This window comes from Microtus pennsylvanicus, chromosome 4, assembly GCF_037038515.1.
Source record: "Microtus pennsylvanicus isolate mMicPen1 chromosome 4, mMicPen1.hap1, whole genome shotgun sequence".
NCBI lineage: Eukaryota > Metazoa > Chordata > Mammalia > Rodentia > Cricetidae > Microtus > Microtus pennsylvanicus.
The window spans coordinates 145,403,291-145,547,469 of record NC_134582.1 but is presented as its reverse complement, the minus strand read 5'-3'; the positions used below and the strand labels follow the sequence as shown (position 1 = coordinate 145,547,469).

The following is a 144,179-nucleotide window of genomic DNA, read 5'->3' as shown; positions in this document are numbered from 1 at the left end:
CCTGAGGATCCTATTTATTTTAGCCATATCAAGCCTTTCAGTATACTCCATCCTAGGATGAGGCTGAGCATCCAACTCCAAATACTCAATGTTCGGGGCCCTGCGAGCAGTGGCACAAACAATTTCATATGAAGTGACAATAGCAATCATTCTCTTATCCATCCATTTAATAAATGGGTCTAATCCCAGCACTCGGGAGGCAGAGGCAGGCGGATCTCTGTGAGTTCGAGACCAGCCTGGTCTACAGAGCTAGTTCCAGGACAGGCTCCAAAGCCACAGAGAAACCCTGCCTCGAAAAAACAAAATAAAATAAAATAAAATAAAATAAAATAAAAAAATAAAAAATAAAATAAATGGGTATACCTCAATCCAATCTCTTATCTATACACAAGAACCATTGTGACTCCAAATCCCAGCCTGACTGTTGGCCATAATATGGTTTATCTCAACTCTAGCAGAAACAAACCGAGCCCCATTCGACCTAACAGAAGGAGAATCAGAATTGGTTTCAGGATTCAACATAGAATATGCCGCCGGACCTTTCACCATATTTTTCATAGCCAAGTATATAAATATCATCATAAAAATGGACTTTGAACAATTGTGTTTATTGGCCCATTCCATGATTTTATCATCCCAGAACTTTACACCATAAACTTCATACTAAAAACCATAATATTAACAGCCCTTTTCCTATGAACTCGAGCCTCCTACCCACGATTCCGATATGACCAACTAATGCACCTCCTATGAAAAAACTTCCTACCCTTAACTCTAGCTTTCTGCATATGACATATCTCCACCTCAATCTTCATAGCAAGTATTCCACCCTACACCTAGAAATGTCTGAAAAAAGAGTTACTTTGATAGAGTAAATTATAGAGGTTTAAACCCTCTTATTTCTAGAAAAATAGGAGTTGAACCTATACTTGAGAATCCAAAATTCTCCGTGCTACCCATTACACCCTGTTCTAAAAGTCAGGTCAGCTAATAGAGCTATCGGGCCCATACCCAAAAAATGTTGGTTTAAACCCTTCCCGTACTAATTAATCCAATAACATTTACAATTATTTATTTAACTATTGTAACAGGGCCAATAATTACCATATTGAGCTCCAATCTATTTGTCATAAGAATTGGACTAGAGATAAACTTGCTAACCCTTATTCCACTTATAATGAACAATTCCAACCCACGCTCCACTGAAGCAGCGACTGAGTATTTCCTCACACAAGCAACCGCCTCAATAATCCTCCTCCTCTCCATCCTTATAAACTTCAAACAGCCAGGCCTATGGACATTCCAACCCGGACCCAACAACGTTATTATAACAATAATGTTTATCTCCCTAGCAATCAAGCTAGGTTTAACCCCCTTTCACTCATGACTTCCAGAAGACACACAGGGTATCAAACTCAACGTAGGACTTCTTCTTACATGACTAAAAAATTGCACCATTATCTATCCTATTCCAATTCTATGAACTAGTTAATCCTAATCTACTGATTTTTTAATATTTATTTATTATGTATACAATATTGTAATTTTCATATTTATTTATTATGTATACAATATTCTGTCTGTGTGTATGCTGCAGGGCAGAAGAGGGCACCAGACCTCATTACAAATGGCTGTGAGCCACCATGGGGTTGCCGGGACTCGAACTCAGGACCCCAGGAAGAGCAGGCAATGCTCTTAACCTCTGAGCCATCTCTCCAGCCCCTAATCTAACGATTTTATCAGCCATTATTTCAGTATTAATTGGAGCATGAAACAGACTTAACCAAACACAAACACGAAAAATCCTAGCCTACTCATCCATTGCCCATAGGCTGAATAGTCTCTATTTTACCATACAACCCATCACTAACAACCCTAAACCTCCTAATCTACATCATTATACCTACCCCCATATTTTTTATCTTCCATGCCCACTCATTTACGTCAATCACATCCATTTCACTTATGTAAAATAAAAGACCAATAGCCCTACCTATAATTTCATTAATTTTATTATCAACAGGAGGACTGCCACCACTCACATGGTTTCTACCCAAATGAGCTATTATCACTGAACTCAAAAAATAACCTATCTTTAGATACATTAATAGCAATAGCCGCCCTAATCAATCTATTTTTTTTTTTTTTTTGGTTTTTCGAGACAGGGTTTCTCTGTGGTTTTGGAGCCTGTCCTGGAACTAGCTCTTGTAGACCAGGCTAGTCTCGAACTCACAGAGATCTGCCTGCCTCTGCCTCCCGAGTGCTGGGATTAAAGGCGTGTGCCACCACCGCCCGGCTCAATCTATTCTTTTATACACGACTAATTTATTCAACCTCACTAACCACCTTCCCAAGCAATAACAACTCCAAAATATACATTCACCAAAACCATACAAAAAGCAACAACATGTTATCACCAATAATCGTCATTAGCACACTGATGCTTCCCCTATCTCCCTTACTTCTATAGCAGAAGTTTAGGATAGTTAGTCCAAGAGCCTTCAAAGCCCTAAGCAAACCCACGAAGTTTAACTTCTGATAAGGACTGCAAGACTACATCTTACATCTAATGAGTGCAAATCAATTGCTTTAATTAAGCTAAATCCTCTACTAGATAGAAAGGACTCAAACCTATAAAGTTTTAATTAACAGCTAATTAACACCCTCATATGGCTTCAATCTACTTCTCCCGCCTATCAGAAAGGCCGGAGAAGCCTCAGTAGTCATTGCTCTACACCTTTGAAATTTGCGATTCGATGTGATTATCACCTTAAGGCCTGGTCAAAAGAGGCTTTCTCCTCTGTGCTTAGATTTACAGTCTAATGCTTTATTTACTCAGCCATTTTACCTATGTTCATGAACCACTGATTATTCTCTACCAGTTGCCCTATTAGGCAATGACCAAATCTATAACGTAATTGTCACAGACCACGCATTCGTAATAATTTCCTTCATAGTTATGCCAATGACAATCGGTGGCTTCGGCAACTGACTTGTCCCACGTACAATCGGACCCCCAGATATAGCATTCCCACGAATAAACGATATAAGTTTCTGACTTTTACCCCCATCGTTTCTCCTCTTACTGGCATCAGCAATAGTAGAAGGCAGGGCAGAAACAGGCTGAACTGTTTTTACAATCCATTAGCCGGTCATTTAGCACATGCTGGGGCATCAGTTGACCTAACCATTTTTTTCACTACAAATAGCAGGTGTGCCCTCAATTCTTGGGGCAATTAACTTCATTACTACACAATCATCAATATCAAACCACCAGCTATGACACAATAAGCAGTCTACACTGGTTTGATCCAGTTTGAAACAGTTTGAACAGGTCTGATCCAGTTTGATCCCGTTTTTAACCCGTCTATACTGGTTTGATCCAGTTTGAACCAGTTTGATCCAGTTTGATCCGCCCTAATCACTGCTGTCCTTCTACTCCTCTCCCTCCCTGTTCTAACCTCAGGAATTACAATACTTCTTACAGACCGTAATCTAAATACCACTTTCTGCGACCCAGCTGGAGGGGGCGACCCCATCCTCTATCAACCCCTGTTCTGATTCTTTGGGCACCCAGAGGTACATGTTCTTATTCTCCCTGACTTTGCCATCATCTCCCATATCGTAACCTACTACTCAGGCAAAAGAGAACCATTCGGATACATAGGAATAGTCTGAGCTATAATATCTATGGGATTCCTAGGATTTATTGTCTGAGCCCACCATGTGTTCACAGTAGGACCTGATGTAGACACACGAGCTTACTTTACATTGGCCACAATAAGAGCCAACCTTCGTTAAGGTAAAATAAGAAAGGAAGGATTCGAACCCCCTAAAACTGGTTTCAAGCCAGCACCATAGCCTCTATGTCTTTCTCAATGAGATATTAGTAAATAAATTACATAACATTGTCAAAGTTAAATTATAGACTAAACTCTATCTATCTTATATGGCTTACCCATTCCAACTAGGCTTACAAGATGCTTCCTGCTCATTGGGGCTGGAGAGATGGCTTAGTGGTTAGAGCACTGCCTGCTCTTCCAAAGGTCCTGAGTTTAATTCCCGGCAACCCCATGGTGGCTCACAGCTATCTGTAATGAGGTCTGGTGCCTGCTTCTGGAGTGCAGACATACACACAGACAGAATATTTTATACATAATAAATAAATAAATAAAATAAATAAATAAATATTTTTAAAAAGATGCTTCTTCACCTATTATAGAAGAATTAATAAATTTTCATGACCAGACACTTAGAATGGTGTTTTTAGTACTAGATATCAGTAATCTCATAAAGACAACAGAACTAACTCATACTAGCAGTACAGACACCCAAGAAGTAGAGACGATCTGAACCCTCTTACCCGCCATAATCCTGATTCTAATTGCCCTGCCTTCCTTACGAATCTTGTACATAATAGACAAAATTAACAACCTAGCCCTCACAGTAAAAACAATGGGCCACAAATGATATTGAAGATTGATCTTTATCAATAATCTAATTACATTACAAAGCTTAGAGCGTTCACCTTTTAAGTTAAAGTTAGAGATAGTTAGTCTCCGTAGTGAATGCCACAACTGGATACATCCACATGATTTATTATGGTCCTGTCAACAACAATCACACTGCATTCGTATACAACTAAAAATCTCACTTCACAACTTCCCACAAACTCCATCAAGTCAAGTCAATTAGACTTATAAAAACAAGCAAAAAAAATAAAAAATAAAAAAAAGGGCTGGAGAGATGGCTCAGAGGTTAAGAGCATTGCCTGCTCTTCCAAAGGTCCTGAGTTCAAGTCCCGGCATCCACACGGTGGCTCACAACCATCAGTAATGGGGTCTGGTGCCCTCCTCTGGCCTGCAGGCATACACACACACAGGAAGAATATTGTATGCATAATAAATAAATAAATAAATAAATGTTAAAAAAAACAAGCAACCCCTGAGAATCAAAACGAATGAAAATTTATTCGCCTCTTTCATTACCCAACAATAATTGTCGCACTTATCATTATACTCCCATCAATACTTTATAACTTCTTCCAAACGACTGGTCTCAAACCGCGTCCACTCATTTCAACAATGATTACTCAAACTCATTATTAAATAATGCTAATCCACTCACCCAACGGACGCACATGATCACTCCTACTAGTATCCTTAATTATATTTATTGGCTCAACTAACCTTCTAGGACTCTTACCACACACATTCACCCCAACAACACAATTATCAACAAATTTAGGAATAGCAATCCCACTGTGAGATGGAGCCGTAATCCTCGGCTTCCGCCATAAACTGAAAGCCTCATTAGCCCACTTCTACCCCAGGGTACCACTATCTCCCTCATTCCTATATTAATCATTATTGAAACCATCAGCTTATTCATCTAACCCATAGCCCTAGTAGTCCATTTAACAGCTAACATCACCGCAGGTCACTTATTAATTCACTTAATGAGTGGTGCTACAGTAGTTCTCACAAGCATTAGCCCACCAACAGCTACAATCACATTCATCATTTTAGCCCTTCTTACTATCCTAGAGTTTGCCGTAGCCCTAATTCAAGCTTATGTATTTGCCTTACTAGTAAGCCTCTACCTACATAACACCTAATGACCCACCAAACTCATCCTTTCCATATAGTAAACCCAAGCCCATGACTGTAACACCCGATTTGGTGTTACACCCTCGGTACAGTTCGCGCGCCTCTGTACCGAACGCAAGTCGGGCAAGGGCCTGGAGATTGAAAAGAAGACACAGAGAGACCAGGGTCATTCGAAAGGAGATCAGCTGAATGCCACTTTATTCAGCATTGGGGGAGTCCTTATCTACCTGTCTGCAGCACAAGGATCTCTGCCAGGCAGGTGGGAAATTACCATATTAACAATGGAGTGAATGCCCTGCAGCTAACCACCAGGTGGGGCAGGCATAGCACAGAAACACACAGGAAGCTTAGTTGGTAGATCATAAACTGTCCCCACAAATGCACCACAGGAATAAGGGAGACCAGGGCCCTACAGGTCCCCCCTTTTGTATAAATTATGACTAGGCCTGTCTTGGGTGGCATTGGACGTCAGGCAATATCCCTTACCCGTCATGGGAAAGCATCCAGGTCAAAACACATTTCCTGTCTTAGGTTGAGGCAGCCCCCCAAAAGCCTTTCCCGTCTTTGGCTCACTAGTCATCCATCACCGAGTTCAGCCAGATTTGTGCTGAAAGATTCTCTGGGGCAATAGCTAACAGGACTTGCCACATGGCAACATTGACCTGAGCTTGCCTTTGGCTCTGGCATCATAACCATGAAGATGATGCTCCAGCATATGTAAGCATCCCTTAAGGAGACTGTGCCTGCTCAATCCTTAATAATTCTGCCCAAATTGGAGCCCTTTAAGTAAGGTCTCAGCGCTGGTGAAAATAACCCTGGTATAGCTAACTAGAATAATTTTAAGAGCCAATTTGTAAATTGTACAACTCAGGGTCCGTGAATAACAGCAATAAGCTTATTACTGTAACATCTAGCAGTGGTCTTTAACCACAACCAAGAGCAAAATTAACTGCAATATTCATTTGTAAATTTAGCTCAATTTGAATGGCTACGGCATTTGCAACCGGCCCTGAGAAGTTATCCTTTGTGCTAGCAGGAAGCAACTGACTGACTAATGAAAAATCCAGCAGCTTTAGCTGCTGTGGCAGCAACAGCTGTGGCTGCCGATATTATGGGATGGGTAGATAGGTAGATGGGCAAGGAACAATCCTTGGCACTCGGACCACCACAGCCAGCTCCTCAGGAAACCCGCAACTCTTCAGTTGACAAGCCAGAATCTCTTTGATCTCTCGGCTCTGTCCTGTCTTCAGGCTTCTGGACAGGAAAATCCACAGCACGCACCAGCCGCTCAGGTACCCATATTGGATTGTCAGCATCCTGCGGGAAAACACAAACAGCCCCTCTTCCCCACACCAGTACAGGATCTGGACCATGCCAGGTGCCATCTGATAGATTCTTCCATTTGACATGAGGCATCCCGGAAGAATCTGGCCGCCAATGCCTGTCAGCGGCAGTATGAGATTGAGCATCAACAGTCAAAAAATTTAAAATGTATAAAATAAAAGATAAATGATCTCTGGGGGTGGAACCATATTCCCCCTTTTTTGTTTTATGCAAATAGGCTTTGAGAGTACGATGCGCTCGCTCCACTATAGCTTGTCCTTGAGGATCATAAGGTATACCCGTTTTGTGAGAAATTGAAAACTCAGAACAAAATTTAGCAAAGCCAGTGCTAGTATAGGCTGGTCCATTATCAGTTTTTACAGTATTAGGAACTCCCATGTAGGCAAAAGCCTGGAGACAATGACTTTTAACATCTCGTAATCTTTCTCCTGTGTGAGCTGAGGCAAAAATGAGATGAGAATATGTATCCACGGTTACGTGAACATATTGCATGCACCCAAAAGAAGGAACATGGGTGATATCCATTTGCCATAAATGATTAGGGGCAAGCCCACGAGGATTAACTCCCAAATGGGGAACAGTTAAAAGTTCTGTACACAGAGAGCACTTTTTAACAATATTAGTGGCTTGCTCTCGAGATATCTTAAAATGAAATCTTAAAGATCCAGCATTGAGATGAAAACGATTATGAGCTTTTTCTGCAGCTTCATAAGATTCCTGACTAACTACATAAATCTGACGAGTAAGCTGATCAGCCAAAGCGTTTCCCTCACTCAAAGGACCAGGGAGGTCAGTATGAGCCCGCAAATGCCCTACGTAAATGGGTACAGATCGGGCCCAAAGCAAAGTTTGAATAGCCAATAACTGCATCTGGACTCGAGATACAGAGGCAATATAAGCTGCAGTTTCCAACGGTGCAAGAATTTTGCTTATATACTGACTGTCAGTAAAAAGGTTAAATGGAATATCAGCATATTTCTCTAGAGCCGTCTGGACAGCAACCAATTCAGCCACCTGAGCAGAGTTAGTATTAACAGACTGAATATCAAAATCAGGAGGGGAGGCTACCACAGCTCTCCCGGTGGAAGATCCATCAGTAAACACATTTCGTGCCCCTGCCAGAGGCTGCAAAGAAATAATTTTAGGGAAACATACCGGATGATTTTTAAAGAAGGTGACTAATTTATCAGAAGGATAATGATTGTCTAACTTGCAGGGATTAGTGCATAAAAATAAAGTCCAATCTTCAGCAAAATTTTGTAACCAAGTTATTTCTGCCTGGGTATAAGGTGTAATAACCTTATCAGGTAACATTCCAAAAGTTTGCAAACTAAGCTTATATCCTTTCTGAATAACATGTAGCACAGCTGATGGATAAGAGATAACAATTTTTACAGGTGACACATGTTCATGCACCCACAGGATGGGTCCTTGCTGCCAAAAAACTCCAGTAGGACTATGCTTGGAGGGGAAAATTATCAACAGCAGTGGCTGACTATAGTCAATATAATTAATATGAGCAGAGGCAAGCTTTTCTTCAATTAGAGTAATACATTGCCTTGCTTGAGGTGTTAACTCACGAAAGGAGGTTGGGTCTGGATTCCCCTGCAGAATGTCAAAAAGTGGTTTTAAGTCTCCAGTAGGAATTCCCAGACTGGGCCGGACCCAATTTAGGTCTCCAAGTAACTTTTGAAAATCATTCAAAGTTTGTAGTTTATCTAGGCGAAGAGTAACCTTCTGCGGTTTCACTCCTGTCTGCAACAGCTGATGCCCCAAGTATTGATATGGAAACTGTTGTTGTACTTTTTCAGAAGCAATAACTAACCCAGCATGTGCTAGGCATTCTTGCAAGTCAGCAAAAGCCTCAAGGACTATTTCTGGGTCCTGTCCAGCTAATAGGATGTCATCCAAATAATGACTTATATACAGTTGAGAATATTTATACCTAATAGGGGCAATAACCCGTGCCACAAACATTTGGCAAATTACAGAACTATTGGCCATACCCTGGGGCAGTGTTACCCATTGGTAGCGCTTATATGGTTCTTTGAAATTTATAAAAGGTACACTGAAAGCAAATTTATCAGAGTCTTTTGGATGCAAGGGAATGGTGAAAAAACAATCCTTTAGGTCAATAACTAAAAGATAATATCCTGCAGGAATACCTACAGGCTGAGGCAACCCAGGTTGAGTTGCCCCCATAATTTCCATGCAATCATTTACTGCTCTAAGATCTTGCAATAACCTCCATTTACCAGACTTTTTCTTAATAACAAAGATAGGGGTATTCCAGGGAGAAGTGGATGGCACTATGTGTCCTGCTTCTAGCTGTTCCTGGACTAGAGTACGAGCAGCCTGTAATTTTTCTTTACTCAGGGGCCATTGCTCTATCCAAACAGGTTTTTCAGTTTTCCATTTTATAGGAATGCTTTCTGTCTGCTCTGCAATGGCCCCTAGGAAAAATTTCCTAACCCTGCACGCTGTCCAGGTGACTGTTGTATTATTTTCTTGTCTGCTAAAATCTGCACATCCCCCTGCAGATTTTTGCCCAAACCCTGACCAGGGACAAAGCCCTGCTTCAATAGCATACGCTGCACAGGTTCAGTGGTCAGAACTGCTCCCATAGCTTGCAAAACATCTCTTCCCCACAAATTAAGAGGAAGGTGTTCCAGGACAAATGGTTTAAAAATGCCCGTATGGCCTTCTTCGTCCTCCCAATCTAAATATTGAGTACTGCACTCTGGAGAACTGGCCGTTCCTACTCCCTGCAAGGTTGTAGAGGCTGGCTGTAGAGGTCAGGATGCAGGCCAGTGCCTTTTAGCAATCACTGAAGAATCAGCCCCTGTATCAGGAAGGCTTTGGAACCTTTTCCCATTGACTGTTAAAGTAAGAGTGGGGCGATTTTCTAAACTAGAAACCCAATAAGCTCCAGAGGATCCTGTGGAGCCAAATCCCTTGTCCCCTTGTTCTTGTTTGAAGAAAGGATTAGTAGAGCGAAACATGGGCAAAAGCACTAATTGAGCTATTCTCGCTCCTTGAGGGATGACAAGGACTCCCATACCAGCTTCAATCATAATTTTAATTTCTCCAGTAAAATCACAGTCTATAATTCCTGGTAAAATTTTGATTCCCTTGAGCGCAGAACTACTTCTACCCAAAACTATACCTACTGAACCCTCTGGGATAGGTCCAAATACTCCAGTCCCCAAGGCTTGCACACCCATTTGTGGGGTCAATACTACTCGGGCGGAGGTACAGAGATCTAGTCCTGCACTTCCTGAGGTGCCTCGTACAAGGTCGTTGACAGTGAGGCATTTCTCTGAGGAATGAATCTGATGGGAGCTGCTGCTCCGCTCATGGCCCGGTACACTTGTGTTTTGGGGGCCCAGGGCAGGCCCCTCCCCCCGTTTTTTGACCTGGGGATAAGATTTCCTTGACTGTCCATCTTAGAGTGACAGTCATTGGCCCAGTGAACTCCCTTTTGGCATTTTGGGCAAACACCTGGATTTCCTCTAGGCTGATTAATTGCTCCTTTACCAGCAGGGCAGTTCCTTTTGAGGTGTCCTGACCTTCCGCATTGAAAACAATTCCTAGGCCTAGCTCCACCTTGGCCTTCCTTGAGGGCAGAAACAATGACCTGGCCCATCACGTGGGTGCCATCAATGTCTCTGCATAATCGGATAAAGTCTTTCAAATCTCCATCTCTATGGGGGCGTAAGACTTGCTGACAGAACTTGTTTGCATTTTCAAAGGCCAAATGTTTAACGACTGGCATAGCTGAATCCACATCCCCAAAAATGCGGCTTCCCACATGTAGAAGGCGGTCAATGAACTCAGAATAAGGTTCTCGTGATCCTTTGTTAGGTAAAGTTTTCCAAGCTTTAACGGCTGCTGCAGCTATCTGAGCATAAATTGCAGGATCATAAGCAATCTGTGCTTCTAAGCTAGCATATTGTCCTTCACCAGTTAACATGTCAAGGTTATTCTGGGGGAAACCTGCTTCAGCATTTTTGCCTGCAGTCTTTTTGCAATTTTCCTGCATTTCACCTCTCCATAACAAATAATCTCCCCCTGAAAGACAAGCCCTGCAAAGCTGCATCCAGTCACTGGGTATAAGGTTGAGGTCTGCAAAGGATTCCAATAAAGCTACAGTGAAAGGAGCATGAGCTCCATAGTCCACAACTGCTTCTTTTAACTGCTTAATATCCTTAAAGGCCAGAGGGTTATGTTGCCTGGCCCTCTGTCCCTGCTGATCAATCTTTTCCACAACAGGATAAATCTGCTTCTCTCCACTTAGATTATTTAACCTGTCCCGGATCTCTCGGATTTCTGCCTCTAAGTCCATAGGGGCAGAAGCAGTAGTGCAAGGATTATGCGGAGGCGGTCTCATGGAGACATCTCCGTTTGCTTCCTTCCTTTCCTCTTTTTCCAACTTCTTTTTTATCAGTGCGATCTCCTTTTCTAAAATTTCTTCTTCTTCTTCTATATCCTTTCTATTACTTCCTGTTCCTAAAACTTCCTGTTCCTCAAAACTCTTAATAGAACTCACAGATTCTACTTCCTGAATCTCCTCAAGGGTTTTGTTTAAACTCTCTAATTGCTCTTTCACTTTAACATCATCACTGAGAAGAGCATCTCTGACCAAGCGCCATAGTGAAAATATCGCCATGGGGAATTCTTGTGGCCCTCGCTCTTTCAGTGCATTTTGAAGATCAGCCTTTACCTGCTCCCAATCAGTAATATTAAAACCCCCTGCATGTAGGAACCAGGGACTAAACTCTAAAACTGTCTTAATGATCTCTTCTACTGTCTCAACTTTAATACCGGTGCCTTTATTTTCCAAAAGACCTAACAACTGGCCTGTTAACCGGCCCTTTAACACAGGAACAGAATAACTTGCACCCATAACCAATTCACCCTCGCCGCACAATTTCTTACCTGCTGGCCAGCCTTCCCGAGGGCGACCTCTCAGGGATCCCTACTTCCCGATCTCATAGATGGGTCTAGTTGCCGATGATATCCCAGCGGTGCCCCCAATTGTAACACCCGATTTGGTGTTACACCCTCGGTACAGTTCGCGCGCCTCTGTACCGAACTCGAGTTGGGCAAGGGCCTGGAGATTGAAAAGAAGACACAGAGAGACCAGGGTCATTCGAAAGGAGATCAGCCGAATGCCACTTTATTCAGCATTGGGGGAGTCCTTATCTACCTGACTGCAGCACAAGGATCTCCGCCCAGGCAGGTGGGAAATTACCATATTAACAATGGAGTAAATGCCCTGCAGCTAACCACCAGGTGGGGCAGGCATAGCACAGAAACACACAGGAAGCTTAGTTGGTAGATCATAAACTGTCCCCACAAATGCACCACAGGAATAAGGGAGACCAGGGCCCTACACATGACCTCTAACAGGAGCCTTCTCTGCCCTACTGCTAACCTCAGGTTTAGTTATATGATTCCACTACAGTTCAGCTATCCTTCTATCACTAGGACTCCTAGGTAATTCACTCACTATATATCAGTGATGACGTGATGTAATCCGAGGAGGCACTTATCAAGGACATCACACACCTATTGTACAAAAAGGCCTACGCTATGAAATAATCCTATTTATCGTCTCCAGAAGTGTTTCTCTTTGCAGGTTTCTTCTAAGCATTCCATCACTCAAGCCTAGCCCCAACCCATGACCTCGGGGGCTGCTGGCCACCACCAGGAATTACACCCCTTAACCCTCTAGAAGTTCCACTCCTAAACACATCAGTCTTACGAGCATCAGGAGTATCTATCACAGGAGCCCACCACAGCCTAATAGAAGGCAAATGAAATAACACACACCAAGCCCTATTTATCACAATCATACTGGGAATCTATGTCACCATACTACAAGCCTCAGAATATTTTGAAACACCATTCTCTATGTCAGATGGAATTTACGGATCCACATTCTTCATGGCAACCGGATTTCATGGCCTCCACGTCATCATTGGCTCCACCTTCCTAATTATTTGTCTCCCACGACAATTAAAATACCACTTCACATCTAAACACCACTGTGGCTTCGAAGCAGCAGCACAATATTGACACTTTGTAGACGTAGCATGATTATTCCTATATGTATCCGTTTATTGATGAGGATCATACTTTCTTAGTATAATCAGTACATCTGACTTCAGTTAGCTCTAGTGCAACCTAAAAGAAAGTAATTAACATAATACTTATCTTACTAGTAAACATCACCCTAGCCATAACCCTAATTCCCGTAGCCTCTGACTTCCTCACTTTAACATCTATACTGAAAAAGCCGACCCATAGGAATGCGGATTTGACCCTATAAGCTCCGCTCGACTACCCTTCTCAATGAAATTCTTTCTAGTAGCGATCACCTTCCTACTCTTCGATCTTGAAATCGCATTAACTCCTTCCATTACCCTGAGCGATACAATTCCCCAACAGAAACATACCAACAATCATCGCATTTATCCTCATCACAATCCTAGCCCTCGGCCTAGCTTATGAGTGGACATAAAAAGGCTTAGAATGAACAGAATAACTGGTAATTAGTTTAATTGGCATTAATGATATCGACTCATTAGATTATGATGATATCATAATTACCAAAAATGACACCTGCCATACTTAACATTACCCTGGCCTTTACTTTTTCTTTCCTAGGAACCCTTATATTCCAATCGCACCTACTATCTACCCTCCTCTGCCTAGAGGCTATAATATTATCCTTATTTATCCTAGCCACTATCACACCCTTAAACACACACTCCATAATTATAAATCCCCATCGTTATCTTATCTTAGTATTTGCTGCCTGTGAGGCAGCTGTAGGGCTAGCCCTATTAGTAAAAATTTCAAACACCTATGGCTCTGATTTCGTACATAACCTAAACCTTCTACAATGCTAAAAATTATTTTCCTATCATTCATACTATTACCCCTAACCTGACTTTCAAGTGACAAAAAAGTATGGATCAATGGTGACAACCTATAGCCTTCTAATTAACCTTGTCTCTATTAACCTTTTATGACAAAACAACAAAAACAGCCTGAGCTTCTCTACCATATTCTCCGCAGACCCCTTATCTGCCCCACTTCTAGTCCTAACAACCTGACGACTTCCACGAATACTCCTGGCCAGCCAAAATCATATCGAAAAAGAGCCCGAACACAACAAAAAACTAAACATTTCCCTACTAGTGGGCCTCCAAACTCTACTTATCATGACATTCTCTGCCAATGAACTCATCATATGTTACAAGAGGTCCTCCCACTCCTCCAGCCTATCGCCGCTGAGATACCAGCCCCTTGGGGCGTGGTCTCTCTCCCTTTAAAAAAGCGGCCACTTCCCTCTCCTCTCTCTCTTCACTTCCTGCTCCGCCAGCGAGTAGACTTCCTTCCTGGTTGCGCAGAGGGCTGACGGTGATCTGTAAGTTTTTTCCCCTTTAAATAAATACCACCCTATCAATCATAATTCCAAACTGGTGTGGCATTGTTTATGATTTACGCCTTCAATCACATTCTATGTTCTATTCTAAGCCACCCTCATTCCAACCCTTATTATTGTGACACAATGAGGGAACCAAACAGAACGGCTTAACGCAGGGATTTACTTCTTATTTTACACCTTAGTAGGATACATCACCCTAGTAATTGCCTTAATCTGCATTCAAAACTCAACAGGAACATTAAACCTTACCCTAATAACACTAAAAATCTCCTCACCAATCAACCAAACATGGTCTAATAACATCCTATGACTAGCTTGTATTATAATAATAATTATTGTTATTATTATTATATAATTATAGTTAAAATACCCCTATATGGAGTCCACCTAGGACTCCCTAAAGCCCATGTAGAGGCCCCCATTGCAGGATCTATGATCCTCGCAGCAATTCTACTAAAGCTAGGGGGATATGGCATACAAATCTCTACAATTCTAGACCCAGTAACCAAATACATAGCCTATCCTTTGATCCTATTGTCACTATGAGGAATAATTATAACCAGCTCCATCTGCCTCCGACAGATGGACCTCTCATCCCTCATTCTTCAGTCAGCCATATGGCCCTAGTCATGGCCGCCATTATAATCCAAACCCCAGGAAGTTTTATGGGAGCTGCAGCATTAATAATTGCCCATGGTTTAACATCCTCCCTATATTGTTCTGTCTAGCAAACACAAACTATGAACGCATCCATAGTCCAACAATAATCATAGCCCGAGGTCTACAAATAGGATTCCCTCTAATGGCCACATGATGAATCATAGCAAGCTTAGCTAATCTTGCCCTACCACCAACAATCAATTGAATTGGAGAACTAATAATTACAATCTCCTTATTCTCTTGATCAAATCCATCCATTATTCTACTAGGAACAAACATCCTTGTTACCTCCCTTTACTCAATCTACATAATTGTCACCACACAACGGGGTAAACTAACCAACCATATAAATAACTTACAACCTTCACACACACGAGAATCGACACTCATTCTATCCATATCCAATAGCTATCCATATTTTACCTCTCATCCTACTTACTATTAACCCTAAGCTAATTATGGGATCCACACTATATTAATATAGTTTAAAAAAATACCAGACTGTGAATCTGAAGATAGGATATAAATATCCTTATTTACCCAGAAAGCATGCAAGAGCTGTTAAACTCTCACTAAGCCTAAAATTTGACCTTTTCTCAATCGTTTTCTTACCTGTAGCCCTATTCGTCACATGATCAATTATAGAATTTTCTATATGATATATACACTCAGACCCAAACCTAGATCGGTTTATCAAATACCTATTAACATTCTTAATCACTATAGTCATCGTAACTACTGCTAACAACCTGTTCAGAAGTTAAATGGTCAACCTTCTTTTAAAGTATTTTATTGTCAGTTTCCCTCTTTATTTTTTATTTTTTTAAAGATTAATTTATTATGTATACAACTCTCTGCCTCCATTTATACTAACATGCCAGAGGAGGGCACCAGATCTCTTCTCAGATGGTTGTGAGCCACCATGTGTTTGCTGGGAATTGAACTCAGGACCTCTGGAAGAGCAGACAGTGCTCTTAACCACTGAGCCATCTCTCCAGCCCAGTTTCCCTCCTTATTATTTTTGTACTTTACCCTCATTTTATGGAGTTTTTGGGCCCCTAACCATAACACTAACCATAACCTCTGAAAGTAGCTTGCTCTAATACAGAGAGTACCAAAAGTTGAGTGACAAGCCACCACACTTTCTAGGCCCTCCATGGACCTATACCCTGACTGGCTCAGTTTCTCCAGCGAAAAGGAGAGTTTCCTGCAGGTAGGCTGGACCAATACCCACTCCCATCCACTGGACCCCCACAAGCAACAAACACCATCCTGCACCAAAATGGAAATCTCAAATACAATACAGAGAGGACCAAGAGGTGATTGAACAGCAACCCAGCAGGGGTCCTCACAAACAGGACTTGGGTTATCTAGACAGCCAGCAGGAGAGGTTCCTGCTGAGAGGACAAAGAGCGGAACTCTAAAGCACAAGCTGTGAGAGCAACCCAGGAGAACAGAGCAAGAGAGCATGAGACACAGAGCAGACCAAGAACAGTTCCCAGAGACTCAGACAGCCATTTTAAGAATTGGATCAACAGAATAGAAAAGATGGAAGAGAGAATCTCAGGGGTTGAACATAGCTATATGAAATAAATTCATCAGCCAAAGAAAACATTAAATCTAACAAATTCTTAACACAAAACATCCAGGAGATCTGGGAAAACATCAAAACTCAAAACCTAAGAATGATAGGGATAGAAGGAGAACTCCAGCTCAAAGACACAGAAAACACATTAAACAAAATGATACAAACTTAAGGAAAGATAGCCCTACAAAGATAGAAGAAGCTTATAGAACACAAGATAGACTGGATAAAAATAAAGTCCACTCACCATATAATAATTAAAAAACAAAACATATAGACTAAAGACAGAATATTATGAGCAGCAAAGGGAAAAGGTCAAGTAACATATAAAGGTAGACCTATCAGAATGACACCTGACTTCTCAATGGAAACCAAGAAAGCAAGAAGGCCATGGTCAGATATGCTGCAGACACTAAGAGACCACAGATACAAGCACAGATATCTATACCCAGCAAACCTTTCCATCACCATCAATGGAGGAAACAAGATAATCCATGACAAAACCAGATTTGCACAATATATATCACAAACCCAGCATTACAGAAAGTACTAGAAGGAAAACCCCAACCCAAGGAAGCTCACTTCACACACAAAATAATCAAGCAACAGATAACCTCACATCAGCAAAACCAGAGGAAGGGAAACACACAACCACTCTCAATGAAACAGAACAGGTATTAACAACCACTGGACATTAATAGCACTTAATATCAATGGTCCCAACTCACCTATAAAAGGACCCAGGCTAAGAAAATGGATAGGAAAACAAGATTCAGCCTTCTGCTGTATACAAGAAACACACCTCAACCTCAAAGACAGACATTTCCTCAGAGTAAAGGATTAGGAAAAGGTTTTCCGATTAATTGCACCTAAAAAAAAAAAAAGGTGTAGCTATCCTAATATCTAACGTTAGATTTCAAAATGAAATAAATAAGAGATGAAGAAAGACAGTTTATACTCATAACAAGATAAATCTATCAAACTGAAGTCTCAATCCTTAACATTTATGCCCCTAATACAAGAGCACTCACATATGTAAAAGAAACATTACTAAAGCTTAAAACATACATCAAAATCCGCACACTGATAGTAGGAGACTTCTACATTCCACTAACCACAATGTTAGTTTGGTCTATCAGACAAAAATTTACAGAGAAATAAGGAAACTAACAGATGGCATGGATGAAAAGGAATTAACAGACATGTACAGAACATTTCACCTAAACGCAAAATTATACCTTCTTCTCAGCACCTCAGAACCACATACTCCATAGCAAATCAAACATCTGCAGATACGAAAAAATTGGAGTAACCCTATGTGTCTTATTGGATCACCAGGTTTAAAGTTAGAAATTAACAACAATACTATGAGAAATCATACAAATTCATGGAAATTGAAAAGTAAACTACTGAACCACCCCTGGGTCAAAAAAGAAATAAGAAAGAAATTAAAGACTTCCTAAAATTAACAAAAATGAAGCCACAAAGTACACAAACCTATGGGACACTATGAAAGCAGTGCTAAGAGGAAAGTTTGTAGCACATAAAGAAAGTGGAGAAACACTTATCCAAACTCTTATGCAAACTAATAAAAAAGCAGAGATAGAAAATCCAAATTAACACAGTCAGAAATTAAAAGGGATAAATGACAACAGACATCAAGGAAATCCAGAGAATCCTTAGATCATACTACAAAAGCCTGACTCCACAAAGTTAGAAAACATAAAAGAAATGGACATTTTTCTGGTTAGGTACCATATACCAAAATTAAATCAAGACAAAGTGAACAATTTAAGTAAACCTATAAACTATAAAGAAATAGAAGCTATCATAAAAAGCCTCACAAACAAAAATATCCCAGGGACAAATGGTTTTAATGCAGAATTTTATCAGAACTTCCTATACTCCTTAAAGTGTTCCCCAGAACAGAACCAGAAGGAACATTGCAAACTCTTTTTTATGAGACTACAGTTATCATGATCCCAAAACCAAAGACTCAACCAAGAAAGAGAATTAAAAAATAATCTCACTTATGAACATAGATATGCAAAAGTACTCAATAATATACTAGCAAACTAAATACAAGAACACATGAAAAAATTCATTCATTATCAAGTCAGCTTCATCCCAGAGATGCAAGAATGGTACAACATACAAAAATCTATTGAGATTCCCAGCCTGTCTGGGCGCTGGGTCCGAGTCCTCGGGGCGCCCGGGCAGGCTGCAGTTCCTTTGTTTCTGGGGCCTGCCTGCACCAAGCGGGGTAGGCGCTTTGTTTGCGAGCTGCCCAACCAGCATTGAGGCCTGATCTCTCGGCCCCAGGAGAACCAGCGTTGGGGTGAGTTTCTGGCCCGCTGCGACAGCCTGGGATGGGGAGCTCGGGGGTTCCTCGGCCCCCTGTCCTTCTTGGGCTCTCTGCAGGGCCTCTACTCCCTGGGTGCTGCCTCTTTCTTCCTGGCCCACCCAGCTTCCGTCCTTCTCGAAACCTTCTCGAAAACCTGGAACCTTCTCGAAAATCGACCACATAGTCGGTAACAAAGCAAACATCCACAGTTACAAAAAAATATTAGTAACCACCTGTGTCTTATCAGATCACCATGGATTAAAGTTAGAATTCAACAAAAATGCTGCCCCTCGAAAGCCTACAAAGTCATGGAAACTGAACAGCCAACTACTGAACCATACCTGGATTAAGGAAGAAATAAAGAAAGAAATTAAAGTCTTCCTGGAATTCAATGAAAATAAAGAAACAACATACTCAAATTTATGGGACACTATGAAATCAGTCCTAAGAGGAAAGTTCATAGCACTAAGTGCCCACTTAAAGAAAACAGAGAAAGCTCACATTGGAGACTTAACAGCCCACCTGAAAGCTCTAGAAAAAAAAGAAGCAGACTCACCTAGGAGGAGTAGGAGACTGGAAATAATCAAACTAAGGGCTGAAATCAACAAAATAGAAACACAGAGAACAATCCAAAGAATCAATGAAACAAAAAGCTGGTTCCTGGAGAAAATCAACAAGACTGACAAACCCCTATCCAAACTAATCAAACGGCAGAGAGAGAATTTGCAAATTAATAAGATCAGAAATGAAAAGGGGGACATAACCACAGACACAGAGGAAATTCAGAGAATCATTAGATCTTACTACAAAAGCCTATATGCCACAAAACTGGAAAGTGTAAAGGAAATGGATACTTTTTTAGATAAATATCATTTACCAAAATTAAATCAGGACCAGGTGAACAATCTAAATAGACCTGTTAGTCGCAAAGAATTAGAAGAGGTTATTAAAAACCTCCCTACCCAAAAAAGCCCAGGACCAGATGGTTTCAATGCGGAATTCTACCAGAACTTCCAAGAAGACCTAATACCTATACTCCTTAATGTATTTCACAATATAGAAACAGAAGAGGCACTGCCAAATTCCTTTTATGAAGCTACAGTTACTCTGATACCAAAACCGCACAAAGACTCAACCAAGAAAGAGAATTATAGACCAATCTCACTCATGAACATCGATGCAAAAATCCTCAACAAAATACTGGCAAACTGAATCCAAGCACACATTAGAAAAATTATCCATATTATGATCAAGTAGGCTTCATTCCTGAGATGCAGGGCTGGTTCAACATACGAAAATCTATCAATGTAATCCATCATATAAGTAAACTGAAAGAAAAAAACCATATGATCGTTTCATTAGATGCTGAAAAAGCATTTGACAAAATTCAACATCCCTTTATGATAAAAGTCTTGGAGAGATTAGGGATACAAGGGTCATACCTAAATATAATAAAAGCTATATACAGCAAGCCGACAGGTAACATCAAATTAAATGGAGAGAAACTCAAAGCCATCCCATTAAACTCAGGAACACAGCAAGGCTGTCCACTCTCGCCATACCTCTTCAATATAGTGCTGGAAGTTCTAGCAATAGCAATAAGACAACATAATGGGATCAAGGGGGTTTGAATTGGAAAGGAAGAAGTGAAACTTTCGTTATTTGCAGATGATATGATAGTGTACATAAGCGACCCCCAAAACTCCACCAAAGAACTTTTACAGCTGATAAACAGCTTTAGTAATGTGGCAGGATACAAGATCAACTCCAAAAAATCAGTCGCCCTCTTATACTCAAAGGATATGGAAGCAGAGAGGGTAATCAGAGAAGCTTCACCTTTCACGATAGCCACAAACAGCATAAAATATCTTGGGGTAACTCTAACCAAGGAAGTGAAAGATCTATTTGACAAGAACTTTAAGGCATTGAAGAAAGAAACTGAGGAGTATACCAGAAAATGGATGGACATCCCTTGCTCTTGGATTGGGAGGATCAACATAGTAAAAATGGCAATTCTACCAAAGGCAATTTATAGATTCAATGCAATCCCCATCAAGGTCCCATCAAAATTCTTCACAGATCTGGAGAGGACAATAATCAACTTTATATGGAAAAACAAAAAACCCAGGATAGCCAAAACAATCCTATACAATAAAGGATTGTCTGGAGGCATTACCATCCCTGACTTCAAACTCTATTACAGAGCTACAGTAATGAAAACAGTGTGGTACTGGCATAAAAACAGAGAAGTCGACCAATGGAATCGTATAGAAGACCCGAATTTTAACCCACAAACCTATGAACGCCTCATTTTTGATAAAGGAGGCAAAAGTATACAATGGAAGAAAGAAAACATCTTCAACAAATGGTGCTGGCATGACTGGACGTCAACCTGTAGAAGAATGAAAATAGATCCATATCTATCACCATGCACAAAACTCAAGTCCAAATGGATTAAAGACCTCACTATCAGTCAGAACACATTGAACCTGATAGAAGAGAAAGTGGGAAGTACCCTACATCAGATGGGCACAGGAGATCGCTTCCTATGTGTAACCCCAACAGCTCAGACATTAAGGGCAACATTGAATAAATGGGACCTACTAAAACTGAGAAGCTTCTGTACAGCAAAGGACACTGTCACCAAGACAAAAAGGCAACCTACTGACTGGGAGAAGATCTTCACCAACCCCACAACAGACAAAGGTCTGATCTCCAAAATATATAGAGAACTCAGGAAACTAGACTTTAAAATGCTAATTAACCCAATTAAAAAATGGGGCACTGATCTGAATAGAGAATTCTCAGCAGAGGAAGTTCAAATGGCCAAAAGACACTTAAGATCATGCTCAACCTCCTTAGCGATCAGGGAAATGCAAATCAAAACAACTTTGAGATATCATCTTACACCTGTCAGAATGGCTAAAATAAAAAACTCCAATGATAGCCTTTGCTGGAGAGGCTGTGGAGGAAGGGGTACCCTCATCCATTGCTGGTGGGAATGCAATCTTGTGCAACCACTTTGGAAATCAGTGTTTAGGTTTCTCAGGAAATTTGGGATCAACCTATCCCTGGACCCAGCAATACCACTCCTGGGAATATACCCAAGAGATGCCCTATCATATGACAAGAGCATTTGTTCAACTATGTTCATAGCAGTATTATTTGTAATAGCCAGAACCTGGAAACAACCTAGATGCCCTTCAATGGAAGAATGGATGAAGAAAGTGTGGAATATCTACACATTAGAGTACTATGCTGTGGTAAAAAACAATGACTTCTGGAATTTTGCATGCAAATGGATGGAAATAGAAAATACTATCCTGAGTGAGGTAACTCAGACCCAAAAAGATGAATATGGGATGTACTCACTCATAATTGGTTTCTAGCCATAAATAAGGGACACGGAGCCTACAATTGGTGAATCTAAAGAAGCTAAGTAAGATGGTGAACCAAAGGAAAAACATATAGTTATCCTCTTGGCTATGGGAAGTAGACAAAGTTGCCAGGGGAAAAATTGGGATCTTGGGGGTGGGGTGGGATGGGGGTAAGAGGAGATGGGGAGAGAAAAGGGTGAAGGGGAGGAAGGGGGGAACTTGGGGAAAAAGGAGGATTGGGATAAAGGAAGGTTGGATAGGGGAGCACGGAAGCACAATTCTTAGTGAAGGGAGCCACTTTAGGTTTGGCAAGAGACCTGACCCTAGAGGGGCTCCCAGGTGCCCAAGCCGAGGTCCTCAGTTAATTCCTTGGGCAGCTGAGGATAGGGAACCTGAAATGACCCTATCCTATAGCAATACTGACGAATATCTTGCATATCATCATAGAACCTTCATCTGTTGATGGATGGAGATAGAGACAGAGACCCACACTGGAGCACTGGACTGAGCTCCCAAGGTCCCAATGAGGAGCAGAAGGTGGGAGAACAAGAGCAAAGAAGTCGGGACCACGAGGGGTGCACCCACCCACTGAGACAGTGGAGCTGATCTATTGGGAGCTCACCAAGGCCAGCTGGACTGTGACTGAAAAAGCATGGGATAAAACTGGACTCTCTGAACATGGCGAACAATGAGAGCTGATGAGATGCCAAGGACAATGGCAAGGGGTTTTGATCCTACGTAATGTGCTGGCTTTGTGGGAGCCTAGCCAGTTTGGATGTTCACCTTCCTAGATATGGACAGAGGGGGGAAGACCTAGGACTTACCACAGGGCAGGGAACCCTGACTGCTCTTTGGACTGGAGAGGGAGGGGGAAAGGAGTGGGGGGAGGGGGAGAAGGGTGGGAGGAGGGGAAGAAGGGTGGGAGGAGGGGGAGGGAAATGGGAGGCTGGGAGGAGGTGGAAACTTGTTTTTTCTTTCTCATTTTCTCAATAAAAAAAAGATTAAAAAAAATCTATTGATATAATCCATCATGTAAATAAAATGAAAGAAAATAACCGTATGACCAACTCACTAGATGTTGAAAAAGCATTTAACAAAATCTGATACACCTTCACGATAAAGGTCTTGGAGAGATCAGTGGTACAAGAAACATATCTAAATGATATAAAACCACCTGTAAGAATGGCTATGTCCAAAAACACCAATGATACCATAAGCTGAAGAGGATGTGAAGTAACTGTTGGGAATGCAAACTTGTGCAACCACTTTCAAAATCACTATGGCTGTTTCACAGAAAACTGGCAATCAACATACCCAAAAAATCCAGAAATACCACTCTTGGCATTATAACAAAAAGACGCACAATCATACTACAAAGATATATGTTCAACTATGTCCTTAGAAGCATTTTTTGTAATAGTCAGAACCTAGAAACACCCTGAATACCCCTCAACTGAAGAATGGATAAAGAAAATGTGGAACATTCACAGAGTTAGATTACTGCTCCATGGTAAAAAAACAAAGATATTTGAAATTCTGCATGCAAATGGATGGAACTAGAAAACACTGTCCTGAGTGAGGTAACTCAGACCCAAAAAGATGAATATGGTATTATGTACTCACTCATAAGTGGATATTAGCTATAAACAAAGGATATTGACCCTATAGTTCATGATCCTAGAAGCTAAGTAACAAAGTAAACCCTAAGAAAAACATATAGATCCACTTGGAAATTCAAAATATACAAGACCAGCCACAAATTAGAATAAGGGGTGTCATGGTAAGGCTTGGGGATAGGAAAGAGAATGTAGATATGATATAATCTCAAAAAAATTATTTTGAAAAGTTGAAACAGGATTGATAGTCATGTAATTCAGTAACTAGGGATTTATATTAGGGCACATCAAAGATTTCTCAAACCTTTTATCTCAGGGTGTATATTTAAAACCAGTAATAACAGTCCTGTTAGGCAGGGCCACATTTTACTCAGATCTATTTTGGTTGAACTACTGTAACTATAGCAATTTGGCTTTATGATAAGATATGTTTTTTATCCAGATTCTTGATTATATGGCATGTGGAAAACAAGAAATGGCCATCCGGGACATTTATGGAGCGTCTAAAATTGATCACCTAATTACTAATTAGATAATTACTACATAGCTAAACACTGCTAATCTCAACTACTGTTGAAGTAGGAACCTTCTCAACCACTGTCCTGTCTCTCCCTTTCTGCACTGTGAATCTACCAGCTTCAAGCTTGACCTATGTACTCAGTTCTTGCACAGATTATTTTTCATTTATAAGCAACACTAAAAAAAACAGAGATACTAGAGGTCACTCACTACCTGGTGTATTTATCCTTTTCACAGACCAGTCAAGGCCCAGTCCTGAAGGAGTTGCAGGATTACCTACCCAGCACTGAGCAGCAGAGTCAGGATTATGTGTTTAAAGCAATTTTCAATTACATAGCATGAGGCAACAACATTATAAATTCATAGTCTCCTATGCTAGAATGGCAAAACCTCCCCCTCGCCCAGGGAATTGACATTCAACAAAGATCAGAGGCTAGCCAGGCAGTGGTGGCGCACACATTTAATCCCAGCACTCAGGAGGCAGAGGCAGGTGTATCTCTGTGAGTTCGAGGCCAGCCTCGTCCAGGAGCTAGTTCCAAGAGAGGAATCAAAAAGCTACAGAGAAACCCAGTTGATGGAGGAAGGTCATTGGCTAATAAAGGAACTGCCTTGGCCTATTTCATTGGTTAGAACATAGGTAGGTGGAAAAACATAACAGAACGCTGGGAGGAAGAGGAAGTGAGCTCAGACTCAACAGCTCTCCTCTCGGGAGCAGACGCCTCAGAGAGACTCCATGCTCCTTGCTCCCGGGCAGACACACGTGATGAAGCAAGCCGCCAGGTTAGACATGCTGAATCTTTCCCGGTAAGACCGGTGTTCACAGATTATTAGAGATGGGTTGATCGGGATGTGAGAATTAGCCTGTAAGGGCTAGAGCTAAAGGGCCAAGCAGTGTTTAAATGAATACAGTTTGTGTGTTGTTATTTCGGGCATAAGCTAGCCAGGCGGCTGGGGTGTTGGGGACGCAGCCCTGCCGCCCTTATTACTACACCCAGTCTCGAAAATAAAAAAAAAAATCAGAGGCCAAGGGCCACTACCCAGGTCACCACACAAACTAACAGAACCTGTATGGTTCACAGTCCATTGCTTTCTAAGCAGCTAACAATTCAGCCAACCTGCTCTTCCTGGTGCTCCCTTCAGCAGAAAAAGAGAATCCTTTAAAAAAACAGTAAGGTATCGGTGCTCCTGATTATCAAGTAGAGTCCTTCATTACCTAGGATGATGACCCATCTGGGCTTCAAGACATTACCAGTTAACCTACTGGTGAACAGAAATCAAATATCTCAGAGAACAAAAGTCTTCCAGGTTTGTCCTTACACACTATGGTGAGACAAGACCCTAATTTATAGTTTAACAAAATCTTCTATTCTCCCAGAGCACTTCCTGTTCTTCCTCCAAGGTGCAGGGTCCTATGTGTACACATTCCAATATACACTCAATGTCCAGTGTAGCCAACCCTTTACTCCATAACTGGGAGGTCCTGCAAACAAACACAGGTCACATTCAAACAATAATTGTTAAAAAGAGGCCATGGATTAGAACACAATAAAGGGTCCATGGGAACAGTTAGAAGCCAGACAGAAATTGTGAAAATCATGTAATTAGAATGTCAAAAAATTACAGTTAAAAAGATGAAACAAGCTTCATGGTCATGTGCTCCAGAGGCTAGGGATCTGTATTAGAGCACACCAAGTACAACTTATATCATTCTCTGAGGGTATACAGTCATGTTAGGCAGGACCACACCCTTTTGCCTCATTGTACTAGTTTCCTTGAAATACTGTAACTACAGTAATTTGGTTTAATAATAAGTTCAGTTTTTAGACAGATCCTTGAATGCATGGTTTGTGGTGTGTCACTACTCATTGCTCATTTTATGGAGATTTTGGGCACCCAAGGATAACCCTAACCTCTGAAAGTAGCTTGCTCTAATACAGAGAGAACCAAGAGGTGAGTGAACAGCCCCCCAAAACACACTTTCTAGGCCCTCCATAGTGAGGCAAAACCCTGGACCTCTACCCTGACTACCTCAGTTTCTCTAGACAATCAACAGGAGAGTTTCCTGCAGGTAGGCTGGCCAATACCCACTCCCATCCACTGGACGCCCACAAGCAACAAACACCATCCTGTAACCAAATTCACCTATCCTGCAACTTCAGTGGAACTCAGAAATACAGCTTGCTACAATACTGAGAGGACCAAGAGGTGAGTGACCAGGACGCCAGCAGAACTAACTAACCCAATGCGGGTTATCTAACCAGCCTGCAGAAGAGGTTCTGCTGAGAGGACCGAGAGAGGAACTCTAGCTGTGAGAGCAACCCGGGAGAACAGAGCAAGAGAGCAGGCTAAAGGAACCACAGTGGCTCCCTGAGACACAGAGCAGACCAAGAACAGTTACCAAAGACTCAGACAGCCACTGTAAGAATTGGACCAAGATGCAAAGACACTGCCAACATCAATTGAAGAGATGGGTAGGCTCCAAACTCCAATGCAAGAATTTATCCAACAACCTAATAAGCCGCATGGTAACATCAGAAACCAGTGATCACATACCAGGGAGACTTGACCATCCTAACCAAGTAAAAGCAAAAGAAAATGATTTCAAACATAAGTTTATGAAAAGGATAAAGACCGTTAAAGTGAAATGAAAAACTCCCTTAATTAATGGAGAAAAAACAACAAAAAATTGGGAAAAATTAATAAATCCCAAAAAGAAACCCCCCAAAAAATAATCAAACTGTTGAAGAAAATGGTTCAAGACTTAAAGACCAAAATAGAAGCAATAAAAAAAGGGAAACTCTGGATATGGAAAATCTGCATAAATGAACAGAAACTATACAGAGGGAAGTATAACCACTAGAATAGAAGAGATGGAAGAGAGAATCTCAGGGGTTGAAGAAAGCTAGATAAAATAATTTTAGGATAAAATAATTTTAGGAAAATAATTATTTAGATAAAATAATTTTAGGAAATCTGGAAAAACATAAAAACACCAAACTTAAGAATAATAGGGATGGAAGGAGAACAACTCAAGCTGAAAGGCAAAGAAAATATATTCAACAAAATCATACAAGAAAACTTTCCCAAATTAAGAAAGATATTCCTAAAAAGGTAGAAGAAGTTTACAGAACACAAAAAAGACTGGATCAAAAAAAGTCCTCTCACCATAACTCTTAATATCAATGAACTGAATACAGAAAGACACAGGCTAAGAGAATGGGTAGGAAACCAAGATCCAGCCTTCTTTGTATACAAGAAACACACCTCAACCTCAAAGACAGACATTACTTCAGAGTAAAGGGTTGGGAAGAGGTTTTCCAATCAAATGGACCTAAGAGACAAGCAAGTGTATAGCTATCCTAATATCTAACATTAGATTTCAAAATAATCTAATGCAGGAGGACACTTTATACTCAGAGCAAGGTGAATCTATCAAAATAAAATCTCAATCCTTAACATCTATGCCTCTAATACAAGAACACTCACATATGTAAAAAAAATTACTAAAGCTTAAAACACACATCAAAATCCACACACTAATAATAGGAGACTTCTACAATCCACTATCCACCAGACAGAAACTTAACAGAGAAATAAGGAAGCTTACAGATGCCATGAATGAAATGGACTTAACAGACACGTACAGAACCTTACACCTAAACTCAAAAGAATATACCTTTTTCTCAACACCTCATGGAACATCCTCGAAAATTGAACACATACTGAACAAAGCAAACACACACAGATACAAAAAACTGGAGTAACCCTATATATCTTAGTGGATCACCAAGGTTTAAAGTTACAACTTAAGACAACAATACTCTCAGAAATCCTACAAATTCGTGGAAATTGAACAATAAACTAATGAACCACCCACCCATGGGTCAAGGTAGAAATAAATTTAAGACTTCCTAAAATTCAACAAAAATGAAGGCACAATGTACCAAAACCGGCCCTGGAGACACCCCACCCCCCCGGTGCCGCCCACCCCTAGCGACGCCCCACCTCTAGCCACACCCTAAGTATACCTTTATGGCACAACAGGACTTAATGGGGTTGTGACACTGGCATGGTATCTTGTGCAGCATTAAAAGGATGGTTTTTTAATGGAGGGATGGGTGTTTCTGCTGTTTGTAAAACATGGTTGTCGTCTTTGTTTTGAGAATGTAGCTAGTCAATCCTTGTGGGAGTGGGTGAGTCATTGTTTGAGGAGGCACGACATCTTGGGAGGGAGAATGTCCGAGAGGGAAGAGCCATGGTATGAGGGTTTTTTTTTCTTTCGGAGAGTGGGAGTGTCCTTGGAGGAGGGGGTGTGGCCTTGTGGGAAGGAGGTGTACATTTGTAAGGGTAGGTGTGTCATTGTGGTAGGGGGTCCTGTCCTTGAGGGAGAATGACTGTCACTCTAGTGTCCTTGCAGGAGGGGGACAAGTCCTTTTGGGAGTCTGTCTGTCCTTGTGTGAGAGGGATGTTATTGTAGAAGGTGTGTCCTAGGTGTGTCCTTGGAGAGGGTGTGCATTCTTTTGGGATAGGGCAGTCGTCCTTGTGGTAGGAGGCTTGTTTTTGGTGGAGGAGACAGATGGGGACTAATTGGAGGTGTGTCATTGTGGGAGAGGGTGTTTCCTCCTAGGAAGAGGCAGGTCCTTGTGGGATTAGGCATGTCCTTGTGGTAGTGTACACAGCATTGTTGTAGGGGGCATGTCCTTGTGGGAGGTGCTCTGTCATTGAGTGAGGAGGAATGTCATTGCAGGAGGTGTGTGATTGTGGGATGTCCTTATGTGATGTGGTATCTCCCTGTGGAAGGGGCATGTTGTTCTGGGAATAGATGTGTATTTGAAGGTGGTGTGAACTTGAAGAAGGGGGTATGTCTTTGTTGAAGAGGGTGTGTATTTGTGGGCGGAGGCGTGTACTTGTGGGAGAAGTACAAGGAAGCTTGTCATTCAGGGAAAAGGTGTGTTCTTGTGGGAGTGGGCGAGTCCTTGAGGAAGGAGGTGTGTCCCAGTAAGAATAGGTGTATCCTTGTGGGAGTAGGTAAGTGCTTTGTGGGAGGGATGTGTCCTTGTGGGAGTGGGCATGTTTGAGGAGGCGTGATATCTTGGGAGCAGGCATCTCTTTGTGGAAAGAGGCATGTCTTTCTGGGAAGAGGTGTGTGTGTCATTGCAGAAGGAGTATCCTTGTGGGCAGAGGTATGTCTTCCTGTGAGGATGCATGCCATTGCAAGAGGCCTGTCCTAGTGGGAGAAGGCATGTCCATGTGGGCATTTCCTTCTGTCCTTGTGAGAGTAGGCATGTCATTGTGATAGTGGGCATTCCTTGTGGGAGGGGCATGTCTTTGATGGAGGAGACTCATTGTAGGAGATGTGTCCTTGGGGGAGGCTACATCTCACCATGGGGGTTGTCCTTCTGGGAGGTGGGGTGATACTGATGGTATTAAGAGGTGATGTGAACTTGAGAGAGGGTGTGTATCTTTGTCATAGGGAACCATGTACTTGTGGGAGGGGGTGTTACCTTCTGTGAGGAAACGTGTCATTCTGGGAGGAGACATGACCTTGTAGAAGAGGGTGTGTCCTTTACAGAGGAGGTTACTCTTCCTGAGAGTAGGTGTGTCCTTGTGGGAGCAAGCATTTCCAACAGGGAGAAGGCAAGTCATTGTGGATGGGGGCGTGTCCTTGAGGGAGGAGGTGTGTCCTTTCAGAATAGGTGTGTCCTGATGAGAATGGTGTTTCGCTGTGAAAGGGGTGTGTCTTTTAGAGAATGAGTATGTCCTTGTGGGATGGGCCATGTCCTTGCGGGAAGGATGCATATTTGTGGGAGGGGGTATGTCCATGGAGGAGGATCTAAGTACTTATTGGAGGGGGCGTGTCCATGAGAGGGTGTGTCTTTGCTGGGTGGGGCATATCTTCATATTGGGAGGCCTGACTTTCATGCAGGAGATATGTCTTTGCTTGAGGCATGTCCTTATGAGAGTAGGTGTGTCCTTGTGTGAGGGGGTGTTTCCTCCTTGTAGGAGGAGTGTCCTTGTGGGGCAGGGTGTGTCCTTGATGGTGCAAGTGTATCCTTGAGGGAGGGGTCAGTCCTAGTGGGAGGAGTCTTTCTGGTATTAGTCATGTTAGTGCAGGAGAAGTGTCCTTGTGGAAAAGGGCACAAGTTGTGGAAGAGAACATTTCCTTTAGGGAGGGGGCTTTTGCTTGCCGGAGGAGCCAATACTTGGGAACGCAGGCATGCCCATGTGAAATTGGGTGTGTCCTTCTGGGAGGGTGTATGTCCTAGTGGCAGGAGGCATGTATTTGCAGGAGGTTGCTTTGTGGGAGGGCACATGTCATTTTCGTGGGGGACAAATCCTTGTGTGAGGGGCATGACATTGTAGGAGATGTGGCCTTGTAAGATGTGGCAAGTCCTTTTTTGAGGAGGCATGTCCTTGAGGGTGGGGCTTGTTGGTGACAGGAGAGGTGTGTCATTGCAGGAGGTGTGCCCTTGTTGAAGGGGTGTGTCCTTAGGGGAGGAGGTATTTCCTACTGGGAGGAGGCATGCACTTTATTTAAGAGGCAGGTCCTTGAAGGAAGAAGTGTGTCATTATTGGAAAGGTTATGTCCTTGTGGAAGGTGTGTCATTGAAGGAGGTGTTTCCTTATGAGAGGGGTGTGTCCTTCAAAGAGGCGTGGTATGTGGTATGTTTCTGTGGGAGGGGACACTTCTTTTGGGGAAGGACACACCTCTGGGAGCAGGTGTGACCTTGATGCAAGAGGCTTATCTTTAAAGGAAGTGAGAATTTGTGGAAGGGGCATGCTCTTGTGAAGGGGTGAAAATTGTGGGAGGATACACGTCCTCTTTGCAGGAGGAGTTAATTTTGTGGGGTGGGCATGTCTTTTTTTTATTTTTATTTTTTTTAATTTATTTATTTATTAAGGATTTCTGCCTCCTCCCCGCAACCGCCTCCCATTTCCCTCCCCCTCCCCCGATCAAGTTACCCTCCCTCATCTGCTCGAAGAGCAATCAGGGTTCCCTGACCTGTGGGAAGCCCAAGGACCGCCCACCGCTATCCAGGTCTCCTAAGGTGAGCATCCAAACTGCCTAGGCTCCCCCAAAGCCAGTACGTGCAGTGGGATCAAAAACCCACTGCAATTGTTCTTGAGTTCTCAGTATTCCTCATTGTCCTCTATGTTCAGCTAGTTCGGATATATCCCATGCTTTTTCAGACCCAGGCCAGCTGGCCTTGGTGAGTTCCCGATAGAACATCCCTTCAGGGAAGGGTCAGGTCTTTGTGGAGAAGGTGTGTCATTGAGGAGATGTGCCTTTGTGGGAGGCGTATGTCCTTGAAGAAGATGTGCCTTTCAGAGAGGGATGTGTCATTGCAGAAGGTGTGTCCTTGTTGGAGGGGGCATGTCTTTGCAGGAGGGGTGTGTCCTTAATTGTGGGGGCATGTATTTTAATGAGGGAGCATGTCTTTTACTGAGGTGCATGTTATTTTGTGAGGAGGCATGTCCTTAATTGAGGCAATGTGTCCTTTATTGAGAGGTCATGACCTTGAGGGAGGTACATGTTCTTTATTGAGGGGCATGTCCTTTATTAATGGGGCCTGTCCTTGTGGGAGTGGGCATGTCCTTGAGTGAGTAGACGTGTCCTTTTGTTAGAGGGCATGTCATTGAAGGAGGTGATGTATCCTTGTGTGTGGGGTCATGTCCCTGAGGGAGGAGGCATGCCTTTCAGGGAGAGGGTACATCATTATAGGAAGCATTTCCTTGTGGTAGGGGACTCTATATTTGTGGGAAGAGGCAAGTGGTTTCGGGTGTGTACTTGTGGGTGGGGGCATGTTCTTGTAGGAATAGAATGTCCTTGTGAGAGTAGGCATGTCCTTCTGGGATTGGGCATAAGTTTGTGGGAGGGGCTTGTCCTTGATTGAGGTGGCAGAACGTCTTGAGAGGAAGCATGTCCTGTTTAAGGAGGCGTGACACCTAGAGAGAGGATGTGTCCTTGTTGTAGAAGGCATGTCCTTGTGGAAAGGGCATGTCTTTATGGAAGTGGGCAGGTCCATGTGGGTAGGTGTGTGTGCTTGTTGGAGGATGCACATCTCTGCAGGGTGATGGGATGGGTCATGTCCTTTTTGGAGGGGCAATGTTATTGCATGAGGCATGTCTTTGTGGGGAGCAAGTCCTTGTGGGAGGAGGCATGTCCCTCTGGGAGGAGGCATGTTATTGCAGAAAGTGTCCTTGTGGAATGAGGCAAGTCTTTGCATGAGGAGGCATGGCTTTGATACGGGAGTCACGTCTGCAGGAGTCGTGAACTATTGTGAGAGGAGTGTACTTGTAAGAAGAAGTGTGTCGTTTGTGACAGGGGGTGTGTTTTTGTGGGAGGAAGTGTGTCATTGCAGGAGTGTGTCCCTGTGAGAGGGGGCGTATTACTGAAAGATGGTGTGTACTTTTCAGGAATGGGTGGGTCATTGCAGGAGGTGTATCCTTGTGGGAAGAGGCATGTCCTTTTTTGATGGGGTGTGTCCTTGTGATATGTTGTTGATATAGGAGGCAAGTCATTGCAGAAGGCCTGTCCTTATAGGAGGAGTCATGTCCACATGAGAGGGGATGTGTCATTGTGGGAGGGGAGTGTTTTCTCCTGGAAAGGGGCACAGCCTTTTGGGAGGAGGCATGTCCTTGTGAGAGGTAGAACCTCTCTGTGGAAGGTGTGTCCTTCTGGGAGGAGGCAGGACCTTGATGGAGGGGGTGTGTAACTTGAGGGAGGGGGGGTGTCTTTGTCAGGGTGGGCATGTACTTGTGGGAGGAAGGGTATCCTTGTGGAAGGGGGAATCACCTTCTACCAGGAGGCATGTAATTCTGGGAGGAGTAGTGTCCTTGTGGGAGAGGACATTGATGTAGGAGGGTTACTCTCTGATGCTTTCATTGGTTAATTAATAAAACTGCTTGGCCTGATAGGTCAAAACACAGGTAGGCGGGGAAGACAGAACAGAATGCTGGGAGGAAGAAAGCAGTGAGGCAGACACAATGGAGCCAGCCACCAGGTCAAACAAGCTAATCTTTCCCATGGTGCTACACAGATTATTAGAAATGGGTTAAGCAAGATGTGAGAATTAGCCAATAAGAGGCTGAAACTAATGGGCCAGGCAGTGTTAAAATGAATACAATTTGTATGTTGTTATTTCGGGTGTAAAACTAACCATGCGGGAGCGGGGTGGGTCGAAAAGCAGGCCTGCTTGCCTTGTCACTACAGGACGTGTCCTTATAGGAGGGGCCATGTCATTGCAGGAGGTGTGTCCTTGTGGGAGGGGCATTTTCCTTATGGAGGAGGCAGTTCATGATAGTAGAAGTGTTCTTGTGGGAATGGGCGCGTCCTTGTGGGAGAGGGATGTCCTTTTGTGAGGAGCTATGTCCTTGAAGGACTGAGCACTTTCATGCAGCGCAGCAGGGGGCATGTGCTTGGGGAGTAATCTTATCCTTGTAGGAGGGCTTGGGCCACTTTGGGAATTGTCATGTTGTTGAGGGAGGATGTATGTCATTACTGGAGCTGTGCCCTTGTGGGAGGGGGTGTGTCCTTGTGAGAATAGACATGTCCATTTGTGAGTGGACACATTCTTGTGGGAGTGGGCATGCACTGTGACAGGAGGCATGTCATCGTATGAGGAGGCATGTCTTTGATACAGGAAGTGTCTTTGCAGTGGGTGAGATTGGAGGGAAGGGGCATGTAATTGTGGGAGGCAGCATGTTCTTGTGGGAGAGGGCGTGTCCTTGAGGAGGGAGGTGGATTATTGTGAGTGTTGGGATGTCCCTGTGGGAGAAGGCACACCCTTCTTGTAAGAGGAATGTCATTGAGGAGGGAGGTATGCTCCTGTGAGAGTAGGAGCATCCTTGTGGGAAGGGGCATGTCCTTGTAGGAAGAAGGTACATTTTTTGTTTGGGGGGTGTCTCCTTGTGATACTAGGAGTGTCCTTGTGGGAGTGAGTGTGTCCTTTTGGGAGGGAGTGTGTTCTTGTGGGAGGAGGCATGTCTTTTAGGAGGCATGCAGGAGTGTCTTTGCAAGAGTGAATTTGTGCTATGGGGCAACTACTTGTGGGAGACCTGTCCTTTTTGGAGTGGGACTGTCCTCACAGGGGCATGTCCCATGACTACCTTTAAGTGTCAGCCTCAAAGCCAGGTGGTGGTGGCACACTCCTTTAATCCCAGCACTCAGGAGGCAGAGGCAGGCAGATCTCTGTGAGTTCGAGACCAGCCTGGTCTACAAGAGCTAGTTCCAGGACAGGCTCCAAAACCACAGAGAAACCCTGTCTCGAAAAACTAAACAAAAAAAAAGTGTCAGCCTCACCACCATGGCTACCTTTGTGTGTCAGCCTCACCACCATGGTTTTTATGTGTCAGCCTCATCACCATGGTTACCTTTCCACATCAGCCTCATCACCATCGTTACCTTTATGTGTCAGCCTCATCACCATGGCTGCCTTTATGTGTCAGCCTCATCACCATGGTTACCTTTATGTGTCAGCCTCATCACCATGGTTACCTTTATGTGTCAGCCTCATCACCATGGTTACCTTTATGTGTCAGCCTCATCACCATGGTTACCTTTATGTGTCAGCCTCATCACCATGGTTACCTTTATGTGTCAGCCTCATCACCATGGTTACCTTTATGTATCAGCCTCATCACCATGGCTACCTTTATGTGTCAGCCTCATCACCACGACTGCCTTTGTGTCAGCCTCATCATGGCTACATTTGTTGTGCAGAAGAGGAACCTGAAGCTAGAAAGTGGGAACACAAGGTGCCCAGTGACCAAGCAGAAACTTGCACCTGGGCTTCTAATCACCCTGTTCCAGTGGCCCTGCTGGCAATTCTGCTCTTGGGGAAGCAGAGACTAGGGAACTTAGCCAGCTACTCAGATGCCTGGCCTCAGGCAGAAACTGTTGCGTGTCTCCAACTTCAGATAGGATTAGAGGCTGAGCCATAGGGTGGCCATGATATGGGAGCATCTGACAAGCCAGCAGGGTAATCCAGCCATTAATCCCTTGAGCCAAGGTCTCCTTCTGGCAGGGCCCAGCTGGTGGGAGGAGCAGGAATCAGCCCCATCATCCTCAGCCTCTGACTGTTCCTGTAGGCTTTCCCCCCCTTTTATGTGATGCTGGGGATGAAACCCATCATCAAGCCCTTCCTTCCTATGTTCCTTTATGGATGATAGAAAATTGAGCCCAGAGAATTTTGATGGCAATCTCTGCTCAGTAGCCCACCTTTCCAGTCAAGACAGCCTCCCCATCTCCTCAGCACATACCCAGAACTAACTTCCATCCCAGCCTCCCACCTCAAGGGTAGAGGTTAGAGGCAAGCTTCCTTTCCTTCTTGAACTGAGAGATTCAAGTTGGAGGTTTGTCTACCATGTGTCTCCAGAACCTTGAACAGCATAAAACAGGGGCAGTCAATGCATACTGACTGGGTGACCCACGGACAGGAAGAAGGGACTAGCAAATACAACCCTTCTGTTGGCAAATAATCTTGGGGTCCAGGCACTGTACCAGGTGTTTTTCTGCTGTTTCACTCATTAAAGCCCAGGCAGCCATGTATGATGATCTGTGTGGCACCCAGGCAGGAGCTGCAGTTCTTAGATGGGTTATGGTCAAGAGGCCCTTTGACAACAGGCCTAGACTCTGTGTAGAGCTATGGGAGGCACTCCAGAGGACACTAGACCTAGAGAAAACACAGATTGCAGGGGCCTGTGAAGCAAAGCCAGCTTAAACCGGACCTGGGAGAGGACACAGGAGGATGTGCTCCATAGCACTGACATGTTTCATAGTGATGGTATGGCTGCTGGGCAGAAGACAGACTGTGTGGCTGGGGTGAGTTTGGGGAGTTCCTGTACACTGAAGCCCTGATCTGAGCATTTGTTTTCTTTAGCAGACTCTTCGCAGAACAAATTAAACTGGATCCCAGAACCCAGTGCCCTATCCCAGCTCTTCCCTCAATGAGCTCTGATCTGAGATTGAGGCTCAGAAGCACACCCCTCACATGTAAGATTCAGGTTCAGTCAACAGGTCCAGATGGTGCTTAGTCTTATGATTAGGGCTCCTACCCCCACTGCTCTCTTGGAGGTAGACCAATGGTTTCAGGGGGCAGTAAGCATATGTGTGCCTACACGGCTATGTTCAACGGGCCCTTGGGCACCAGGCTTACACCATGTGAAGCTGCGCAAGGTGCTCTAGAAGACACTATTACACAGTTTGCTGCCTCCCACCCCCGCCCCGGAGGATATTCCTCACTGCCCACTCACCTAAACTCAGAAAGCCAGCACCCAGTCTCACTACCACACTGTCCAAACCCTAGAGCACTACAGAATGAGGCCATGGAGACAATCTGCACATTGCCCCCTTCCTCTGTTTTGTGACCAAGCACATGGCTGACTTTGCCAATGAACTGTGAGGGGACAGTCTTAGACACCAAAGAGAGGCTGTCATGCATTCTCCCACCCCCCACTTCTGGGGACCCAGAAGCCAGCCCTTGATGACAGATCAATGTGGAATTCTACTCTGGAGAGGGGCCCTACTCTCCTTGGAGATTGTCAAGCCTGTATTCATTTTGTGTGCACCTGTGTGTATGCCAGAGGCTAATGTTTGATATTTTTCTCTACTTTTAAAAAATGTATTTTATGGGCATTTTATCTGCCTGGTGTTGACAGAGGCCAGAAGAAACTGCAGTTACAGATGTTGTGAGTTGTGAGTTCATGTGCTGGAACTTGAACTGGGACCCTTGGAAAAATGGTCAGTGCTCTTAACTGTTGAGCCATCTCTCCAGCTCATCTTTTTGCTTTTTATGATTCATTTTATATTTAATTATGTGTATGTGCAAAAATTTGTGATTGTGTCCACATGAGGTTAGATGACATTCAGAGGCCAGAAACCCAAGTTACAGACAGGTCTGAGCTGCCCAATGTGGATGCTGGGGGCTAAACCTGGGTCCTCTGCAAGAGCATCATGCATTCTTAAGCACCACTGCTCCAGCCCCTACCTTATGCTCTTACTGAACAAGTTCACTGATTTGGCTAGGCTGGCTGGCCAGAGAGCCCCAGGGATGCTCCTGTTTCCTCCCTAGTGCTAGAATTATATGCACATATATCTGTATATAAACATATATGCATATACTGACTTTTATGTTGAGGACTGAAATGTAGGGTCTCATGAACAGATAGCACTTTACCAACTGAGCCATCTCACCAGCCACATTTCCCCCAAATCTTAAGCCCCGTTATTGCAACTCAGTCCTACCCACTATAGAGAAGGATTTGGGCCACTTGTGACTTTTATCTCAGAACCTGAACTTGGCCACCTTACACAGACAGAACTGAGGCACACAGCCTAAGTGCCTTGCCCAGGGTCACATGACAGCAGGACTCAAAACAAAGCATTTGTGTACTATGCCATTCTGACTCACTGCCAGACCCCAGGCAGCTCTTAACCTTGGTCTCCCCCATTTCATTTTACTTTTAATTTGTGTGCCTGGAAGAGGGCACTGGACTCCTGGAAGCCAGTGACACAGGTGCTGGGAACTGAACCTCAGTCCCCTGCGAGAGGAGCAAGCACTCATACCTGTTGAGCCCCCTCTCCAGCCCTGCCCTGCTACTTCAGACAACAGCGGTGACATGGCTCTCCTACTCTGGTTCTTCCAGAATGGAGGTTGGAAACCTCTGTACTCAAAAGGAAGTAGGATGGTTGTTTAGAAAGAAATAAAATATTTTTCTTTACTGCAAATTATTTGTAAATATTCACGTTTCCAGTGTCATTACAAAAAGACCCCCAGGAGAACTCTGGGTCCTTTAACGTGAAAGAATGGTACAACTTACAAAAATAATAAATACATATATTGCCACCTAAAGAAAAAAGGAAATTGCCTCAAGAAAAAGGAAATCAGCGCCAAAATTCATAGCAAGTATGAACTGTGGCTGGCAGCAACTTCTTGCTGCCCATGGGGGTCTCTCTTTGGTCTGCAACCCAAACACCTAGAGGACCACTCTGAAGAATTCAAACTGAGGATCAAGTGCAGAGCTGGACGTGGCTACTCCCTGAGTCAGTACCTCCTCCCAAGATATCCAATTCTGGGCACTGACTTTCTCCCTGGAACGGTGCTTAAAAATGGTGTGAGCGTGGGGGGATCATTCGTTTTCGTGAACGGCTCTCTTTTTGTGCTGGGGTGACAAGGACTGTGGCTCTGTCTTTGGTACCACTCTTCTCATCTGTGGGTACCACATCCATCATGCTCCTGACTTCTGCTGCTCATAACTACTTACAGATATTCTGAGAGGAGTAAGCCCTCCTCCTCCCAGCAATGGACAGGAAGAGGCAGAAAGCAAGGAAGGGATGGGGGCGGTCAGGATGTAAGTCCCTGTGAAGGGAGTATTGCTTGGCCTGGTTCAAAGCCTTCTGCTCAGGTCCTTTCCCACAAGGCTGCACCTAAAGCAAGTCCTGTGAGAGCTGCACTAGGTGCAGGGAAGTGTCAGAGTGCCTGAAGACCAGATGGCAGGCAAGGAGACATCACTCTGAGGCAACAGTATTTGTTGTTTGTTTTGTTTGTTCTTGTTGTTCCCTTGCTTTCAACTGCAGGCCTGAAGACAGGAAGCACTCTTCTGGAACCAGCAGGACCATGGGAACTGATAGAAGAGTTGGCAGGATCAGGAGAGGCTCCAGGGCTTGGCATCCATGGATGTGGCTGGAGAAACATGAGGCAGTAGCTGTTTGGTCACTAACTAGTGTGTTTGACACCAGCAATTTCTCTAGCAATTCAGCTGCCCTAGGCCCTACAGGAGCATGGGTAAACTTCCAGAGAACCTCACAAGTGGTACCAAAGGTCTGGCTTGTGTTTAAAGTGGAGTACATCTGTCTCCCAGTTTCTTCAAGGTCAGATCCAGAAGGGGGCCAGATGGTGGCTGCTGCTTTGTGCGTTTTGCTTTTTAGTTTGGTTTTCTTTTTCTTTATTTATTTTTTCATTTCTATCTGGGAGGCTTGGATTCCCAGGATTGATGGCTAATCCCTGGATACTGGGATGCTGGCCCCACAGTTCTTACCATCATGCCAGGGCCCAGCTCACACCAAGCCTGCATCCTTAGCCATGCTATAGAAGATGCCCCTGTGCTGCAGGAGCTCAGAGGGTGCACCACACTCCCGAACTTCTCCTTTGTCCAAGACGATCACCCTGCATGGGGAGAGATGTAGATGTGAGCATTATGCAAAGAGATGTGTTTGATGTCTATGGGATTGCCTGCCTGCAGAAAGTATTACAAACTCTAGGGGCTGGAGAGATGGGTATCCACCCTACCACCTCCTTGTTATCACTTGTACCTAGCACATGTCACCCTCTGACATCAATGTTTGTTGCTGTGTCCATTGTCCCTCTCTTTTAATTAAGTGTCCTGGTCCTTAAGATATTCCCTAAGCTTTGTTTGAGAGGTGACCCCAGAGTCCAGAATAACATGGGGCACATAGCAGACCCCTCATGCATATAAATATGCTGAATGAAATAATCCTGGATAACCTGTTCTTCTCGTGACAGAATAGTCCCACCAACTGGTGTTGCCCCTGAGCCTAAAAATGGTGACGGATGCATGAACAAACATGACTGTGAACCGGACCAACCCTGTAGGCCCACAGACCCACTCTGAGGGCTTAACCTTGTATAGTCCATGATGGTATTAAGCCGATGAGCAATAGTGAGCACAGTACAGTCTTCAAACTGTGTCCGGATGGTAGACTGAATGAGGTCATCTGTCTCTAGGTCCACAGCTGCTGTAGCCTCGTCCAACACTAGAATCTTTGTCTTCCTCAGCAGAGCCCGGGCCAGGCACACAAGCTGGCGCTGGCCGACACTAGAAAGGGAGAAAATCTCAGAGACAGGGCTCAAACTACCCTGATCCTGAACCAGGCTTGGAGGGGAGAAGGCTAGCGCACAGTCTGGGGGTGGGTTTTAGGCAGGAGAACAAGTCTGCTCCCCATGTCCATGCCTGTGACAGATATTACTAATCAATCATGCTTTACTTCCATGTGAGCAGGAAATGGACTTAGAATCATTCCCAACAAAAGGCTCAGAGGTAATATTCACAAAGTATCAGGCCATTCTGGTGTGGATGACAGAGTGGATAACAAAGGTGGTTCACTATCCATGACCTCTTTGAGCTGCTGCAGACTCAGCACTGGCTGGGCTCAGCTATGAGCCTGGCTTTAGTCAACGGGATGCTGACCAATGAACGGCCAGTAGAGGCCTAACGTGGGAATGGACATGTTCACCCTTACACATCTGCCATCACCACGACAGCACACCTGGGCAAGTCTGCTGGAAGATGAAAAACAGATGCACTGATCCCACTGAGGCCAAGTAGATCAGCCAACAGTCAGCTGCACCTACTTCCTTTCCCCATGAATAATCCCAGTCAAGGTCAGCAGCACAGTCATTGACTGACCACTGACTGAGCAGAATGGAGGCTGGTTGCCCTGGTGATGGGGGCAAGAGGACAGAATCTTCACACACTGGCCCTGCCTGCCTACCTCAGGTTCTCTCCACCTTCTGCACACTCATGATTCAGCTTGTCGGGCAAAGCTGACACAAAGCCTTTCAGGTGAGCAAGCTCCAGGGCCATCCAGACTTCTTCATCAGAATACTGACTGAAAGGGTCCAGGTTCATGCGGAGAGAACCCGAGAACAAAACAGGATCCTGTGCAAGAACAGCAGATAGCATGTATGAGGGTCTAAATCTAGAAGGTTCCACACAGCCTGATGTTTTGAGCACTTGTTCCACAGTTGGTGGTGTCATTTTGGGATGTTGTGGAGCTTTTAAGGAGATGGAGCCTGTCTGAAAGAAGCAGGTTTCTGAGGGCAGTCCTCTGAAGCTTAGTCTTGGCTCTGATATTGGCTGGGTCCCTGCTTCCTGGTTGCTTGATGTCACCACCAAACATACTACAGCATGACCTTGCTTTCCCCACTGTGATGGACAGCAACCCTGTGATACTCTGAATCTCTCTTCCCTGCAGATGATTCAAGGATTCTGGCACAACTATCAAAAAAGTAACTAACAGTACATGGCAATCACACCACACTGAACAAGGAAAGCTCACCAATATAAGATATGAGATGTTCACACTAGAACAGGAAGAGATCTCAGAGTCCCTCCAGAGCATGAACTCTGTGAACAGAAAATGTCTGGAAAACCCTGCGTAACCAGACCAAAACTTTTTTTTCAAAACTTCTCCAAACTTTCAATATGCCAATTCTCTGTTGCTTTTAGCGGTGTTATTTCATCACAGCAACAGAGATGTAACTGACGCTGTCACTCAACCCCACCTGCAGGAAAGACTCAGAGAAACAAAGAAAAATCACAGCCACAAGCAATGCATTAGGGAACTCTTGCCCACAGGGAATGGTTTAGAAAATTCTTATTTGCAGCATAGCTCCAGAAGTGTTAGAGATTAAGACACTGACTCCTGCAACTGGCAGAGAAGACTGAGTTATTATCACCAAAGTCCTCAGATGCTCTGGGTCTCTGTATGAAACAGTAGAGAATTTTCACATCACCTGTTCACAGTTCCTATATACAGCCATGTACTATCTAACACCAAGAAAATACTTAGGAAAATAGCTGACCATCACTTGGGGGTAAAAGTCTATGTATGATATTAAGTGCAGATGCTAAATCTGGAAAAAGAAAAACTAATCATGGGTTTTGTGACCAAAGCTACATGCAACCAAGCCTGATGGCCTTGAATTTGATCCTCAGAATACACACGCAGAGGAGAGAACTGACTCCTGTAGACTATCAATTCATATGCATGGTCTGTTCCCCTCCTCCCAATAAATACATGGATGCAAATATATTACTCTCCATCTACAGTTGGCAGAGTATATGAATACAGAGGGTGTGGCTTCAGTGTGTGCAGGACCCATCAGCCTTGCCCACCTGGGGGATAATGGTGATCTTGAATCGCAGGTTGTGTAGGCCAATCTTAGCAATGTTCACCCCATCGATGATGATCTCCCCTTCTGAAGACTCATTGATCCGGAACAAACCCAGGGTGAGTGATGACTTCCCAGCTCCTGTACGGCCCACAATGCCAACCTGCAGAACAGGAAGAAGCTGTGGTGATGTGGGAATGCTGCAGACTCAAGGTTCTCCCAGCAGGTGGCTGGGTCAGAGCTGTGGTCATCTGGTTGATCTAGCTTCCACTACAGTGCTTACCCCCTCTCCACCCCGCTTCTCCAAGACCCACCTTCAGGGGCTACTTTGACAAAAGGTTGGAAAAGATGCCCTTTGCTTCACAGAGGCTAAGGACTTTTCATAAGTCAGAAGAGATGCTCAAAGGAATAGGGTGCAGATTAAACAAATGTTTAGTTGTGCTATGTTCAACTAGAGAGAGTCGGAAAATAATGAGGTGCTTCCTGGCTTCCCACATGGTTCCTCTCTCCTCTGATGGGAATTCCTTCCTGAAGCCATGACTATACCTCAGATTCAAGCAAAGCCCCTGAACTTCTCTGATATGGTCCGAGTACCCCAGTTCCTGATCAATGGCTAACATCCTCAATGTCCAATGACAGGTCTTTCTCCTCTCTTTTACATCTGGGCTTGAGTAGGCTCCTCCACAGTTATCACAGCTCAGCACCCATGCATGAATGCCCGTAAGACTCAGAGATTTACCTCATGGAAAGAGAACACTTGGACACATGTGGATGGACAATTTAACAATTCAATATTACAGTATGCAAATGCCTAGGATGATCCCTGACCAAGTGTCTGAGAAAGTTCTATGGGTCATGGTCTTGAATGCCTTCCAGGAAGAGCTTGGAGCTATATGTCCCCATAAGCTGTTCTGGGATGATGGTATCACTTTATTACTCTAGAGTTTACAAACTCCAGTAAAGGGACACACAGGAGGAGCTGGGGTGAGCTGGAGGGCTAGATTCTTCTAGACAGACCTGCAGGGGGGTGGGCAGAACTGCTACATGTTCCAACCATTCAAGAAAAGCAGAGGGACCATTTTATGGATCACGGATTTTTTTTTAGTATTTATAGTTCACGCAAATGTTTTCAAAAAACGTATCTGCATGTCTGGGGGTGTCGTCCACCTGTTGAATACACTCAGCATCTTTTATTCCCATGATTCCTCCCTGTAAAAGCACCTCAATCCCACAGTGGAGAGTTCATGCTGGACCCTAAGTCAATGGAACAGAGGACGGAGCACGCCCACCTTTTCTCCACCCTCGATGGTGACGTTTATGTTCTTGAGAACCAAGTCCAAGTCCTCTCGATACCTCAAGCAGTAGTTCCGGAACTCTACACGGCCCGAATGGGGCCAGGTGCTGGGTGGAGCTGTCTCCTGGATTTGCCAGGGAGCCTGGATCACAAGAAGAGGGATAAGAGAAACTGGCAAGTGCAAGCTGCCAAGAACAGTCTTTTATGTGGGTTCTGGGGTCTGAACTCTTCACCCACTGAGCTATCTCACACTTCCAATCAACTCATTCATGCTTAATTCCTCAACTTATGAGGAAAATTGTCCTCATTGTGTTCCTGTTTCCCCAGGGTACCTGTGGGCTGTGTTACTTATACTTACTAAGGGATATTTTCCTCTAAAACAAGATGGTTCTTAATAAGTGTTAAAAGCAGACAGGAAAAGCCCAAGAGGGCCTGGCAGACACATAGTTCACCCTCTGAGTAAGCAGAGGACACCCAAAGGGTTTCTGAAAGGCCAAGGCTAAGGGGCCAGACTGAATCCTGCCTTACCTCCTTCTCTGTTTCAGAATACTCTTTGAGTCTCTCCACAGCCACGATGTTGGTCTCCATCTCAGAGGACATTCGAACCAGCCAGTTCAAGTAGGAAGTTATCTGCCAATGGAGAGAGCCATGTGGGGTCTCTTGGGGAAAGCGTGGCTTCATTTTCATTAAGTATGCATCATATCATTCACACAGATACAGAAATAAGTGACCTACAGAGCCATCACCAGAATGGACACACTGCACCTCTTAGGAATCACACCTTTCAAGGTGACACATGGTTCACACAAGTTGTCAGAAAGCAGCCAAGAGCTGTGAGGTGGCTCTGTGGGCAAAGCACTTGCTGAGCAAGCCTGGCAACCTGAGTTCCACCCTCCAGGGCCATGTAAAGATGCAACAAGAGAAAATGACTCCACAGAGTTGTCCTCTGACATCTGCATTGTGGATGAAAGAAAGAGAAGGGGGGAAGAAAGGGAAGAAAGGAGGGAAGGAGGGAGGGAGGGAGGGAGGGAGGGAGGGAGGGAGGGACAGAGGAAGGGAGGAAAGGAGGGAGGGAGGGAGGGGGGAAAGAGAGAGAAGACAGAAAAGAAAGGCAGAAAGAAAGAGAAGTCATATAGGAAACTGGAAAATATTTTGAAACTGCATGTGTGGATCCGTAATTAATCCCAGTGCTCCAAAGATTGAAGACGCAGAATTATGCCAAGTTCTAGGCTACCCCATCTTAACCACACAAAGAAAATATTTTTAACTCAGTATGATAAACATCATGAGATGGAACTAACACAGAACTCAGGGAAATTCATAGCTTTGAAAGCATCAAAGCCACTGAGAATCTTCTGAATGGTGAAGAATGCAGGCCACGTGTCAGGATTCCCATAAAACTCCATTCAAGCCCTCTCCTTTTCCCATTCGTGCAGGTACCCAAAGCCAAGGTCTAGAAACTCAAAATCTGGTTGCCATAGGGAGAACATTCAACACAAGAAAGAGCCTTCTACCTGCAATGAGTAAGACACGGAGAGGCCCACCAAGCCAGCGCTGAGGCTGTGACGGGATATGACAGCAAACAGGGCGGCGAACAACACGATACAGTTGCCCACACACTCAAGACGCACAGCGAGCCACCTGTAAGGAGATATGTAGGAGTATATCAGACAGACAGACAGACAGACAGACAGATGCACAGTTTTAAGTTCATGGAACGGAGCTAAGCTCATCTGCCATCTGAGCTAATTTCCAAGCACTTCTAGAGAAAGGCCTTGTGGGTGACACTCATCCAAGATATGAGAACTGGGAGTGGGGGTGGTGCCCAGGGCCCATAGGACTTCATGAATCTGGCTTGCCTAGGGACTAAAATAGAACTCTCAAGAGCAACCTCCACCCTGGAAACTCAAGTTTGCCTTTGGAAAGATTGACTTTTTCTTAGGAAATCTTTAATATCAAGAAACAATTCCCTGGAAATCGCGAAGTTGTCATCGACTACAGGAGGCACTGCTGTCTGTAAACAGGCATCGTGGGCTGGGGCAGAGCTCATTGCTGGGTCACTGGCCTGCCGTGCACAGGGCCCTGGGTTTGAGAGCCATCACCACAGAATAATAGCAATAATAATTATAAAATAAGTAAAAGTCAGTCCCTTGGCAAGAGATAAACCTCAATGTGAGGAAGAAACAGCTGCTATTTACAAAGTTGGACACTGAGCTCTTAGGACCACCCCCCACCTGCACCCCACAATGCTAAGATTATGTGAGGACAAAAATGTGGGTTCTCATGCTTGCACAGCAAGCAATATCAGCCACCAGGCCAGCTCTCCAGCCCCCAGGCTGCTTTATTTTTTAGACAAAATCTCATTCTATAGTCTAGCTGGCCTGGAATTCGCCAGTTAATCAAGGGAACCTCAGACTCATGGTAATCTTCCTTCAGGCATGTGCCCCGCTGTTTCCATTTCTCTCCCAGAAGAAACAGAGGCTGAGGGACTGGGCCCTCGGCTGGCTTCCCACCTGTTGGCCACAATGCTGGGGTAGTAGGCCTTCTGGTTCTCATCTACTTTTAGGTCACTCTGGCGAATGAAGCGCTCCTGCTCCTCAAAGGCACGGATGACACTGACCCCCAGCAAGGTCTCGTTGAAGTGTGAGTACACAGGGGAACGGCTAACAGACTCGAGGCGCTTCAGCTGTCGGGAGGAGGCCACATAGAACCTCTGTGGGAGAGAGAGAGGCACAGAATCAGTGCTAGCCCCTCGTGCCATCCTCCTGGGATATTCCGGGAGAAGCTCAGACGTGGCTGACCCCTGGAGATGGGCTGCTTTCCTGGTGAACTGTGGAACAGGAATGTCAGTGACAGTAGCCACAGTTTCTTGGATGCATGTCCCATTTTCCAACCTAGGCAGTGCTCTTTCTTGCTCTTGTGTGGAGACAAAGGGGTAAAAGTGGCCTCCTCTTTGGGTCCGTGCCTAAGCAGCAGCAGGATGAAATGACCTCCAGACTGCCTGGTCTCTCAGGAGCTCTCAATGTTTGGGGCTTTCCTCTCCCAACAGTACAGGTTCAGAAAGACGCTTTGTGACTGGCAGACCTCTTTAGTCTTCATTTGCTACTACCACAGAAATCCAGGCCTTGGCTTCTTCTGTATAATAGCAACACTAAAGCCATTTTGCACAGTAGACTATGAGGACAGCAGGTAAGAACCAGTATGGTTCTTCTTTGTGAGTCTCACATGGCTATATGCACATTCATTGCACATGTCTCACACACATACATGTCAAGGATGGAACCCTGTGGATGCCACTAAACCAGGAGCCTGTGTCAGCAGTTTCACACACATGGCAACTCCATGCCCTCCCATATGCCCATCCCTATTCTCCTTCAATTCATGGTCTCTTCTTTCCCTCATCATTACTGAATGTCTGTAAGTGTGTGTAAACATATACACATTCCTAGATAGAACCTGTGAGTCCAAATGTTACCTATATGTATGTTTTCAGGGCTGACCCTTTGGCACTAGACACCCAACTGATGGGCTCTTCTTTGGGGAGGGCCACCTCTTCTGTTCCTAGCTGACAGGGATGGGGCCACAGAAAGGAATTGACATTGGTCTTCACTCTATAGGGTGACAAGCACAGGTCAGCAGGAGGCAGCGCCAGGTACAAAGAGTAGGGGCCAAGTCAGCAAGGGACAGGAGTGACCCCACTGAGAGAAAAGGAGACAAGAGTTGCTTAGTCTCCGAAAATGCCAAACAGGATGAAAAAAAAAAGACTACAAAGACATCAACCCTTATATACACAAACTATATAGGTGTGCTGGCTAGTTTTATGTTAGCTTCACACACGCTAAAGTCATATGAGATGATGAAACCTCAACTGAGAAAATGACTTCTTTAGGAGATTTTCTTAATTAATGATTGGTGGGGAGGGCACTGTGTGTGGGGGGGGGAGGGGTGGAGGAAGTATCCCTGGGCTGGTGCCCTGGGTTCTAAAAGAAAGCAGGGTGAGAAAGCCATGAGGAACAAGCAGTACCCTCCATGGCTCTGCATCAGCTCCTGCCTCCAGGTTCCTGCCCTGCTTGAGTGCCTGTCCTCTCTGTCATATGGAATGGTGAATGCAATTAACCCCTTCCTTCTCAAGTTGCTTTTTGTTATGGTGTTTCATCACAGCAAAAGTAGCCCTTAGCAGTGTGCCCAGCAGTTGCTATGAACACCAAACAAGCACTCAAACAGCAAACAGCAAACATGTTCCAGCCTAGCTGAATTCTGCAGTTTTACCTATTACATAAGTTTCTTAGGAAAAGCACTTGTCATTTTTTAACTTTAAATCATATATGATAATGATGATGAGTTTGTGTATGTGTGCACGGTGTATGCATGAGCAGTATATATGCACACCCACGCCAGAATGCATGTGTGGAGGTCAGAGAGGTTCTCTCTTTCCATCTTGGGATGTGAGAATCAGGTTTGTGCAGCAAGAGCTGAGCAAGTCCTGTCTGCAAAAGTAAAGTATACTGACTAAGGTGGTTTGAGTAAAAATGTGCCTCACAGGCTTAAAAGTGTGAACACTTGGCCCCTAGTTGGTGGCACTATTTGGGTAGATTTAGCAGGCATGGCCTTGCTGGAGGAAGAGTGTCACTGGGGCAAGATCTGAGGTTTTAAAAGCCATGTACCATTCCCTGTCTGCTGTCTTGTCTCATAGTTCAAGATGTAACCTCTCAGCAGTTCCTGCCATCACAGATGGTACTTGTGTTCATGACTTCCAGATGTGATAGTGATGGACTTTTCTCCCTCTGGAACTGGAAGCCCAAATAAACCCTCCTTTGATAAGGTGTCTTGGTCATTGAGTTTTTATCATAGTCATGAGAATTTAATTTATTGAGAATAATATGAATAGAAAGATTAAGAAGTGCCTAGAATTAAATGTATAAAGGGGATGTAGGGCAGGGGAGCATGAGCAAGTGGAAGACACTGGTCTAACACTTTAGTTTCCATTCCCAGAACCACAAAATGAAGATAGTAGGTAGACAGACAGACAGACAGATCATGGAATATTCCTTTACACTGTGTGAATATATGTCACTGTGACTGACAAATAACTGGACAGGAAGAGTTTAGGCAGGACTGGCAGACAAAAAGAGAGCATGAAAAAGAAGAGGAGTCTCAGGAGTCACGAGGAGAAGCAGAGGAAGTAGGAGATAAACTTGCTATACTGAGAAAAGGTACCAAGCCAGGTAATAGAGTGTAAATATGGGTTAATTTAAAATGTAAAAGTTAGCTAGTGACAACCCTGAGCCCCTGAGCTTGGTATTGGTCAACTGCTATTGGCCAAGCATTTGCAATTAATAATAAGCCTGTGTGGCTATTTGAGAACAGGCTGGCAGGAAAGAAAATCTGCCTACAATAGATAGAATTGAGTATGATGATTAGACCTTTCTCAGAGAAGGTCAGTCACTGTGGGCACCAATAAATACATCTATCTCAAAGTCACCTTTAGTAGTACACCTATTTGTGTGCTACACAAATACGGTTGTAATTAGTGACTGGAGCATTGATTAAATGCCACCAAAAAGATCAAAGAAGCACACTTTTGAGTACAAGTGAGGAATTTTTCAGAGAGCATTAACTGAGGCCAGAAGACCCGCCCTGAATGTGAGAGCCACCATCTCATTCTGGGAGTCTGGATGAAGTCTGGATAAATAAAAAAGGAAGCTAGCACAAACATCTTCTGCTTCCTGACCATGCCACGCCCTCCCTACCAGACAGCACTAAAACTGTGAACAGAAGAAAATCTCCTCCTTGAGTTGTTTAGCTCAGGTAATTGCCACAGGTCCACAGAAATGACTATGCCAAAACACCTTCCACACATGGGCACTGCTTGGTCATCAGGCTTGGCTTTTCTAGGGATCAAACTCATGTACTCATGCTTGTGAGGCAAGCGCTGTACTCTCAAGGGGAAACTCTCTAGTTTCCAGTGTTACACTCGAGGGATGGTGTGGCCTCTTTGAACTGGAGCCTGCAAGAAGCTTTCCAGGCAGCATGAGCACATTTACCACATTTTGGGAAATACAGCCAATAAACAGCCAGCACTGATTTAAAGAAGCGACAAGGCAAGTCCAAAGATGGACTTTCGCCCTACAATTCCATCTTTCTTTATGGTAATGTCAATGACCTGAAGTGTGATAGGGTCCAGGTACGAGACAGCAATACCAAGGTCCCCAGACTCTATGTGACAAGTATCCACAATTTGGTATTTTTACTTTTTTGTTTTGATTTTGAGACAAGGTTTGCTATGTAGCTTTGAACTTTCTGATGTGGGACTCTCCTCTGTATGCTGTGAATATGGTTTATTATCATTGCTTTATAAAGAAGCTGCTTGGTTCCCTGCGAGCTCCTTGGAACCCTGCCATACATCCTGTACCCAAACTTGGGGAACATAGGACATCCCTCGACATTTCTAGCTGCCAGAAGAATGCTTGCCTGCTAGCCTTCAATCCACCCTGCCCCCAACCTGCAGTTCCGTGCAAGTTTCCTGGAACCCTGCCATATATCCTGCATCCATACTTGGAAGACAGAAGAGCTGCCAGCAGGGAGCTTCCCTACTAGCCCTCAATCCACCCCACCCCCAACCTGCCTTTCCCTGCAAGTTCCATAGAACCCTGCCAAACACAACCTGTGCCAATACTGAGTGGACCTAAGAGCCTGCTCCAATACTGAGTGGACCTAAGAGACAGACACAGCAAGGATTGGACCAAGAAGCCAAGAGACTGCTCGCTTCATTTGAAGGAAGAGATGGGTAGGCACCAATGCAAGAATTCCTCCAACATCCTAAAAAACAACATGGTAACACCAGAACCCAGCAGACACATAATAGGAAGACTTGATCATCCTAACACAGAAGATGTAGAAGAAAATGACTTTAAATATAACTTTATGAAAAAGAGGAAGTGGAAAACTCCCTTAAAGAAATAGAGGAGAAGACAAACAGAAAGCTGGAAGAAATTAATAAATCCCTCAAAAAAAAAAAAACAAGAAAACCAAGAAAAAGCAATCAAACAGGTGAAGGAAACAGTTCAAGATTTGAACACTGAAATAAAGGCAATAAAGAAAACACAAACCGAGGGAATTCTGGATTTGGAAAATCTGGGTAAACAAACAGAAACTACAGAGACAAGTATAACCAACAGAATTCAAGAGATAGAAGAAAGAATCTCAAACACTGAAGATACCATTGAGGAAATAGACTCATTGGTCAAAGAAAACACTAAATACAACAAATTCTTAACACAAAACATTCAGGAAATCTGGGACACCATGAAAAGACCAAACCTAAGAATAATAGGGGTAGATGAAAAAGAAGAACTCCAGCTCAAAGGCACAGAAAATATACTCAACAAATTATAGAAGAAAACTTTCCCAACTTATGGAAAAATACCCCAATGAAGAAACAAGAAGCCCACAGAACACCAAATAGACAGGATCAAAAAAAAAATCCCCTCATCATATAATAATCAAAACACAAAACATACAGAACAAAGAAAGAATATTAAGAGCTGCAAAGGAAAAAGGTCAAGAAACTTATAAAGGTAAACCTAACAGAATTACATGTGACTTCTCAATGAAAACCATGAATGCCAGAAGATCCTGGATAGATGTGCTGCAGACACTAAGAGACCATGGATGCAAGCACAGACTACTATACCCAACAAAGCTTTCATTCACCATTGATGGAGAAAACAAGATATTCAATGACAAAAACAGATTTAAACAATACATATCCACAAACCTAGCCTTATAGAAAGTATTAGACAGAAAAACCTCAACCCAAGGAAGTTAACTACACTCACAATAACACAGACATCTGATAAACCCCCCACCAGTATAACCCAAAGAAGGGAAACATACAAATACTACTCCCAAAAGATAACCGGAGTTAACAACGACTGCTCATTAATATTGTTTAAAATCAATGGACTCAATTCACCTATAAAAAGACACAGGCTAAGAGAATAGATATAAAAACAGGATCCAGCATTCTGCTGTTTATAAGAAACACACCTCAACCTCAAAGACAGACACTTCCTCAGAGTAAAGGGTTAGGAAAAAGGTTTTCCAATCAAATGGACCTAAGAAACAAGTGGGGGTGGCTGGCTACCTTAATATCTAACAAAATTTATTTCAAACTGAAATAAATCAGAAGAGATGGAGAAGGAAACTTTATACTCATAACAGGAACAATTCATCAAGATGGAATCTCAATCCTGAATATCTACGCCCCTAATACAAGAGTACCCACATATGTACAAGAAACATTACTAAAACTGAAATCACACATCAAACCCCACACACAACTAGTAGGAGATCTCAACACTCCTCTCTCACCCATGGACAGGTCAACCAGACAGAAACTTAACAGAGAAATAAGAGAACTAACAGATGTAATGAACCAAATGGACTTAACAGACATCTATAGAACATTCCACCCAAACAAAAAGAATATACCTTCTTCTCAGCACCTCATGGAACCTTCTCGAAAATTGATCACATAATCGGTAACAAAGCAAACATCCACAGATACAAAAAAATTGGAGTAAACACCTGTGTCTTATCGGATCACCATGGAGTAAAGTCAGAATTTAACAATTCCACCCCTGGAAAGCCTACAAACTCATGGAAATTGAACAGTCAACTACTGAACCACCCCTGGCTCAAGGAAGAAATAAAGAAATAAATTAAAACTTTCCTTGAATTCAATGAAAATAAAGGCACAACATATCCAAACCTATGGGGCACTATGAAAGCAGTGCTAAGAGGAAAGTTCATAGCACTAAGTGCCCTCATAAAGAAAACAGAGAAAGCTCACATTAGAGAATTAACAGCATGCCTGAAAGCTCTAGAAAAAAAAGCAGCAGACTCACCCAGGAGGAGGAGAAGACAGGAAATAATCAATTGTGGGCTGAAATCAACAAAATAGAAACACAGAAACCCATACAAAGAATCAATGAAACAATGAGCCAGTTCTTTGAAAAAATCAACAAGATTGGAAAACCCTTATCCAAACTAATCAAAAGGCAAAGAGAGAACAACCAAATTAACAAGATCAGAAATGAAAACAGTGACATAACAACAGACACTGAGGAAATTCACAGAATCATTAGGTCCTACTACAAAAACCTGTACTCTACAAAATTGGAAAATGTAAAAGAAATGGACAATTTTTTAGATAGATACCATATACCAAAATTAAATCAAGACCAGGTGAACAATTTAAATAGACCTATAAGTTGCGAGGAGATGGAAGCTGTAATCAAAAACCTCCCAACCAAAAAAAAGCCCAGGGCCAGATGGTTTTAGTGCAGAGTTCTACAAAAACTTTCAAGAAGAGCTAATAATGCCTATACTCCTCAAAGTGTTCCACATAAAAGAAACAGAAGGCTCATTACCAAACTCTTTTTATGAAGCTACAGTTAACCTGATACCAAAACCGCACAAAGACTCAACCATGAAAGAGAATTACAGACCAATCTCACTCATGAACATGGATGCAAAAATTCTCAATAAAATATTGGCAAATCAAATTCAAGTACACATCAAAAAAAATCATCCATCATTATCAAGTAGGCTTCATCTCAGAGATGCAGGGCTGGTTCAACATAAAAAAAAATCTATCAATGTAATCCATCATATAAATAAACTTAAAGAAAAAACCATATGATCATTTCATTAGATGCTGAAAAAGCATTTGACAAAATTCAACACCCCTTCATGATAAAGGTCTTGGAGAGATTAGTGATACAAGGATCATATCTAAATATGGTGAAGGCAATATATAGCAAGCCGACAGCTAATATCAAATTAAATGGGGAGAAAAAGCGATTCCACTAAAATCAGGAACAAGACAAGGCTGTGTGCTCTCTCCATATCTCTTCAATATATTTCTTGAAGCTTTAGCAATAGCAATAAGACAACATAAGGAGATCAAGGGGATTCAAATTGGAGGAAAAAGTCAAACTTTTGTTATTTGCAGATGATATGATAGTGTATATCAGTGACCCCAAAAACTCTACCAGAGAACTCCTACAGCTGATAAACACCTTCAGTGATGTGGCAGGATACAAGATCAACTCCAAAAAATCAGTTGCCTTCCTATACAGAAAGGATAAAGAAAACGAGAGGGAAATCAGAGAAACTTCACCTTCACAATAGCCACAAATAGCATAAAAATATCTTGGGGTAACACTAACAAAGGATGTGAAAGACCTATTTGACAAGAACTTTAAGTCTTTGAAGACAGAAATTGAAGAGGATATCAGAAAATGGAAAGACCTCCCATGCTCTTGGGTAGGAAGAATCAACATAGTAAAAATGGCAATCTTACCAAAAGCAATCTATAGATTCAATGCAATCCCCATCAAAATCCCAACACAATTCTTCACAGACCTTGAAAGAACAATAATCAACTTCATATGGAAAAACAAAAAACCCAGGACAGCCAAAACAATCCTATACAATAAAGGAACTTCCAGAGGCCTCACCATCCTTGACTTCAAGCTCTATTACAGAGCTACAGTAATGAAAACAGCTCAATATTAGCATAAGAACAGAGACGTTGACCAAGGGAATCAAATTGAAGACCCAGATATTAATCCACACATATACGAACACCTGATTTTTGACAAAGAAGCAAAAATTATACAATGGAAAAAAAAGAAAGCATCTTCAACAAATGCTGGCCTGTAGAAGAATGAAAATAGATCCATATGGTTTGCCATGCACAAAACTCCAAGTGGATTAAAGACCTCAATATAAATCCAACCACACTGAACCTGAGAGGAGAAAGTGGGAAGTATCCTTCAATGCATGGGCACAGGAGACCACTTCTTAAATATATCCCCAGCGGCACAGACAATAAAACAACAATGAATAAATGGGACCTCCTGAAACTGAGAAGCTTCTGTAGCGCAAAGGAAATAGTCAACAAGACAAAAAGGCAGCCTACTGAATGGGGAAAAAAATCTTCACCAACCCCATATCAGACAAAGGACTGATCTCTAAAATATATAAAGAACTCAAGAAATTAGACATTAAAATTCTAAATAACCCAATTAAAAAGTGATGTACTGAACTAAACAGAGAATTCTCAAAAGAAGAATTTCAAATGGCCAAAAGATACTTAACTTCCTTGGCTATCAGCAAAATGCAAATCAAAACAACTCTGAGATACCAACTCTTTCCTGACAGAATGGCTAAGATAAAAACAAAAAACACTAATGATAGCTTATGCTGGAGAGGATGTGGAATAAGGGGTACTCTCATCCATTGCTGGTGGGAATGCAAACTCATGCAACCACTTTGGAAATCAGCGTGGCAGTTTCTCAGAAAACTGGGAATCAACATACCTCAGGATCCAGCAATACCACTCTTGGGAATATACCCAAAAGATGGTCAATCATACTAGAAAAGCATTTGTTTAGCTATGTTCATAGCAGCATTATTTGTAATACCCAGAACCTGGAAACAACCTAAATGTCCCTAAACTGAAGAATGGTAAAGAAATGTGGCACATCTACACATTAGAGTACTACTTAGTGGTAATAATAATAATAATAATAATAATAATAATAATGACATCTTGAATTTTGATTGTAAATGGATGGAATTAGAAAACACTATCCTGAGTGAGGTAACCCAGACCCAAAAAAACTGAATATAGTATGTACTCACTCATAAGTGGATAACAGACATAAACAAAGGGCAACAAGCTTATAGTTCAGGATTCTAGAGAAGCTAAGTAATAAGGTGAACCCAAAGGAAAACATATATAGACCCACCTGGAAATTAGAATCAAACAAAAATTTGGGAGCAGGGGGGCAGGAGGTAGAAGGAATGGGAAAAGGGGAGTTGGAGGAGAACTTGAGGGAATGGGATGGTCAAGATGGAGGAAGGACAAGAGCAAGGAAAGAGATATCTTGATTGAAGGAGCTATTAGGGAGGTAGTAAGAAACCTGGCTCTAGAAAAATTCCCAAGAACCCACAGGGATGACACCAGCTAAGACCCTAAGCAATAGAGGAGAGGGTGTCTAAACTGGCCTTACCTTGTAGTCAGACTGATGGAGGAAGGTCATTGGTAAAATAAAAAGAAACTGCTTGGCCCTCATTGGTTAGAAGATAGGTGGAAGGAGTAAACAGAACGCTGGGAGGAAGAGGAAGTGAGCTCAGACTCCACAGCTCTCCTCTCAGGAGCAGACGCCTCAGAGAGACACCATGCTCCCCGCTCCAGGGAAGATGAAGCTCCGACCCAGGATGGACATAGGCTAGAATCTTCCCGGTAAGCGCACCTAGGGGCGCTACACAGATGATTAGAAATGGGCTAAATTAATATGTGAGAATTAGCCTAGAAGAGGCTAGATAGAAATGGGCCAAGCAGTGATTAAATGAATACAGTTTGTGTGTTGTTATTTCGGGCATAAGCTAGCCAGGCAGCCGGGATGCTGGGGACGCAGTCCCGCCACCCTTATTACTACAGTCAGACTGATGATTATCTTAAATATCACCATAGAACCTTTGTCCAACAACAGATGGGAACAGAGGCAATGACCCACATCAGAGCACTGGACTGAGCTCCCAAAATCCAGTTGAAAAGTGGAAGGAGTGAGAGTATGAGAAAGGAATTCAAGACCATGACGGGTTCATCCACTGAGACAGTTTACCTGAATTAATGGTAGTTCACCAACTCCAACTAGACTGGGAGTCAACTCTGAAGGGGGTTAACAGTTGGGGCAGACTGAGTGGCCACTGATAGTGACACTGGGATTTGTCTCTATGGCTTGTACTGGCTTCTTGGGATCCTATTCTCTTTGGATGTAAGCCTTGCTCAACCTAGATGTAATAGGGAGGGCCTTAGACTTTCCATAGGGAGGGGTGCATGGCCCTTTCTTAAGACTGGAGGGGAGTGGGGTGGGAGGGCTTGTGGAGGGAGTAGGAGGGGAGTGGGAGGAGGGGAGGGAGTGGGAATTTGGATTGGTATTTTTTAAGTAATAAAATAATAATAATAACAATAACAGTAATAATAATAATAATAATAATAAAGAAAGAAGCTGCTTTGGCCTATGGCAGAGCAGAATAGAGCTTGGTGGAAAAACTAAAATGAATGCAGGGAGAAAGAAGGCAGATTCAGGCAGACACCGAAGAAGGACACCAGAACCTTTCCAGTAAGCCACAGCCTCATGACAATACATAGATTAATAGAAATGTATTAATGTATTAATTTAAGATATAAGAGCTAGGTAGAAATACGCCTAAGTCTTCAGCCAAACAGTGTTGTAATTAACATAGGTTTTGTGTGATTATTCGGACCTGGGCAGCTGGAAAATGGAAGAAGAGTCCCTGATTATAAAATTACACACTCCTGTCTTGAGTTCCCTGAGTGCTGGGACAACAGCAGGTGCCACCAGGTGTTAGTTTACATTGATATTACCCCATCCCCCGCAACAATCTCAGCAGCCAACCTTACAAATGAATGACTAAGCACAAACCACACAGACCTGGGGTCCCACTCTTGGCTCTGCCACCTGAGAAAAATGCTTCCTCTTTGAGTCTCTCTACCCTCTCACCTGTCACCTTAAACTGTAATGTAGGCAGAAACTGACCAAGTAAGTATACATGTGCAAAGAAAAGGTGATTTCTACAAATGGGACAAGGTATGAACCAGAACAGCTGCCCCTCTCAAGAGGAAACTGGTTCTGAAAAACCAATGTACCGAGTACTTCCTTGCAAATAGCGGCCACACAACTCATCTTGAGGACCAGAGGATTTAAACGAGGACTTCTGATCCAACGGCCATATGTTCCCTCTTCTGTTCTCTTAATGATCTGTGTCTGAACTATAAATATGATAGACATGAAAGAGGAAACTTTGGCGAGCATTTTGGACCATGAGGCCAACTGATTGAAGACTTCTGTAAAGACAGCAAAGCAGAACTAAAAAAAAGGGGTGTTAGCAGCAGCAACAACAGCCTGGGTGCCACCTGACCCATAGGGCCACACCAGTCTCGAAATGAGCTGTCTCCTAATATACTATATATGCATCAGCATTCACCCTGATGAGGCTGCTGTTTTTCATGACTCCACTGTAGAATTCTGTTCTTCAGTCTATTAACAACTGACTGCACAGCTGCAAGCCTTCCCCTAATATAGAGCTCTAAAGAGTTAAACGAATAAGAATGTGCATTTGTCTCCTGCAAACAAAACAGCCCTCTTAGTTATTCACAACAGAGCCGAGTGCTGTGTTCACATTCCCACCGTCCCTCCTGGGATATGGCACACAAGGAAGCATCTGTGGTTCACCTGCACAAAGAAGTAGACAAGGCCCAATGGTGGGATGACGACAGCGGCGATGGGTGTGGCCAGCAGGATGATAATGACAGCTCCAATGACGCTGAAGAGCGAGCCCATGAACATCTTGATGACCTGCGGGATCATGGAGTCCACTGTGTCCAGCTCCTTGGAGAAACGGTTTACTAGGTTCCCACTGGGTGTGCGCTCAAAGAAGCTCATGGGCGAGCGCAGGACATTGCGCAGCAGGTCCAGGTGGAGATGACGGGAAGCAAAGATGCCTCCAATGGACACAGCCATGGAGTAGCCAAATACTGAGACACCTAGGATGGCAACAGAGATGTGAGTGTAAGATACAGAAGTGTGGTCTGCTGGCCGGCACTGGGTCCCTCAGCAACTCAGTGATGGCTGCCCTCAGAAACCAGCCCTCACTGTGTACTACACACTGGGATTGAGTTTCTGAAGAAATGAATTTTCTTTTAACTTCAATGAACTAAAATTCAAATCACCTCCCATGACTGGAGGCTACTGTGCCAGACAGCACAGCTCTTGTAGCAGATACTGATTCTGTGTGAACCCACAGAAACATCTTCTCTGTTCTTTGCTCTCTCTAAAATCTAATATGAAGGCTGCTGCAGTCTCTGGCTCTATGGCAGGCAGAAGTAGGCTACACATGGAGAAACTCAAGGCATCCACACCTGATCATCTGACGGCTTGTTCCAAAACCACCTCAGAGGTCAGGAGACATCTGTGGCTCCTCCAAACACCCCCTGGATCACAGATTTCTTTTGGCTCATTCACCAATAACAGGGGAAGGCAAACTGAAGTTGGCGCTGCCAACCCTGTTCAGCTGGGGGCCTCTCATGTCAATCTATGTGAGTCACCTCACCTGTATAATAGGGACAGTGACACTCAAAACCACAACCAGTACTAAGTGCCTTCCTGGCAGCATGCCTGGACACAGAAAAGCTCTCACACAAAAAAGACTCACTTAACCACCCACATGAGTGCATCAGGGACACAGAAAGGGCATGTGTGTACAAAGCAGTTTTATGAGCATCTAGATCACATCTAGATCACATACTGGCTGGCACAGCTTCAGAGTGAACTCCAGAGCTAGGCTGCTTCATTTGATGCCAACTCAGCCAGCAATCAGCTCCTTGAGCTAACTGGGGCGGGGAAGGGGTGGGCATGAATTCAGCAAGCATTCAGAGTTCACCATGTGGCAGATTTTGTCCATGTACGTCTGGCTCAGTTAGTAGTTGTAAATTCCATGAGGTCTTGGGGTCTCAGGAAAGGACACATGAAGTAAGCACAGCCATACCTTGTAAGATGCCCAAGGCCCCATAGACACTCAGTCGGTACGTCCTGTGCTCCTGAGTCCCATTGATAGTAGGGTGGTCATCTGTCCAGAGGCTCAGCCAATAATTGGAGGCCAGTGCAGACACATGGTTGCATAGGAAGAGGAAAATACTCAAGAAGGAGATGAAGAGGCCAATGGCCTTCATGTAGTCCCAGTACACTGACAGCTGCACCTAGGACCCGTAGAGTGCCAGCATGAGGTTAGCAGCTCCTGTGTGATCTTAAGCCCAGCCCACCCTCCTGGGTCTAGACCCTTGATACCCTGCTGCCCCATTAATGATGTCAGGCAGGAGTAGCAAAGCCAGACTTCCTGCCTCCCACAAGAGCTTCCAGCAAGCACTCGGACAGCCTAATGCTCCATCATTACCCATAGAAACACATAAATAGAGAAGAGTCATAAGAGGCCATTCAAGTGCCCAGGTGGGTAGGTACCAGGGGAAGTTCTCCCTGAGGAAGTGATGTTGAAGAGTTTACCAGCTACGAATGGAAACCAGGAAGGGGAGGGGGTGACCCACAGGTGTAAGGCCCTGATATATGAGGGAGCTCAACACATTTGGGGAAGTGATGAGAAGATGGAGAAATGGTTGTAGCCTGGGAGGTCCCGTTCAATACTCCAGGCTGCTCATGGCCAAGCAGTAATGAGCACAGGCAGAGACTAGAGTGCCAACATGGAGTCAGCAGCTCAGATCCAAACTCCAGCAAAAGTCACTTAACCTCTCTGGTTTTGGCATAGAACCTAAACATAGAGCCCTGGCAGCCTTGCCATCCAATAAATACACGCATTCCCATATGCCAAGCAAAGCACTCTGCACTGTGCCTCACTCACCTGCCCTGTCTGTGCCTTGTCTGCTTCCATCAGCTTCCATGTCTCCTCCTTGACTCCAGCCTTCTGCAGTTCGGCTGTGCTGCTATGCTGCTGACCAGCATCCCCACTGTGGGAAGAAGAGCTGCTGAGATACCTGTTGTCAAGGAGGGTAGGATGCCAAAGCCTTGGGGAGTGCCAGCACACACATGAACACACATATACACTTGGGCCCCTGTGGCACTCCCCAGAAGAATGTGTTTCCATGGGAAGAGATGTATATGTCAGGAATGGGGACTACTGAGGTATGTATGAAGGGCACTGGGCAGAAGGTGTGAGGAACAATCTTTCGTGTACAGAAATGACCTGGGAGTGGAGGTGTAGCTCAGTTGGTAGAATGAAGCTCTGGGTTCCATCTAAAGCACAGCATAAGCTAAGCACACACCTGTAATCCCATCAAAGAGGTAGAAACGTGAGGACCAGGCATTCAAGGTTATCCTTAGTAATCTGTTCAGTCCAAGGCCAGCCTGGGATTCACAAGCCTGCTGTTGTGGAATATGAATTGAAGATGTGCTACATTTTTTTATGCTGTGGAACGTTTGTTTAACTCTGTGAAGCTATGTTACTTTGCCTGTCTAAACACCTGACTGGTATAACAAAGAGCTAAACAGCCAATAGTTGGGCAGGAGAAAAAATAGGCAGAGCCAGCAGGCAGAGAGAATAAACAAAAGAAATCTAGGAAGATCGGAGAACATTAAAAGGAGGAGAGGAGGATGCCAAGGTACCAGACACCAGACATGGAATAAGAGAGAAATAAAAGATATATAAAAATAGAGAAAGGTAAAAGCCTAGACACAAAAGGTAAATGAGATAATTTAAGAAAAGCTGGCTAGAAACAAGCCAAGGCTGAGCATTCTTAAGAAAGAACAATCATCTGTATTTATTTGAGTCGGGTGGTGAGACACCAAAGAGTAAAGAGCACTGGTTCAGATCTCAGCTGGGTGTCTCTAGAGCTGCCCAGCTGGTGAGTCTCCAACTGCTTGCTGTAAGATGGGAGCAGGCCAGCAGTGAATTGGAAACCACTAGACTTCAGGCCAACAATGGGTCCAGCTCCCAGACCACTGTGACCGTCCGTGGTCATATACTGGCTCACAAAGCCCAACATGCCAGGCCCCATTTCCAGGTACCCAAGGAAAGACATAGATCAGTTTCAGAAGTAGGAACAAACAAATGAAAGGCAGGCCTGTGTGAATTATAGGTCACTGCTGGCTTCTTCCTGAGAAGGTTCTTGAAGGATGGTTCTTGAAGGAAGGTTCTTGAAGGCAGGACGCACACGTCTTCCAAATCCCTGAGACTGTGGTGGATGAAGTGGAGGTGCTACCTGTCTCTTCTGAGTTCCCACAGGCAGAGATACAGGGCCAGACGTCCTCCCTGTGCTTACCTCTGAGGGTGTTTCCCCACTGGCACCAGCATCCCATTCTCCACTGGCTTTGACTCCTTCCCTGAACCACTGACACCTGGCAAAGACAGGAAGAGGGGAGAATGTGGCATCAACAGCTGGGTATGGCCAAACAAAAGACCAGGAACCCAGTCACTTCCAGAGTAGACAACAGTGACTTTGGCTGCCAGGGAGCTTGAGAAGACAGAACCACATTGATGCAAGCTCCATCCACAGCTCAGTCCCTCAGGGAGGTATAGGGGTAAATGTCACCAGGAGCCACTTACCATTTACCCAGGGTAAATGGGTAAAAAAGGAAGTCTCGGGGAGATGCTCGAACCAAGGTAAGGAGGGGAGACAGGGCCAAGTGTGCTAGACTCTAAGCACCCAGTAGGGGGAGACGTTTAACAAGAAATTCACACCCAGCTGCTGGGATTAGTACTGTAGCTTTTCCTTCAGACCACTAGAGGCAGAATGAAAATTAACAGCCAACAAGCAGAAGCAACCTGTCCCCAGGCCCATGAGTGAGTAAACTATAAGTCTAAAATACACTGTAGCACAATGAAGAATTATGCAATCATGGAAGGAGGTGTGGTTTCAGTGCATACAAGCCTTGAGAATACAAAACTCAAAGAAGCCAGAGAATACCATGTATTGCTGACATGGATAGTTCAGAGTGGATAGTCCACAGAGAAGGAATACAGAAGCAGCTATGGAGGGACTCTGGGGAAAAAAAAGAAAAAAAGAAAAATCTGGCAGTGTGTATATGGGCTTGTGAATGGGTCTGGGGTTTCCTTTGGGGGGACAAGAATGTCCTAAAGTTAATTATGGTGGCTACAGTACATTAACAAATACCAGTTGACACAAACCAACAGACATATGGTTCGTATTTGAATTATCGCCCAATAAAGGTTTTTGATTTTCTGTCTCAAACTCCCAGTGATCAACCTGCCTGAGCCTCCCAAGTGCTGAGATTGCAGGTGTGCATTACCACACTTAACATCTTATTAATATAACATTTATTAAAAACTATTATGATATGGTGTGCATGGTAGAACGTGTCGTTAATCCCAGCACCAAGAAAATGGATCTTTTTTGAGTTCAAGGCCTACCTAATCTACACAGAGAGTTCCAAGCCATCCAGGACTGCATAGCGAGACCTGTCTCAACCTCCATGACACCCTAATGGTGAGGGCCTCACTCCTCCCACATGAGAGACCAGATGTGAGTCGCCTTTAGACCAGAGTTCTCTTCTCTGACATTCAAGGATTTGAGGGTTTTCCTGCTTGGCCAGGAGAGGTGACTCAGCAGTTAAGAGCACTGACTGACTGGGTTTGATTCTCAGCACCCACACGGTGGCTCACGACTGTCTTTAACTCCAGTTCCAGAGGATCTGACTCCTTCTCTGGTCTCCTGCACACCGTACTCACATTTACACTCAAGTTCACATTTACATATACACTTAAAACAAAAATGAACAATAATAGAGTTCCCCACTAAATTTAGACTAAAATTCAAAACTACTCCTTCAAGGCCCTCCTTGAAGGGTGAGCAGCTCACTGCCTCACTTCCTATCTCTTACCCCAATTCCCTTGCCTAACCTGATCTGTCCTCAATAGCCTCGTCCTGAGGCCTTTGCACATACCTAGATAGTCTCTGGGTTGGCTCCTCCCCATGTCTATCAGTGCCTCGGAGAGGCTCCCAGAGCCTATGCTGAATCCTGACTGCATAAATCTGTCTTCTACCTCTACAGTTTAGGGTTCACTAAGAGAGGGATTTTCATATTATCTTGTCCCCAAGCCTGAACCTCTCCCCCTAAGTTCCATGTGAAGCCCTCACCCCCAGCCTCAGACTGTGACAATGTCTGAGGTGAGTCACCCTGCAATCAGGTGGCCCAACCTCCACTTTACTGCTTCCTTTACAAAGACCTGACTGTGAACCACGCATGGCGGTGCATGCCTGGAGCCCCAGCACTTTGCGAGAGGAACCCTGTGGGTGAAGGAGGGGTGAAGGATGTGAATGTGAAGAGAGGGACCTGAGCACAGCACAGCCCCACACTGTACAGCCAACTTCCAGACTCAAAGCTCTGACACAGGAATTGCTTTCAGGGGAAGGAGTGTAATATGGGCCTGCACTGGGTGGTTTTGGGGTCAACTTGACACAAGTTGGAGTCCTCAGAGGAGCGAGCCTCAGTTGAGAAAATGCTTCAACAAGATCTAGCTGTAAAGCATTTTCTCAGTCAGTGAGAAAGCATGGTGGGTGGTGCCATGCCTGGGCTGCTGGTCCTTGGTACTTTAAGAAGGTGGGCTGAGCAAGCCAGGGAAAGCAAGGTAGGAAGCAGCTCCCCTCCACGGCCTCTGCATCAGCTCCTGTCTCTGAGAGCTTGCCCAGTCTGGGTTCCTGTCCTGACTTCCTTCAGTGATGAACAGCAATGCTGAAGAGCTTTTTGGTCATGGTGTCTCATCATAGCAATAGAAACCCTAACTAAGATAGGACCTGAGAAAGCAAAAGCACTTCACATACAGTAGGTGCTCCATAAATGCTCAAATGGCCAGGTAAATGGACAGCAAAAACATTTTTCTTAGTGACACCAAGGTCTCAGGCCAGCCCTTAGGACTGTAGGCTACCACCTGCAGGTTTCCCATTCATTGCCTCTGACGAGAGTTTTACCCCTGGGAAACTATGCAACGGGAGTGGCCATCTGAGGGCCATATTCCAAAGATCTACCTGGGATGTGTAGGATAGCATGCATGTCCCAGAGAGGATCTGGCTAGATGGGGGGGTCGTCAAACAAGTTTCAGACATTTTACAATAACTGTAACCAAAGCAGTTCATAGGGGTGTCCCTGTGGGCTGTAGAGCAGGCATTAGCTGGCATCATCTCTGTCAACTGCGGCCACTGCTCCCCAGATGCAGCTAACCAGAGGGTCCTCTGAGAGCCTGTGTGATTAATAGAATAGGAGGCTACCTGAGAAGGCTGCAGATGGTCCCCAATCTGCTAGTCACTGAGGCTGCTGGAGTCTAGCTTCCTAAGTCCCCCAGCAACCAAGTCTGCAGGGGCAGATTCAACTGGCACATAAACCTTGTACCAACAGCACAGGCCCAGGACAACAGGTGGGGTGCTATAACAGTCAGGTCTGCGGTGTCATGTACCAGGGGAAACAATACAGCTACAGTTATTAAGCACGCAGGATGTCCCATATACCCAAGACCACACTAATCACCAGCACATGCCAGGCTGGCCCTGCATTGCTCTTTGGAGGTGGCAGGGACAGAGACACAGCTAGGAGGGTCTTACGGAGGGGCCCTGAGCCACAAAGTTCTGAGGAACATGGCCACTATGCGTGTCCACACTCTATGAGCCTCATGCTTTTCTGGGCTACATCATGGCTGTCACTGGAACTCAGGCCCCTGGGAACAGAGAAAACTATAATTATTATTGTCCCCATTTTATTTATTTATTTATTTTAAAGATTTGTTTATTTATTTATTATATAGACAGCATTCCTTCCATGTATGACTGCAGGATTCCAGATCTCATTACAGATGGCTGTGAATCATCATGTGGTTGCTGGGAATTGAACTCAGGTGTCACGCCCCACCTCGTCCACCAAGGATGACGCGACCACCGGAGCTCTTCTCACTGCAGTTTATTCCAGGACTTTATTCACTTTCTCTCTCTTTTCCCCTCTCTCTCTCCTTCCTCTCTCTCTCTTCCCTTCTCTCCTTCCTCTCTTTCTCCTCGGGCAAACCTCTCACAGCCCTTAAGTAGGCATGGGCTGCCAATCCCGGATTGCCAGGTGGGCACTGCCCATAGGCCCATGCATATGCAAGCAGCTGAGTGATCAGGCATAAGTCAGACTTTAGCCATAGGAGTTGATTATACATCTCCATTAGGTGTGGCTCTATGCTGCTCGCTACACTCAGGACCTCTGGAAGAGCAGTCAGTGCTCTTAACCACTGAGCCATCTCTCCAGCCCTATTGTCCCCATTTTAGCCATTGAGGAGTCTAAAGTCCAGAGGAGAAAGTACTTTACAGGAAGGACAGAGACTAATCTTGAGTTCACAAAGCCAAAGCCCAACCCTGTGTACCTGGGTGTCAAGCGCTGAGAACCCTTTCTACCTGACCTGCAAGGTTAAGCAGGTTTATCCATTTGTCAGTCTCCCAAAGCCCAATGTGCTTGTCACCCAATACTCTCATGAACTGCACCCCCGGGGCACAGATAAACCCTCCCATAAGCAGCTATGATGATCAGAGTCAGTTCCTGAAAGTCCCCCTGCCATCCTTACTGTCATCCTCTGAGGCCAGGTCCTGCTCAGCACTGGCATAGGTGCGCAGGAACTCAGCGAAGGCCCCATCCCGGTCTAGCAGCTCCTGGTAGGAACCCATCTCTGATATCTTGCCGCCACTCATAACAATGATGACATCCACTTGGGGCAGGGAACTGATGCCATGAGTGACCAGGATCCGTGTCTATAAGCAAAGCAGAGACCTGACCCCATCAGCACCATGAAGGAAACTGTCACAGCCCTGTAGATACTAGAGGTAGTTTGGATCTTGGGACCCAGTGGCATTGCTCAGGTTCAATGGTTTTGGGGGAACACACACACCACACATACACAATATCTCTCTCTCTCCTCTCTCTCCTTCTCTCCCTCCCTTCCTCTCTCCCTCTCACTGTCTCTCTGTCTCTCTCTGGAGGGCGCACCCTGTGTCAGGCAGAAGCAGCAGGGGACAAAGCCAGCAGAGCCCTTCTTGGACTCCAGAGAAGGAGACAAAATGAACCACAGGCTAGAACCAGTGCTGGAGGGGGCAGTGTGAAGAGAAGGTAATTCAGAGAGTTGGGAAGAACCATTTGAATAGGACACTCTAAGAGGGAGGCAAACACCACCCAAGAGTGTAGATGAAGGAACTGTGAGGTAACCACACAAATCTGCATTTGATAGTCCCACTGTGTTTGCAGTGCTAAGAACTAAATTCAAGTCCTGTGCACTTGAAGCAGGCACTCTACCACTGGGCTTCAACTCCAGCCCTTGTCTATGTAGGCCAGGTTATTCCAACCCTCTAATCTCAGCCTCCCCAGTGCTGAGCTAACAGGTGTACTCCACCATGCCTGACTCTGATGTTTGTGTTTTGCACAGTAACTTTCACTATCTTTCCACTCAAACAAACCCACCACAAAACCTGTCTATGCTGCGCAGTTCTGCCTGTGCTGGCATGCTGAACAAATACATGTGTACAGACTGTCAACAGATGATAGTCTCTTCTTCAAGAGCCAGGTTTTAACTGCCATTCTTTAGAAGTTGATACTCATAGCATACCATCTCTAAGGGAAAGGGTAGGAATATCTGCTTTGGTTTTGCTGTTTTTCCTCAAATCTCAGCATTCCTTCCTACACACATTGCTACTTTATAATCCGGAAGAACCAGTATGTTCCTCCATCATTCTTAAAAAAAAAATCAAAACAAAACCCAGGATTACAGCCTCTGTATCCTCTCTGGCTAAGGCTGGCTGAGTCACCTTCCTGCCCCAAGCTCCACCCTCAGCCTCAGCCCTGCTTTCCACGGGGAAGGAATGAGGAAGAAAGGTCCTTTAACCAATGAGGAAATGGATTCAAGTGAGGACAATAACTCATCCTATAAAGACCTGGTAAGATACCTGCTGTGGGGAGCTGACAGATGGTTAGTTCATAAAGTGCTTGTCACACAAGGACCTGAATTTGATCCCCAGAATCCATGTGAAAAAGGCAGACATGGTGGCAGACTCCTGTAGTTCTGTTACCAGGCAAGCAAAGACAGGAGGATCTTTTGGGGCAACATAGTTTAATCGGTGAGCTCTAGGTTCAGGAAGAGACCTTATCTTAGGAAGAGACCTTTTCTTAAAGAACAAGGTGCCTGAGCAAGGACACCCATGGTTGATTTCTGGTCTCTACCTGCATACATACATGCATGCGCACCAGTACATACTGATTTGTGTGACAGCTTGACACACGCTAGAGTCATGAGAAAGGAAGGAGCCTCAGTTGAGGAAATGCCTCCATGAGATTCAGCTGTAAGATGTTTTCTCAATTATGACCAATTGTGGAGGGCCCAGACCATGGTGGGTGGTACCACCCTGAGGCTGGCACCGGGTTCTTTTAGAAAGCAGGTTGGCTAGGCAATGCTGGCGCATGCCTTTAATCCCAGCACTAGGGAGGTAGAGGCGGCCAGATCTCTGTAAGTTCAAGACCAGTCAGTTCTACAAAGTAAGTTCCAGGACAATTAGAACTGTTACACAGAGAAACCCTATCTCGAAAAAAATAGGGAGAGAGAGAGAGAGAGAGAGAGAGAGAGAGAGAGAGATCAAACAGGCTGAGTAAAACATGGCCTCTGCATCACCTCCTGCATCCCTGCCCTGTTTGAGCTCCTGTCCTGGCTTCCTTCAGTGATGAATAACGATGCTGAACGCAAGCCAAATCAACCTTTTCCTCCAGAACTTACTTTTTAGCCATGGTGTTTGGTCACAGCAACAGAAACCCTAACTAAAACACATACATATTGTGCACACGTGAGCACACACACACAAAGCATGAAGGCAAGCCCAAGAATTGAGGACTTGTCCAGAGCGGCACTGCCAATTAACTGAATCCTGGTCCTGGAAGATACCTTGTTCTTCAGGAGGCCCATGGGACCAACCACCTTCTCAAAGATGTGCTTCCCAACATGTGCATCCACAGCCGAGAGGGGGTCGTCGAAGAGGTAGATGTCGGAGTTACAGTACACAGCTCGGGCCAGGCTCACACGCTGCTTCTGGCCCCCTGACAAGTTCACACCCTAGGAAGACAGTGAGGAGAGTGGCCATCTTGGGATCCTGAACAATCCTAAGGGACCCCAGAACCATACAAAACAAGAGTGGGGACAGAAGAGCTGCTGAGTGGGGTGCCTGACCCCCAACAAATGCTCAGAGAAGGGAAGCAGACAGTTGTGTCTGCTGGCATAGGTCTATTGGCCCAGCTACTCAGAGGCTGAGGCAGGAGGATGGCAAGTTCAAGACCAACCTAGGCAACATCTCAAGTGAAACATAAAAAGAGCGCTGAGGATGCAGCTCAGACCAAGTGCCTGGCTGCACAATGGTCTGGGTCTGGTCTCCAGTGCCACGAGAAAGAGGAGGTGGCGGCAGCTCATGACAGCCTACAGAAGCATCTGTAGAAGACACAGTGGGTGTGGCAAAGATACTACTTTTTGTGTACCTGTTATATTCTTGCACTGCAGATGACATCACTGCTGTTAGCAGCCAATCTGTGGTGCGCTTCACTCTGAGCTGCTATTCCTATTGCAGCCTCACAGAGAAGCTGACTGCTGCCAGAGTGCTGAGACCCAGCCAGTAGTGTGGAGGCAGGGTTCAGCACTGAGCAGCAGCAGTGACCACCACCATGACCACGTGACCACAACAGCGACCACCACCATGGCCACATGACACCTACTGAATAAACTGCCCAAACCTGTAAAGATGGACGCTCCCTTCCTGTGCAGCCTGCCCTGTCTTCCTGTGCTGAGGCTAGCCCTGCGCCTGCCCAGACACACTGTCTTCCTGTGCTGAGGCTGGTCTCAACACACCTATCTTTTCTTTGCAGTGCTAGGGATGAAGCTCGGGGCTTTGCACATACTAGACAAGTGCTCGACCACTAAGGCACACTGTTAGCCATTTTTTGTATTTTATTTTCAGATGGGGTCTTGCTAAGGTGGCCTCAAACTCATGATTCTGCTGCCTCAGCTTCCTGCATTCTGGGATGATGGGTCCAGCTACAAAGGTCCCTTCCAATGGCCCCTGGACACAGCTTACTGACCTGAAGGCAGATGTAGTACCCAAGATTTAGTCAATTCTTGACTCCCTCCAGACTTTGACACTAAAGCTGGAGGGGGACTGTGGCAGAAATTACTGCCAGCCTGGCACCAGAGGGTTAGCAAGTAACTCCCACTGGTCCATACCTGGCCTAGCTCCGGAGTAGGCACACAGTTCTAATCCATCCTATATGTTACAGACACCTTTTGTTGCCCTATGTGAATCTTGTCTGAAAGTTTCCCATGGATACAAAGTCAATGCAAAACTTGGTTTAGAAGGAACCTGGAAAACCATGGTACCTCATGAATCAGGCATTTGCACCTGGTGTTGTATTTTTGGAAACTTCATTCGGTTTGTTTTGAGATATGGAAATCTACTAGCTAAAGTGTAAATATAGGGAAAAGATAAAGATGCTGGGAGGCAAAGGGTAAGGCTTTTCACAGAGACTGAGCCCACTGCAGAGGCTAAGCTTGCTCTCCTGTGTCTCTGACCCCCGTGAACCACACATCACGCTGAGTTATCCACAAGGGAACAGTCCAGCGTCTCCGAGTACTAGATCTCAGCATTTATAAAATGGAGCAAGGCTGATGAGGTCCTGGAGACCCTGGCAATCCTGCCTTGGATCCCACACAATACTTAGACCCTTCAGTTTAGTTAACACCTCCAACCTGTAAAAGACATCATGTATCAAATAAACAAGGTGGATGGATCTTGGCTGGAGACTGGGAGCACACAAATCCAGCTCTCCCGAGAGGTCCCTGTCACTGTGACTGCAGACCTAGCACATACACAGGACAACCACTTGCACAGAACTGGGGGACACACCTAAGGCCCTCTTCAAAAGTGGGAGTGCAACAGGTGGCAAGAGGGACGTAAGAACCTCTGTCTCTTTGCTATGTGACTCAATCACAGGCAAGTCCCCTAACCTCTCTGAGCCTCCCTTTTGTCAGCCGCCCATCAGGGATCACATGAGTTGCTGTTCAGATGACGTAAGTTAAAAATGTTAGCATGGCAGCAGAGTGAAGAAGTGGGTGTCAGCTAGTCCAGAGCTGTTTGCATGGTCACTCACAGACACACCCCCAAGGTGCAATGTTTGCATCGTCACTCACAGACACACCCCCAAGGTGCAATGTTTGCATCGTCACTCACAGACACACCCCCAAGGTGCACTGGATGACTGATGAGGGAATAACCTCTAGTGTCTTGTGCTGTGTTGGGAAAAGCACAGCACACCTTTTTATTTTTAAGAGTCTGAATCACTATTTGAAAGGATGCCACTTGGGAGGCTGTTGACACCTCAACTCAGACCACAGCACCAAGAGCCAGACGGGATAGACCCTTACCAAACCCACAGAGCTTGGCAAAAGGAGCAGAGCCACAGGCTGGAGACAGCAGGTGGAGGACAGCATTTTATGTGAAAGGCTCTGACAAAGTGCATATCTGTTTGTTACACAGCAGCAGCTGACAGTGACATGCTGTACCCATGCCATAACTCACCTTCTCACCAATCTCTGTCCGGTCCCCACTGGGCAAGATTTCCAGATCTGGGAGGAGGGCACAGGCTTCCAGCACTGCTTTGTAGTAGCGTTCCTTCAGGGGATGCCCAAACAAGATGTTCTCGCGGAGAGAGTCGTTCTGAATCCAAGCCTGCTGGGGCACATAGGCCACAGAGCCCTGTGTGGCAGGTAGTGGAGAGGAAAGACAGACAGACTTGATGAAAAGATAATAGCGTACACCTGGCTGCAAAAAGAGTCGGTCACCTAAAACACACAGCAAGGGCAAGAAGAGAAGGGCATTGACCCAGGGGAAATCACAGACAAGGAAGAAATTGAATCCAGTTCTTTCGAGGTACAGAAAGGCTGGCTTGACTGGACATGGGTGACTAGGTGAAGGGGACCAGTTCACAAAGGGCTGATTTCATGCCCACCTTTATCAAAAAAGGCGGTGAAATGCCACAGAGGGTTCTAAAGTAAGGGAACAGAAATCAATGACCTAAATTTGGATCTAAAATTTGAGAAAAATGATTCAATTGCTATTCTAACACTCCAGCTCCTATGAGCCCTAATTGTCAGGACACCCAGTTGTAAACCTCACAAGATATTCAGCTGCAGGCCGTGTCTTCCAAAACATGGGGAAAACTAATGTTTTCAATACACTTTCTGAAATTACCAACTACAAATAGTTCTTGGACTGGAAACATCAGTGCCTGGGATGGTAGGAACCCAGGAATTAAGAAACACAATGCAACATCAATACCCAAACATGATGAGCAATTTCCCTTTGTCAACCCTGTTCATGTTGCCTGTCCACTACTTGGAAGAAAAACAGGACACATTCATAAGCAACAGGTATTTGCCTGGACCCAGAAACTGTCCACTTATGTCTAAAAGGGCACCGAATCAGCAAAGAAAGGATCTGAATTGAAAGCAAACAGTGACTGAAGTCCACATCCCCAAACTTGAGTTCCCAGAAGAGGATGCAGGGGACAGACAGGTCCAGGCTGGCTAAAGTAAAATAGTTGGTGTTTTGTTTTTCTGTTTTGTTTTTCCTCTCTGGCCTCTCCAGAGGCTGCTGTAAGGAACTGATTTGCACAGCAGGCAAAGATCTGAGAGGGGAAAAAGGTGCTCGTGGGAAGGGCTCAAGGGACTTTTTCTTTTAGCAGCCTGTAACGCTTCAAAGTTCAGCTCAGCTCAAGTGTGCTGCACCTCAAATCTCTAATTCCACACTCTTCCCCTCCAGGCCCATTCTAAGAACTCAGCTAACACTAAGGATTCAAACTGTGTTTCGTAGACCAGGCTCTGAGATTATTCTGGCCACATCAATCAGCACTGGTTACATCCTATTTACAGCATGAGACACAAAGATTCAAGAGAAAGAAGCCAGAAGGTTCCATCAACAGAAGCTACAGGGTGAAGTGAGAGTGGAGGAGTTTTCACCCTCCCTCCGTCCTGACATTTTCAGGTAGATGTATCATGGTACTTTGGTTAAATTCACCCTAGTGCCCCTCCCTCCAACAGGCCCCCTTCTGCTTTCCAGCCACACACACACACACACACACACACACACACACACACACACACACACACACACAGGAGTAGTATTCAGTAGGGAAAATGATTAGGGCTGGAGATCACCACATGAAGTGAAATAAGGCAAATTCAGAAGGTGGGAGCCACAAATGCTCTCTCCTCTGCAGCGTATCTGGGTATTCACAGCCTGTTCACTGAGCAGCTACCACACTGCACACTAGACGAAGAGCTGGGTGGGGCAAAGCAAGGAGTGGCTGTCACTGAAACCTTGCCTTCCTAGAGGAGCAGAGAGAATGGAGATGGGGGGCTGCTCCCTTGGACAGTCTGTGAGAGACACTGGGCTGAGCCTTCCTCCCAGACCATCTCTCCCCAGCCTGGCCCCATCCTACCTTGAGAGTCACGTGTCCCTCCACCTTGTCCATCTCAGCCAGCAGGGCTGACAACAGAGATGACTTCCCGCAGCCTACCTGGCCCACCACGGCCACAAGAGCTCCTTCAGGGATGGAGAAGTTGATGCTGCAAGGACACAATGAGGAGCCTGAATCACACAGTCCCCTATGCTCTCCAGCTGCTGAGGGTGGCTGTGAGTCTGTGCGGCAAGGTGGACCATGGCCTGAGGGGCTCAATGTAAATGCATCATGAAGCCTGGCCAACACAGAGCCCAAGGGCTGTCACGCAAGAGATGACAGAGGGCAGTCACCTCTTGGTTTACAACACTGTTCCCAACAACAAACCCCCTTCAGTTGAACTCAAATTCTCAGGCACCTGGGACTGGCTGAGAAAATCCAGAGGACAGAATACCAGGGTGACAGGCCAGGCCTGGAAGAATGTTCAGGACTCTGAGGGGCTGAACTCCCACAACTCAGGAGGCAGATCTCTACAAGTTTGAGGCCAAACTTCACTAAGTTAGTGAAGACTACATAGTGAGGCTCTGCCTAAAACCAAGTGCAGAAACATGAGCTATAAATTCTACAGCTAGACTAGCATGTCTCCTGCAGCTGACAGCTCGGTACACTGGCCTTCATGCTCAGGTGGGGCACACAGGCATCCCAGGCCCCCAGGCAGAGGTCCTTCTGATCCCTGGGCAAACCACATGCATCAACTACTCAATTCTTTTGTGTAGGCAAACATGTGAGTGGGTTAGAGGGCAAGTCAGGTGTTTCTCGGGTGCATCCACCTTGTTTTTAGAGACAGAGTCTCTCACTGGCTATTGGTCCTGTTTCTGCCTCCCCAGTGCTGGGAGGACATGGGTGTCAGCATGCTAAGCTTTTGCCACACGGGTTGAGGGCCACATTCATGCCTTTGCACACTGAGTAATCTCACTAGCCCCTAGACCACTCACGGCTATTGAGTCTTTTGTGCTGCACTGTGAGGGGCAGGGACATGGGACCACCCTGTGCAGGGCACCCAGGGAGGCAGCTCCTCCCTTCTTCCAAGGGAGACCAGGATATTCTTACAGGCTAAGGGGAGGCAAAGGTTAAACATAAAAGGTTGGGGATTCAAAGTGGCAGGTGAAAGGACCAGGGACCCTGAGTGCCAGGATGTGGGGAGTGCAGTACAGGCACAGGAAAGAGATACTACAAAAGAATCAGGCAGGATTTAAGTCAGTCCTAAGGAAGATCTTACACCCTGAGTAGTTAGAAGTAGAAAGGAAGTTTCTGTCTCTGAAGAGTCTGCTCTGTGATTGATAAAATACAGCAGGCAAACTGCCACGTCAGAAAAGAATTGTTCAGGGCACAAAGGACAAAAATGGCTCAGAAAAAGTCCCCTTGGCCTTGTATTTTGGATTCCTTAAGGAGATTAGATCACTAAGCAAGCACAGTCACAGTGAATGAGAGGCACAAAAGAGGTGTCCAGGGAATAGGGACAGGGCAGGTATGTTATAGACAGATAAGGGCATTGCTAAGACAGGAACGCTTCAACAGGGACCCGGCCTGGACACCAGAATACCCTGTGCCTCCATGCACTGTCACTGGCTCAGAGAGAAGCACCAAGCCCAATCTGGGCCAATAGGAGGTATGCAGGAAGTCTGAGCATGGGGCAACTCAGATTAACAGCAGAGTTCTGCGGGCTCCTGAGGTCTTCTCAATTCCCCAAACCCCAATTCTTGTGACCCAGAAGCATGACTTCCTGTCACAATCAGAAGCGACACCTATACCAAGAACCTTCTGAGTTGTTCCTCACAACAGCCCAAGCAGTTGTAATTGAACCCTTTTCCAGATGGGTAAACTGAGGCTCAGAAAGACAAAAGTTAGAGTCACAGAGGTGGGGAGTCTGCCTCCCAGGCTTACCCATTCAATGTGGGAGATTCACCCCTAGCCCATGTGAACGTTCCATTCTTCACAGTGATGCTATTCATCCCCCCACCTAGAAAACATCAGAAACAATATGTTAGGAATCACGCATGGCAACAGGCACACATTCAGATGTCCTGCTCTGGTCTCCTGCAGAAGCCGAGGACCCTCACTGGTTACTCAGTGCTTGAGGTCACCCTCCTTGACCTCAGACTGGAAGTGGAAGGAAAAAAGAGTTGTACCCTCATGTAAACCTCCCTCCACCAAGGTAACTACCATCACACCCATCAACACACTCCAGGTTCTAGGCTGTCGTTTAGTTTAAAGCTAGAGCCTTTACCCTGCAACTCTTGGATTCTAGGACAGCTTTGCTTTTTGCTCCCCTCCCTTAGCCATTCCACCCTGCCCGCCTCCCAGAAGGTCAATCTTTCTACAACTTCGGGGACAATCAACTGAAAAAACAATCTAGGGGAAACCTGCTAGGGAACAGGAAGGTGTGGGAGAGGGGACTTGTACAATGCCTACACTATAAGGTTCGAATTCCTGATGGTTCTGCCCTGCTCCATTGACTGTCTCCCCTTGTTTTCCTTTTACTTCTGTCTTCTTTTTTTTTAAGTCCACGAATTAACAGCCACCTTTAAAGTTGCCAGAAACACTTCTGAGGTAAGTTCCATAGACAAAACCCCCTGGTAAGAGGAGGTTGTTAGTTAAATTAAACTACCTGCAGCTCCCCAAGAGGTGGGAGCTGCACCCTCACAGAAGAGGAAGTAGGCTGTGCCTCTCCAAGAACCAGCCCGAAGCTGCAGCAGTCACACTGCACAGACAGACAAGGCTGCACGGTAATTGACACCCAGAAGCAGGACTGGCCCTGACTCAGTGGCACTTGCAGAGAATTGCGCAGCTTGGCTGTAGGAGCTCTGATGGCTGTCTTGGCTTGGGAGTCCACAGTGTTCCCACACCCAAAGAGCCTGAGGACAGCGGAAAACTGAACAGCAGAGTTCCAGCACCTGCTCGGACTACAGTTCTCAAAAAGGGACAAGGAGATACGTGGCAATGCCTGGAGACAATTTTGCCTGTCACACTGGGATAACTGCTATGATATGTGGTAGGGAGATGTCAGGCACACTACTCAGCACCCACAGGCTGTCCTCAACAAGAACTGTGAGCCTCAAGCACCCACTGATAACCTTCAAAGGACAGCAGTCACCGGTGATACGCCCACTAGGCTCCTGGCACTACATACACCTCACCATCGATGGCCAGACACTGTCTTCATTCCTGTTTACTGGGCTCTGAGCCAGAGGGTATAAGTTTGAACCCCAGTGCTATCACTTCCCAGCTGGACAGTCTCTCTGAGCCTGCTGGTGGCACCACCCTGGACCACTGCAGTAGTGGGCACATGCACAAAGAGGCCTGAGAACAAGGGCTGAGAGTAGAGCAGGTACTCGGGAAATCTCAGCCCCAAACTTACCTGCTGGGTGCCCAGGCTGAGCCTGGCTCCTACTCTAAGGCTCTACACTGTGTGTTCAAACTATATAAACACACCAGAAAAGGTTCACCACTGCTGGAGCCACCAGCAGTAACTGCAAAGATCCCAGCTCAGGGGCCAGCCAGAAAAATCAACTAGTCTATGAAATAAATCCAGTGGTAAAAATCCATAAGATACCTGGCTGGGCCTAATGGCACAGTCTTGCACACCTAGCTGTTCAGGAGGCTAAAGATCAAATATTTGGCCAGTCTAGGCAACTTAAACCCTGTCTCAAAAAGTAAAAAGTAGACAGAGGCTCAATAGTAGAGCACTTGCCTAGCTATGTGTGAAGTCCTGTGTTTAATCCCTAGCAATAAATTAATCAATCAATTAAAAACATCCAATGAAAGATCCAATGAGGAAAACGAAATTCTGAATGCACAGACACAGGCAGAAGCAGAAACTGGGCTACTCCTCACCTAAGAAGAACCAATGCCCTGGTTGAAAAGCCCAAAGTTCTCAATCACAGTGAAGGAGGGCAAGGACAAGAAAACAGCAAAGCCTCTTCCTGTCCCCTCTGCTGAGGCCTAGCCCGCCCAGGGTCTTGTAGGCAAAGCCAGGTCCTGGAGGGGCCAGGATAAGGACTCAAAGTGGGTAGAGGAAAGGCACCCACCATCCTTGACGGGCCACCGCTCGATGCTGTCTGGTTCCAGCTCCTCGTGAGACAGAAAGATCCTGAGACGTTTGAGGGAGACGCTGGCCTGGAGAAGCAAACACAGGGTGTGTCACCCTAACACCTGCCAGCCTGCACCTGGTGCCCACAGGAGTCAGCATATGAAGGGCATACTGCCTCATGCAGGGGGACTTGGGAAGGAAGAACCTCAACGCTGGCAGTTTGACTTCAACAAATTACTGAGTTCTGGGACCTAATTATGGACAGACAACACGTGATGCAGTGCATATGGGCAAAAGGTGTAAGTTTGCTTAAAAATCCTTCAGTTCAGGCCAAGCGGTGGTAGTGCACAGCTTTAATCCCACCATTGGGGAGGCAGAGGCAGGCAGATCTCTGTGAGTTCAAGGCCAGGCTGGTCTACAGAGTTAGTTCCAGGACAGCAAGGCTCTTACACAGAGAAACCGTGTCTCAAAAAAAAAAATCAAAGAAAAAGAAATCCTTCAGTTCAGAAGAGGGATAGATGGAAAGAGAAAGAGGGAAAGGGAGAGACATCCTCAGAGATTCCAAAGAGTGGATCAGGACACAAACGCAGAATATGAAATTGAAGAAGCAGGCTAAGACCTGTGTTTTTTAAATATCAGCTAAAAGAGGCCATAGGAACATAGAATATTCCAGAAAGATTCTCTGAGATTAAAAGGTAAGTCTTGAGGTAAAAATCCATACCTCCTAATCCCAGAACTTCTGAGGCCAAGATGTAAAGAATATGAATTCCAAGCCAGCCTGGGCTAGAGTTGAACTCTAGGCCAACCTAGGCTACAAAGCCAGGCATTCTGTTTCTTTCTCAGGGTGGAATCAAATGACTGCAGACTGCTGAAACAGGAGCTGTGCTGGGACCCCACTGGGTCCTCCACAACACAGCAACATGAGCTACTTGAAAAGGCTACTCAGTCAGTCAATCAGGGGGGCAGTTTGGGTCCAAATGACACTGAGGAATCTGTGTGTACCATGGCCCTGAGTCTCCATTCCCCTCCTGGCTCCCTGTCACCCACACACCTGCACAATTTTGCTAATGACCATGCTGACAGCTCCCATGCCCACTCCTGGTCCCCACTGTCCCCTACACGTCTGCATGATGCTACTGACGACCATGGGAGGATTCTGAGAGCCCCGGTGTTACCCTTCCAGCCCCCTCTGTCCAATACACACCTGCACAATGCTGCTGATGACCATGGGCAGGATGTTGAGTGGGAAGCGCAAGATATTGAACAGGGCTAGGGACACGAAGGCTTTCTTTGCATCTAGGATGTTGTTCTTATCCACTGTCACATAGACAGCAAAGGTCGACAGAGCCACCTGCAAACAGAGCAAAGCATTGAATGAAGAAGTCATGGCTGCACCATCCCCAGAAGGGGAATTCAGTCAAGTCACACCTCTCCTTGAGGCTTAAAAGGTAAAAAGCCCAAGAAGGGTGCAAAGGGGCAGGTGCAGAGGCAGCATTCCTGTATCATAAAGAATGAACCAGAGCCAAGCAGCAGTGGCGCACGCCTTTAATCCCAGCACTCGGGAGGCAGAGTCTGGCGGATCTCTGTGAGTCTGAGGCCAGCCTGGTCTACAGAGCTAGTTCCAGGACAGGCTCCAAAGCCACAGAGAAACCCTGTCACAAAAAAAATAAATAAATAAAAATAAAAAAAATAAAAATAAATGAACCAGAAGGATGGATAATCAGGAGCCAAACACCTGGTCACTGTGGTTAAGTATTCCTGGCATGCAGGTGGCCCTGGAGTCCATTCCTAACAGCACAAAACTGCAGCTCAGGGAGTAAAGAGCACTCGTGGCCTGCATGAAGCTCTGAGCTCACCCCAGCACTGCATGAACCAGCTAGAGTGGAGCATATCTGCAATTCCAGCACTGGAGAGGAGCCAGGAGTGAAGCTTGATTAATAAAAACTCAGAGACAGAAATTGGGGTTCACCCTGAAGATCAGAAAAGCAAAACAGCCACTGGAGGATCAGAAACATAAGGTATCCCCAGCTACAGAGGGAGTTCAAGGCCAGCCTGGGTTATAACAGACCCAGTTTCAAAAACAACGAAAGTCAGAAGTCCCAGCAGTGAGGATGGAGTCTGGCAGACTGGTCACACTTCAAGAACAGTTGGTAGTGTCTTTTGGTAGTTAACTTCATTCTTTGTCTGGAGAAAGAAAAGTCCTGAACAATCCCAGAGAGTGACTTGGCTCAACAGGGGATAAGTACCTGATGACTATGAATCCCCATGTCCTGCCTTTGCTGCTCAGAGAGGAGACATCCTGGTGCCATCTAATAGGTAGCCACAGGGTCCCTTGGGGGGAGGGGTCCTCGAGGACATAACTACCAAAAGCAATTCGGAAAAGCATATATATGGCAGAGAGACAAGCCTGGTCCTGGAGCTACAAAAGGCTGGGCATAACCTGAGCAGGAGCAGCCATGCACATCTACGCCATCTCAATGCCTAGGGACAGGTCTGTCCTGTCCCTTTAAGAGACAAGCCCCACTCCCTCTGCTTCAGGCCTGAGCTCTCTTCCTTTCCGAAAGAGGTGGCTGCTGCCCTGGTTCCTCTCCTCCCCTCTCTCTGGTTCGTTCTCTCTCTCTCTCTCTCTCTCTCTCTCTCTCTCTCTCTCTCTCTCTCTCTCTCTCTCTCCCCTTTCCCCTTCCATAACCCACTAAATAAATATTCCACCTCTCTCTGCATAGTGTGACTATGGGTCTGTCTCTCCGTGCCTAGGACCCGCTGGCCCTCATGGTCTGCTGGCCACTCAGGGGCTCCCTTCTGGGACCCAGCTGCCTTATGGCCTGCCACAGTCTCAGGACCCGCTACCCACCACCACTCGGGGAACTGCAGTGTGGTCTCATGGCCCGCTGCCCACTGCCACCACTTGGGGGCAGCGCAGCGTTTTTATTTAAACCATTACACTAGGAGCCAGTGGCCCTATTCACCCAGAGCACATCAACTGTGTGGCCCAATATAAGGCGTGGAGTTGACACACCTACAAAGAGTGCCAAGGCAAGTGCTAGGTGCAAATCCTATAGGGTCACCTGGTTTATTTCACCTTACACTCTTGGCCAGGTCCCTTTGGCCATGTTCACAAGGACTCCATCCCTGCCAGTGAAGAACCAAAGTTCCTCCATTTTTGTCCTCCACCTCCATCTTGTATCTTGTGTAAGCTATTTCCTATAAAACATTCCAGTCCTCAGAAATGGCTGGGGCAAAAGTAACAGGGGAGTCGTCTTAAGGGTACAGATAACCGCAGGCAGAAAGTCCCCACCTGAAGGTCAGCTGATAAGAAAACTTGACAAGCAACAGGCGTGGTTGGAAAATAAAATTTGTGAAAAGCCCCTAGACACAGTCAATCAGGACTGAACCCATCACCACACCCTGCTAATGTAACTTTTCTGGGGTTTAGCTTTAAATAATGCCCTCTAGAAGGGCGGGTACCTCCTCTTGCTGCTGCTGCTGGGGCACCAGTTGCTTTGATGAGGTCCCTGCTGGCTTATATTGTGCACACAATAAACCTTGCTTTTGCATTTCAGTAAATCAGTCTCCCTGGTGATCTTTTGGGGTCCCCACAGACTGGGCATAACGTCCAGAAGCTTGGGTCTGATGCAACCAGTAAAGAGACCTGCTTCCTGCTCTGCCTGTCAGCAGACACAGGGAAGAACTATTTGGGTTCTGTGGCCAAAAAGGAAGGCAGAGCTCCAGAAGCCACCAAATCGATCATGTGGGTGGTTCCAGAGGGTAGCCCCTTCAGTACCCTGGATATACAAGGAAGCCTCAAAGATTATGTTTTAGATTTGAGCCATATTATATATGTTTTTAACCTTATTTTATTATATTTTTTATGTTTTTGAGACGGGTTCCTACTATGTAGTCTGGCTGTCCTGGGATTCACCATATACAAGAAGCTAGTCTTAAATTCAGATATATATGCCTCTGCCTACTAAATGCTGGGATTAAAGGTGTGTGTCACTATGTCTAATTAAAACTTATTTTTTTAACTCACCCATTAAAAACTGTAAATAGGGGCTAGAGAGATGGCTCAGTGGTTAAAAGCACTGACTGATCTTTCCAAGGACCCAGGTTCAATTCCCAGTACCCTCATGCAGCTACCAACTGTCTGTAACTCCAAAATCTGACATCCTCACACAGATATACATGCAGGCAAAATACCAATGCACATAAAATAAAAATAATTTTTTAATTGTACATAATAATGAGGTGTCATGTGAAGCTTTGACGCACGAACTCAGGTCATGCATCCCTCAATCACTTCTCTCTCCACTGCAGGAAAAACATATTTTTTACTCTAGATTTTCCAGATGGACCAGACACTATTCTGTTGGTGCTGTGCTTCCATCTAATGGTAATTTAGTAATGATCCATCACCCTCTTCCCATCCCTCTCCCTCATGCAAATGTGTTTGCTCAAAATCCTCAAAAAATTCCACGAGACTAGAATATTACTCGGTCATAAAAAGAAAAAGAATGGCATGCCTAAACATACTATTACATGAATGAAACTTAGAAATGACACCCTGGGTGACAGAAATGGAAAGTCACCTCAAACAGACAACTCTCCAGAGACAGGAAACAGATTGATGATTGCCAAAATTAGTGGGAATAAGGGATTGTGGGTATAAAGTCTCCTACTAGGTAATGAAAATGACTGCTGAGCTTGCTGCCTACGGGAAAAGTGTGGAGCTATATGCTGACATGGGGGCATTTCTCAGATATGAAGAAACTTAAGAGGAACCAGCGAGAGAGCTCAGCAGATAAAGGCACTCGCCGCCAAACCTGACGACCCAAGTTCCATCCCTGGGAAATGTCAGGAGCCAATTTCCTCCTAAAATCATTGCAGGAACCATCACCCTGGGGAGTCTGCAGAGAACCCCACACCCCTAATTGTGTTAGGAATCATTCTATTGACAGAGCCTACCCCACACCCAAATTGGCTGTTAATGAGAGCTATCTGTTAGCGGAACCCACCCCGCATTCCAAACTATCTAGAGAACTAGGTGTGTCAACTCGTGACTTCCTGGCCTAGGTGACCTCACCGAAGGTAACCTCCTGGCTACGTGACCAACTCGGCCCATGTGACCAACGTGAACCACATGGCAAGAGCCCAGGCCCCTGTGCCCATCCCCCAACTCTTTACCCTATATAAGCTGTACCCCATCTCTAATAAACAGAGGCTCTGACAAACTTAGCATGGCCCCCTTCCTCTTTCCTAGCTCATATCTTACAGATAGTGCCTCTCCGGGACCCTGGAATAACTGACTGCCAGGCGGGTTACTAACCCTAGACTAAGTAACCCGCCAAAGGCAATCAACAGGGAAATACATAGTGGAAGGAGAGAACCTACTTCCACAGGTTGTCCTCTGACCTCTGTATATGCCCCCATGGCCTGTGCGCTTGGCACATGTATGTATACACACACACACACACACACTGTAATAGTAACAAAACTAAAGTCAAGTGGTCTAGTGTAAAAGCCTGTCCTGGCCAGCCCCGGGACCTACATTGCAGATGTCATCCTCTGTCACTGGTCTATCCCTTCTTCTACTCATGTGTGCTCTCATTTCCATGTCAGACCCACAGTCCTATGCTCTACAGGAAGTGATGGTCACACAAACAGCCATCATCTATTAACCAACGCAGGTCTAGAAGCTCTGAGCATCAAGATCTAGGGATACACACAACTAGCCGGTTCTCTGGAGTGGTGTTTGGTAGTGAATAGTGGTTGAGACTGGCAGGCAGGTGGGACCAGGCCTGGACATTCCAGCATTTAAAGTCAGATTTCTTTTTTGATACATTTTTTATTGATATTTATTGAGCTCTACATATTTCTCTGCTCTCCTCCCTGTCTCTCCCCCCCACCCTCCTCCAAGGTCCCCATGCTTCCAATTTACTCACAAGATCTTGTCTTTTTCTACTTTCTACTTCCCATGTAGATTATATCTATGTAAGTCTCTCTTATTGCCTACATTGTTCTCTAAATGTCTAAGTACTCTGGAATTGTGGTTTGTAGGCTGGCTTTCTTTGGTTTATGTTTAAAAACCACCTATGAGTGAGTACATATAATAATTGTCCTTCTGTGTTTTGGTTACCTCACTCAAAATGATGTTTTCTAGCTCCATCCATTTGCCTGCAAAATTAAAACTGTCATTATTTTTTTTTCTGCTGTGTAGTACTCCATTGTGTAAATGTACCACATTTTCCTTATCCATTCTTCAATCAAGGGGCATTTAGGTTGCTTCCAGGCTCTGGCTATGACAAACAAAGCTGCTGTGAACATAGTTAAGCACATGCCCTTGTGGCACAATTGAGCATTCTTTGGATTATACCCCAAAGTGGTATTACTGGGTCTTGAGGAAGGTTATTTCCTAATTTTCTGAGAAATCGCCATACTGACATTCAAAGGGGCTGTACCAGCTTGCACTCCCACTAGCAATGCAGAAGTGTCCCCTTTTCCCCACAACCTCTCCAGCATAAGTTGCCATCAGGGTTTTTGATCTTGGCCATTCTGACAGGTATAAGATAGAATCTCAGAGTTGCTTTGATTTGCATTTCTCTGATGACTAAAGATGTTGAACATTTCCTTAAGTGTCTTTCAGCCATTTTACATTCCTCTGTTGAGAGTTCTCTGTTTAGGTCTGTACTACATTTTTTATTAGATTATTTGTTCTTTTGTTGATCAATTTCTTCGAGTTCTTTGTATATTTTGGAGATCAGACCTCTGTCTGATGTGGGGTTGGTGAAGATCTTTTCCCATTCTGTAGGCTGTCGTTTTTTCTTGTTGACCGTGTCCTTTGCTTTACAGAAGCTTCTCAGTTTCAGGAGGTCCCATTTATTAATTATTTCTCTCAGTGTCTGTGCTGCTGGGGTTATATTTAGGAAGTGGTTCCCTGTGCCAATGTGTTCAAATGTACTTCCCACCTTCTCTTCTATAAGGTTCAGTGTGGCTGGCTTTATGTTGAAATCTTTGATCCATTTGGACTTGAGTTTTGTACATGGTCATAGATATGGGTCTATTTTCATTTTTCTACATGTTGATATCCAGTTATGCCAGCACCACTTGTTAAATATGCTTTCTTTTTTCTATTTGATATTTTTTGCTTCTTTATCAAAGATCAGGTGTTCGAAGATTTGTGCATTGATATCCGGGTCTTCTATTCGGTTCCATTGGTCCTCCTGTTTGTTCTTAGGCCAGTACCCAGCTGTTTACAGTACTGTAGCTCTGTAGCAGAGTTTGAAGTCAAGGATTGTGATGCCTCCAGAAGTTCTTTTATTGCACAGGATTGTTTTGTCTATCCTGGGTTTTTTCATTTTCCATATGAAGTTGAGTACCGTTCTTTTGAGGTCTTTGAAGAATTTTGCTGGGATTTTGATGGGCTAAAGTCAGATTTCTGTCAGATGATAGAACTGAAGTAATACAACTTTCGCTCACTCATTCATGCACCTACACATGGGTACTGTGCGGATACTTTATGCCAAGGCCCTATGCTCTGGAGACATGCATAACATGGCAAGCTCTGACCTGTAGAGCAGTCGTCATTATCCCAGGGGCTGGTGATTACTCTGCAGAAGGTCCAGGCCAAATAAGAGCAAGCAGCTCACAGATCACCTAAGAGTGTGCTTTACTCTGCCTTAGAAAAGAGCACCAAGTGACAGACACTAGGCTCTGAGCCCAGAACAAGAGGCAAGGCCTTCCACCTCTCTATATCACTACAGGTGAACACCACCCATCCTTGAAGCAGGAGCCTGCAGTGGAAAGGCAGCCCAGACCACATCCTTTCTCCTAATGAAGGCAGAGGCCCTTTGCAGGGGGCCCGGAGTCCTGCTGACAAGTGGCCTCAACTGTTTCTTGACAATAGGTTCAGCTGACTATCTGGAGGCCCAGCATTTTCAGCCTTCTCTGCTGCTCTGGTTTCAGGGTAAAATGTCCCACAGGCTCATGTGTTGGGACACCTCTCCAGCAGGTACCACTGTCTGGAAAGGACATGGAATCTTCAGGACACCAGGCCTGGCTGGCAGATATCAGCTTCCAGAGCAGGCCTGGCCCTGCTTCCTGATCCACTAGGATGGGAGCAAACCATACTGAAAGCCAAGCTCCCATTCCGCCACAGATGCAACACAATCCTCAGCACCACAGTGCACTGGTGTCCGTGAAGCAAACTAAGTCCTCCTCCATAAGTTGTCTCTCTCAGAGATTTTTGTCACAGCACGTAAAAAGGTTACATACTGAACCCAGCCAGAAACCAAGGGGCAAGGTCCAGAATCCTCTCTAGTACTTTCTGGCTTTGGAATGTAGACAAAGGAAAAAGATCTTTGAAAATAAGAACCTGCAGCCTAGAAACTGCACGTTCTATCAAGGTTGCCGTCAACAAAGCTGGAAGCAGTTGGACATCCGAAGAGCATTTCGATATCAGATATAAAGATACAGAGTTTGGAGATTGCCCCGTTGGTTTTTGATCTTTCTTTGGTCTACCATTTATTTCTTCACTGTGCTCCCTTCTCTACAATTTGGAATAGTAATGTAAATTCTGTACGCGCGCGCGCGTGCGTGTGTGTGTGTGTGTGTGTGTGTGTGTGTGTGTGTGTCTTACAGAAGGATTACAGTTAAGAGATTGCCATGCATCTCAGAAGAGACTGGACTTTGAAATAAGTTTGAGACTGTAATAGACCATGGGAACTTTTGAAGTTGAATTAAATGCATTTTGCATTAGGTTGTTACCAGTTTATGGGTGCTAGGGAGTGCCATTACTAGGAGGTGCAGCTTTGTTAGAGTGGGTGTGGCCTTGTTGGAGGAAGTGTGTCAGTGCGGGGGTGGGATTTGAGGTTTCCTATGCTCAGGGTACCACCCTGTATTTCAATCTACTTCCTGGTGCCTTCAGGATGTAGCACTCTCTGCTCCAGCACCACATCTGCTTCTAAGCCTGAAACGGCTAGAAGGGCTGGGGGTGAGGGGGGCAACAGATCAGAGCCTTGACAGAGACCAGACCTTATTTTCATTTCACTGAAACGGGACAGAGCTGAACAAGCAGGTCTCATGATAACCACAACTTATGGGTGACCATCAGCAAACATACCCACAAGCCCTTCTGCTGGCTCAGGAGGCCCCCAAAGCCCTTCTGCTAGCTCAGCAAATGCCCCCAGAAACTTCTGCAGGCTAAAGACAGCTTTCCCTACCCTGCTGCTAGAAGATCCCTAACCACTAGGACCTTCTACCAATCAGGCCCCACACTAATCTTTCCTCTACTAGTCAGCCCCAGATCAATCCCTCCTCTTTGGAATTCCCCTAACTCTGCTTGGGTTTTCTTTTTGTTTTGTTTTTCGAGACAGGGTTTCTCTATGGCTTTAAAGCCTGTCCTGGAACTAGCTCTTGTAGACCAGGCTGGCCTCGAACTCACAGAGATCCGCCTGCCTCTGCCTCCCAAGTGCCGGGATTAAAGGCGTGCGCCACCACTGCCCGCTCCCCCCTAACTCTGCTTAAAAGAAGCTTGTGACCTTCTTTGGGGGTCAGCAAGTACAACCCCAACGTTAGGATAAAGTGCCCTTCTTATTGCATATATGGCTGTTGGTCTTCTTTGGGGGCTTCTCTCAGACCCTGACAATTGGTGCATTGCCCAGGAAGGCCACCCAGAGACTCTCATCACGTTGAGAGTTTAATAACCCAGCCAGCCAATAAGTGAAGTGGCCACTCTTTGTCTTGGTCTGTTCTGTTCCTTGTTCTGTGGTCTAGGATTTTCTTTCCCTCTTGGAGACTCAAGCTAACTGAATCTGGAGACCAAGGTTTGCCTGGCAGATGTGCTAGACACTAGAGGCACCTCAGCCATGTGGGTGCCGTGAGACATCTGGGACTCACTTGGTAGGGACAACTGGGTCCCATTGGGTGAACTGAGACACAGGGTCCCTTTTGGTTGAACTGGGACAGAGGATCCCTTAGATTGAATAGGAAACACAGGTCATGTCTTTTGCAATACGAAACTCCCCAAGGCGACATTCCATCAGCCCTTTCTGGTTCCTGGTTTCTTTTTCATGTGCCATACTGGTGGTACATTTCTATCAGTGTTATTTTTGTGTTTCTCTGTTTGTAATGTTACCTCACTACTTCTCTTAGGAGTGGGTCAGTCAAACTCAACGTCCTCCTTTGAGTCTTATTTTGGACCATTTCAAACTTTCAAATCCAAATCACTGACTTAGGGCTAATTGTCTGGAGGAGGCAGAGGTACGCTAGATAAGGGCATGGCAGGACTTTGGGTCCCTGACAGAGAGCCTGCGATTGGTCATTCTGGTGGCCCGTATGGGGAAGCTGACAATCTTTTCTTGCAGGATGCTGACTGCTAGGCAGGCGCTCTGTGCCTGTAAGCTACCCTTGCTGCGAGCAGCTGCTGTGCTACACCTTCTCTTCCTTCCGAGTCAAATTCTTCACGGGCACCAAGGTCCTTGCTGCCAGTTACTTCCCCCTTAACCCTTTCCTGTTCTGGCACTGACTAGGAAAAAATATGCTTTTGTTTACACCCACACCCACACACACACAAATGTGTGGGTTTTGTTCATTCAGATCCAATGGGTTATAAATATTTGTCAACATTTAGAGGGGTTGGTTACTAACTATCATTGGTTAGGGTAAAAAAAAATTACTGCTAGTCTTGGAGGTTTCTTATTGGTATAGGTTTTTATGTAAAATTATTTGTTATGATATATTTATTTTATTTTAAATATTTTATTTATGTTATTAAAAATATTATAGACATATAAAAGAAACTACAAAAAGGATTTTAATAAAAGTTTTCACATTGTCTAAAAAAAAAGCACTAAACTAAAATAGTAAAGAAAAAAGGTTGTCTACAGTAAAAATCTCTGACTAAACCAGAGGGGCGGAGAAAAACCCCTGAGGAGTACAAGGCCAGAAGATGTATGAGATTTGAGCACTTTATGTTAATTCTGGTTGATTTTCTTCGTTAAAAAAAATAATAAAGCTGATTCACAACAAAATGTTTGTGTTTGGAGTGTGGTCATGCTCTTTAAAGGGGGAAGGCAGACCACAGCCTACTGCACCCCTGTACCCTGTCTTTCCTTCTCCAGGTGACTTGGAGGAGTTTTTTCTATCCCACCACCTTACCCCCAGGATAAGAGGTCCTGGAGGACAGAATTGGAGGGGTGCTGGTTCCCCCCACATATGCACACATTCTCAGAGGGAAGAGCTGCCAGCCGGAGCTGACTCTGGCCTTTCTATTGTGCCCTGTGGGCCAACCTGATGCTGAGGGCAGCAGCTGTCCACGTTGCCACTAGCAACCTTTATAATTAGAAATTACAAAATCTCAAGTTTTCTAAAAAGCGTACAAGGCAGCCTAGTTGACCTGTTTGATTCTGTTCTTTTCACTCACCTGACCACATGGGATGATTGTTTCCAACTGCTCCAGGTCCTCTTCACTACTGAGGAGAGGGACCGGATCAGAACAGAGGCTGGGAAATTGGTTCCAGGCCCAGATGAAGATGGGTCACCGATGCAGATCTCATAAATGCTGAGGTGATATGACCCAATTGGGATTTCAACATGGAGAAAGATAGGGAAATGCTAAACGTCTACTGCCAGATTCTAAAGCAGCCCACACATTTGTCCAAAGTTAATCAGGTATTCCAGGGTCCTGAAGAGACACCAGAAACATTCCTAGAGAGGCTGAGAGAAGTTTACAAGCCCTACACACCCTTGGATCCAGACTCAGCGGAGAATCAGTCTGCAGTCAGCCTGGCTTTTGTCAACCAGTCAACACCAGATATCCGCTGCAAGCTGCAGAAACTAGAAGATTTTAAAAGTAAAAGGTTGGCTGAACTCACTGCAGTTGCTGAGATAGTATTCAACAATAGGAAGATCCCAGTAGACAGACAGGAACATGGGGCTCACAAAGTCCTTCTAGCTGTGTCATGCAGTCCACAGATTAGAAGACAGGAACTGACCTTGGGAGACTCAGCAGGGAAAGGGAAAGGCCTAATGCAGGGACTGCACAACAGGCCAGTCTGCAAAAAGACCAATGTGTCTACTGTAAAAACTTGGGTCACTGAAAAGATAAATGCCCTAAATGACAGGGCTCAAAAATAAAGGTAATAAAACTGGAAAAAATTAAGTGATTAAAGGAGACAGGGCTCAGAGCCCTTCCCCGAGGCTTGAATAATCTGAAAGGTGGAGGGGGAACCCATAGATTTTCAGGTAGATACAAGAGCAGAACACTCCACTCTAAAACAAACCCTAGGCAAAATGTCACCAAAACTATTCTGGGTATTAAGGGGCTACAGGGATAAACCGGTACTCATGGACTATTTGACGATCAATAGACATAAAAAAGGGCCAAGTAACCTGCTCTTTTATGGTCATCCCTGAGTACCCATCCCCACCATTTAAAAGAGACTTGTTAACAAAGATGAGGGCCTATACCCATTTTGACCAGACTAAAATATCAATGACCAATCAAAAGGGAGAGGCACTATACTTGCTCACTTTGTCACTTGTGGATGAATATAAATTGTTTGTGCCCCCCCCAAATCAAAGAGACAATAAAGACCTGCTCTAAAATTGGCTCCAAGAAATTCCCCAAGCATGGGCAAAAGCTTGGGAACCTGGGAACAGCCTACTGCCACTCCCCGCACCAACACAACTGAAAGCCGGGGGAGGGGGGGGGACACCAACACATATCAAACAATACCCAATGCCCAGAGAAGCTAAGCTCCTCATATAAGCACCTCTGAGACCTGGGTATTTTGGGCCCTTGCCAGTCGGCCTGGAACATGCTCCCTGTTGCCAGTTATAAAGCCCAAAACCCAATTCCAATGACTGTAGACCAGTGTAAGACATCTATGAAGCACTCCACGAGGACTTGGTTGAGTACCGACAAACTTACCCTAAAGCCAGCTTATTATGACCTCCTGAAAGCATCTGACACCTTGAAAGCCTCCAAGCTGCTACTAACACGTTGCTTAAAACTTTGGAAAACTTGGAGTATTGCAAGTCAACTCGGCCAAACTAAGGTTACTTACTTAAGGTACATACTCAAGGGGGGTAAAAGATGTATGTCAAAAACAAGAAAAGAAACCATTCTGAGGTTCCCAAACCCAACAACCACCAAGAGGTTAGAGAATTCCTGGGGTCTGCTGAGTTATGCAGGCTCTGGATCCCTGGGTTTGCTGAATTTTCTCGGCCTCTGTATGAGGCCATGAGATAGGGAAAGACTTCCCTCATTGGATCCTACAGATGGAAAAGGCCAATAGCTGACTTGTTCAAAAAGATGGATCCAGTGGCTACTGGCTGGTCTCCTTGCCTCCACATAATTGCAGCAACAGCTTTACTAGTCAAAGACTCAGACAAACTAACTTTGGGGAAAGCTCTTAAAGTGACCAGCCCTATGCTATAGTGGGGGTCCTTAAGCTCCTCCTGACAGACAGCTCACTAATTATCAGGATTTTCTCTTAAACCCACCCAGGATCCAATACACCCACAGCCATGCCTTGAACCCTGCCACCTGCTCATGAACCAAACCTGAATCAGCCTCTCCACGATTGTCTGGACATGCTGAGTCATCTCCAAGGGATCAGACCTCAAGGGCTGAGGTAACATGGCATACAAATGATCAAAGGTCAAAGATGGTATCAGGTACGTGGGGGCAGCAGTTACAACTGAGAAAGAAGTCATATGGACAGAGGCCCTACCTCCTGGGTCAACAGCCCAGTGGGCCGAGATGATAGCTCTAACAAAGGCTCTGCAGTTGGGAAAGGGAAAAAGATTTAATGTCTATATTGATAGCTGGTATTAGTTTGCCACAATACATGTCCATGGTGCCATGTACAGGAAGAGGGGATTGTTGACTGCAGAAGGAAAGACTATTACAACGAATAGGAGATTTTAGACTTCTTACGGGCCATGTGGCTGCCCTCCAGACAGCAGCCATCCTGCTGGCAACACCACCAAAGATAGTAACACCCACATTGCCAGCATTTCTAGCTTACAACGACCAAGAACCCCAAAGTAGCCACTAGTGCGCAAACACTTACAAGGAGGAAGGATGGTTCAGGACCCAATAAATGGACCATCCTCCTTTCAGACTTTGCCACTCTGTTAGTTCAACAAATACACCAAAGTACTCACTTGGGAGAAAGGAAAACATAGAACCACTTGAAAAGAGCACATCTTAAGGCCAACACAGCAGAAGCTGCAGGCTGATGTCCCACGTGTATCTGGTTGATACAAAACGTGGAGAAGACACGAGAACTGGATACCAGGAGAGAGCAACTCGGTCCAGCACCAATTGGGGGATTAATTTCACAAAGGTAAAGCAAGGCCTGTATGGCTATAAACACTTGCTAGTCTTTATAGATACCTTTTCAGGGTGAAAACAAAGCACAAGACAGCTGCCAGGCTGGTCGAGAAACTACTAGGAGAAATTATCCTAAGGGATGACTTCCCTGTGCTCTTGAGCTCAGATAACAGACCTGCATTCATTTCTCAGGCTACGGGACCAACTGGAAACTTCATTATGCTTACCGTCCCCAAGGTTAAGGCCAGGTAGAAAAGATGAACCAGACCCTGAAGGAGACCTTAACCAAATTAATCCTTGAGAATGGCAGTGACCAGGTGTCTCTACTCCCCTGTGCTCTCTATAGGGATCACAATTCTCCTTATACCCTAGGCCTGACCCCATTTCAGATCTTATATGTCAGGCTACCACCCATTCTGCCTAATCTTGGGGCAGAATTACTGGCTGTATTTGATGACTAAAGATTTCTTTCCTCCCTACAAGTTCTGACTCAGGTGCAGAAACAACTCTGGCTTCAGTTGCATGCAGTCTGCGAGAAGGCACCACCTCCTGTGCCCGTGGGTTCCACTCAGGAGACCCGTGATCATCACAGATCTCTATGGTACAGTTGCTGGTTCTGCAGTTTTAGATGATGGACCTTCCTTGATGTTTGGAATTTATTTCAGAGAAGAATCCAAACATATAGAACAGCAAGGAAGAACAAAAGGTGTGGAGGTTTCCCAAGATCAAATTCTTGGTGCAGGAGAATATGCTGATCCACAGGTCCAAGCTCTTTATAACAAAGAAGTATTGTGTCTATGTCACCAGGCAGCTTTAAATGCTTGGAATAGGATACAAGATCCAGCAAAAAGGGTTGAATCATATACCAGGATTAGGCAGGGACAGAGAGAACCCTTTATTGACTTTTTGCAAAGATTAATTAAGGCTCTGGACATAAGGGTAACAGACCCAGAAGCTAGACGAATACTTCTTGAATCTCTAGCTTTTGAGAATGCAAACATAGAATGCAAAAAGATAATTGGGCCTTTAAAGTCTAGATCAGCACCTATGAATGAATGTTGAGACTTTGGCTATAATGATGAATCTTGGGTAGGAGAAGCACTTTCCAAAGCAATGAGGAGACATCAAACTGCTAGGTGTTTTAATTGTAGTAAATTAGGACATTTGCAAAGGGATTGCAGGCAAAGAATTTCTAGGAATAATATCTCCTCTGGGAATGAAAAAAATAGGAGACCTCGGCCTTCAGGGATATGTAGGAGATGCAGTAAAGGCTGGCATTGGTACAACGAATGCAGGTCAACAACAGACAGACAGGGCAACCCAATATCATCAGGAAACCTTGAGGGGCCTCTCGCAGGCCCCCAAGCCAACAGTGGCCCAGTCATTCCCAGTCACAGTGGAGAACGTGTCTCACCAAGAAAATTAAAACCTCCAATTTCTGCTGTAAAAAGTAATACTGATCTAAATGATGAATAACATATGGAGAATGAGTCAAAAAATCCAGTAGGACAGAGTAAACATATATTTTGGCAGACATCTATTAACGATCAAAGACCAAACCTAAGAGTCTGTATAAGTGGCATTTTTATTGAAGGCTTATTAGACACAGTAAGTATCATTACTCCAGAATCTTGGCATCTGAATTGGCATCTTCAAGAGGTAGATGTTCAGTTCCTGGGAATTGGAACCCTATCTCATGTAAAACAAAGCACAAAATGGGTTGAATGCATAGGGCCTGAAGGGCAAATAGGAAGACTAAGGCCATATATAGCCAATATTGCAATAAATTTATGGGGCCGTGACCTGCTACAGCAATGGAATACCCAGATTAACATTCCTGTAGTTCCAGGAATTCTGGGAAGGATATGATGAGGTATTATGGAAAAAGGTCACCAGCCATTCAGGCTGTACAAGAACATACAGCAAATAACAAACCTTTAGAGGCACCAACAGCCCTACCTTTAAAATGGCTAACTGAGAAGCCAAAATGGATCAAACAGTGGCCTCTAGCTGAAGATAAATTACAGGCATTGGAACAGCTGGTGCAAGAGCAACTAGATGCTCACCATATTGAAGAATCAACCAGCTCTTGGAATTCTCCTGTGTTTGTTGTAAAAAAGAAATCCGGTAAATGGAGAATGGTGACAGATCTAAGAGCTGTCAACAAGGTAATTCAACCTATGGGCCCACTACAATCTGGAATTCCTTTGCCTTCTCTATCACCAAAAGGATGGCCTCTTATAGTTATTGATTTGAAAGATTGTTTTTTCACTATACCTTTATAAGAAAGGGATAGAGAAAAATTCGCTTTCACAATGCCTACTTATTATAATAATTCTCAGTCTACTAGGAGATATCAATGAACTATCCTCCCACAGGGTATGCTCAATAGTCCCACATTGTGCCAATATTTTATGAGTAAGCCATTGGAAATAATTCCTAAGCAATTTCCCAAAGTCCATGGATGACATTTTGTTGTCTGATTCAAATAAAGATACTTTAGAAAGGATGTTTGAAGAAGTAAAGAAAGTCTTGCCTAGGTGGGGATTACAAATTGCCCCTGAAAAGATTCAAAGAGGAAATTCTATTCTAGGTTACAGAATAGGGTTAGAGAAAATTAAAACGCAAAAGGCACGAATTAGGAGAGACTGGTTACAGACTCTTAATGACTTCCAAAGATTGTTAGGAGACATTTCCAGTCTATGACCAGCTATTGGAATAACACCTGATCTAATAGTTCATTTAAACAAAACCTTAGATGGTGATAAAGATTTGAATAGTCCCAGAAAACTGACAGCTGAAGCAGAAAAGGAACTGACAATGATTGAGGAAAAATTACAGGAGGCACATGTGGATAGGGTGAACCCCAATCTTAGCTGCATCCTAGTCATATTGCTTTCCAGAATTTCTCCTACAGGGATTCTAATGCAGAGGGAAGATATTATTTTAGAGTGGATATTTATACCTAATAAACCAAGCAAAAAATTAAAAACTTATGTGGAAAAAGTCTCTGAATTAATTATAAAAGGTAAGCTGAGACTTCGTCAACTAGCAGGTATAGACCCAGCAGAAATTATAGTGCCTTTTACTACTGAGGAAATAAAAAAGTTATGGGAACACAATGAACCATGTCAAAGAGCTTGTGCTAATTTTTTGGGAGAAATTAATAGCAACTATTCCAAAAGTGATAGACTTAACCTCACAAAGAGAACTTCTTGGATTCTTCCTAGAATTGTACATGATGCTCCAATAACTGGAGCCCGTACGTTCTATACCGATGCAAATAAATCAGGGAAAGTAGGTTACAAGTCAGATGAATTGAGTAAGGTGGAACAAAGCCCTTATAATTCTGTCCAGAAGGCAGAATTATATGCCATTCTTATGGTGCTAAGGGATTTTAAAGAACCTCTTAATATAGTTACAGATTCACAATATACAGAAAGAGTTATCTTGCATATTGAAACCGCTGAATTTATACCTGATGATACAGAGTTGACTTCACTGCTTATCCAGGTACAAGATATAATCAGGAATAGGCTTTGTCTGATGTACATAACACACATCCGATCCCATATGGGTCTGCCTGGTCCTCTAGCACAAGGTAACGCTGAGATTGATCAATTATTGATTGGAAGTGTGTTGCAGGCCTCAGAATTTCATAAGAAGCATCATGTCAATAGTAAAGGCCTAAAGAAAGAATTTTCCATTACATGGCAACAAGCTAAGGACATTATAAAGAGATGTCCTACTTGTTCTTTCTATAATCAAACACTGTTGCCTGCAGGGAGTAACCCAAAGGGTACTAAGAGAAATGAAATCTGGCAGATGGATGTGTTCCACTTTATGGAATTTGGTAAATTAAAATATGTACACCACACCATAGACACGTATTCAGGTTTTCAATGGGCTACTGCCCTTAGCTCAGAAAAGGCTGATTCAGTAATCACACATTTATTGGAAGTTATGGCCATCATGGATATACCTGTACAAATAAAGACAGACAATAGTCCAGCATATGTATCTAAGAAAATGAAATGTGTTTTTGCTTATTATAACGTAAAACACATTATAGGTATACCAAATAATCCTACGCTTATAGAAAGATCAAACCATACTATAAAGGAGATGCTGAACAAACAGAAAGGAACCGAAAATACCCCCAGAAATAGATTACATAATGCTTTATTAACCTTGAATTTTCTTAACGCTAATGAGAAAGGAACAACAGCGGCAGAAAGACATTGGATAATGGAAAAGTCTGCTGAACTAAATCAACCGATTTATTTCAAAGATGTGCTGACCTCTCAATGGAAGCCAGATGTGCTACGTTGGGGAAGGGGTTTTGCTCTTGTTTCCACAGGAGAAGAAAAATTGTGGATACCATCAAAATTAATAAAGGTTCGATTCGAAGAGGAGAAACCTTTTGGAGAGGAGAAATGACAATTCATCCACAATGATGATATCCATACCAGTGGTTAAGAAAAACATATAGAATGGGGGCAGGGTTCTCTTCTTATCTCTGCAGGAAAACACTCATCTTCAAAAAATTCAAGGGACCCTGGATGTTTGAATACTGACAGATGAAAACTATTTACAAGCCAATAAGTGGCAAGAAAATCGAATAGGTTCCGTAAGTAAAATTATTCTACTCGTCTTTAAATATGTATTAATGTGCATTTATTTATAAATATATAGAGCTGGTTTTGAAGTTGGACTCTGGCTCAGTCCCTCTCCAATTCCAACCCTGTTGGTAAGAAAAAAAACCCAGAGTTTTTGGAGTTTCTGTCTCATGTCAAGAGCCATGATATGGGACAGAAAGAAATATGAGTTTAGAAAACATCTTTGCTTTTCTTTATATCTATCATCCCTTTCATTGAATATATCTATCGTGCCTTTCATTGAATATATGTATGTCTGTATATGTCTATATGATTAATGTTTAAGTTTTTCACAATGAACAATGAGTTTTTCCTGCAGTGACATTTGAAGTTTCCAGGAAGAAGATGGGGCCCCACAACAACAACTCCACCTGGTTGATATGACGTCATGATACTGATAGCGCTACTACAAGACCTGTTTTGGGTACCAGCTGCACGAGACAATGCATCTTGTACAACATTCTGGCCAGACCTCCACAAAATACTCAGAGACTATTGGCAATTTTAAAAGACATTGATCTTGAAATTTAACCATCATTTTACTTTCACAGGATCCCCCAGAAAGAACGTCGCCCCCATGACAGCTGGAAGTAATTCCAGAGGACGACGTCCCCTCTCCCAGTAAAGTTTGCCCTTGGGTTTAGGGACATCATTTAGGGGTTGATTATAATTAGTATACAGCTGAGGGTTGGGGGGTTGGAGGAGGAATTTTATAAGCTCAGGGATGTTTTGGAAAAAAAAAAGAGGGATAATTGGATGATGGAATAATAGATTAGTACTTGTTGGTACTTGTGAGTTATTGTTTTGAGACAAATATATTGGTATAGATTCTTATATATTGATACAAAGTTAAATTATATTGACAATTGTATGCATGCATGCTTCTACCTGTTTAAAACATTTTTATGTATTGATACTGTATATTTACCATATTGCAGTGTACATTTCTACCTCTGATTAAGATACTTATATATTGTTTGTGTATTGATATATATTTACCATATTGCAATGTATATTTGCAATTGTTTATATTTTGAGGTCATTGTCCTCATTTGTTTCACAGTTGCTTATTGTCTTAGTCTTTAAGTTAGATAGGTATTGAGAATTATATAGATCAATTGTATTCTAAGTTTGTCATTTATAATTAGACTAATCAGGTTCTTTAGATACATAGAGATTATACTCAATATAGTAGGTTAATAATCTTTAACCTCTTCAAAGAGTTGTAGAAAATGGCCTTTAATCTAACTCAGAGTTTTGTGGTAGTGAGACACAATTGCTCCTGGCAACACCACTCTATTCCCAAGAGAATGTTGAGCACCAAAGACGCTCCACCTGGAGCCTTTCTTTTTGGCAGAACTGGCCTTTGGGCAAAGAAATGCCCATACCTTAACCACTGACAGAAATACAGAGTATCCGTAAATGGAAAAAACAGGACTGTCATATCCTGCCAAGACAGGGTAAGATAGTTTTGACACGTTTCTTGCCTTTGAAAATGGTATGTCAGTTATGTTAGGCCTTATCCAAAGTTGGTTGGCTTCAACGCTGTAAAAATGACCTTGGGTGATTGCCCAGGTAGCTAGTTGTCTCTGTCATTTGTTGCATGTTTTGGAAGTTGTTTGATTGCACTTCCTAATTACTCAGGTAACATTATTTCCCTTCTCAGATCTTCGATGGGGTTGAAGACTATATAAATATATATAAAAAGACTATATAAATATATATAAAAAAGACTTTCCACTCATGACTTGGCCAAGCTATTTATTATATAAGACTTAAGCTAGTTAGAATAGAATATTTGTACTGATTGTATATAATTTCATAGTAGGTTAAAGAACTCTCTTACTTAAACAAAAGGGGGAGGTGTTGCGGGAGCTCCTTCTGTTCCTTCAGCCAATAGCGGCTAAGATACCAGCCCATTGGGGTGTGGTCTCTCTCCCTTTAAAAAAGCAGCCACTTCCCTCTGCTCTCTCTCTCTGGCTTCCAGCTCTGCTTCCAGCGACTAGACTCCCTTCCTGATTGTGCAGAGGGCTGTTGTCTGGGATGGTGATCTGTAAGTTTTCCCCTTTAAATAAATAACCATTCTATTAATCATAATTCCAAACTGGTGTGGCATTGTTTGTGACTTACGCCTTCATAGGCAGAGAAGACAGAACTAAATTCTGGGAGGAAGAAAGCAGAGTCAGACAGATGCCATGGATCCACCGGAGACAGATGCTGGGAATTTTACCTGGTAAGCCACATAGCAATACACAGATTAAGAGAAATGGGTTAAATTAAGACAGAAAGATTAGCCAACAAAAAACTAGAGCTAATGGGCCAAGCAGTGATTTAATTAATACAGTTTCTGTGTGTTATTTCGGGGCTAAGCTAGCCGGGCAGCCAAGACAAACAAGCGGGCCCTCCTTCCAACATACAGTACCCTTAATTACTGTGTGAAAGCAAAGGAAGTGAAATGCAAGGTGCTTCTGTGCACAGAGACAGAGCCAGCTAACAGGGTAGGGAAGGATAGGTGACATGTCCCTGTCAGAAGACAAATCCAGGGTCTTAAGCATGTCAGGATACATACAGTACAGTTCTACTAGAATACATAAAACTATTTTAAAGATTTATCTTATTTTATTTATCTGTGTGTGTTTCTGTCTGTGTATGTGCCACATGTATGTGAGTGTGCCACGGGTTAGAAGAGGGGATGGACTTCAGATCCCCAGGAATGGAATTTTAGGTGGTTGTGAGCAGTCCACTTTGAGTACTAGGAACTGAACTCAGTGTTCTGGAAGAGCATCGACTGTTCGTAACTGCTGAGTCATCTCTAAAGCCCTCATAAAGGTATCTTTAAACACCTATAACCTTAGACATTGTTTTCTTATAAATAGAATAGTCTCTACGGAGCAAAGGATTTGTCACAATGGAGATGTGTAGGACAACATGCATCTATACTTTAGAACTTCCTATCTGATCTGGGAGCTACCATGGACTGTTAGCCTTAGATCCTCTGAGGAACAGGGACAGGTGTCCACAGATGCCCTCTCTGAGCCGACATTCCAGATACAGGCAATAAACCACACTGTAATTTTAGAATGTGTCTGGCAGTGCCACTGAACACATGGTCTTAGGGCACTGACAAGCCACAGCTTGCAATCAGTTAATAACAAGAAGACTCTAGTCCCCTGGTGTCTACCAGCTATGGCAACCAAGTATACAGTTTAGTTCAGATAGCACTGTGTGTGTTTGGACGTGTGTGTGCATGTACAGACCAGAGGATAACTTCAGCTGCCATTCTATTTAGTTGGATGGTTTGGGGTTGTTTGTTTGTTTGTTTGATTGGTTGATTGATTGATTTGGATTGACTGATTGATTGATTTGGTTTGGTTTGGTTTTTTGAGGCAGGGTTTCTCTGTTTAATAGCCCTAGTGGTCTTGGAACTCACTCTGTAGACCAGGCTGGCCTCAAATTCACAGAGATGACCTCCCTGGTGCTGGGATTAAAGGCATGCACCACCATACCCAGCTCTGCTGCCAGTCTTTAGGCACCACCCACCTGAAAAAAGGTTCTGTCAAATTTGCCTTAACTCAGTAAGTAGGCTAGACAGGCTGGCCAGAGAGTCCAGAATCTGCCTGTCTCTGCCTCCCCACCACTTCAGGCTGTTGTTGAACATAAGGTGCTAGAGATCACATAAAGAAACTCATTCTTACAAGGCAAGTCCTTCACTGCTAAGCCATCATCCCAAGCCTAGCATGCTTTCATATGAGACTTTCTCAATGAAGGAAGCTGACAACACAGGTTTCCATTCTGTAACAGCTGCAGGACTGCCAAGCATTGCAAATAAAGCAGGATGAGAGTTATCAGCCTTGGAGAGGCCTTGCTTAAATGGCAATATTTTGTCTGGTTAGCTTTGCAGTGATGGGTTTGGAACCCAGGACACCAAACCTAAGGAAATGCTAGACCACTGAGCTAAACCCCAGCCCCAAACGAGCAGTCTTTGAAAAATATATGGATGCTGGCTTAATGGCATAGGCACTTGCTCTCAAACGTAATGAGCTGAGTACAATCCCTGGAGCCCACAGGCGGAAAGAGAGAGCTCTAGCTGTCCTCTGCCTCCGCGTATACATATGCACACAAGTTCATAAATCTGATTTTTACATTCTTACAAATATTTAGGCTTAAAAACACAAGACACAATAACCATCCATCATGAAACTATCCCACTCACCAAGAAAGGTGTGCAGACCCAGGTGAATGTGCCCACAGCCGCCAGGTACGCAGATTTCTTTAGCACCTTCAGCTCTTCTTGCCTGATGTCCATGACCTTGTCCTGGAAGGCCAGTTCCCAGGCATATAACTTAAGTACTTTGATCCCATTGAGGATCTCATTCATCAGCTTGATTCTGTTGTCTTTGCTCTTCATGTGTGCCACCTACAGGGGAAGAGATCAGCATCCTGGGCCCTAGGCACAACCACAATTAGAAAGAGCTCCTCCCAGAGGTTGGGAGAGCTGGCCTTGGACTCCGTGAGCAATAGAGTCAGCTCCCAGACCACAGCAAAAGACTAGGCCATTGTAAAAGTTAAAACTTCTCCAAATCAGGTTGAATTCAACTGAGAGACCAACTCAGAGTTGAGGGATGGAGGTGAGACAAGGCTTCCAGGTATTCAGAGAAGAGGGGATGCCACCTTATGCTGCTAACATACCAGGAGAGAATAAATTATTCCTCCCTTCCTTTTTCCTATCTTCCTCCCTCCTATTCCTTCCCTTCTCTATCTCTCTCTTTTTCACAGGGTCTTTATAGCCCCCCTGGCCATGAACCCCTAGTCCTCCTGCCTCAGCTTCCCAGTGCTAAATAGACAAGAGCACACCACACCAGTTGGTTTCTTTCCTTGTAATTGATTCCAGCCACTCTCTGGTCATTAAACTACTGAAACGTGCCAGGACTGGCTGGTACTAGTCCTGACAAGCCATGACAAAGACATTTAGTTGTTAAATATTTTAAAACCACTTGGCACATCACCATGGCAGATGCTTTTCTAAGCATTTCAAAAACAGCCAAGCCATGTTCAGTCAGGCTGGGTCACCCCTAAGTCACAGATGGGGGAACCACATACAACTAGACCCGACAACAAAGATAGGAGCACTTCTTAAGGTGAGCCACTCATGGAAGCCTACTGATTCCAGGACAAAACCTGCTGACTGGCCTGCTCCATGAAGTCAGCCTACAAGGCTACCCTCCCATCATGGTCAACTTACCTGAAACCCCGTAAGTATGGCCAAGGACAGCACACACCCAACAACAGGGGCAGGGAAATGTGGGAGACTGAGAACATGGGATGTGAAGATCACAAGATCCACTCAGGACGATCAGCGGGCATGGAGTCAAATGACAAAACTCTTACCATCACAAATGTCCACTGGATTAAAAATACATGATAAAACTAGTGTTTTAGCCGGGTGGTGGTGGCACACGCCTTTAATCCCAGCACTTGGGAGGCAGAGGCAGGCGGATCTCTGTGAGTTCGAGACCAGCCTGGTCTACAAGAGCTAGTTCCAGGATAGGCTCCAAAACCACAGAGAAACCCTGTCTCGAAAAACCAAAAAAAAAAAACTAGTGTTTTATGGGATTCCTGAGTCTGTAGACAGCAGGTCTCTGTTTCTGATGCCTTCTCTCTGGCTCTTTTCCTTCTGTTTGTTTTGTCCAATTCCAACCAGTTAGCTTTTATTTTATCTTTAGCGTTCATCATTACAATATTATATTATATTATATTCCCTGAGAAGCCTGTTTGTTTTCTAATGAAAGACAGAAAGGGAATGGATCTAATGGCAGATGAGATGGGAAGGAACCGGAAAGGGTAGAGGGAGGAGAAACTGAATCAGGATATATTATGTGAGAGGAAAACTGTATTTTCAATAAAAGGAGAAAAAAACTTTTAAAACTTAAGAAAAAGTACATAATTTCATACCAAGTCTAATTATACATAAAATTATATGGCATGTGGAAAGATCCAGAGGTAAAGCCAGGCATGGCAGTGCAAGTCTATAATCCTCCAATTTGAGGCAGGAATACGAAAAGTGGGGCTAGTCTCGGTTTACAAAATAAAATCAAGACAAAGAGGGAGGGAGAGAGGGAGGGAGGGATCCACTTCAATGTGTTCACAGTGGCCAAGAAGGTAGAATGCAGGATACCATTGCTTCTAACCTATAAACTTAAGAAATTTAAAATTGTATAATAGAAAAGCACTTACTGTGTTAAAACACTTTTAAAAAGTGTGTCTCAAAATAAAAGTTAGTATTATATATAAGTATTATAAATAAGTAACCAATATAAAAGATGGAGGGAGGGAAGAGAGGAAGGGAGGAAGATAGACTCCCAGTCACTATGCTTGTCTCTGCTTGCCTGCTCAAACCAACTCTGGGGCATTGACCATGGCTGCCCTTTGGAAAACTTGCCAACTCTAAGGACAAGCCATTGTGGGAAGCAGTGTCCCTATATCATGGAACCTGGAATAGATGAGGCTGACCATCAAGAAACTGGGCAACCTTCATCAGGAAAGACCCAGGCCAGGGCTCAGGGTGGGGATTCATGGAGATGGACATCCTACCTGGTAGGTCTTGGTCTTCATGGCCATCACAGCATTGAAGGGTACCATGAATACCATCACAGCCACTCCAGCCAACACTGAAGGACCCAGGTTCTAAGGAAAGACAGGTGATAATTAGTCACTCGACACAGAAGAGAGCCCTGGTACTCACATTATCTATCGTGGACTACACAGTCCAGGCAGACCCCACCAACCAAATAGGGTGCCAGTCATTTATTCCTTTTACCCAAAGATGGGGCATCAAGCGTTTTCAGTTGGGGTCCTCCCAACCCTTTTATGAATATGCCGGTATTCTATCCCTTATCCAAAGCTCTTGAGAACCAGGTAAGCTATGTAAATTTGACTTTTGGAATCTTAGAAAAGCCTTAAGGTGCTGGCTAGTTAACGTCTAGCCTGGTGACTTAGTGCTAATCTGGGTGGCTGGAAGGGTGGCTACCAGATTGGCTAGCATCTGACACTGTAAGACTTGGGTTTCAAGGGGTTTCCTGCCACTCAGCTGGCACCAACAGTGTGGCTTGTGTACCACCTCCCTTTTTCTAGAAGGCGAAGCATTTTGTACTCGCCAGGCAGAGAATCCACAGAGATGAGCTGCAGCATCTCATCTCCCCCAGCTTTACGCCTGTGACCTTGACTTGCTAGAGACTCAAACCTGTTGCTGTGTGCCCTTGCGTGGGTGCCTTATCCTTGCTGAGTGTATGCATCTACATGGGTGAGAAAGTGTACATATAAACATACACACACACACACACACACACACAAATTGATTCTGGCATCTTCCTCAGCAACTTTTCACTTCATTTCTCAAGACAGGGTGGTTTCATGAACCTGTAGCTCACTTCATCCCAATCCTGGGATTATAGACATGTGTTGCTAGGCCCATCTTTTTGCATGGGCAATATGGATCCAAATTCAGGTCCTCATGTTTACACAGCAGCCCTTTTATGGATTAAGCCATCTCCCTAGCGCCTCTGATGGTTTTTTATAATCAGCTCTGACTCTACTGTCCAATTAGGGCATTTTTAAGGCTGATAAAGGCTCTGGGGAACCTGATGCATTACAGCACACACTTCATGACACTCCCAGCATAGGCTCGCAGAACATTCTACAGTCAAATGCACTGATTTAAAATATATATATATGTGTGTGTGTGTGTATTGTATATATATATATATATATATATATATATATATATATATATATTAACCATTTGCATGTCTATTTGTACTTGTTGAGCAGGATATGATACACAAGCATTTGCATGTCTATTTGTACTTGTTGAGCAGGGTATGATACACAAGTGTGTGTGCATGGGGACTAGCATACACAGCTCATAGGGAGGTGTGGAGATGCCCAAGGTCATAGAACCCAGAATGGAAGAGACAGCCTAGTTCCAGGGCAACCTCAGCAGCCACCTTCCTACACTGTGAGGTTAGTGGTCTGAGTAAAGAAGTCCTGCTGTGGTCTCGAGACAGCCTTACTGTATAGGGCTGACCAGCCTCCATCAGATCCTTCTTTATGACTCACAAGCCACCCATGGAGGCTTTTCAACCTTTCACATGGATTACAGTTCCTAGGAAAGGGTGCACTCCACAGTATCCACTTGAAGATCTGTATTTAGCCATCTATTTTGTGTGTGTTGCTGGAGCCGCAGTGCAGGGCTTGCTCCCCAACAGCCAAGTCCTGGGTCTGCTGTTTTTCTTTCTCAGCTGCATCATCAAAGCATTTCGCTCACCACTCATCTCTATACAAACAGTGGGACCAGTGAGATGGCTCTGTGAGCACGGGAGCTCCCCATTGGGGAGACGGGGTCATCTGCTTGTCTGCAAGCATCTTGCCACCAAGTCTGATAACCGCCAATCCTGACTCTCACAAGTTGTCCCTGACCTTCACATGAGCTGTGGCACATAAACACATACATAAATAAATGTAAATCTTTTAAGTTTAAATGTAAACTCCATTTAGCAGAAGGAGATGGACTGTTGTTATTGCTGTTGCTTTGGTTTTGGTTTCTTTGGTGGGGGTTGTTTGTTTTTGCTGGTGTGATCATGTATAACACCATGGAAACTCCAATGCTATCTGTCTAAAAGTACAGTATGAGGACCAAAATCTACCTCAGAAGATCATATCATACACACTCCTATGCTAAGGAGAAAAAGGGAGGGCTAGGGAGCTGGGTCAGTAGGTCACGTGGCCTGAGTTCAGATCCTCAGGATCCATGTACACACATCTGTAAACCCGGAGACCTCCAGTGTGAGGGGAGGTAGAGCTAGGGGAACCTAGAAGCCTGCAGGTCGGCCAGCCTGGCATACACAGTTAGGAACAACAAAGAGACCCAACATCCAAAGTTATCCTCCAACCTCAAGTGTCAGAGCAGGGTCCAGGAATGGATTCCTATAGGACTTCTGAAAACTTGTGAGAACAATCCAAAAAAAGAAGACAAGAGTCTTGTGACCTCATTTTCCTGAAAACATGGAATGTGGGTTTTTTTTTTTTACTCCTCCCAGGTGTAGTGGGTAGGAATGAGTTTACTTCAGATTACTCATTATTATTGCTTGCTGATGTTATTTAAATTATCATTTACATGCCTCTATGGAAAAACATGTTTTTGGCACATGTGGCTTGTTCTTGGTATTGTATACAGCTTGACTCATGAGAACTTTACTCATGTGACCTATCTTAACCCTCAGAGTATATATTGTCTGGAGCTCTGAATAAAGTTGGCTACTGCATTAGGCTTTAGTTTACCTCGTTTATTGGTTCTATTCTCCCAGGTCCCATTGCTCCTAGAGCCACTGTGTGTCCACACTCACACATGTGAATGTGACATATGACTGCAATGGGAGGCGGTCCATCAGCTGGGAGTAAGGAGGGTAATTCCTCTGGCTGTAGATGGAGCTCAGTGGTAAAGCACTTGCCTAGTATACAAAGGGGCCCTAAGTTTCATCCTCAGGACTAAGAAGAAGAAAAAAACAGAAAGAAAGAAAAGAGAGAGAAAGAATTCATGGGGGAATGAACAGGGCACGTGCTGTTCTGGGAGCCTCCTGGCTCACCATCTTCTCAGTCTTGGATCTATCACATCTTTCTGCAACGGGGAGGACTCATGACTCACGGTGGCCAGTCAGAGACTTCTCTTTCCCAGGCCACAGCCATTGATCCAGGGATGGAAAGAGGACTGAGCTGGTTAATCACAGTGCCCTAGGAGAGACCCATGAAGGCAATGAATGCCATCTGCTATTGTCTATAAAGATGACACAAGGGCATTATGAATGAAACCAATTAAAGAAAGCAGGGCCAAGAAATAACAAGAGAGAAAGCGAGCTCTCTAAACACAGCAGTTCTTCTGGACCCTAGGGATCTCTGAATTGTTTCAGTATGAGTACTCCTCCCCTGCAATTCCTCTTGTCTGCTCAGGCTAAGATGGATTTCTATTCCTTACAACAAAGAACTCTTGGTCAATATATGTAGGTTCTAATAAATAAGTTTGTTTCACATGAGGGGTAGAGTGGGAGAAAATTGGTGGGTTAACCATATAAAAGGTCATTAATTACATATATTTCATGAAAAGACTAACATGATCATGGTGATGCATGTCTGTTAACTCAGCACTGTGAAGGCAGAGGTGGGAGGATCTCTGCAAGTTTGCTGACAACTTGGTAGGCATAGCAAGTTCTAGGGCAGCATGAACTATATACCAAGACCCCGTCTCAAAAGGAAAACAACAGCCAGGCGGTGGTAGTGCACACCTTTAATCCCAGCACTCAGGAGGCAGAGGCAGGCGGATCTCTGTGAGTCCGAGGCCAACCTGGTCAACAGAACAAATTCTATGACAGGCTCCAAAGCCACACAGAGAAACCCTGTATCAAGAAAACTGGGAGGGAGGGAGGGAGGGAGGGAGGGAGGGAGGGAGGGAAGGAGGGAGGAAGGGAGGGAGGGAGGGAGGGAGGGAGGAAAGACCAAACTAGGTGTGGCAGTATCCATCTGTCATTCCAATGCTGGGCAGGCAAAGCAGAAACAAGGCTAGAGTTCATCGACCAGCTACCCCAGCTAGTCAGTGAGCTCCAGCCTCAGCAAGAGACACTCTCTCAAAGAATAAGGTGGAAAGAGATTGGGGAGGACACCTGAGGTCTACTTCTGAACCCTTTGTGTGTGCGGAGAGAGAGAGAGAGAGAGAGAGAGAGAGAGAGAGAGAGAGAGAGAGAGAGAGAGAGAGAGAGAGAGAAATGGCAATGCATATCTATCAAGTAACAGAAAGTAACCTGGATGACTCAAGGAAAGAATAAAATAACCAGGAACTGGCCAATGGACAGAAAATAAAATGTATGTGACAACAAGAAATGTTCTTTCCCATCCATACCTTCTCTGTCAGTGCCTAGACAAGGCCAGCCCTCCCTGCACAAAGAAACCAAGAGCAAACACATACCAGCCATAGGAGCCAGAGGGCTAGGATGACTTGCAGAGGGGCTGACCAGACCATGTTAATGTATGTGGCCAAATCCATGAAGCGCTGGGCATCCACGGACATGAGGTTGACAATCTCCCCAACCGTAGAAGACTTTCTAGCTGAATTGGTGATCACAAGGGCCTGTGGGATACAGAAGAGGGGAATAATTGAACTTCCAGGTAAAGACAAAGAGTTGTATACTGTCCCCAGGCCCTGGACAAGACACTGGACAGTGGTAACTGCTGATCTCTCTGCTCCCCATCCTGAGTACTTTCTAAACCAAGGCCTTGCACATCTCAGTAGGCAGGCATGTCACCTGAGGGTGGAACCCTGTGCTTTCTTGATCAGCAGGTCTGCGGTAGGCTAGGAATCGGGATTTCTAAGAAGTTCAAAGGTCATGACCATGCTGCTGGCCCCAAATCCCAACACAAGGTTCTCGGCCTTAGCACTCTGAGATTGGGAACTAGACAATGCTTTGTTAGGCCAGTCTGCATACTGACTGCAAGGCAGTCTCTGGCCTCTACCCAGAAAATTGTTGTGGTACCTAAAGTGTCTTGATGTGTTAGGGGCAAGCTGCTCTAGAGGATATATCTATCCAGGACACTTGTTCTCAAGCATGGTTGTACACAATCATGTGGGGAGACTTAAAAAATACACCTGTGCCACTCAACACAGCAAACTGGACTTCAAGGTCCCACGGGTCTGGGCTGCAGCCTATGCACCAGGACTCAAGCTAACAGGCCAGGGTAACAGGGGTAGGAACACTAGGAAAGCCGCCACTCTTGCCAGCCTGTGAGCCAGGTGGCGCTGCTGCCCCAGGGGCCAAGGCACGAGTGGCTGGAAGATCACTAAGTCTCTTGAAGTTACCTGTTTTCTAATGAGAGAAAGAAAGAAAGGGTGTGATCTGGGTAAATGGAGAGGATCTAGCAGAAACTGGAGGAGGGGAAACTTTGATCAGAACATATTATATGGAGAAAATCTATTTTCAATAAAAATTTAAATTATGGGGAAAAACCAAACAACAACCAAAAAAAAAAAAGTGGAGTTGGGGCTATGGCTCTGGGATAGTCCCTGCCAATCATGTGCACCTCCAGCATGGCAAAATAAAAATATTTAAAGCTTGTTCTCTGCTGTCCAAGAATCACACTACCTCTTTGGTCCAAATCCGGGATGAGAGTGACGGCAAACCCAGGAATGAACTAAAGATTTAACATTCATTGCTTTTCTTTAAAAAAAATTAAAATTAAAAAAACTGCACGATATTTAAGTATGTGTATACAGGCTTAAGCAGTCATGGTGCACATGTGGAGGTCAAATGTTGTCCTAGACTTCCAGATTGTTTGAGACATTACTGTGCCCAAGCTATCTTGCTCAGGGGTTCTCCTGTCCCCACCTCCTATCTCGTTGCAGGGTAAATACAGACATGTACTACTAGGGATTCTCCTGTCCCCACCTCCTATCTCACTGCTGGCTATACAGACGTGTTCTGTCATGTTCTTTACATGGTTCTGGAAATCCAAACCCAAATCGTCAGGCTTTCACTTTACCTAGTGAGCCTCCTCAGCCCCTGAACTTAGATCTCCACCCATGACTTCATCAGAGATAGCCAAACCATCTAAGAAACCCAGCTACCCAAAGGCAGCATGTGGGTTCACTGACATCCCACACATCAGCCACTGAGAACCACTTTGTTAATGGACAAAGTTTGGCGGTGGCTACCCTTGGCCCCATGGTCCCCATCATTTCTTTGCTGAGTCCCAGCTCAGCCATCCTGATTCTGAGGTCACAGGATTAGGTGTGGGTGCCTGGCCTACCTTGCGGTAGACAGCGCCCACCACAGCTGTCTTGATGCGCATGCCGCTGATGAAGCAGATGTGAAAGTACTGGTGCAGAACCAATGTCTGCAGACAGGAGCTGACGAACAGCAGAGCTGTGTAGAAGTAGCCCTGCCAGTCGGGGGCCTCCCTGTCATTCACAAAGTTGATAATCAATCTGTTGGGAGAGGAGAGTGTGATACATACATCAAAGGGAATTACTTCCAAGTGACCACAGTGATTTCCACCTGAGCCACAGGAAGTCAGACAACACTTTACGTCACAAGGGTGATATGACTGCCAGGTGCCAGCCTCTTACAACGGGGACCTCTGCCTTAGGATCACCACACTGATAGATCTATCTCCCCACCGGCAAGTCACCCAAAGGTGGTCAAACAGAGCACACTGGGACCAAGGTGATGGAGAGAAAGATGACAGAGGCCCCCTTGCTGTCTTCTTGGTTTCCAGTTTGCAGAGGCTCATGAAATCTGCCTGCACATCCTTGTTCTAGACAACCCCACATTCTCCCAACTTTGGATTCAGGAGGCTTCTGTGGCTTGCAGGTGGCTACAAGTCAGATGGCAGCTAAATGAAACTGGGGAAGGTGAAGGGAGTGGGCCGCAAGTCTGCTCCTGCACACGGCAGGACCACCCAGGTACTTAAGAGGAACCAAGCAGTCAGGTAAAAGTTCTTACTTCAAGATCTCGGGGCCAGCAAACATCATCAGATCATGAAGGGCCTTGAACAGGAAGCTCATGAGGAAGTAGGGCCCAAAGGTCTTATATAACACCTTGAACAGAGAGGGCTCCTTGTCCTGCTGGGGGGACTTGACAATCAGCGCCTCGACCTCCTCATTCACATCCAACTGGGAACTTCCCTTGGGCTTGCTGGGATCTTTGGATGATGCATACATAATCTGCACAGGCTGCCTGTAACACAAAGAAGGTAAAACAATTATTGGGTCCACCAGAGAGGCAACCCACAGTCAAGAGTAAAAAGCAGAACCCAAGACAGTCACCATAGAGAGGCATCTTAATGCAAGAGGTGTGACCCTGGACTCAGGAGCCCCGAGTCCTGCCTGGCTGCAGCTGCAGGCACACTAAAGCTCACTTCCTCTTTTGCAAAACAAGGCTCATAGTAAGCCAGGTATGGCAGTGCATGACCGTAGCCCCAGTGCTGGGGAAGCTGAGACAGAAGATCACAAGTTTGAGGCAAAAAAAAAAAAAGAGCAATAAAGTGAGTGAGGCTCTATCCAAATAAATTAAAAGTTCTGTCTATCTCATGAGGTGGGTGTGCAAACTGAATAAGTGGATATAACTGAAAAGCTTGGTGGCATGGCAGCCCTAAGCTCATATGACACACAAGTCCTCTCATAAGTTCAACTGGCTTCCCCACAGCAATAGACTGATGTGGGAGCCCCTCTGTGTGCTGTGAACACCATAAATGAATAAAGAAACTGCCTTGGCCTGTTGATAGGGCAGAACTTAGGGAGGTGGATGAAACTGAATTCTGGGAGGAAGAAAGCAGAGTCAGAGAGACGCCATGAATCTTCTGCCAGAGTAAGACATGGGCCAAAACTTTGCCAGTAAGCCACTGCCACATGGCGATACACTGATTAATAGAAATGGGTTAAACTAAGATGTAAGAGTTAGCCAATAAGAAGTTAGAGCTAATGGACCAAGCAGTGTTTTAATTAACATAGTTTCTGTGTGATTATTTCGGTTCTGGGCAGCCAGGACAAACAAGCAGCCCTCTTTTCCTACAATGGATCAGTTCTAAACCTGTAATGGGAACTCAAGAGACCCAGATGAGTTTTAAAAAAAAATCATCCTTAAGAATAAAGCTGAGCCTCATACTACTCAATTCAAACTGTGATGTCAAGACAGGCACAAGGAAGTTACAGAGGACCGGTGTAGTTGAACTAAAGGTCCAAAAAATTAAAGATTCAGAAGCAGACTTTTAATCCCAGCACTCAGGAGGCAGAAGCAGACAGATCTCTGTGAGTTCAAAACCAGCCTAGTCTACAGAGTAAGTTCCAGGACAGCCAAGGCTACACAGAGAAACCCTATCTAGAAAAACCAAGAAGAAGAAGAAAGAAATCCAGAAACAAGTGATTTTTGTCAAGCCCATTCATTGGCAATAAAAGAGTCTTTTCAAAAACTGGTGATGGGCCAGGCAAGATGGGTCATGCCTGCAATCTTAGCACTTGGGAAGTGAGGCAGGAGGTCTATCAAGAATAGAAAGACAACGTAGGCCACACAGTAAGTACCTCTCTAAAAACAAGGCAAAAGGAACCAACAAACAAAAGTGGTAGGAAACTAGACAGCCACATGCAGAGAATAAGCTAAACTATGACCTTACACTGTATAGAAATGAAAGAGTTTTTCATTTATGTGCATGTGCATTTGCCTACATGAGTTTATGCACACCATGTGAGTGCAGTATCTGTGGAAGCTAGAAATGGGTGTTGGATCCCTAGGAACCAGAGTTACAGGTGTATCTGAATCTTGGGAACCAAATCTTGGTCCTATATAAGAGCAGTATGAGCCATCTCTCCAGCCCCACAGAAATGTACTTAGAATGGATCCAACTTCTACACTCAGAAGCTAAGAACTACAAATCCTGTTGTGCATGGTTTACACACACAGTCCCAGAACTTGGCAGATGGAGGTAGGAGACTCTTGAAGTTCTGCCTAGGTATGGTTATATGTCAAAATTTTATCTCAAAAGTAAAACAAAATAAGAAGACACCACCTCCAGCACCACAAAACAAACCACCACAGCTACACAAGCTTCCAAGCAGCCTTGTTTCATAAATCTAAGTCCTCAGGTGGTCACAATGACTACCACAGTGACCATCCTCCTGTGTGGTTCTGTAGTTCTGCCCTGTCCTACATAGGCCAGTCAGGAATGAAGAAGACAAATACCCCAGCAGGATCCACACATGTGAAATGCCAGTCTGAAGTCACCTAAGTCTAGACTCTTCCCTCCATCTGCAGACACAAGTCTATACAGACTGTGTTCTTACACATTTAAACACAAAGTGTCCCCTCTTATCCATGGATACTATAACCTATGTTTTCTTACAAATATCTCTGATAAAAGTTTAACCTACAAGTCAACCAAAAATTAAAAAAAGAGACATTTATAATAAAAATGACACGATATCGTCATGTTTTGTTACTCTCAAAGCATCTTTTATTCTGTCCTCATCCTTCTTATGATACTAAGAGATGACAGATGAAGTAAGGCAAATGGCAGGCTCTGTGATGCAGCTTTAGGCTGCTACCTAAGGTCACTCTCCCAAAAGCACCACCAACCTAATACTGGCAGGTGGGTAGTGTGTACAGTGTGGACACAATAGACAAGAGGACAATTCATACCTGGGGTGACAGAATATGACGGAACAAGAATAGTGCATAATTTAAACCTTAAGAATGGAATTTTAGATGTAATATTTTCAGATCATGTTTGATCACAGGTATCTAAAACTATAGGTATGGGAAGAGCATATCTCAGTCTTTTAAACCATCACCTGTTAGAGTAATTAATAGCTACTTCATTTTGTTTTATACTACCTATTTTCAGATAAGTCATTCTTTACAAATTTCTCTCTGGAAAAGATACTCTGTTCCCCTTTGCCTGGTGCTGTGACTCCTAAACCAGCAGCAACAACAAAAACCTTATGACAGCTGAGACATGAGGTATTACAGTCAACTATTACAGGAGAAAGGTTTGGTCCCCAAACCTCCTAAAAGAATGTTTTTCATTTGTCAGAACATGGAACAGCAGTGGTCTTTAAATAAGATCAAAGGGCAAGGCTAAAGACTTGTTCATATGTTCTAAAATTTAAAAAAATATCTCACTTCCCAGAAAATAATGTGTTCACCTAAAGAAGTAGAAACTGACTCAGAAGACTAGATAAGTGGTAATCCAGGGAATGTTCCAATTGAGAGGAAGGTAAATACTCCCTTTTAAATGACAAGGATGGTCATCAAGCCTAGATATGGAACTCAATCCCTCTCTATGAGAGCTCTTTGAGCCATGAGTTCCCAAAGACGGAGCTTGGAGACTGACAGTTCTTCCATCTCCTCAAGATGTCCTGAATAAACCTGAAGCCCTATGAGTTGTCCAGCATGGGTGTTGGGAATCAAATAGAATCCTTTGGAAGAGCATCAGGTACTTTCACTGCGTCATCTCTCCAGACTGATTTTCCTAATTAGATACACTGGCCTTGGCACACCGTCCATTTAGGCATAGAATACTGGAGGGATGAGGACCTGTCCACTTTCCACTTAGCATAAGAGCTTTGCGCTTTCTCCCTCAGCTTTGAGCAGTGATTCTAACTTCTACTTACATTCTAATGGGTGTTTGGGTTTGATTCTATTTTGGGCTATCACAAACAAGGCATCTACAAGTCTATACAAGCCTTATGAGAACCTAAGTTTCCAGTTCTGTTGGGCATCTGCCTAGGGATAGAATGACAACAGGTAAGTGACTCCATTTAATTCAAAACCAAAACAAAACATCACCCAAGCTCTTTTCCACAGCCACTGAATCACTTGATAGTCATGCCAACAGGAAACATGATCCAAAACAGCCTCACATATAAGGGGAGCACAGGCTGAGGAGAACACAAAGTATTATCACAAACCAGGGAAGCACTGGGCCAGAAACAAAGACAGGAGCAGGAGGCAGGGCAGGCCAGATTTCCAAAGGAGCCACTTAGGGCCAAGAAACCAAGGCAGACTTCCCAACCCACGCTTCTCTCACCACTTCCCTGGACAAGCAGAACTCCCTGCAGCCCAGAATCCATCTCAGCTTACACCTTTTCTCTGGATAAGTGGCCCTGCCAAGTTCTGACCCAACAAGATTTGTCCCCTACCTCTCCCTATCCACAGGTGTGTAATGTGCTCACATCTCTGGGAAAAAGAACAATGAGCATCCCTGAAGGTCATAGTCTTCATGGAGTCAGTCTTTGGGTGGCAGCTTTCAAGCCTAGTGAGCCAGTTCCTGCCACACCCTCTCCAGCAAAACAGAAGGGTCCAGGCCAAAGCTGCCCCAAGTGAGTAAACACAACTTGTCTAGAAAAGTTGCCCAGGGTTGATCCAGCACTGAGGCATGGTCCACCAGATGACATTTATCTCATAAGCTGCTCAGAAAACCCGGAGAAGAAAATGGAGGCTCAGTGGCACCGCTGTCCAGTCTGACAACCTGAGTTCAATCCCCCACATGGGAGAAGGTGAGAACCTCTGGCCTGCATGCTATGGCAAAGGCACACCCACACAGGAATAAAGGTACACAGGAATAAATATAGAAATAGAATATAAAAATTCAATCCAGCAACAACATTCAAGAAAGATTTTCAGACACCGAGTAAGGAGGGCAGAACATACACAGCAGCAGAACCAAGTTCCAGCCTGGCAGATGGCCTCGGCTATCCTTCTGGGAAGCTGACCAATCAGTGATGTCAAGATGTAACTTACAGCCGGCCGATAGTGGCGCACGCCTTTAATCCCAGCACTTGGGAGGCAGAGGCAGGCGGATCTCTGTGAGTTCGAGACCAGCTGGTCTACAGGAGCCAGGTTCCAGGACAGGCTCCAAAACCACAGAGAAACCCTGTCTTGAAAAACCAAAAACAAAAACAAGATGTAACTTACAAACAACACAGGAGGGAGTTGCTGGGAGCTCCCTTTGATGTTAAACACTCCCACTCCACCCCATCTGATGAAGGAGAAACTGCAGTCTAGGGAGGAGATGGAGTTTCCCCAGAACCAAGAAACTTAAGAGATTCAGGCCAAGGTGGCTAAAGGAAGGTAACAGGTCAGCCTAGGCCTCATCTGCCTTGCCTGAGAGAACACAGAGACGTGACACTCACTTCCTTGACTTAGCACATTCCTTCTTCCAGTTATTTATCAGCACAGGGACGACTTCTTCTGACGTGTCCTCCTTATTCAGTGACCAGAGGTCACTGCTCTCCAGGGGCTGGCGGTAGCCCTGCACCATCATCCTGGGAGCAAGGCACAAAGGGAGACACATGAGCAATGAGAGTACCGTGGGGCTCCCCTCACACACCTGCTATCACTGTCCAGCCATGACTGGGAAAGCTGAGGATGAGCGGATATGAAGGCGTATTAACTAATTATGGCTAAGTCTACTAGGTCTTTTAGGGAAATGGGCCTATATAACAGTGTGTTTACAAAGAAGTACCTGGGTGTTTCTAATTATTGTTCTGCACTGAAAATTTTATTTCTAATTATTTTATTTGCAAACAAGGCCTCATGTAGTCCAGACTGACCCCAAGTTCTTTATATAACCAAAGATGATTTTGAACCTGCTTTTCCTGCTTCCTATGAAAATATCGGGCAATTCTACGTGTTTTCTTGTCATTGATCATGTATTTTTTATGTATTTCCTGTGATGTGCATATGTGACTTTACTGTAAGCTAGGGGACAATAACAACAACAGCAGTCACCACTCTGTATCTATGGGTTTGAAAAGCTTTGTTTCGGTCACATATTGAACTTGAGTTGGAAGAGGTAAGTCCGGTCTCAAAATGGAGGGCCATGATCCAAAGGAACCAGAACAGTTGAGGAAACTGTTTATTGGTGGTCTGAGCTTTGAAACCACAGATGATAGCTTAAGAGAACATTTTGAGAAATGGGGCACACTTACAGACTGTGTGGTAATGAGAGATCCCCAAACAAAACGTTCCAGGGGCTTTGGTTTTGTGACCTCCTCTTGTGTTGAAGAGGTGGATGCTGCAATGTGTGCTCGGCCACACAAAGTTGATGGGCGTGTGGTGGAACCAAAGAGAGCCGTTTCTAGAGAGGATTCTGTAAAGCCTGGTGCCCATTTAACAGTGAAGAAAATCTTTGTTGGTGGTAGGAAAGAGGATACAGAAGAGTATAACCTGAGAGACTACTTTGAAAGGTATGGCAAGATTGAAACCATAGAAGTTATGGAAGCCAGGCAGAGTGGGAAAAAGAGAGGATTTGCTTTTGTGACTTTTGATGACCATGACACAGTTGATAAATTGTTGTTCAGAAATACCACACTATTAATGGGCATAATTGTGAAGTGAAAAAGGCCTTTCTAAACAAGAGATGCAGTCTGCTGGATCACAGGGAGGCCGTGGAGGTGGATCTGGCAATTTTATGGGTCGTGGAGGGAACTTTGGAGGTGGTGGAAGTAATTTTGATCATGGTGGAAACTTTGGTGGAAGAGGAGGCTATGGTGGTGGAGGTGGTGGCAGCAGAGGTAGTTATGGAGGTGGTGATGGTGGCAACTATGGTGGTGGTCCTGGTCACAGCAGTAGAGGAGGCTATGGTGGTGGTGGACCAGGCTATGGAAACCAAGGTGGTGGATATGGTGGAGGAGGAGGAGGAGGATATGACGGTTACAATGAAGGAGGAAATTTTGGTGGAGGTAACTATGGTGGTGGGAACTATAATGACTTTGAAAATTATAGTGGACAAGAGCAATCAAATTATGGACCCATGAAAGGGGGCAGTTTTGGTGGAAGAAGCTCAGGCAGTCCCTATGGTGGTGGCTATGGATCAGGTGGTGGAAGTGGTGGATATGGTAGCAGAAGGTTTTTAAAAACCAGCAGAAAAGGGCTACAGTTCTTAGCAGGAGAGAGAGCGAGGAGTTGTCAGGAAAGCTGCAGGTTACTTTGAGACAGTCGTCCTAAATGTATTAGAGGAACTGTAAAAATCTGCCACAGAAGGAGCGATGATCCATAGTCAGAAAAGTTACCGCAGCTTAAACAGGAGGCCCTTCTTGTTCAGGACTGTCAGAGGCACAGTGTGCAAAAAGTGCAGCTATTGATGAATGCAATGTAGTGTCAATTAGATGTACATTCCTGAGGTCTTTTATCTGTTGTAGCTTTGTATTCCTTTTTCTTTTCATTACATCAGGTATATTGCCCTGTAAATTGTAGTAGTGGTACCAGGAATAAAAAAAATTAAGGAATTTTTAACTTTTCAAAAAAAAAAGAAAGAAAAGCTTTGTTTCATGTAATTCCTTATGCAGAAGAGCATGTCAGTTATTTAGACTGCATTAGGGTCATCCAGCATCTAGAGATAATTCAGAATACAAGGCAGCTGTGGTTAAATGCATATTACTCTGCTTTATATGGAGGGCTGAGCATCAATCAGAAAGTGTAGTATCTGCATGCTTTTCTGGAACCAAGCCTGCTGGATACCACATTAAATAGTTATAAAACACTTCAACCCAAAGGCAAGCCTCATAGCCTAAGTACTTATCACACTGGAGTTCATAAAACTGGAGGCTAGTTGGTGACCTTGCAGACAGTATGGGCGGGAACAACAGGGAGCTGGGCTGTGTAGAAGCATTTATTCACCCACTGCACTCATGTACCACTACCTACCCCATCAGGAGGAGCCTTACCCTGTAATCCACCAGAAAGTGATCCTGGAAAGGAAAGAGGCACTGGATTCTGGGCACGGATTCTAGGAGACAGAAAGCACAGGAGGATAAGAGAAATCCAAACTTAACTTTCCAGACCTGGGAAAGTTAGGTGGCGCTGACCATCCTTCCTTCGAAGAGCCATGGCCCTCACACTTCTGCACCCCACATGGGCTGCTCTCCTGAGGTAGAGTTCATCCTTCCAGTTTTACCCAACAAATGTTTCCTGAGTACCTACTATGTAAGCACAACACAATATTATACAAACCTATCTCAACCTACATCTCCATAGCAACCTGATGTTGGAGTCCCCTCTGTGTGCTGTGATTACCATTAATGAATAAAGAAACTGCCTTGGCCTGTTGATAGGGCAGAACTTAGGTAGGCAGGGAAAACTGGACTGAATGCTGGGAGAAAGAAGGGTGGAGTCAGGAGATGCCATGGATCTGCCACACTGAATCTTTGCTGGTAAACCACGACCTCGTGGTGATACACAGATTAATAGAAATGGGTTAAACTAAGGTGTAAGAGTTAGCCATTAAGAAGTTAGAGCTAATGGGCCAAGCAATGATTTAATTAATACAGTTTCTGTGTGGTTCTGGGCGGTTGGGACAAACAAGCGGCCCCCTCCTCCATGATCTTTTGTAACACTGGCCCCACTTCATCCATTCAACAAGTATTTTATGATCACCTACTATGTGCTGGGCACTCTATAAAGTACTATGGACCATCCCTTCCTTCATTCCCACCTCAACTTGTGAGGTGGGGCTATTATCATTGTTCCCACTTTACACATTCTTTCACTGAGCAACTTTTTATTAAGCACCAGGCACTCTTTACAAAGAGGTGTATACTTTTGTGTGACATTGGTAGGCAAGTGTTCTTCTCTGAGCTATACTCTCAGTCCAGATTTCACTGTTTTATGGCCCTGTAGACTCTCTGAACACTGTCTTATTACCTTGTTCACCCACTTCCTGATACTTACCTGAGCACTTACCATGTGCCAAGAAACATACATAAATATAAATAAACATCCTGTACAATAAAGGAACAAATGGAAGCATCACAATCCCTGACTTCAAATTCTACTACAGAACTACAGTTATGAAAACAGCTTTTTATTGGCATAAAAACAGACAGGAGGACCAATGGAATCGAATCGAAGACCTAGAAATCAACCCACACACCTATGAACACCTGATTTTTGCCTAAGAAGCTAAAATTATAAAATGAAAAAAAGAAAGCATCTTCAACAAACATTGCTAGCATAACCGAATGTTGACATGCAGAAGAATAAAAATAGACCCATATCTATCACCATGCACAAAACTCAAGTCCAAATGGATCAAAGACCTCAACATACATAAAACCTGACACTGAACCTCATAGAAGAGAAAGTGGGAAGTACACTTGAACATATTAGCACAAGAGACCACTTCAAAAATACAACTCCAATAGCATAATCATTGAGAGCAATAATTAATAAATAAGACCTTCTGAAATAGAGAGCTTCTGTAAAGCAAAGGACACAATCAACAAGACAAAATGGCAGCCTTCAGAATGGGAAAAGACCTTCACCAACCCTACATAGGACAGAAGACTGATCTCCAAAATAAACAAAGAACTCAAGAAACTGGACACCAAAATACAAAATAATCCAATTAAAAAATGGGGTATAGATCTAAATAGAAAACTCCCAACAGATGAATCTCAAATGGATGAAAGACACTTAAGGAAATGTTCAACATCCTCAGCCATCAGAGAAATGCAGATCAAAACAACTCTAAGATTCCATTTCACATCTGTCGGAATGGCCAAGATCAAAAACACTCATGCTGGAAAAGATGTAGAATAAGGGGAACACTCATTCATTACTGGTGGGAGTGCAAATTTGTATATCCACTTTGGAAATCAGTATGGTGGTTTCTAAGAAAATTAGTAATTAATCTACCTCAAGACCCAGCAATACCACATTAGGGCATATACCCAAAGGAAGCTCAATCATATCACAAGGACATGTGCTCAACCATGTTCATAGCATCACTGTTTGTCATAGCCAGAACCTGGAAACAACCCAGATGCCCCGCAACTGAAGAATGGATATAGAAAATATGGTACATTTACACAATGGAGTACTACTCAGTCATAAAAAATAATGACATCTTGCAATTCGCAAGCAAATGGACAGAACTAGAAAAAACACACTGAGTGAAGTAACCCAGACCCAGAAATACAAACATAAGTGGATATCAGACTTAAAGCAAAGAATAACCAGCCTACAGGCCACAACCACAGAGAACCAAGACAACAAAGAGGACCCTAAGAGAGACATACATGGATCAACTTAGAAAGGAGAAAAAGACAAAATCTCTGGAGTAAATTTGGAGCATGGAGGGCAGGGGGAAAAGTAGAAGGGAGGAGGGGAAGAAGGAATGGGAGTGGAAAACAATTAAATAATAATAAAAACAATTACTCTGTCTCGAAAATCAATAATAATAATAATAATAACAATTAATATATATATAGATATAGAGAGAGAGAGAAAAGACAACCCATGTACACCTGGAGGTGTCTCTACAAGCTGTCCACACACTCATCCAAGACTATAATCCAAAGTAGGGTTAAGTGTCATCCCCATTTTGCAGTTAAATGAGAACAAGGCAAAATAGCTTGTCTGAGCTCCTATATCTAAAAAATGGAAGGACGTGTGAGTCCTAACTATTAGTTAGGCTCCAGAGACAGACAAACAATCATCAAATGATCACACAAACACCAAAAAGGTAAAACGTAACTGCAACCAGTGCCTAAATGTAGGTGGATATGACCACTGAGCTCACATAACACAGCAAGAGCTGGGACATGAGGCTCAGAGAAGGCCCCTCTGAGGAAGGCCAGTATTTGAAAAGGGAATAAAAGGCAATTATGTCAAGAGGAAAAACAAGGCATTCTTGACAGAAAGCAGTATGTGCAGAGACCCAAGAGTGGAGAAACACAGCATTTTCAGGGACCCAGAAGGGACTTAAGAAGCCTACAGCAGAAGGCTAAGCACAGTTCAGTGGCAAAACACTTGTCTACACTGTGGAGAGCCCTGGGTTCAGCATCTGTCAAGAGAGGTGGGAGCAGTCTATGATGGAGATCACGTTAGGAGTGCTGAATTCTTATGTGCAACTCACACAGGAGTCCTAAAGAGAATCTCTTCTTCAGAGGCAGAAAGCCAGCTCAGCATCAGGTGGGGGACAGCAGCACAGAGCTCAAGGAGCCCAGAATCTAACATGTACATATCGAGATCTCAATCCCAAATGGCCTCTATGAAGGGACTTGGCAAGGGTTCTCTTCAACCAAGAATGTTGCTCACAGCCTCAGTGTTTTATAGAGAGAAGGCTTTCAGACAGCCCACTCCAACCATGAGTTTCCCATCCAGCCTGCCAATTCTGGTTCCACTCCCACAATTCCAGAAGAAGCCAATTTGGGGTAAAATCAGGGTATCAAAATTTGTTTCAATTTGAAACTTCCAAATTATTCTTGGCAAAATCACTGGGCAAGGAAACATACACCGTAAGGCCAGAAGCAGTTCTACTCCATAGCCACTAGTCCAGAGATGAATGAAAGTGCTCAGATTTCTGAAGGGGCCAGAGGTGGCCCTGGCTGGCCAGAAGAGTGAGTTAGAAAAATGGTGTTCCTTTGCCAGGCGGTGATGGGACACACCTTTAATTCCGGCACCCAGGACGCAGAGGCAGGCGGATCTCTGAGTTTGAGGCCAACCTGACCCACAGAGTGAATTCCAGGACAGCCAAGGCTACACAGAGAAACCCGGTCTCTGAAAACTAAAAAGAAAAACTGTGTTCCAAAACACACAAAACTATGTGCCATACACAGGTTCATATGCTGAAAAGATGCTTAGTGACCCAAACCACTGTGTTACACAGAATAATTGGAAAAAAACAAGAATTTCCTTTCCCTTACCTAAGCAAACTCCCCATCAGGGCAGTGAAGGAGAAGAGAAAAATTGCAGCTAATAAACGAAGGAATAAACCAATCTAATGACATGACAGGTCATTTTGTAACCACAATGGCTTGCTGTAATGTTTGATGATATTAAGAGAACTGCCATGAGTGATATTGGCCAAGAAAACTGCTGTGAGCCCAAGGCCAGTCTAGGCTACACATCAAGTCTTTTTGTTTTAAATTAGGTTTTAAATACACACACACACACACACACACACACACACACACACACACACACACACATACATATATAAAACCAAGAGTGAGGAGTGCATGCCTAGCATGCAGGAAGCCCTGCACGGTGGTCTATGCCTGTAATCCCAGGACTCTGAAAGCAAGAGGCAGGGGGTCAGAAATTCAAGTTTGTCCTCAGCAGCTGCAAAGTGAGTTCCAGAGCAGCAGAGACAGGAGATCCTGTCTCAACAAAAAGAAAGAAAATCCATCCCCCTAGGCAATACATATGAAAGTGTTTGACCAGATGTTTGGGGGATAAAATCCACTGTACACAACCAAGTTTACATAAATGTAAAGATGCCACCTTCCAAACAAAGACAGACCTTGAGATATGTTGGGTTCCCTGATTCGCTGCTCACCAGACTCACCCAAGAAGCATCTGCCCAGAGCAGGTGTCCAGTCCTCACCCTACCCAAACCTAATCAAGAGTGGTAGGTGGGGCCCCTAACAAGCTGAGGCAGATGCTGGGAGTCTGGGCTCAGATCACAGTCCCATAGGGTTCTAGGTGAATAACTTCAGTGGCACATCTGTCTCAGTGCTCACGCCTAGAAAGTCGGAGTCCTTTGTGGTTGGCTGAACCTCCAATGCCGGAAGAACCCATGAGGCCCACAGGGCTGTATGTAAAATGAATTTCCCTAGGCAAGGCAGGAACACCACTCCTGGAGGAAGCACAGATACCTTCTTTGTTGGCTTCAAGGAAAAGAATTCACTGTGTCCAGAAGAGTGGATAGCTGCTGGCGAGGGTAAAGCTAGGGGGGGGGGTGAGACAATCAGTCACTTGCTCTTCCTGCAAGCCCACAGCCAATCCAGGGCAAAAGACTAAGGTGTTTTCTGGGGAGTGGAAAGCCCAGCCAACAGTAGGAAATGATTCCTTTATCTCAGAGGTAAATATTTAAAGAGGAAGGACTTGCTTCTATGCCAAGACGAACATTAGCAATGGAGTAGGGCTGGAAGGCAGATGGCAAGTTCCCTGACCCCATGAAGCTTCCTCCCCCACCCCCCGGGAGATGGAGGGGAAGAGCCACAGACAGTGAAAAAACTAGTAAGAAAGTAATAAGCTAGGCATGGCCTGTCATCCCAATACTAAGGAGGTAAAGGCTGGGGGATTAAGGGTTCAGAGTCATCCTTAGCACATAATTATTTGGACTCCAGACCTCATGAAACAGAAAAAAGCAAAGGCTTTAGAGTTGGGTAAGAGCATTTGTTGTTCTTCCAGAGGAGCAGGTTCAGTTCCCAGCACCTCACGGTGGCTCACAGCATCTCCAATCTCAGTCCCAGGATCTGACCTCTTCTAACCCCCACAGGTACCAGGTATACACACAGTGCGCATACATTCATGCAAGCAAAACGCTCATACACACAAAATAAAATAAATAAATCTAAAAATGTTTTTAAAGAGAAAGAAGGGAGAAGAGGAAAAGAAGACAGAAGGTGGGGGCAAGGGGAAAGAATAAGAAGAGGCAACGGCATGACATGAGCAGGAACAGACTCTTGCCCTAAAAGTCTGGTGAGCTTCCTTCAATCCCCAACCCATTCCTGTGAACTCCACACACTCCCCATGGCATGTGTGTCTCCCAGGGCACAATAATAAAAATCTGCAAGAATGACAACAAAGAATTGTATGTGAAGCAGTGGGGGTCTGGGTCCCAGTGCTTAGGAAAGACGGCTGAGTTGTGGCTTCATTCATGAGCTGTGGGATGTCAGGCAGCTTCCCTGGAGGTGACTAAAGAGATCAAACAAGATAGCTACTTGAGAACAGGGCCCAGGACAGGACAGACTAAAAAATGAACTATGCTATCCCAAGCACTGGGACAGATGTTTTCTCCATCAGAAGTGGTGAACTATGGCTTGAGCCTGGTTGTTTGGCACTAAAAGAACAGAATGGAAAGAAATCACATAGTAGTTCATGGCAAGACCTTTGTGCTAAAAATAAATAAACAGGCAGGAAGACCGACAGACTGACAGATAAAAGAGAGCTAATCATACTGTTCCTCAAACCTCATGCCTTAAGACAAGGTGATTAGGAAGGTGTACGTCCAGGTCTCCAAAGACTGTCTATCATTGAAGTTCCCACCTGTTAATGCCTCTCTAGCCCTTGATGATTGTGGAAAGCCAGAACGGTACAGCTCTTGATGCAAATTGTTTTGAGCTATCTTTAGAACCCTTAGTAGCCTTCTTTGCCTATCACTGTCTGACCATCACATAAAACCTTTTAGAGTGCACCAGCAAACCAGCAGTTTCCACTAACCCTAAAGCTTAAAAATATCAAAGCCAGGTGGTAATGGTGCACACCTTTAATCCCAGCACTCCAGAGGCAAAGGCAGGTGGATCTCTGAGTTTGAGACTGGCCTGGTGTACAGAGTGAGTTCCAGAACCTGTCTTGAAAAACAAACAAAAAAGGAATGTCATCAGATGGGGCCCACTGATGATTTGAAAAGTACCTTTATTTATGACTCTGGTTTTTTAAATATTTATTTATTTATTATGTATACAATATTCTGTCTGTGTGTATGCCTTCAGACCAGAAGAGGGAACCAGACCCCATTACAGATGGTTCAGAAACCATGGTATTTGAAGCAATCATATTCCTGGGTCATGGTCATTCATACTTGGCTACAAAATAAACTATCTCTTACTGCTGCTGAGATGAGAGCTGAGTTTTTGCATCAACAGTATCAGTCTTCCTTCAGCCTTGGCTTCAATAAAGAGAAGAGAGGGCTCTTGGGGCTGATAAAACCCAGGTCCAGCTCAATAAAACCCTCAAGTCTGTGAAGATGAAGTCTCATCCCAGCTACTCAAACCAAGTCTCTAGACACTAGGAAAAGATCCACCAGCAAACATAATTTCAGGTGATTGGCAGGACATTTCTGTTTCTCTCTATAACCTCCCAGGAGCTTCATCTACTCCCAGGCCTCCTCCCTCCTCTGGATCCAATCAGGAATACTCAGAGTATCTGAAGTTACAGCCCCTGGGCTCCCTGCAAGGGCACAGAGGAAAGTGTATCAAACTCGGGAGCTGGTTTCTGGAAGCCTCCATATAACTTGAGAGGACTTCTTTGATAGCAAAGAAATCTGAAGTTATGTTCTAATTCAGTTTTCTTCCCGGGGTGTTCAGACTAAGGACTGAGGAGAAGGGGTGTGTGTGTGTGTGTGTGTGTGTGTGTGTGTGTGTGTGTGTACAGCAGCCAGGAAGCGTGTGTGTGTGTGTGTGTGTGTGTGTGTGTGTGTACAGCAGCCAGGAAGCGTGTGTGTGTGTGTGTGTGTGTGTGTGTGTGTGTGTGTGTGTACAGCAGCCAGGAAGCATCAATTCCTTAGAAATAAAAGTTCTAGCCATTCTGCCCTATGCTATCAGGAAGGGTGGGGACAGCAGTCTATACTCTAACAAGCTCTAGGGAGAGATTTGTTCCCTGCTGTGAGAACTCTGCAGAAGGTCCCCTGAACTTCTGCACTCTGGTCCTCTGCATTTTATCTGTGTTTTTAACCAGGAGGATGAACATGCAGTCCATTTAGTTTGTTGTTAAAACAATTCCAGGATCCAATAATGAGGTATTTCCAGGCGTCATAGCAACACTAACAGTTTGCTGCCTGCCAGGCAACAGCTGCTCAGAATCCCTCTCTGCTAGGGCAGAACACATACCTAGACCTGTTTCCCAAGCCCTCTCCCCATGAACTTTCTATTTTCTGGTCCTGGTACCAAACCATCTTCAATTTGGCTGTTTGGCCATCTGTGACATCTTTCTGAATATTACCACCAACCTCCCTATGCCTCATGCATTCTCCTTTCAGCCCAAGAGGGGATCCCCCCCAAAAAAAAAAACACATCCAAATTAAAGGTGACACTATCAATTCAAAAGCTTTCATAGACTCCCACCCACAATGAAGTTAAACTTCCACATTATTGAGCTGTGGCTGTGGCTAGTTGGCAAAAGCCTGGCATATACCAAGCACCTCATAAACCGGGCATGGTGATGCATGCCTATTATCCTAGCACATAGGAAGTGGAGACACAGGAGGGTCAGAAATACAAAAAGAGTTTGAGACCAACCTAGACCCTTTCTCAAAGTAAAGAAAATCCATGATATAATATAATTTTCTCCTTGATTGCCCATACACCATAATCAATTCCCAGTATCCTCCTCTCCCCTAGGCTTGTCACTTAACTCCTGGGACCAGACCTTCTAACTGAGCAAAGCATGAGTCTGTATTATCACTGAAACATAAATAAGTTCTATCACACATATGAACTTTTGTGCATGTTATTTCTCTTAGGAACCCCTGCTGCACATATACACACAAGTGAACATATGCACAAACCTTCCTCACCTAAAGTGGCCTATCCTCAGTCCTTTGACAGGGGATCATTCCTCAGGCTATGCAGACCCTGGCTCTCCTCTCCCTGGCGTCCTGACTGTCCATTCTCTCTCTCTCACACACAGGCACACACTCTTCCATCTCCTATCAGGGGTTAAAGCTGGTTCAACTTTAGCTCAGTTCAGGTGGTGTGGAGGGCAGGAATACTGCTCAAATCCTAAAGACCCTAAAACAAAAAGAAGGCAGGCAAGAAAGACGGAGTTTGAAATATACTGAGGAACAGTCCAGGATCTGATCTCTGGGGTAGAGTAGAAGGCTAGTCATTAAAGAAGGAAATTTTGTAAGGTCCTAGTGACATATTTATTGTATCTTGTCAAGGGATGAAGTTTCTCATTTACTGAAACACATTAAACCCAGTGTGGTGGCACATACCTATAATCCCAGTGCTCAGGAAGCAAATACAGGAGGATCTCAAGTTCAAGGGCAGCCTGAGAGACATACTGAGGCGCCCCATCTCAGAAACAAAACGAAACTTACCAAGTGAGGCACAATGAAGCACACCTGTAATTTCAGCATGAGGTAAACTGAGGCAGAAGGGTGATGAGTTCAAAGCTATCCAGACTATATCACTAGATAGCTACACAGCAATATGACTAAGTAGGTAAAGATATTGCCAAGTCTGACAACCTGAATTGGATCCCCAAAAACCCACATGGTGGGAGGAAAGAGCCAACTTCTAGAAAAATGTCCTCTGTTTTCTGTGAACATTCTGTGACACAGGTGCCCCATACAAACTAAAAATAAACCAAAATGTTTTTAAAAGAAGAGAGAGAGAGAGAGAGAGAGAGAGAGAGAGAGAGAGAGAGAGAGAACAAAGGAAGGGGCAGGGGGAAGGAAGGGAAGGCTCAGGTAGAAAAGATGGCATCTGACTTCCTATATACACTTCTTGTAGCTAAGACAAGAAGAGAGGATCAGATATTCATAACTGAGTCTAAAGAAGGTTAACTTCAGAACCAGTAACAGAAAAATCACCCCTTGACTGTCCTGAACCACCCAAGGAGTGTACAAATCTCCACCCAAACCCAGAACCAATCATTGACAACAGCCAAAGAATGGTTCACCCCTTCAGAGACCCCTCCCTTCCCTTTTATAATAAAAAGGCCCCGACCTAGAAATGGTTCCCCAGAGACACATGCTTGCTTGAGCAGCTCTGCACTTACACTCACCTTTTCACTTCCAATAAGACACACTTTTCACTACTACTGTCCTGTGTCTTCCAGTTTTTGCTCAGGATACACACACGCATGTGCACACGTACACACACACACACACACACACACACACACACACACACACACAAACACACAAAAAAAACTCTGGAAATTCAAGGGTGGAAAGGGTTCAGCATTTGCTGCTCTTGAGAGGACCCAAGCTCAGTGCACCCACATTAAGTAGCTCACAACTGCCTGTCACTTGAGGGCACCCACACACCTGTGGTGTATATACAGAGAAGTAGTCACACACATGTACACAAAAATAAACTTAAAAATAAAAACCTGGACATGGCGTCATAGGAGACCATGTAACAAGAGATATAACCACTCCTCCATCCAGAGGTAGGATCTCTGTCACTTCCTCTTGCACCTGGACAGGTCTGTATGACAGCCTCAACTAAACATGGCAATGCAACACTATGGGACCAGGGACTAGATGTTAAGCGAACTGGATTCCATGTGGAATTCACAGAGACCAGCTCCATGCAGTGAGGAAGTTCAGGTCACATGCAGGTGTCATTCCAGTAAGGGCCAGCCTCCACCCTCAGACAGCACATTGAAGAAGTCAGAGTTAACTGAAGGTCCAGGCACCATCAGACTATGTCTAAGCCCAGTCATCCCAGGACCCCAAAACATCGTGAGTTGCTGTAATTTCATGAGACAAAATCCAGTATTACTTTATCTGCATCCCCTTAGGTATCAAAAAGAAAGCTCCCTACCACTACCATATTACATTAAATAATTTCTTCATTATTCCTAGTATTAAATGCAAAGTAACTGCTATGTAAATATCTACATACACCATAAGTACACAAGACATGGCATCAAGATTCTGACCTTGGCATAGGCCAGCCCTGGATATGCCACGTCGGCATACAGAGTAGAGCTGAAGGCAAACTAAACAGCAGCAAGTACAGAAGCTCTCTGCTCTTCCTCTGATGTGGGAAGGTCATCTGTCTATCTGTTGCTTTCATTGGTTAATTAATAAAGAAACTGCTTGGCCTGATAGGTCAGAACATAGGTGGGTGGAGTAGACAGAACAGAATGCTGGGAACAGAAGGGAAGTGAGGTCAGATGCCATGGAGCCAGCCACCAGGTCAGACATGCTGAATCTTTCCTGGTAAGCCACCACCTCGTGGTGCTACACACATTATTAGAAATGGGTTAATCAAGATGTGAGAATTAACCGATAAGAGGCTGGAACTAATGGGCCAGGCAGTGTTTAAATGAATACAGTTTGTGTATTGTTATTCCAGGGCTAAGCTAGCCATGCGGGCGGCTGGGCACCAGGAACGCAGCCCACGGCTCCTTTTACATTCCTCAAGCTGTCTTTTAAAAGTAGGACACGGCCGGGTGGTGGTGATGCATGCCTTTAGTCCCAGCACTTGGGAGGCAGAGGCAGGCGGATCTCTGAGAGTTCAAGGCCAGCCTGGTCTATAAGAGCTAGTTCCGGGACGGGCACCAAAGCTACAGAGAAACCCTGTCTCGAAAAACCAAAATAGCCGGGCGGTGGTGGCGCACGCCTTTAATCCCAGCACTTGGGAGGCAGAGGCAGGCGGATCTCTGTGAGTTCGAGACCAGCCTGGTCTACAAGAGCTAGTTCCAGGACAGGCTCCAAAACCACAGAGAAACCCTGTCTCGAAAAACCAAAAAAAAAAAAAAAAAAAAAAAAAAAAAAAAAAAAAAAAAAAAAAAAAAAAAAAAAAAGAAAAACCAAAATAAAATAAAATAAAAGCAGGACACACACCTTCCCCCTCTTTACTTGCACACAGGGAAAAGAACAGTATTAATGATGGCACCAAGACAGGCCACACAACCTGCAACTAAAGCAATCCTCACCTCATTACAAACTCACACATCAACCCCTCATATCTGTCACTTCTACAACTCCTCTGTCCTGCTGTTTCTCCACAAATATGTTAAAATAAATTTGTTAAGATGGCATGTAAGTTTTCAGGCTCTCAGGGGTTTTCACTCTCTGTCTGTGAGTCCTAACCCCTGTGTATATATAACCAATATTTTTTCCTGTTAACCTTGTGTCCATTTGGTCTGCCAGCTCCAGGCACCCACAACTTTAATCATAACTATTATGCATACTGCTATGTTTCTATCGTGCACCAGAGGCTTTGCAAATGTCCGTTAAAGGCACAAGAGGACACAGGACCAGGGTCAAGTCAACTCCAAAAAGAGATTCTCTTCCACATAAATTAAGTATAAATTAGGTGTAACAGCACAACTTCTCTGAGCCCCAATTTTTTTAGTCCATTGGAGCTGGGGATATGACTCCGTGTTGAAACACTTGCGTTCCAAAATAGCAAAAGGCAAACAAACAAACAAAGAAAAAAAATCTCCCATTCAAGTCTGAGAACTTTGAACCAGTGCCACTTCAGATTTAATGTGCATACATCTAAACAACCCAGGGATGCTGTCAAAGTATAGCAGGTTCAGCCCCAGGAGGGGTCCAGGATTTTGTGTATGGAGCACAGCCCCTGTTGAAATCACTGCCAGCCAGCCAGCCACAGTACCTGTGGTATGAATGAAATCAAAAGCTAAAGATACTGAATTGCACACTTAAAACAGCTATGGTCAATCTCAGATTGCAGACAACATTTTTAAAGGAACCAAGTGATGACATCACGCCAGGAGTTCAGCAGCTCTCAGAGCACACTCGTACTTCAACTTCCTTCCTGGTTTTAGAAGTGGACAGAGTGGAAGCGTCATTCAGTGTCCTTGGAACTGACAGAGGCAGCAGAGGGCCTGGTGGGTACCATAGCAGAGACACAAGATCTAAGCCAATGGGGATCCACAGCCCCAGCCGCTACCAACTACTGCCCTGTGAGACCATGGCCTTCATCAGTCAAGACTTCCTATTTTTCTAGAAAAATAGTTGAGTTCAGAATCGGAGCCAGTCAGTCTTAACTGGCACAGACTATTTCTCTCCCACCTGTACATACATGTCTGAGTCACACTTACCAGGTCATGGACAGTTTCAGAGAACAGGGGTGAGCTGTCTGAGAAGCAGGATAGCACAAGCTGGACAAGCACAAGAGTGAAGTACACATAGAACGTGGTGTCTCGAAACACGTCCACCTGGGCATCCTGAGCAGGAGAGAAAGCAGGGGATACGATCACCATATCTTCCCTGGAAACAGGGTACAGATGCCTCACCAAATCCTTACAGTCACAGGAAACGGTGCTCAGTGATGGCAATCCATGATGCTATGAGTACTTGTAATAGGTGGAAGAGTCACAAGTTAGCATCTTCACGATGTCCTGAGCTGCCACAGGGCCTTACAGGGAATCCACCAGAGAAGGCTTTCTCCAGATGTACTCCCAAGACCTCAGACCTCCCAGCCTTCAGAACCACAAGCTCAATAAAGGTACTGACTATATGATTTGATTACAACAACAGTAAAAAGGATTCAGATAAGGCCAAAGAGCAGGCTGCAGATACCCACCTCCCCTGCCACAGGCATCCCCACATTTCCCTTCCCTTGAGAAAAGAAAGGTGGCTCAGTCACACTGTGCCCTGATGGATCCCACAATGGGGAATGAGGAGGTGTGGGCCTGTTCCTTTGGACTATGAGATCTTATCGATTCACTTAACCTTTCTGAGCCCTGGCTTCTCTACTGCTGAGCACACCAGTGGCCCTCAACCAAGGGTAGTTTTGCCTCCTAAGCAACAAATCACAGTTTCTGGGGACATTTTGTTTTTCATTAACCTTTAGCACCCAGGGTATGGAGGCCAGGCCCCTAGACACACATAAAGCACAGGCCAGTGCCCCACAACGAAGTCTCTGTCCACTTGTCAGTTAGTGCTGAGGTAGAGACATCTCATTAGAGGAGAAACGTGTCATCCCTGAAAAAGCACTTAGGAAAACATAAAGTCAGCTGATGGCAGCTGATGTCACACGGAGGCTGTGCTCTATCCACAGTGTTCCACACCTGCTCCGTCCTCTTCTGTGCCCGTGCCACTCTCTAGTTCACAGATAACTAGAAACAGCAGACAGCCAAGAAGTACACACTCTTCAAAAGTTTTGAGAAGTGGCACACAGCAGCCAGACCCAACAACTTCTTGCCAGAGTTGCAGCTGGTAGGGCCAAGGTAACATGGGAACATGTCTGGGGCTCTTGAGGAATAGCCAATGGGCAAATACAGCTCCCAGCTCAGCTCAGTTCCAGCCCAGCCAGCCTACAGAAGCACTGCAGAGACCTAGAGCAACACATCATTTGCCTGCACAGAGGAAAGAAGGCTCTAGAACAAGGTCTGTACCTGACTGGTGAGAATTTTATTCCTGGAAAAGAAGCAGGGCGCATGTGGTGTCCATCCTGTGGTTCCCATAGCAACAAATGACCATAAGAGATGAAATAAGCATCTCTCCCACAGGTTATCATTTACCTTGTTTAAGGCAGAGATGATCCTAGATCTGAAGATGGCAATGGCACACAGTAAGGCTACAAGCCAGAAGATAAGCATAATCCCCGAGGACTGGACTCCCTTCCTTCGCTCAAGCTGGATTAAAAAGGTGGCAAGCAGCTGCAAGAGAGAGGTACATAGTAGTTTAGAAAAAGCAAGATGTCAGGGCCCCACAGTGGCACGTGGGAAACCATCCATGATCAGGGGCCCGTTAAGAAGCTTCTCTTTTGTTGATAGAACCCATACCCTTGCTCAAGCTAGGCAAATACTCTACCACTCAGCCACATCACAATCCAAATCCTCTCATTTCTCACTTCCAGCCCCACCAGCCAACAATTCACCATGGTTATGCCTAGCAGTGTAGGGCTGACAAGTAACACTGGGGCTAGGAACACTCCCTGACTTCTTTCCCAGAAAGAATAGAAGAGGTCTGCCCAGCAGACGATCCACAGCAAGAACCCTAAAGCCTGGAAGAAAAGGAAACATCATGGAAGGTTACAACAATTCTGGGATCTCCTTACTATCCACAAAAAAAGTTCACTCCCAGGACCCCAGGCAGCCTCCAAGGTCTGCAGTTAAAGCATCTAGTTTCTTACTCTGTCAGGGTCTCACTATGTAGCCCAGGCTGGTCTTGAACTCCTGATCTTCCTGCCTCCATTTCTGAAGTGCTCCACCATGCCCAGCTGTCTTAGTGATTCTCACACCCCTAAGGACCTTGCAATGGAATCTGACATCTGACAGCTGCTAGAGAGCCCTTCAGGGGCTGGAGATGGTTCCATCCCTGCCTGTCACTGATGACACTTTAATAAAAGAGCAGCCCACTTTGAGGAAAGAAATACTGAGGGGTGATGGATAAGACAGGTATCGTAATCTAAAATCCTAGCATGGGAAGAGCAGGGGCAAAGGCAGGGAGATCTCAAGTTACAGGCCAGCCTGAGTTACAGAGTAGAACCCTGCCTCAAAAAGAAGAGAGAGGGAGGAAGAGAGGGAGGGAGGGAGGGAGGGAGGGAGGGAGGGCGGGCGAGCTCAAATGAACTAAGGAGCTCAAGGACATGGTATATGTCATCTCTTCACAAATGACCAAGAAAAACTTCGTAGGAATGTGTGCACACGGAGAAAAAGACTGTGGAGGAAAGAATGACGGCACTGGAAAGCCTGCGCAATGTGAAGCACAGCAGAAAGGCTGCTGCAGGCTTTGCATTGTCCTGGGAATTTCCTGGAGTCTGAAATTATTTCAAAATGAAAACTTTTTCTGCTTTTTCCTACACGTGAGCATCATGTGTGTGCATGTGTATGGGGACAGACACGTGTGCAGGTGCACACTAAGGCAGAGGTTCCTGCCAGGGGTCTTTTGATTGCACACTAAGGCAGAGGTTCCTACCAGGAGTCTTTTGATTGCCTTTCACTTTATTCCTAAGGCAGAGTCTCTTGTTTAAACCCGGAGATCCCTTTTCAGCTAGTCTGACTACCAGCTTGACCAAGGGATTCCTGTCTGCATCTCAACTTTCACATGGGTTCTGGGGATCCAGTGAGGCATCCCTTCAGACCTGAAATCACACTCAAAATAAAAATAAACAAATACAAGGAAACTGTTTAGAAAGCTTCTATTAGTGCCAGTGCACACACAGGGAACCAGAGACCATGAAGGTTAAATATTCACTCAAAAGTCCCGTTTTGAACCTATATTTAGCTCCAAATTTCCAGTCTTGATCTATCACATTCTTCTGCCTTCTTCACTCAAAGCTGGACTACACACATCTACCCATGTGCCCCACCCCACAGCAACACCAAGTGACTTACAGTTTTTGCTTTGTTGAGGTGCGTCATCTGAATGTAGCCCCGGTCATGTCGGGAGAGATAGAAGAAATAGAGGGGGAAACAGGACCAGAGGTAGAAACAAGGCACCCATGTGAGGACGGTGTTCTGAAAGCACTTGGTAAAGTCAGGGCTGCTGGTGTGCCATGTGACATTCCAATCCTGGGGACACAAGCACATGCAAACATCAACTGTCACACCACAAGAGAACAGGGCTCACAGAGTTCAAATCTACTTGCTGTAGGTGCAAAGAAATAGACCGTGATTCCCACACCCAGGGACCTCTCAGACATCAGAACTATGCAGACATCAGAACATCCGTGGCCAGAGAACCAGGCAGCAAGTTAACAGGAGCAAAGGGCCCTAAGCCTAGAGCCACAACAAACTCTCCTCACAAGATGGAGGGAGGATGTCACTTAAAGGGACCTTGAAGAACAGACGATCATGTGATCCCTGAAGAATCTGGGAGGGGGTCATAGAGGTTATTTGCATATTTTCCTCAAGAATAAAGACTCCAGACCTTTATCTTCATCATCACATAATGCCCAGGTGTTCATAGAAAATGCTGGGGCTGTCAGGAGAGGAGATGGCTCAGCGGGGAAAGTACTTGCTGAGAAAGCATGAGAACTTGAGTTCAATCCCCAAGACCCACAGAGGCAGAGGCAGGTGGATCTCTGTGAGCTTGAGGAAAGCCTGCTATATAGATAGTGACTTCCAGGCCAGCTGGGGATATATAAAAAGAATAACAAGTTTTAAAGCTCAGTGTGGCAGTGTATACCTGTAATTCCAATGCTGAGAGGATGGAGACAGGCAGATCCCTGGGGCTTCCCAGCAAGCCAGTCTAGTGGACTTGGCCAGCTACAGGCCAGTGAGAGCCCCGGATAAAAAAAAAACATCAAAGTTGACAGCACATGAGAAATGACAGCTGACATAAGTATATACAACACTATCTTTAACATTTTATTAAATGTGTGTGCACAAGCACACACCACACACACCACAGCATCCAAGTAAAGGTCAGAGAGCAACTTGCAGAAGTTGGTTCTCTTTCCACTATGTAGGTCCCAGGAACCAAGTGCAGGTTGTCAGGCTTGTTGGTAAGCATCTTTACCCACTGAACCATCTCATTGAAGCCTCAGAACTTTTTTTAATTTAAAAAATATAAATGAAGTGTTGACCCTAAGCTTGGAAGGTAGAGGCAAGTGGATCTCTGTGAGTTCAAGGCCAACCTGATCTACAGAGTAAGCTTCAGGACAGTCTAATATATATATTATATTATATATATATATATATATATATATATATTAGATTATATATTTATATATAATTATAGATATAAATGTCTTCTGTTGTAGGATACTGTGTCACACTGTGAACACTGAATTTGCATTGCGTTAGTTAGTTAATTAAATAAAATCAACTTTGGGTCAGGAGGCCAAGTTAGCAACTAGTTGACAGAAAGTTATCAGAAAGAGTCCTAGAGTGTCTGTCAGACAATAGACAGATGCACAGGAAGTAGTAGGGAGGAACACAGCGTAGCATGGCTTTTTTTTTTTTGGCAGAGCAAAAGGACCAACAAAGAGAGACTGTCAGCTAGTGGCTACTCAACCTTTCTGAGCTAGTAGGTTTTCACCCCAGTCTTTGACTCCCAAGTCTTATTGATAAATAGAACAGAGGTTTGATTAAAAGCTGTATTTGGCAGCAGCAACATAGCTGGTGCCTGTGGGAACAGGATTCCTGCCAGACCAAGGCTTTAGTGGCCAGGCAGCTGCCAGAGAAGCAGGCCAGTACCTGTAGAGCCGCATTTGCTGGCTAACACAGCAGCAGATTAAAGCACGGCCTCTGTGCCGACGGAAAAACAACAGTCTCCTTTAAAACTATGAGTTCAGTCCTTTACCACTTCTTTGTTTAGATGGAAAAATGGAGGCTTGCAATAGCATGCAAAACCAGCTACTGGTCCTCTACAATCCTCTCACTACAGCAGGTTATTGCTCTTTCACTCATCCTTCTGCACCTACCCACCCACACCCCCATCGCCTGTCTGCATGACCACCTCTCTACCTGTGTAACCATCCATCACCCATCACCCCTCCATCCATGCACACCAGAAATTCACCCATGACTCCTTTCTTTTGGTACTTCTTTGCCCTTCACAGGTAATTAATTACATTATGTTAAAAAAAATTTCTATACAAAATAATATATGGTGAAAAATTAGCCTTTCTTCCCTAACTCACAGTCTGTCAAATCACCTCGCAGGCAAGCTTTCGTGCTCAGTAACAGATTAGGTTTTCTTCTACATATCACCCAAATGCACATGATTTAATTTTTCTTAAAAGTCCATGAAGTCAACTCCATTCTTGCACCTTACTTTTAAAAAACTTGTTCTTACATTATTCATGTATTTGTGCATATGAGTTTGCTCCCCCAGCCCCTAGTGGGGGAAGAAAAGAACCCACTCACACACACTGACCATCACAGTCACACAATAGCATGTGTACTCACCCACAGAAACTAAATGTGTAAAATAAAATATAGAAAGAGGATGCAGCTCTGTGGGAGATGCTTGCCTAGAATGCACAAGGCCCTGAATTCAATTTCTAGTATGGGAAGGAGGGTGGACCAGGACAGACAAGACCCTCAAAACAAGCACCACAGGGCAGCCATCACCAAAGCCCAGGTATTTACAAGCTTCCAAGCCTGGCCAATCCTACAGAGGCAGATCTTCCGCCTAAGTTTAACTTCTCTTCCTTGTGACAAGTGACATTGAGCACTTGAAAAAACAAGATAGTCTGCTGCTTGAAGGCTTAAAGGAATATTGAGACCTAATATTAATAAATGGCGCAGAGATGGGGCTGTAGCTCAGTGCTAGTGTATCCACCTAGCATTCTAGCACCACACTCACGTGCACACACACACACACACACACAACTAGTATCAACTGGTTAAGTAAGTCTGGTGCCCCCTCTTCTCTGCATAATAAATTTCACTGACTCCCTAACCAATGGTCAAACTAGGGAAATGGCTCAGTTGGTAACCCTTCTTGTAGAACCCAACATAATCCATTTTCATAAGAGGTGCACTGAGAACTCATCCAGGAGCCACAGACAAGCAGTGGCACTCAGTGGCTGGCACCTGCTCGTCTCAAAGCAGTCTGCTACTTGACTGATCCCAGAATCAAAGAGGGGGTTTTTTCAAGTCCCATGATATTTATGAGATAATGCCTTGGATCCTGTGCTGGCTGTTGTATATGTCAACTCGACACACAAAGTAGATTTATCAGAAAAGAGGGAACTTGCCTCTGAGAAAATGCCTCCATAAGATCCAGCTGTAAGGCATTTTCTTAATTAGTGATTGATGGGGCGTGTGCAAACCCTAATGATCAGCTCCCCTCCATGGCCTCTGCAATCAGTTCCTGCCTCTAGGTCCCTGCCCTGTTTGAGTTCCTGTCCTAGCTTCCTTTGATGCACAGTGATATGAAAGTATAAGCCAAATCAACTCTTTTGTCCTCAGCCTGATTTTTGGTCATGGTGTTTTGTCACAGCAGTAGAAAACCTAACAGGGCCTGAACCAACAAAACGGAGAATTGCGGAAAGGGGGCTATGCTAGAAGAGTCTAACTTTCTGGAATATCAATCTAAAGGAAAAAGAGGACAAGAATTTCTCACCATTGGGCACCAAAATTTCTGATATTTACTTTATGTGTTGAGTATTTTGCCTGCATGTATGTATATGCCCTTGGAGGCCAGAATAGGGTTTAGATCCCCTGAAACTGGAGTTTTGGGTAGTTGTGAGCCACCATGTGCCTTTAACCACCGTCATCTCTAGTCCCACCTTCCATTACATTTCAAAAACCACTGCCTTGCCTTGAATTGGATGCCAGACATTTTTGCCTTTCTCAAGTCCAGTGTCCTTTTCTGCTTTGCCTAGTAATCATAAAGTTGCTACTACAGAGTGAAGGCCTTGTTTTTCACTCTTATAAACATGAAGACCGGATTTCAAGTGATCCCAAACACCAACAGGAGGTGAGGTGCAAGCTGGAATATAGTATAGCCTATAATCCCAAGAAAGCCAAGGTGGGAGACTTGGACAAACAAATCCCTAGAGCGAGATGGCCTATCTTATTTGACAAATCTTATTTGATCCATCTTACTTGGCAAATTGCCAGACCAATGAGTGTTGGGATAATTTTTGTGTACGTTGTTGGAAGATGTGTCTCTGTTTATCACCTGCCTAAGGCACCCTTTGATTAGTTTAATAAAGAGTTGAATGGTCTACAGCTAGGCAGGAGAGGATAGGTGGGACTTACAGACAGAGATAGGAACTCTGGGAAAGAATCTGAGATAGGAATTAGCCAGCCACACATGGAGGAAGTTGGATGTACAGTAATGAGGAGGGTAACAAGCCACAAGGCGGAATGTACATTAATATAAATGAGTTAATTGGGAAAAAGCCTAAACTAAAAGCTTTCATACATAAGAAGAAGTTTCTGTGTTGTTCATTATTCAGAAGCTGGTGATCCAAAGACAGACCTGCTACAGCTGGCATCCAATGTGAGGCACCTATATCCAAGCAAAGGGCCTGAGAAAGCTGGCAGACACAGAGCCAGATGCAGCTTCCTAGCAACTGCAGTCTCTCTGGTAGACCCAGTGCTCATGGCTCTTTTAAGAGGCTCTGCTGCGCAGTTGAGAACTTGAGAGGGGCCTGTAAACAGCTAGAACGGCAGGAGATTAGACAGAAACACCTGCCACAGGTAGGCCCAGGAGTTTACCAGAACTGGCACAGGAAAAGGCAAGCAACGCTTACATCCCAGAACCAGTGGAGTCGCTTGCTGGACCAACGCAAGGAGACCATAGCCAGCAGCCAGCGCCATGGTGCTAAGCGGAGCTGAAACACGGGAGAAGCACGCAGATACACAGAGGTGGCCTGACCCTTTAAAGCTTGGCTCATGCAGTCAAAGAACGGCAGGCACAAAGAAAGTCAGATCCAGACTGAGAAAACCTCTGAACAGGTGTAGAGTGCTTGAAAATGTGCTTATGTGTTGAAGAAAGAAAAGAAAATGAGTATAGACAGTCAGAAAAAATAGTTTAAAAATAATAAAGAGAAGTTTTTGAAGAGAGAGTAAAATAGTATAAAAAAAATAACCCTTATAAGGATGGGAAATACCGTAACACAAGGCATTTAATGCCTATACAATGCTTTATTAACTGAAAAATATTTTAAATACTAATGAACAAAAAACAACTGCTGAGAGACACTAGATTGTGGAAAAAACTGCTGAATTAAATCAACATATATATTTTAAGAATGTCTTAACTTCAGAATGGAAGTCAAAAAATGTGTTACATTAGAACAGTCTTTGTCTTTGTCTCTACAGGACAAAAAAAATATGAATACCAATAATATTGATAAAGATTAGATTCACACAGGAAAGACCTCCTGAATAAGGACAGGCAATAGTTCATCAGACAGGTTGGTCATTCAGTGCAAATTAACTTGTAAGACTAACAAATGCCTTTCATTTGACCAGATATGAGAAAAATAATAATAATAATTGTTGAATAATAATTTACCAAAGGCACACTTGCCTTACTGGCATGAAAGGAAAATGGGTTTTTTTAAACCATGTATCTTAATTCCACGTTAGAATATTAGGCTGTAGATTGCCATATGGCCCACACCATCTTGAACATCAGCTTTTGAGTTTTCTTCTTAAATAAAAAGGATATTTTTGTTATTTGGTATTAAAAACACAGTTAAGAGATTTAAAATGTTTTAAGTAAATTCAAATTTATTTTCTAAATATCTAAGAGTTAGAATATTCTGAAGCTCAGACTGTAGTAATAAGAAGCGGCGAGGCTGTGTCCCCGGCACCTGGCCGCTCATATGGCTAGCTTAGCTTATGCCCCGAAATAATTACACGGAAACTGTATTCTTTTAAACACTGCTTGGCCCATTTCTATCTAGCCTCTTCTCGGCTAACTCTCGGACCTGGACTAGCCCATTTCTTATAATCTGTGTAGCCCACGAGCTGGCTTACCAGGAAAGATCTTAACCTGCGTCTGCCTGGAGTGGGAGAACCATGGCGACTCCTTGACTCAGCTTCTCTCTCCCAGCATTCTGTTCTGTTTACTCCTCCCACCTATGTTTTAATCTATGAGGGCCAAGCAGTTTCTTTATTGTTTAACCAATGAAATCAAAAGATTGATATATGACACTCCCACATCACTCAGACCAAATAGTTCAGCAGGGCAGTGATCGCCCGTGCCTTTAATCACAGGAGAAACAGATGGGAAGTTAGTTGTTTTTTTTTTTTTTTGTTTCTTATTTTTGTTTTGGTTTTTGGTTTTTCAAGAAATGGTTTCTCTGTAATGTTTTTGGAGCCTATCCTGTGTTGGGATTAAAGGCATGTGCCACCACAGTCTGGCAAGTTAGTTTTTTCTAAATTCTAAAGTAACAGTGAACAAGGCAGTGGGAACACAAGCGTTTAACCCCCCACCCAGAGACAAAACTCAGATGTGGCAACTAACTGGTATGTAGAAACCCTCTCCAGGGTTACTAGAAAGACAGGCTAAAATTCAAAACAAATGTACTTTGTGATCTAAAAATAAATACACTTTAACCTTGAAGTTAAATATAAAGGGAAAGGGTAATATAGACATATTTATCCACATATGCCAAGATATATTTAATTTCAATTTTTTTAAAAGTATTAAAAGATAATACTTTTTCTGTTGCCAAAGAACATTTTGTCTTAACAAAGATATAACCTGTAGTGGCATTTCAAATGTATTTTAATAAATAAAGCTTGCCTGAAGATCTGAGAGTAAAATAGACCCACTGGTCAACCTTACAGACCAGGTTATGGTAACACACACCTTTAATCCAAGTAACCACACTAGTTGCCATAGAAACTGGGCAGTGCATGCCTTTAATCACAGTGGTGCTGCCTTTGATCCCAGCCCTAGAGAGGATTATAAGAAGGGGCAATGCAGTTCTCAGACAGAGTCTCCTGAGATTCCAGGAGGCAGGATCACCATTTCAGACTGAGGTCAAAGTAAGAGCCAGTGGCTGGCTGTTTTGCTTTTGGGATCTTCAGATTAAACCCCAATTTCTGAGCCTGAGTTTTTAGTAACTGTGCTTCAACAACCTGCCAAGAAAAGGAACTCCCAAAGTTCGGGTTGGGGTAGGGTTTTCTTTGTCTTTCCAAGAGAATAAAAGGATCCAACTAGGGAATCAGAGACTACTGGACACGTGAGACATCTATGAAAAAGGACAAATCATCAAGAGAAAATGTCCCCCCAAAAAAAGAGTAAATTGGGGCCTGGCATCAGGGGTGCACACCTTTAATTCCTTTAATTCCAGCACTCAGGAGGTAGAGGTAGGCAAATCTCTGTGAGTTCAAGGCCAGACTGGTCTACAAACCAAGTTCCAGGTCAGCCAGTACTATTACACAGAGAAGCCCTGCCTCGAAAAACCAAAAAGATAGAAAAAGAATAAACTGGCCTAATGACATAACACCTCCAACAGGGCAGATTTCTGAAATCTTCCCAAATGACTGTTCCGCCTCTTTCTGCTGCTCCCTATAGACATAAAGGGCAAATTGCCTTTTTGTGTTCCCAATTCAATTAAAATTTAAAGCTGGCTTTGGAATTAGAGCATGGCTCTCTTCTCTAAACCCACACATGCTTGTTAAAGGAGAATCCAAACTCTCTGTCTTATGTCAGAAAAGTCACCTGGTATGAGACAGAGAAAAACTGAAAACAAGGAATTATTGTATTGTCACAAATCTCATAATCTTTTGGCTTTAACTCTTTAAAGTTTTTCCTACAGTACAAATATTATCTCAAAATCTATAAAATTATAATGTATATATAAACTTTATCATAATACTAGTAGCCATACAGAGTACTAATTTTAGAACTAGACTGTGGTCCTCTCAATGTATAAGTGACCATTCCTAACAGCGACCTTTGAAGTCTTCAAAATGATGATGGAGCCGTGCAACAACAAATCCATCTGGATTGTGGTGATGCCATTAAGCTGACAAACACCATCTAAAGATCAGCATTGGACTACAAACTGCTCAGAACAACTTCAAAGCAGTTAGTTAAGATGTTCCAGCCTCAAAGAATACTCCAGTCAGGACTTCAGAAAAGGCCTACACAGTCCCATCACACAGACACTGGACAACAAATGATAGAGCTAACTCTCCCAGGATGTGATGATTACTTCAGTTTTCTCAGGGTCACCTAAAGATACTGTTGCTCCCAAACAACAAGAAGTAATTTTAACAAGAGAACATCTGATTTTTACAGACCAGGACTGAGCCAGAGCAGGCCTGAGACAGCGATCTCCACAGGAACTGGTACAAAGGAGCAACCGCTGAGCAAGTGAGCCAGAGACCGCTGAGGGTCCTGATGTGAATCTGGGACCTTCAAGGGAGTAGACCTAAGCCAGGACCCCTGTGGGTGTGGGCGTGAGTCTAGGACTTACGAGGAACTAGGCCTGATCTAGGACTTCTACGGGACTGGACATGAATCTGAGACCTCTGAAGGAGTAGGCAAGAACCAGAGATCTCTGCAGGTCTGGGCGCACCCAAGCCTGGAACTCTGGAAGAGTAGACCAGAGTCAGAGTCCTTTACAGAACCAACAGAGAATACAGGAAATACAGAGGATCACAGGGTCATATTTCAAAAACCTGTACCCCACAAAATTGGAAAACTTAAAGGAAATGGACAACTTTCTGGATAAATATCACTTACCAAAATTAAATCAAGACCAGGTAAGCAAATTAAACAGACAAATAACTGCTGAAGAAATATAAACAGTCATCAAAAGTCTCCCAGCCAAAAAAAGCCCAGGACCAGATGATTGCTGCTCAGAATTCTACAATATTTTCAAAGAGGAACTAATACCAATATTCCTCAAATTATTCCACACAATAGAAACAGAAGGAACATTGCCAAACTCTTTTTATGAAGCTACAATTACCCTGATACCCAAAGCACAGAAAGACATTACTAAGAAAGAGAATTACAAACCAACCTCACTCATGAACGTTGATGCAAAAATACTAAATAAAATACTGGCAAATCAAATCCAAGAACACATCAGAACCATCATCCACCATGATCAAATTGGAGTAATCCAAGAGATACAGAAATGATTGAACATACAAAAATCTTTCAACGTAATCCACCATATAAACAAACTGAAAAATAAAAACCGTATGAGCATCTCATTAGATGCCAAAAATGCTTTTGACAAAATACAAGATGCCCTTCATGATAAAAAGATGTAGGTGATTTCATTGGTTAATAAAGAAACTGCCTTGGCCCATTTGATAGGCCAGCCCTTAGGTAGATAGAACAGAATGCTGGGAGGAAGTGAGGCAATCACCATGCCTCTCCTCTCTGGGTCAGATGCTATAGCTCTCCTCTCCAAGATGGATGTACGCTAAAACCTTCTCGGTAAGCCACCACCTCGTGGTGCTACACAGATTACTAGATATGGGTTAAAGCAAGATATGAGAGTTAGCCAGTAAGAGGCTAGAGCTAATGGGCCAAGCAGTGTTTAAATGAATATAATTTGTGTGTTGTTATTTCGGGGCATAAGCTAGCCAGGCGGCTGGGAGCCAGGCAGTGGGAAGCGGCTCACACCTTCTTCTACAATAAAGGTCTTGGAGAGAACAGGGATACAAGGAAAATACCTAAACATAATAAAGGCCATATACAGCAATCCAACAGACAACATCAAACTAAATGGAAACTCCCAGCAGTTCCACTGAAATCAAGAACAAGGCAAGGTTGTCCTCTCTCTCCATATCTATTCAATATAGTTCTTGAGGTCCTAGCTAGAGCAATAAGACAACAAAAGGAGATCAACAAGAAACAAATCGGGAAAAGAAGAAGTCAAACTCTCACTATTTGCTGATGATATGATAGTTTATGTAAGCCACTCCAAAAATTCTACCAAGGAACTTCTACAACTCATAATGACTTTCTGTAATGTAGCAGGATACAAGATCAACTCAAAAAAAAAAAAAATCAGGAGCCCTCCTGTACATAAAACAATGATAAAACGGCCGAGAAAGAAATCAGAGGATCATCACCCTTCACAACAACCACAAACAGGATAAAATATCTCAGAGTAACTCTAACCAAACAAGTGGAAGACTTGTATGACAAGAACTTTAAATCTTTGAAGAAATTGAAGAAGACACCAGAAAGTGCAACAATCTCCCATGCTCTTGGGTAGGCAGAATTAACATAGTAAAAATGGCAATCTTAACAAAAAGCAATCTGTTTAGCTTCTCTAGGATCACGAATTATAGGATCAATGTCCTTTATTTATAGCTAGAATCCACTTATGAGTGAGTACATACCATATTCATCTTTTTGGGTCTGGGTTACCTCACTCAGGATAGTGTTTTCTATTTCCATCCATTTGCATGCAAAATTCAAGATATCATTGTTTTTTACCACTGAGTAGTACTCTAATGCGTATATATTCCACATTTTCTTTATCCATTCTTCCATTGAGGGGCATCTAGGTTGTTTCCAGGTTCTGGCTATTACAAATAATGCTGCTATGAACATAGTTGAACAAATGCTTTTGTAGTATGCTAGGGCATCTCTTGGGTATATTTCCAAGAGTGGTATTGCTGGATCCAGGGGTAGGTTGATCCCAAATTTCCTGAGAAACCGCCACACTGAGTTCCAAAGTGGTTGCATAAGTTTGCATTCCCACCAGCAATGGATGAGTGTTCCCCTTACGCCACATCCTCTCCAGCAAAGGCTATCATTGGTGTTTTTTATTTTAGCCATTCTGACAGGTGTAAGATGATATCTCAAAGTTGTTTTGATTTGCATTTCCCTGATCGCTAAGGAGGTGGAGCATGACCTTAAGTGTCTTTTGG

At 44.4% G+C, this 144,179-nt stretch overlaps 1 protein-coding gene and 1 pseudogene across 1 annotated transcript; one reads left to right on the top strand and one right to left on the bottom strand.

The window, feature by feature from the left end:
* Positions 1-37,970: 37,970 nt before the first annotated feature.
* On the bottom strand, positions 37,971-138,131 carry LOC142849091 (multidrug resistance-associated protein 1-like). Its single transcript, XM_075971195.1, has 32 exons — positions 138,030-138,131; positions 133,245-133,421; positions 131,786-131,911; positions 131,427-131,564; positions 130,002-130,127; positions 117,188-117,249; positions 114,653-114,784; positions 109,470-109,703; positions 108,775-108,952; positions 106,940-107,101; positions 102,520-102,612; positions 100,142-100,345; positions 78,140-78,286; positions 76,934-77,021; positions 74,790-74,865; positions 72,888-73,014; positions 70,967-71,143; positions 68,293-68,460; positions 65,938-66,121; positions 61,652-61,727; positions 60,235-60,340; positions 59,371-59,581; positions 58,059-58,369; positions 46,236-46,435; positions 45,237-45,363; positions 44,251-44,352; positions 43,718-43,864; positions 42,433-42,591; positions 41,027-41,193; positions 40,156-40,350; positions 39,553-39,680; positions 37,971-39,197 (listed from the first exon to the last, which is right to left on the bottom strand). The coding sequence occupies exons 1-31, from the start codon at positions 138,129-138,131 to the stop codon at positions 39,572-39,574; spliced, it is 4,611 nt and encodes a 1,536-aa protein (XP_075827310.1). The 3' UTR covers positions 37,971-39,197; positions 39,553-39,571.
* Positions 115,325-116,675, top strand: LOC142848520 (heterogeneous nuclear ribonucleoprotein A3 pseudogene; annotated as a pseudogene).
* Positions 138,132-144,179: the final 6,048 nt, after the last annotated feature.

What these genes read in the sequence shown, in the direction of transcription:
- LOC142849091 (XM_075971195.1), bottom strand. Translation starts at nt 138,131, where the DNA reads ATGGCGCTGGCTGCTGGCTATGGTCTCCTTGCGTTGGTCCAGCAAGCG. An exon ending in TGAAGACCAAGACCTACCAG is followed by an intron (nt 100,346 to 102,519) that starts GTAGGATGTCCA and finishes CTTCCCCTGTAG; the next exon opens with GTGGCACACATGAAGAGCAA. An exon ending in CCCAGCATTGTGGCCAACAG is followed by an intron (nt 45,364 to 46,235) that starts GTGGGAAGCCAG and finishes ATCTCCTTACAG; the next exon opens with GTGGCTCGCTGTGCGTCTTG.